Genomic DNA, 144,179 nt, shown 5'->3' on the forward strand with positions numbered 1-144,179 from the left:
ACTTATGTAAATCTGATATTTCAGTGTTTTATTTTTTTTAAATGTTTTGCATAAATGTCTAAATACATGTGTCATTGTGTGTAGATTGATGAGGGGGAAAAACTTTTATCCATTTTAGAATAAGCCTGTAACGTAACAAAATGTGAAAAAGGTCAAGGGGTCTGAACACTTTCCAAAACCTATGATTCTAGGGAGCAAGACCAAGGCTCTTGATACTGTGCTGTCCCATCTTAGAGGTGACAGAGAGAGACCCTTCTTGTGTTTGTGGTCCGTATAATAAGGGAACCAATGTTCTCATGTGAATGTTCTCCTATTCTTCTTCCCCGCCCATGTGGTTGCAGAAAGAACTTCTCCATTTGCGCTACAAAGTACAATCACACTATGTACAAACCCATTAATTCATGATTTTTTTGTGATGGTAGTTCACGTTAGTTGAGAGAGGTGTAATCTTGATTCCCCCTCCAACTAGGCCTACCTATACCATTGTCATCACTATATAAATCAAGACATGCAACCCAACAATAGACCAACAGCCTGACAAAAAGCAATATGACTTGAGTTCAAAGAACAGTATGTTTGGACTGTCGAATTTTGCATTTTCTCCGTTTGGGCGTGTAACTTTGTCCAGGTGACATCTCTTAAAACAGGTTGAGAAAGAAGGACACTCTCCAATGTTATTCATTTATATTAGGTGACTGAGTACTAATACTGCTTGTGTGCACTTTATATACATTATAAACTAAGTATTATTTAAGAGTCTTGGTTACCTTTTATTGTGAAGTTGTAACTATCCATACTACAGTATAACCTGATCGAACATCTGAAGAGACCTGAAAATAGCTGTGCAGCGACGCTCCCCATCCAACCTGACAGAGCTTGAGAGGATCTGCGGAGATGAATGGGAGAAACTCCCCAAATACAGGTGTGCCAAGCTTGTAACGTCATACCCAAGAAGACCTGAGGCTGTAATAGCTGCTAAAGGTGCTTCAACAAAGTACTGAGTAAAGGGTCTGAATAAGAGTATTCAGAATTTTTTTATACATTGGCAGAAATTCCTAAAAAAACGTTTTTTGCTTCATCATTATGGGGTGTTGTATGTAGATTGATGAGGGACTAAGGCTGTAACTTAAGAAAAAGTCAAGGTGTCTGAATACTCTCCGAATGCACAGTATGTATTGCTATATACATAGGCATTATCATCAAGTTCTGAGTTTAAAACTAATCTTAATCTTCCCCCTCAGTCCTTTGGCGATTTATTGTATTAATATAGACACTTGCAGTCTCAGACATTGTTGATTCTCTCTGCCTTTCAGTAAGTCAAGATGAAGACTAGTTCTAAACACTCAATGCAGAGACACTTACAGAAGCCTATACATCTCCCCAGAACAAAACACCCCAGCAGTTCCTCTATAGCAGGTCTTCTCATTCTCTGTAATACAGTGCCTTCAGAAAGTATTCACACCTCTGAAACTTGTCCACATTTTGTGTTACAGCCTGAATTTAAAAATAATTACATTGAGATGTTGTGTCACTGGCCTACACACACAATACCTCATAATGTCAAAGCGGAATTATGTTTTTAGAATATTTTATAAAATTCATAAAAAACAAAAAGCTGGTATGTCTTGAGTCAATAAGTATTCAACTCCTTTGTTGTAGCAAGCCTATATACGTTCAGGAATGAAAATGTGCAAAACAAGTGCATGGACTCTGTGTGGAATTCTTTTTTGAAGTCTTCATCTCTGTACCCCACACACACAATGATCTGTTGAATTGTATTTAACTAGATAAGCTGACTGAGAATACATTCTCATTTACAACAACCAGGGGAGAGGAATGAGCCAATTGCAATTTGGGGATGATTAGCTGGCCATAATAGTATGATGGACACATTTGGAATTTAGCCAGGAAACCAGGGTTAACACCCCTACCGTAGGATCTTTAAAGACCACACCTGTTTTAACATCCCATCTGAAAGACTGCACCCTACACAGCAAAATTGTGCCCAATCACTGTCCTGGGGCATTGGGATATATTTTTACACTAGAGGAAAGAGTGCCTCCTACTGGCTCTCCAACTTCAAGCAGCATCTGGTCCCCCATCCAGGAACTGACCAGAACCAACCCTGCTTAGCTTCAGAAGCAAACCAGCAGTGGGGTGCAGGCTGGTATGCTGCTGGCATCTGTAAGGTCCCTCATTCGAGCAGTGAATTTCAAACACAGATTCAACAAAAAAAGCCCAAGGAGGTTTTCCAATGCCTCACAAAGAAGGGCACCTAATTGTACACCCAGTCACTACAAAGATATAGGCGTCCTTCCTCACTCAGTTGCCGGAGATTTCACCATGAGGCCAATGGTAACTTTAACACAGTTACAGAGTTTAATGGCTGTGATAGGGGAAAACTGAGGATGGATCAACAACATTGTAGGTACTCCACAATACTAACCCAAATGAGAGTTTAAAAAATGAAGCCTATAAAGAATACAAATATTCCAGAAACATGCATCCTGTTCGCAATAAGGCACTAAAGTAAAACTGCAAAAAATGTGGCAATGAAATTAACTTTATGTCCTGAATACCAAGCGCTCTGTTTGGGGCAAATCCAACACAGCACATCATTAAGCACCACTCTTCATATTTTCAAGCATGGTGGGGGCAGCATCATGTTATGAGTATGCTTGTCATCAGCAAGAACTACAGTAGGTCGTTTTTTAGGATAAAAAGAAACAGAATAGAGCGAAGCACAGGCAGAATCCTAAAGGAAAACCTGGTTCAGACTGCTTTCCAACAGACACTGGGAGACAAATTCACCTTTCAGCAGGACAATAATCTAAAACACAAGGCCAAATATAAACTGGAGTTGCTCACCAAGACGACAGTGAGTGTGTCTGAGGGGCCTAGTTACAGTTTGGATTTAAATCAGCTTGAAAATGGATGTCTAGCAGTGATCAATAACCAACTTGTCAGAGTTTGAATATTTAAAAAAAAAGAATAACGTGCAAATATTGTACAATATTGTACTTACCCAGGAAGACTCACAGCTGTAATCACTGCCATAGGTGATTCTAACATGTATTGACTCAGGGGTGTAGATATTTCTGTATTTCATTTTCATTAAATTTGAAACATTTTCTAAAAACATTTTTTTACTTTGTCATTATTGGGTATTGTGTGTAGATTGATGAGGGGAAAAAACGATTTAATACATTTTAGAATAAGGCTGTAGCTTAACAAAATGTGGTATAAGTGAAGGGTTATGAATACATTCTGAAGGTGTAAACTCCATTTTACTAACTTGGTAATCTAACAATGAATAGTGTGACCTCTCAGGTTACTACAAAGCAGCAAACTGAAATACATTTTAACTTTGAAGCTGAGTCAAATCCTACAACACAATATTGAATTTCCTACCTTTTGAATATTCTTGATACATCACATTTTACATTTTAGTAATTTAGCCGACGCTCTTATCCAGAGCGACTTACAGTAGTGAATGCATACATTTCATACATTTTTTTTCTTCTTTTTTTTTGTACTGGGCCCCCGTGGGAATACAAACCCACAACCCTGGCCTTACACACACCAGGTTGGCATTGCAAACACCATGATCTACCAACTGAGCCACAGGGATGACCATAGAAGAAGTGTACTGTAGGCATTCAGTCATCTCTAGTTTTTGTTGTCCCTATTACTGTAGCTAATCTTAAAACAATTTTTAAATAAAATGCTGAATAACAAACCTTTTACACTTTATTAATGATGTTTAGATATTGTATGCACACAACATTGTTGTTTTCAATTGACCTTGGTCTAGAAACAACACTGAAAAGCAGAAATACAAATGTACAAAACACATTCAAGATGGTGTGAACAAAAGATATCTGACATGTTTTTTGCCAGGCTGATTTACAGTATTGGTTTGTGTTACACCATAGTGTATTTTTAATTTTTTTAAAATGTATGTATAAAATAAGCTGTCTGTGAACATCAGCAGTAATCTCCTGTAATCCACTCACCAATACAGTTTTTTCTCATTATCAATGCGAGCAAAAAATATTTGAAAATACTTTTGTGTTGAGAGCAAAATTCAAGAAACTTTTAAGTTTCACAAATATACAATTTCATACACTTGACATTGTCTTACATATTCTTCTTTGAGGCTTATCACAGTTGACATCAAACCAACACTTGAGGTCTTTAGTACCACAATTTCCCATTCTAACACAGTCTTTCTTCACCATTGGGATTTTCTCAATTTTCCTGGCCAGTTATCAGGCTAGGGGAAAAAAGCTGGTAACACATAAATAAACAATTTTGTTTGGGTAACATGAACCCTCATGATTTGCCGAGTCTTTTTGTGTTGTGTCAGTCTTGGAAAACACATCACAATATACTTACACAGCAATATTTAACTGAAAGATCATGATTTATATATAGTGTTGTGATCTAAAGTAAATGAATAACTATTTGAATACAACATATCATGACGTCTAGAGGTCTGTTGTCCACCCAGAAACACGTTTTCTCTTGTTGTGTATCTGTTAGCCCGATGCAGAACTTGAGGTCATGATCAGGCATCCTTTTATGAACTTGCTCATCTGAAAACGTCTTAACCAGAATCATTCATTGGAGATTAACATTAGAGTGCTGCTATGAATTAGGTTAACCCTTTGAGATATATGAGGCCTTAGTGAAAGGTGATTTAGGTGTACTTTAATATAACGTCATTCAATAGTCAGTCATACCTGTACCTGTTCCTGTTGGCTGTCCCCCCCTGTTGGCTGTCCCCCCCATGGAGACACACAAATCCCGACTCTGAGTCCAGGTCTTTCCCGCATGATGCTCCCAGCCTTTAGTACATATTGGACATGTATTCCCTTTGGAGAGAATGGGAAAAGAAATCCTGTTACTATTTTCAGTGATCTGTGCAGTGATAAATGATATGCCTAGATATTTGTAACATTGAAACATACAGTCTAGGCAACATTCCTGCACACTAGAATCTCACCTGTGTCTGTACGACAAATGAGTGGAATTCTCTGCTCAATCAAGTCTTGGCTTCGTTTCAAACTGTTTAGATTGTTTTTATGTTTTGTACCTCAGACTTCAGTTTTTTTAATCTTATTCTTGTTGAATCATATTAAAGTGGGCAGTAATATTTGATATAGGTATATACAGTTGAAGTCGGAAGTTTACACACACTAAGGTTGGAGTCATTAAAACTCGTTTTTCAACCACTCCACACATTTCTTGTTGACAAACTATAGTTTTGGCAAGTCTGGTAGGACATCTACTTTGTGCATGACACAAGTAATTTTTCCAACAATTGTTTACAGACAAATTATTTAACTTATAATTCACTGTATCACAATACCAGTGGGCCAGAAGTTTACATACACTAAATTGACTGTGCCTTTAAACAGCTTGGAAAATTCCAGAAATGATGTTATGGCTTTAGAAGCTTCTGATAGGCTAATTGACATCAATTGGAGGTGTACCTGTGGATATATTTCAAGGCCTACCTTCAAACTCAGTGCCTCTTTGCTTGACATCATGGGAAAATCAAAAGAAATCAGCCAAGACCTCAGAAAAAAATTTATAGACCTCCACAAGTCTGGTTCATCCTTGGGAGCAATTTCCAAACGCCTGAAGGTACCACGTTCATCTGTACAAACAATAATATGCAAGTATAAACACCATGGGATTACGTAGCCACCATACTGCTCAGGAAGGAGACGCGTTCTGTCTCCAAGAGATGAACGTACTTTGGTGCGAAAAGTGCAAATCAATCCCAGAACAACAGCAAAGGACCTTGTGAAGATGCTGGAGGAAACAGGTACAAAAGTATCTATATCCACAGTAAAACGAGTCCAATATCGACATAACCTGAAAGGCCACTCAGCAAGGAAGAAGCCACTGCTCCAAAACCGCCATAAAAAAGCCAGACTATGGTTTGCAACTGCACATGGGGACGAAGATTGTACTTTTTGGAGAAATGTCCTCTGGTCTGATGAAACAAAAATAGAACTGTTTGACCATAATGACCATCATTATGTTTCGAGGAAAATGGGGGATGCTTGCAAGCCAAAGATCACCATCCCAACCGTGAAGCACGGGGGTGGCAGCATCATGTTGTGGGGGTGCTTTGCTGCAGGAGGGACTGTTGCACTTCACAAAATAGATGGCATCATGAGGGAGGAGAATTATGTGGATATATTGAAGAAACATCTCAAGACATCAGTCAGGAAGTTAAAGCTTGGTCGCAAATGGGTCTTCCAAATGGACAATGACCCCAAGCATACTTCCAAAGTTGTGGCAAAATGGCTTAAAGACAACAAAGTTAAGGTATTGGAGTGGCCATCACAAAGCCCTGACCTCAATCCCATAGAAAATGTGTGGGCAGAACTGAAAAAGCGTGTGTGAGCAAGGACGCCTACACACCTGAATCAGTTACACCAGCTCTGTCAGGAGGAATGGGCCAAAATTCACTCAACTTATTGTGGGAAGCTTCTGGAAGGCTACCCGAAACGTTTGACCCAAGTTAAACAATTTAAAGGCAATGCTACCAAATACTAATTGAGTGTATGTAAACTTCTGACCCACTGGGAATGTGATAAAATAAATAAAAGCTGAAATAAATCATTCTCTCTACTATTATTCTGACATTTCCCATTATTTTAAAATAAAGTGGTGATCCTAGCTGACCTAAGACAGGGAATTTTTACTAGTATTAAACGTCAGGAATTGTGAAAAACGAGTTTAAATGTGTTTGGCTAAGGTGTATGTAAACCTCCGACTTCAACTGTATTATACAATACCAGTCAGAAGATTGGACACACGTACTCATTCAAGGGTTTTTCTTTATTTTTTACTATTTTATACATTGCAGAATAATAGTGAAGACATCAAAACCATAAAATAACACATATGGAATCATGTAGTAACCAAAAAAGTGTTATAATATTTTATATTCGATATTCTTCAAAGTAGCCACCCTTTGCCTTGATGACAGCTTTGCACATTCTTGGCATTCTCTCAACCAGCTTCATAAGGTAGTCACCTGAAATGCATTTCAATTAACAGGTGTGCCTTGTTAAAAGTTCATTTGTGGAATTCCTTTCCTTCTTAATGTGTTTTCAGCCAATCAGTTTTGTTGTGACAAGGCAGGTGTGGTATACAGAAGATAGCCCTATTTGTCAAAAGATCAAGTCCATATTATGGCAAGAACAGTTCAAATAAGCAAAGAGAAACGACAGTCCATAATTACTTTAAGACATGAAGGTCAGTCAATGTGTAACATTTCAAGAACTTTGAAAGTTTCTTCAAGTGCAATCACAAAAACCATCAAGCAATATGATGAAACTGGCTCTCATGAGGACCGCCAAAGGAAAGGAAGACCCAGAGTTACCTCTGCTGCAGAAGATAAGTTCATTAGAGTTACCAGCCTCAGAAATTGCAAACCAAATAAATGCTTCACAGAGTTCAAGTAACTGACACATCTCAACATCAACTGTTCAGAGGAGACTGCGTGAATCAGGCCTTCATGGTCGAATTACTGCAAAGAAACCCCTACTAAAGGACACCAATAAGAAGAAGAGACTTGCTTGGGCCAAGAAACACAAGCAATGGACATTAGACCGGTGGAAATCTGTCCTTTTTTGAGTCCAAATTTGAGATTTTTGGTTCCAACTGCCATGTCTTTGTGAGACGCAGAGTAGGTGATCGGATGATCTCTGCATGTGTAGTTCACACCGTGAGGCATGGAGGAGGTGTGATGGTGTGGGGGTGCTTTGTTGGTGACACTGCCTGTGATTTATTTAGAATTCAAGGCACACTTAACCAGCATGGCTACCATAGCATTCTGCAGCGATACACAAGCCCATCTGGTTTGCGCTTAGTGGGACTATCATTTGTTTTTCAACAGGACAATGACCCAACACACCTCCAGGCTGTGTAAGGGCTATTTAACCAAGAAGGAGAGTGATGGAGTGCTGCATCAGATGACCTCAATCCAATTGAGATGGTTTGGGATGAGTTGGACCGCAGAGTAAAGGAAAAGCAGCCATCAAGTGCACAGCCTATGGGGTAACTCCTTCCAGACTGTTGGAAAAGCATTCCAGGTGAAGCTGGTTGAGAGAATTCCAAGAGTGTGCAAAGCTGTCATCAAGGCAAAGGGTGGCTACTTTGAAGAATCTAAAATATATATATATATATATATTTTTTTTTTTACACTTTTTTGATTATTTCATAGTTTTGGTGTCTTCACTATTATTCTACAATGTAGACAATAGTAAAAATAAAGAAAAACCCATGAATGAGTAGTTGTATCCGAACTTTTGACTGGTACTGTATATACCTCACATGCAACTCATAATAAGAATTTATGTGTGAGTTATTATTTGGTTTTACATTATTCAGTATATTGGACTTGTACAGCACCAACACATAGGTTTTTGATACTGCCCCATCTCAGAGGTGACATACTGTATAATTGGGGGACCAATGTTCTTTTGTGAATGTTCTCATATTTTTCTCCTCGCACATATGGTTAAGATGTTTGATGTCTGCAGAGATAACTTCCTCATTTGTGCTGACCTCTGTGCTGCTCTATCTGTTGTTGTTCATGTTAGTAAAGTGTGAACATCTTCATTTCCCTGTTTTCCAACTAATGATTAAATATATAATAAATTAATTATCACCAAGTGTCATCACTTTGTAAATCGTTGCCACGGTCATTTTCCTGCTGACCGTACGGCCGTTGGCGTGGGCTATGGCTATGGCCGTCTGGGAGAGAGGAGGAGCTGTTTATGGCTCTTCAGCGGTGTCCGGTGCGCCCTAACCTGGGGTCCACTAGAGCAGAGGGGCGGCCCCCTGGATAAGCGAACACTGGGATCCGGCACAATTACGCACATCACCGCACCACTCACCCTCACCATGGGACCCATGCACCAGGAAAGCCTTCCCTTCTTCATTACCACCGCACCCGTACACAAGGTAATCCTCTGCCTCCCGTGGCTCCAACATCACAACCCCACCATCTTATGGTCGAGCAGGAAAATCATCGCCTGGGGACCAGGATGTCATCGCCTGGGAACCCTGTGGTTCCACGCCGGTTGAGTGCCTACCAGACCATCAATTGGTCCTTCTGCATCGTTGACCCCAAGCATGACTTCTGCCACACTCAGAACAACGGGAAACTAGGAACTGGAAAATCTCAGACTTCAGTGAGTTCAAGAGAACTGGGAACTCGGAAAAAAACTAGCTCCGACTGGGAAAATAAGTTTTAAACGGTCATCCAACTCAGAATTGCAAGTCGGGAACTCGGCCTTTTTCTTGGGCTCCGATCTGAAGATCACTGACGTCATGATTCAACCTTGTTTTTTTCAGAGTTCACAGTTGCCTTGAAAGCACCATAAATACAGAGAATGGCAGACTTTGATGACAAAGTTTGATGACAAAATTTGACCAAGAAGGACCGCCGCCCAACGTTCTTGTTCATGTGAGCATACTGTAGCTGTCACATCCGCGCCCACTACGTCCTCTGGTGTTCATCTGGTGTCTTCCTAACCTTCAGTTCTCCCCCTGTATACACTCTCTCTCTCTCTCTCTCTCCCTTGGTGTGATTGTGTGGTTGGAGACAGGTGTGCTGGAGTCAGACCAGCTGAAAATCATCCCATAAATCAAGACCTCTACATATACTCATCCCTGCCAAATCCTAATCTCTGCTCAGTCAGTTATCATTCTAGCCTTTTGTCAAGATCATGTTGTGCTGCTTTGCTCGGTTTCCTGCCTTACACCATTTTTGTCCTCTCCTTGCAGTTACCGCTCTGTCTCTGGCTCCTGTTCCACATCTCACCACCAACCACCTTTCTCTGGATATCACTCACCACCATTACCTTGGATTCCCCTCGGGACCTGATCCCCTGTTCTACTCAGCCAACTCCAACCTCACTCTACACTCCTCGTTTTTGTTACACATCTCAGCTCCTCCTCTCTCTGCACTCCCCATTTCTTTGATCAATAAACCTTTTTGTGCATTCATCCCGTCTTCCTCTTCTGAGTCTGCTCTTGGGTCCCCCCCCCCCCTTCGCTCATCGTAACAGTAGCACAACAAGGTGAGTCCAAAAATGTACTGTATGCTGCTGCATAAATGACGTAATATGCCAGGGAGATATGTAAATTGTACTTAAGAAAGTAATTTTAACTGTATGTTGTTAGCTGTTAGTAGCCCACGTGCCTCATCCTAATAATTTGGTCCATAACTTAGCCTAATATTCTGACTTGGTGATGCACATGTAGTCTATAGACTGTCTTAGAAAGGAGAATACTGTAAGAACGGCCCATGTTCTGAATTCTGTCGCTGTACATTTAAAAAATGCTGAACAAATAGTTCCATTGCATTTGGAAAGTATTCAGACCCCTTGACCTTTTTCCACATTTGTTACCTTACAGCCTTTTTCTAAAATGGAGCAAATAGTTTTTTTCATCATTCTGCACACAATACCCCATAATGACAAAGCAAAAAACAGGTTTTTAGTATTCTTTTCAACTTCATGAAGAAACTGAAATCTGACATTTGCATAAGTAAACAGACCCTTAACTCAGTACTTTGAAGTACCTTTGGCATCGATTACAGCCTCGAGTCTTCGGTACGACGCTACACGCTTGGCACACCTGTATTTGAGGAGTTTCTCCAATTCTTCTCTGCAGATCCTCAAGCTCTGTCAGGTTGGATGGGGAGCAATGCTGCACAGCTATTTTAAAGTCTATCTGGAGATGTTTGATTGGGTTCAAGTCCAGGCTCTGGCTGGGCCACTCAACAACATTCAGATTTGTCCCGAAGCCACTCCTGTGTTGTCTTGGCTGTGTGTTTGGGGTTGTTGTCCTGTTGAACCTTCGCCCACAGTCTGAGGTCCTGAGGGCTCTGGAGCAGGTTTTCATCAAGGATCTCTCTGTACTTTGTTCCGTTCATCTTTTCCTCAATCCTGACTGGTCTCCCAGTCCCTGCCCCTGAAAAACATCCCCACAGCATGATGCTGCCACCACCATGCTTCACCGTAGGGATGGTGCCAGGTTTCCTCCAGATGTGACGCTTGGCATTCAGGCCAAAGAGTTCAATCTTGGTTTCATCAGACCAGAGAATCTTGTTTCTCATGGTCTGAGTCCTTTAGGTGTCTTTTGGGAAACTCCAAGCGGGCTGTCATGTGCCTTTTACTGAGGAGTGGCTTCCATCTGGCCACTCTACCATAAAGGCCTGATTGGTGGAGTGCTGCAGAGTTGGTTGACCTTCTGGAAGGTTCTCCCATCTCCACAGAGGAACTCTGGAGCTGTGTCAGAGTGATCATCAAGTTCTTGGTCACCTCCCTGACCAAGGCTCTTCTCTCCTGATTGCTCAGTTTGGCCGGGCGGCCAGCTCTAGCAAGAGTCTTGGTGGTTCCAAACTTCTTCCATTTAAGAGTGATGGAGGCCACTGTCTTCCTGGGGAACTTCAATGCTGCAGACATTTTTTCGGAACCCTTCCCCAGATCTGTGCATCGTCATAATCTTGTCTCGGAGCTCTACGGACAATTCCTTCGACCTCATGGCTTGGTTTTTGCTCTGATATACACTGTCAACTGTGGGACCTTATATAGACAGGTGTGTGCCTTTATAAATCATGTCCAATCAATTGAATTTACCATATGTTGATTCCAATCAAGTTGTAAAAACATCTCAAGGATGATCAATGGAAACAGGATGCACCTAAGCTCATTTTTCAAGTCTCATGGCAAAGTGTCTTTCTGGGTTTTTTCAAAATTTCGAAAACCAGTTTTCGCTTTGTAATTATGGGGTATTGTGTGTAGACCGATATAATAAAACAATTGAATCCATTTTAGAATACGACTGTAACGAAAGAAAATATGGAAAAAGGAAATGGATCTGAATACTTTCCTGAACGGACTTCGTCTGTCCTAGCTTGCTCATTAATGTCTTAATCTAAATTACTGATTGTTTCTTATTCGCTCCTCGTCCCCTTATGCCATAGTTTGTACATCTCAATTATCAGTAGAAACCACATTTGTTTAAGCAAGTCAGCCATGTCAGCTTTGTTTTTTTAAAAGGCAGTAAATGAGGCTGAATGAACTGTTTCACTGCCAGACAAGACTCCGCTGATAGCCAGGTGTAGCAGTGATAAGGTGTTGGGACAGCTTTATGTAGGCACTAACAGTTTATTTGCCACCGTTATAGTGCAAGTTGTGTTGTGTACTGGCTTTGCTGGCATGCATCAACAAAAGTTATTTACCTGCTAAAATCGCCACTGACCATGTATGAGGCTCCATTTCACCATCTTGGTAATCTAATAATGAATAGTAATCTCTACTGGAAAGCAGCATGTAAATGGTGGGTATGGGGACACTAATATCCCTTTAATACACCAACTTTAATGATTTGTGTCAAACCTCAAATGACAATTATTTATTATCTACCTTTTGAATACTCATAATACACCACTAGAGAAGTGTACAGTAGGCATTCTGGCATCTACTTTTACTAGCCCCTGAACTACTGTAGGTAAGACAAGTCTTTATACTAAATACACTGCTGAAAAAAACAAATTTTACTTTTGACACTTTATTCATTCAATGGTTTCCTGATGTTCGGATAAACACTTTTTTTCTCAAATAACTAGCCTAGAGACAACACTGATAAGCAGAAATATACATGTACAAAACACACTGAGGATTATATACAGGTGTAGGATTTTATTTTATCACTCTTGTTTCTGAGAAGATTTCTGCACCCCAAATTGCAGATATGTTACATGATTTACATACATTTTATTGAAAACCCACACTAACATGGTTAATTAACAGTATTGCACTTTTCATGTAGCCTAAATTTGGCCAGGTAACAGCTTAACCACCAATCAACCAAAATTTGATTTAAGGACTAAAGTTCAAATCCTGTTGCTGTAACAATACTGGGACAATTAAGATCCAACACCTGTCGCCTACTGAGAAGTGAAGAGGCGTGAACTGAATATATCTGACATGTTTTTCATTAGACTCAGTTGGAGATTTGGTTTGTTTTACACCATAGCATAAAAAATGTATGTACAAATAAAGATGTGAATATCAGCAGTAATCTACTGTAAACCAGTCACATTACAGTTTCTCCTTCTTTTTATCAATGCCAGAAAAAATACTTGTTGTTCAGAGACATATTTAAGGAACTTTTGAGTTTCTTAAAGATACTGTTTCACAAGGGGGATTTTGTCTCACATATTCTTCTTTGAGTCCTATTACAGTTGAAATCCAACCAACTCCTGCCGTCTTTAATACCACCCGGTTCCCCCATTCTAACACAGTCTTCACCGTCGGGATATTCTCCATGATTTCCTTTCCAGTTATCAGGCTCACGGTTACCAAGCCAGAAGCTATGGATTGAAGGATGATAATACATAAGAGGTATGATCATAATACGTTTTCATCTAGGGTGACTGTATTATGATATTGATTTAAACATGCATTCAAACCTTGTGCTTAGAGATGAATTGTCCACCCATAACCACTCATTCTCGTTTATACTGTCCGTCAGCCCAATCCAGAACTTGTCCTCAGGCTCCGTAGTTATTTTTGTACCAGTTTTCTGATCCAAGAATTTCTTCACCAGAAACATTGTTTGGAGAATTATGTCAAGATTTGTCATTTGTATGTTAGTAGAGGAAAGGAAAAATGTGCATCAAAACAACAGAGAATCAATAATAGTCATACCTGCTCCTCTAGGCTCCTTATGATGACAAGGTGTCCCCCCCTGGTGATACACTCATCCCGACTCTGAGCCCAGGTCAGTTCATCAGGGGAGAAGTAATAGCACTTCCCCTCATAATACTCCCAGTCTTTAGCACAGTTCATAGGTTTAGGACAGTCTTTATTCCCTGTGGAGAGAACAGATATAACCATTGTCAGTGCCCCGTACACTACACTGATCTCTATGCCTACCTACAGTCAAATGCCTTTTGTTTTTATGTTACTGATGGTGTACAATCCATGTGGATATGAGACATACTGTAGGATTATCTCACAACTATTCAAGTATGCTATATTGTTGCATCAATGAATAAGGAGGGCCTAAAACAAAAATAGACTGCCTCTGAAGTTGACAACTTGATTTGAAGTGGTTGAGTTTAACTCAGGATTGCTATCTGAAACAGGTTTTTATCTTTGGTCATAATACAACCTACTACATCTATGAGTAAACACATTCCCTCATAGTATAATCTCACCTGCGTTTGTAGGGCAAGAGGGTGCAGTTTTCTGCTTTCTCAGTTCTTCCATTTGTTGCCGAACTGTTGTGAATAAAGATAATTATGCTTTTTCACAGGTTGAAGTTTATTGCCATGAATCCTGCCCTGAAGGCAGAACTGAGCGATTTCCGCTAGTTGGGCCACACAAAGATTATGAAAACAAAATGAGCTGTTTGGTCTTCATTTAAGGTTTGGGCTAGCAGTGTGTTTAAGGTTAGGGTTAGGTTTAGAATCAGATTTTATGACTTTGTGGCTGTGCCAGCTGGTGACCATGCTGCAGAGCTGCCTCCAGGGCAAGATTCATGACAATAAATGCCAACCTGCATCATTTTCCCAGCGTGACATAGGAATCCATACTTTTTGGAATTATCCAACACTGAGTGTTTTAGCAATAACAAAACCTGCAATTCTTTCTAATATTATTTTATAAGGATGAAAATGTCACTGGATTCAATGGAAACGCTGTATTAGTGGTAGACAATACAATTTAATTGGAGGGTCATATCTGTGTCAACACTCACCTGCACGTTCCTTCTCCTGAAGATCTTTGATTTTGACTTGCAGTTCTTGAAGCTCTCTGTTTTTGATCATTAAATCTAGTTGCCAAAAGATAACAACTCTGACTCATGTTCCCTACATCCAGCTACATATAAACAACAGTTATATTAGAAAACCGATATGATCATTTTCTTTAATCTTTTTCCAAACCTGTAAGATTTCGAGTGTAAGCCGCTTGCAGAATTTGGAGCTCTGTGTTTTCGGTTGGCAGGTTGCTGATATCTGATTGCAAAAATACACACATTTTAAATTGTAGGAATCTGACCCCAACATTCTTCTGCATAATAATGTAATATTAGTTGATTGTGAAAAGTATTACAAATAGCTATTCATTTTATTCACCAACATTTTTATACGGGATCTTGTATCAGTTACGTTGTTAAAGAAATTAGACAATGACCTGGCATGAAACGTTTATCCATTTGAAGAAGTACTGTGGGGATTTTCCAGCTCTTGTGCTAAAAATGTGCCTAGATATTTCTGTATATTCATAGCTCTGGACAAGAGCCTCTATGAATCTGTCTCCGATATAGTCTGCTTTAGACTAGCCACCTCCACTATCTAGGTCACTTACACAGGAACACAAGTCCAATGACTGTCCCCATCAGAAGAAAACAGAGAGTCACCAGGACCACTTTGACAGGGTCATATCCACCTGGTTTGACCTTTGACCCCTCCTGAGAATCAGGGTCACCAGCTGAGGAGACAGAGAGAATGAATTAAACTGACCTATAAGACTCGCTACTTCATTTTATTGTATGTTAGACATGAAATCATCAAACATGAAGAAAAGGTACGCTGTGGGTGTTTTTCAAAATGCATACTACCGTACTTAGTGCACGCAAATTGGAGCAAGGGAGGGTCAGAGTATGATTCCAAATGGAGCATGGAGGGCACTTCTCAAATGCGTACTCCGTTTGTACATACTTTGAAGCATGCATCGATGCAAGCTTCAACAGAAAGTATGCAACGAAGTATGAGGCAACCACGTAAAAAAATGACGTAACATTTCTTAATCTATGGTGGCCATTATTTTAACTGAAGCAAGAAAAAAAAAAAATTCGGCTAAATCATTGAGTCGACAAACAATCCGTAGTGGGCAGAGAGGCGGTCGGGGTGTTGGGCGAAGGCCACGGTGGGGAAGATGGCGGAAAAGGAAATAAGGAAGAAAGTGCAGCATATTATGAATAAACATGGAGTGGGGGATTACACAGGCCTTCTGAAAGATCTGGTGAAGGAGAAGAAGGACAGATAAAAAGGAGAGACATGGAAGATTTTTAGTGAACATTTAATGGAGGATCACACAGAACTTTTGGAAGAGCTTGAGGAGGAAATGGGACAGGAGGAGAGTGAGGATCAATTAAATGTGGCGAAAGGTGCAGTGATGACTGCTGCGTAGAAGTTGAGTGTAGAGGGAAGTAGTGAGGTGAAGAAGGTGGGCGTCAAGTGCAGAAACAGGGATACGTTCTCAAGTAGTTCAGAGATGGAACTTGAGAGTGAGGTACCTGCGGCGAAGATTGTGGAGTTCGGGCTTTGTCCCAAGGCTGATAAGGATGATTTTGGCCCAGTGGGGGTGAGATTTGCAGAGAGAATTGATTTATTTTATTTAACTAGGTAGAGTCAGTTAAGAACTCATTCTATTTACCATGACATCTTACACCGGCCAAACTCTAACCAGGATGACACTGGGCCAATTGTGCGCCACCCTATGGGACTCCCGATCACAGCCGGTTGTGATACAGCCCAGAATCAAACCAGGGTCTGTAGTGACACCGCTAGCACTGTGATGCAGTGCCTTAGACCTCTGCTCCACTCGGGAGCCCGAAGGGAATGGATCCTTGTTGTTTGGTTGATACATATGTGGTGTCAGGTTGGGTGGAGGAGAGGTTGAGTTGGCGAAAGTAACTTGGAATGGACTCGATGATTTATTATGTTTCCTCCCCCCAGAGGGAGAGGGCACTCCGGATTACGAGATCAGGGACAAGAATTGTGCCGTGCTTTGTTCTCCGGAGCAAGGCGCTGTTGAAAGGAGTGATGACGAGAGTGGCATTAAGTGTTGAGGAGGAGCAGTTGAAATGGAAGATTCCTAGTGTCTGTGACACCCACCACTTGAGACGTAGATACGGTGGGCAAACGGAGAAGACATCATCTGTCATGCTGAGTTTTGATGCAGAGTCGTTACCAAATAAGGTCAAGGTAGGAAGTGTCAGTTATCACGTGAGAGTTTGTTACAAAAATATTACTGTGTTTTAGCTGTCATATTTATGGGCATATTGCAGCAGTGTGTAGGAGGGACATGCCCAGATGTGAGAAGTGTCCGGTGAGAGAAAGGCTGATTGAGGTTGCCAGGGTTAGAATAGAACAGAAAGTGTTGTATGCCTAAGCAGTGAGGAGAGTGGTGAGAAAGATGGGTACAGGGTGAGGGCATTCCTGTGAGTAGGCGGAGATCAAGAGTGATGGGAAGAATAGGTGCTTCAGTACGGTGGGCTTTTTAGCATGGTTGTTAATTGTACCGCAGAAATGAATTGAAAGTCACAGAAAATAGTTGTGGCAGCAGCAGAGAAGTACCTGGGATTGCTCACCTGCTCTTTCTATGACATAGCGTTCACCTGGTCAGTCTATGATCCAGTATTGCTGTCACTTGTTAAATCCACCAATCAGTGTAGATGAAGGGGAGGAGACAGGTTAAAGAAGGATTTTTAAGCCTTGACGTTTGTGACATGGATTGTGGATGTGTGCCATTCAGAGGGTGAATCGGCAAGACAAAATATTGAAGTGCCTTTGAACGGGGTATGGTAGTAGGTGCCAGGCGCACCGGGTTAAGTGTGTCAAGAACTGCAACACTGCTGGGTTTTTCAAGCTCAACAGTTTCTTGTGTGTATCAAGTATGGCCCACCACCCAAAATACATCAAGCCAACTTGACACTAGAATTGGAGTCAACATGGGCCAGCATCCCTGTGGACGTTTTGACACCTTGTAGAGTCCATGTACCAACAAATTGAGGCAGTTCTGATGGCAAAAGTGGGTGCACCTCAATATTATGAAGGTGTTCCTCATGTTTTGTACACTCAGTGTATGACACGTAGGAACAAGGAACATGGTTTTTGACAAAAGTTAAAATAGAATCTGTTCTGCATCTTGTAAACCTTTTTTCCACCCATATGTAGGAAACTTCCTCATTGTTTTGCCTAGCTTGCACTTTGCACTGACTTCATCTGACCCACACAATCCCACGCATATTCACCCACGCACGCACCTACCCACACACACACATACCATTAGTGTTGGTAGATGGCTGGTTGTGTCCGGCGTTGGGAATTGAGATTTCAGAGTACGTGGCGTCATTCGCTGTGGATGCTGTTGCTGGAATGCAACCATGAAAGTGTGAGCACAAGACAAAACTCCTCTCATCACATTGGCTGTTCCTGAACCAGCATTTTAACACTCAGCTTATTCGTTTCTGTTTTTAGCGCCTTGGTCCTGTTTTCACAAGAATGCGGTAAAATGTTGTACAAACTCAAAACAGATCATGAAAAAGGCTGTCGTTTCAAAACGTTAAGCACATTTTCAATTGACTAAGTACAACACACAAATCACACAGTAACCTTTTCACCAAACCTGATCACTGTTTCATCTAGAAATACCTTTCATATAAAGTCATTGCCTTTTCACAATGCAATGCTCACAATACTTTTCATATGATTCTCTTTTCATTTGTTTAAATACATTTGACCATCACTTAATCCAACTGCGCTTAATGGCTGACCACTTAAACCTATGAATTTTAAACTGGTTTGTCCACTATCAATGGATTTTGAGAACTACAGAAATAAAGTGTGTTTGTAAAGTATAAACATCTAAATGACATGTATGATGCATAATAACCATACATAATGACTACTAGTTATTGCTAATTGATTTCAACATGGAGCAGGAAAGACAGCAAGGGAGAGGTGGAAATCAAAGAGCTTGTGGACAAGGGGCCTGTTAGAGAGGTGGGCATGGGCCCCATCAAAGAGGTGGACATCAGAGAGAGGGAGGTAGACGGCAGGGAACTGTTGTGTCTAATGAAATCAGGGTCATCCTCGTTGAACATGTGATAAACAGAGGCCTTACCATGGCAGAGGCTGACAGATTAGTTCACCCCAATCTGAAAAGATCAACTGTCAATTTGATCCTCAGAAAATGTCATCAAGAAAACCGGTAAGTCTTTAGGATATGCACTATACTTTACCTTTACATTTACAGTAAATTACATATTGTAATGCATGTAAATTCACAAAAACATGACATACGGCTGTCCGAAATAAAGCAGGCCATTGGGGAGAACGATGACCCCTTTGCCAATGTGACATTCATCAGCCTTCCAACAATGGCCCACCTTTTGAGGCACCAGGTATCTATGAAACACATGTACCTGGTGCCTTTTGAGAGAAACAACGACTGGGTGAAACAACTGCAGTCTGAGTATGTTCAGGTACAGCACTATATACTGTATTACTATTACATGCTACACCACAATATCATATAATAACTATACTGTACAAAGAACTAACCAAAATATATTTTAGAGGGTGATGCTGCTGTGAACCATCACAAATATATATTTGTTGATGAAGTGGGCTTCAACCTGGCCAAATCTCATTGCCATGGGCGGAAACTCATCGTCCAACGGGCAACCGTCCATGTGCCTGGACAATGTGGGGGAAACATCTCAATGTACGCAGCTATTTCTGAGGATGGTGTGGTAGGATGTAGGGCATTACTTAGATCCTACAACACTGCACATCTCACTGTGTTTCTCAATGAAATTGAGCAGGCCTGTCAAGCTTAAGGGGTAACCTGTCACTGAGTGTGACAATGTCAGGTTCCCCCCTGCAGAGGTGGTTCAGGCATGGTTTTGGGCCCATCCCCAATTCATGGCCCTATACTCTTCTTTGCTCAAGCCTATTGAGGAATCTTTTTCAGCATGGAGGTGGACGCTGTAAGATCGCCATCCCTATGAGCGTGCCGCCCTACTTCTGGCCATGAATGAGGCATTCGACGACATCAATGCAGACCAATGTCAAGCTTGGATTAGCCATGTCAAAAGGTTTTTCCTGCGGTGCATGAATAATGAGGACATTCACTGTGATGTGGATGAGAATTTATGGCCAAATGCTCAAGACAGGCTTCATGCAAACGATTGGGTGCTAAACCTTATGTTTTATTTTCATTCATTTAATTACTTAGTTTCATTTACATTTGCAACTATATCTGGGAAAAACATGTTTTTTTTTTGCATGAATAATTGTAGAGGATATCTTCATTGATCACACCTTTGATTACACATTGGATAGATATTATGGAAATTATAGCATTTCTGTCAATTTTGTTGGGTCATTTAAGTGTATTGCCTAGCGTGAAAACTGTAATTTACAGTACTGCAGCATTTTACTTTCAGCACTTCTAAGGGCGATTTGAAACACGTGTCTTGCTTTGTTTTCTATTGGATTAACTGGTAGTTAAAATAACTAAATAGAAAATATATTATTATTTTATGGTGATTAAACCAATGTTCTCATTACATTTCACAATAAACATATATTTTGAATCAATGGCTGTGTGGTGAGAGATGTTTACAATCCAAATTAATGCACAATGACAGGTTTTGAGTGAAAGACTGACTGAGTTACAAATGTGACCAGTTTAGAGTGTTGGAATCGGCTAAACTTTGAACATTGAGATATTAAATAAATGATAGAGACAAAGCCTTGAATAGAAAGAGTGTAGCAAGCCAGAAGGCTTTGGAATGTGTTTGATGGAGGAGAAGAGAACGACGTGTTGATATAGGGAAGATAGATGAATAGCTGGGGATTAGGTGAAGGAGGGGTTGAGGTCAGGAGGTGAGGGCTGAGGTCAGTTCCCCTTAAGGGAGTAATCAGGGTTAGTATCTGGTTACCTTCTTTCTCTTGGGCATAAACTAAGTATTGGAGAGAGGGAGTGTCTTAAGTAGGATGTATATAACTGTGATGTGAGAAGTTTTGCTGTCTGATTACAGCTGTACAGAACCTTTGGGAAGAATTAAACTTGGTTAAAGCTTCTCTAGTGTCTGTGGGTTATTTACTCTGAAAAATAAGAACCTAACAACAGTTGTGTACTAAGAGTTGTGAAAATGTACCAGATACTTGTGAAAATTTGACCAAAGCGACAAAGTAAAACTGTAATGTAAAATAATCAGCACAGATCACTGATAATGCATGAAGCGTACATGAAGTATTGCATGCAAACCAGCTAACAAATATGTTTCCTGCAAACCCTTTGAATTGTAGTCTCTAAAATCTCTTTGTGATGCAAGTCATTTTTGTCCTAGCGAACATGTTTAGAACTCGGGTATCAATATGTGTTGTCAAATAAAGTCAATGTAGTATAAATATAATTTTAAAGGGGCCATCTGGGGATTTTTTGGTAAACTGCTGAGGGATGGGGCTGGAGGAATGTAACCACTCAAGTTCATAGATGGAGCTATGGGAGCAAGGATGGACCACCCATGACCATGAGATACAAATGATAGTTTTAACCATGATTTGAAGCCATACAGTGTTTGTTTACAATTACATTGTATATAAACAATGGTGTAAAACAAGCTTACATTTGTTCTGATGGGGTAATACAGTTGAACTAAGCTGATGAGGCGTTTATAAGTAATACTCTTCAAGAATCAACAGCTATATAGCATTCATTTAAAAAACGGATCCGAGATAGAGATAGAGATATATATATATCTCTCTCTATATAGGCAGATAAAGCTTCCTCTTTGTTGAACATTCTGCACATCCTGAGCATACAGCATGATTATAAAAATAGATTTTAGTGACAGATTTTAGTTTAGTGCTTACCACCATCTTTTCCTTCAGTCCTTTGTTGCTTTTTGAACTTCACATCAGCGTAGACTATTCCTTCAGACATACTGATCTAAACACTTATACCAGACACTTATTACATCAACCCAAATAGACACTTATTTTATATGATGGGGACAGAGGGAGGAACTATGTGTTGAAAGAAAAAAACAGCAGTTGCACAATGACATGACTTCTCTTTTCTCTTTGCAGCATTAATTTGACTAACCATCTAAATTCAGTTATTAATACAAGTACTAATTAATAAGTGGTAGGCATATTGATATTGTAAAGACCTTAACCCAACACGTAGCGACCTTGTATTCCACACTGGAAATCACCAAGCTGCTGAAAGGCGTTATTGTTGTAAACCTACCATAACAGCAAGAGGTACACACACACACACACACACACACACACAGAGCTGATAGAGCTTTCCTGCCTGACACTGAATTGGCTCTAGAACTTCTCATCTATTGTTATATCTCTGGTAGACAATCACACTCCCTTTAAACACCTTAGTGTTCAAAATAGAACAAATCCTTGGTTCCCTATAGAACTTTCAGATCTCATTATGATGAGAAATTAGGCCTGGGATAAGGCTTGAAAAACTGACTCTGTCACGTCCTGACCATAGTAAGTTGCTATTTTCTATGGTAGAGTAGGTCAGGGCGTGACAGGGTTTTTTTCTAGTTGAGTTTTTCTATGTTATGTTCTAGTTTTGTATTTCTATGTGGGGTTGTTCTAGTTTTTGTATTTCTATGTTGGACTTTGTTTGAGATGATCTCCAATTAGAGGCAGCTGGTCATCGTTGTCTCTAATTGGAGGTCATATTTAAGTGGGTGTTTGTCCCACCTGGGTTTGTGGGAGATTCATTTTGAGTGGTGTATGTTTCACCTCTGCGTCATGGTTTGTTGTTTGTCATTCAGTTTATTTATGTATTGCATAGTTTCACAGTTTAAATAAAATGTGAAACGACACACGCTGCACTTTGGTCCGCTCATTCCTACGACAGCCGTGACAGACTCGGTAACTGACTGGCAGTGTTTCAGGCTATTGTAGAATACTGTAGATGTACATCCTCAATGAAGAAAGCTACCTCAAGCTACTTTCTAAGCTCTATCTCAGAGTCTGCTGGTGATCTGTCAAAATGTTGGAAAATAGTTAATGCACTGAAGCGTGGCCTAAGCAAGTTGTTTCAGACTCTTTAAATCAGCATTTTATGATGCTTTTAATCAGCATTTCATCTTGGCAAGCTTTTTATTTGAAAGACATTGTGGTTTACTTGACACAGGTCACTGAGTCGACTGCTCTTTCCTCTCTCAGCCTTTACTTGGCTGGATGGAAGATCAGCCAACTTCTAGAGAATATTTTTCAGTTCAGCAACATTTTACTTGTGATGTGCTAGATGCCTTGCTTAAGAAAGAATCAACTGGGGCTCATTTGCTGGATCCTTTCTTGCTGCAGCTGAGTCATTGACACTTTTATCTGATTATCTCGGGTGCTATCCCCAGGGTTTGGAAGGCAGCCCATGTGCTCCCTCTCCACAAAGGTGGTGACCCCCCCGACCTAAATAATTATCGCCCTATCTTGAAATTGTCTTATTGTTGGGTTTTATTTCACTTATTAGATGTGATGCATTACCATTTACAGTAGATGTAGGCCTAAGTATGAATGGACTGTAATGCACTAAGAGGTTTATATTGTATTAACATAGATTGAGCAACATATAATAGACATGACTAACTGGAGGGTTGCTGGCTAGTAGGAAAGTAGGCTGAGTAGACTCTTGACACACACACACACAATGCCTGGTTGTGGGGCCGCTCAAGGACAGGTGTACGGGAGGGGCTGGTAGAATGGAAGATGGCTGGGACCAGCACAAAAGCAGAAACTGTCCTAGCTGTAGCATAAAAACAGGCACTGTCCTTGGGTGTCTGACTCTCGGGTACACACATGAAGATAAGCTAGAAGACAACTATGCTTGGCAACAAAGATGCGTCTAGAGGCTGGGACCAGCCTGCACGCCAACGATAGGATGAGTAAGTTTAAACCACGCTCATCCTCCCTCTGACAGACCAGCAGTGAACAGGAACTATCTCTGTCAGAGTATTTAATGAAGAACTTATGTCATTTTCAGTTCTCTGTTTGCCCTGCGAGGTGTTACAGTGAACCCGTATATACGAAGATTGCATTTACCATTTATTCTGCTATATTCAGTAGCCTAGTGTTAAATTTTGTTCTGATACCAGAATTGAATTGACGCAGCCCTAACATTGCTTAGTAAAAATGGTAGAATCATTAATCAACTGTCGTCTTAGATTCCTCCTAGCTACGAGATGTATTCTAATTGTTCACCAGTCTGGTTTCACGGTGGGTCATAGCACCATCTCGGCTGCAACCTTGGTGTTAAATGATGTGGTAAAGGGTATGGATAGGAGGAGTCACTGTGCTGCCCTCTTTATTGACTTATTGAAGGCTTTTGATACTGTTGACCACTCTTTATTGATTCAAAGATTGTCTGCAATCAGTATGGATCAGGCATCATGATTGGTTCGAAGATTACAAAAACAACGTGGCTGACATGGCTGAATGACATCTGTAATCACTGGCAAAAAAATTTTTTCTGATGGTGTAAAGTCAGTTTTCCTAGATATTACGAAAGGCGTCCCACAGGGATTGATTTTAGGTCTTGTACTTTTTCTGGTTAATTTAAACAATGTTGGTCTATCTGCAAAGAAATGTTACATATACCAGTATGCAGATGACACTGTTGTGTATGCTGTTGCCCCCACAGCTGACCAGGCTCTTTTGGAGCTTCAATCTACCTTCATTGCTTTGCAGAAACCCTTTGTTGAACTGAAATTGGTACTTAATGCAGGTAAAACCAAGTCTATGTTATTCTCCAAATCACGTAAAAATTTATCTGATTTATGCATATGTACGTTTGATGATGCCCTCGTTGATAGTGTCCCCGCTTATAAAAATCTGGGTATCTGGATTGACGAACTGCTGTCTTTCAAAAAGCTTGTTGATGACATAAGAAATGAAGATTTAAAGTGGGCTTCTTTAGTAGGAATAGATCATGGCTTTCATTAAATAGCAGTCATTCAACATACCAATTATAAACTATGGCAATATTGTCTATGTGAATGCAGCTGCCACTGGTATTTATTTATTATGGCGGATAGGTTCAGTACACATCACTGCATTCTATATCAGAATGCAAATACTCTGGGTAGCCATTTGATTAGATGTTCAGGAGTCTTACGGCTTGGTGGTAGAAGCTGTTTAGAAGCCTCTCGGACCTAGACTTGGCGCTCCGGTACCGCTTACCGTGCGGTAGCAGAGAGAACAGTCTTCGACTAGGGTGGCTGGAGTCTTGGACAACTTTTAGGGCCTTCCTCTGACACTGCCTGGTATAGAGGTCCTGGATGGCAGGAAGCTTGGCCCCGGTGATGTACTGGGCCATACACACTACCCTCTGTAGTGCCTTGCGGTCGAAGGCCGAGTAGTTGACATACCAGGCAGTGATGCAACCCTTCAGGATGCTCTTGATTGTGCAGCTGTAAAACTTTTTGAGGATCTGGGTACCCATGCCAAATCTTTTCAATTTCCTGAGGGGGAATAGCTTATGTCGTGCCCTCTTCACGACTGTCTTGGTGTGCTTAGACCATGTTAGTTTGTTGGTGATGTGGACACCAAGGAACTTGAAGCTCTCAACCTGCTCCACTACAGCCCTGTAGATGAGAATGGGGGCATGCTCGACCCTCCTTTTCCTGTAGTCCACAATCATCTCCATTGTCTTGATCACGTTGAGGGAGAGGTTGTTGTCCTTGCACCATACGGTCAAGTCTCTGACCTCCTCCCTGTAGGCTGTCTCATCGTTGTCGGTTGTGTCATCGGCAAACTTAATTATGGTGTTGGAGTCGTGCCTGGCCATGCAGTCATGAGTGAACAGGGAGTACAGAAGGGGACTGAGCACGCACCCCTGAGGGGCCCCCGTGTTGAAGATCAGCGTGGCGGATGTGTTGTTACCTACCCTTACCACCTGTGGGTGGTCCTTCAGGAAGTCCAGGATCCAGTTGCAAAGGGCGGTGTTTAGTCCCAGGGTCTTTAGCGTAGTGATGAGCTTTGAGGGCACTATGTTGTTGAACGCTGAGCTGTAGTCAATAAATAGCATTCTCACATAGGTGTTCCTTTTGTCCAGGTGTGAAAGGGCAGTGTGGCGTGCAATAGAGATTGCATCATCTGTGGATCTGTTGGGGCGGTATGCAAATTGGGGTGGGTCTAGGGTTTCTGGGATAATGGTGTTGATGTGAGCCATGATCAGCCTTTCAAAGCATTTCATGGCTACAGACGTGAGTGCTACGGGTCGGTAGTCATTTATGCAGGTTGCCTCAGTGTTTTTGGGCACAGGGACTATGGTTGTGCGCTTGAAACATGTTGGTATTACAGACTCGGTCAGGGAGAGGTTGAAAATGTCAGTGAAGACACTTGCCAGTTGATCAGCACATGCTCGGAGTTAACGTCCTGGTAATCCGTCTGGCCCTGCGGCCTTGTGAATGTTGACCTGTTTAAAGATCTTGCTCACATCGGCTGCGAAAGGTGTGATCACACAGTCGCCCAGAACAGCTGATGCTCTCATGCATGTTTCAGTGTTATTTGCCTCGAAGCGAGCACAGAAGTTATTTAGCTCATCTGGTAGGCTTGTGTCACTGGGCAGCTCTCAGCTGTGCTTCCATTTGTAGTCTGTAATAGTTTCGAAGCCCTGCCACATCCGACGTGCGTTGGAGCCGGTGTAGGATGATTCAATCTTAGTCCTGTATTGACTCTTTGCCTGTTTGATAGATCGTCGGGATAGCGGGATTTCTTATAAGCTTTCGGGTTAGAGTACCGCTCCTTGAAAGCGGCCTGTATTCCATGGCTTCTGGTTGGGGTATGTAGGTACAGTCACTGTGGGGACGACGTCATCAGTGCACTTATTGATGAAGCCAGTGACTGATGTGGTGTAATCCTCAATGCCATCAGAAGAATCCCAGAACATATTCCAGTCTGTGCTAGCAAAACAGTCCTGTAGTTTAGCATCTGCTTTGTCTGACCACTTTTTTATAGACCGAGTCACTGGTGCTTCCTGCTTTAATTTTTGCTTGCAAGCAGGAATCAGGAGAATATAATTATGGTCAGATTTGCCAAATGGAGGGCGGGGGAGAGCTTTGTACGCGTCTCTGTGTGTGGAGTAAAGGGGGTCTAGAGTTTTTTTCCCCCCTCTGGTTGCACATTTAACATGCTGATAGAAATTAGGTAAAACTGATTTAATGTCCCTGGCCACTAGGAGCGCCACCTCTGGATAAGCATTTTCCTGTTTGCTTATGGCGGTATACAGCTCATTGAGTGCGGTTTTAGTGCCAGCATCAGTCTGTGGTGGTATGTAGACAGCTATGAAAAATACAGATAAAAATTCTCTAGGTAGATAGTGTGGTCTACAGCTTATCATGAGATACTCTACCTCATGCGAGCAAAACCTTGAAACGTCCTTAGATATCGTGCACCAGCTGTTGTTTACAAATATTCATAGTTCCCCGCTCCATGTCTTACCAGAGGCTGCTGTTCTATCCTACGGATAGAGTGTATAACCCGCCAGCTTTATGTTACTAATGTCGTCGTTCAGCCACGATTCTGTGAAACATAAGATATTACAGTTTTTAATGTCCCGTTGATAGAATATACATGTTTTTAGTTCGTCCCATTTATTTTCCAGTGATTGAACATTAGCTAACAGTACGAAAGGCAAAGGAAGATAGGCATTTACATTTACATTTAAGTCATTTAGCAGACGCTCTTATCCAGAGCGACTTACAAATTGGTGCATTCACCTTATGATATCCAGTGGAACAACCACTTTACAATAGTGCATCTAAATCTTTTAAAGGGGGGGGGGGGCGTTAGAAGGATTACTTTATCCTATCCTAGGTATTCCTTAAAGAGGTGGGGTTTCAGGTGTCTCCGGAAGGTGGTGATTGACTCCGCTGTCCTGGCGTCGTGAGGGAGCTTGTTCCACCATTGGGGTGCCAGAGCAGCGAACAGTTTTGACTGGGCTGAGCGGGAACTGTGCTTCCTCAGAGGTAGGGGGGCCAGCAGGCCAGAGGTGGATGAACGCAGTGCCCTTGTTTGGGTGTAGGGCCTGATCAGAGCCTGAAGGTATGGAGGTGCCGTTCCCTTCACAGCTCCGTAGGCAATCACCATGGTCTCGTAGCGGATGCGAGCTTCAACTGGAAGCCAGTGGAGAGAGCGGAGGAGCGGGGTGACGTGAGAGAACTTGGGAAGGTTGAACACCAGACGGGCTGCGGCGTTCTGGATGAGTTGTAGGGGTTTAATGGCACAGGCAGGGAGCCCAGCCAACAGCGAGTTGCAGTAATCCAGACGGGAGATCACAAGTGCCTGGATTAGGACCTGCGCCGCTTCCTGTGTGAGGCCACTTGTAGCCTGATCCTCACAAGGCACCCTGACCTCTTTCTGCGAAATCTCTGTTTCTTTCTCCAGTAAATGACGGGGATGAGGGCCTATACGGGTGTTTGGATTATATCATTCCCGTCCGACTCATTAAAGGAAAAATCTGTGTCTTGTCTCATTCATGCATTTTTTGTGCTTTCTGATACTGTGTTTTGCATATGTTTCTGTTGTCATGTGAGAGTGTTGCCCTCAAGGTTTATTCCTACCTAGGGAGTTATTCCCTTGCCACTGTTGCCTTGGCAACGGGGATTTAAGTGTGGGTTGCTGTTTTTAGTAATGCATTTAGTAAAATGATATAGATCAAATTTGATTCACATGTAATCATGGACCTTTGTGTGTAACAGATGCAGACGGTGTGGCAGCGAAGAGGAGGACGAGGAGAAAGAGGAGGTGCGGGAGAACAGTGAGAATCCCCACCGCTGTTCTGTCCGATTGTACGAGTTCTACCTGTGGTGAGTGACACGTACACAAATACTGCATACCTTTAATCTCCCCATAGTGCACTGTAAAGTCAAGGGAGCAAAGACCATGATTTTTTATACTGGGTTGATGAAAATCCTTTGGTTTATACTGTTTTATACTGCGCATTAATGCAGCTCCTGTATCCCATCCTGTCAGGTTTCCTCATTAGACTCTGCACTATGTGCTATTTAAGTTTAGTCTACATTTGGTCTGCTGAGAAATCCCCTCAAATTCATAACAGAACCAATGATATCATCTTTATGTTCTGATCTTCTCCCTCTGTGGTTGTGATGTATGCTGCTGCGTGCCGAGAGAACTTCCTCTACTCTCCTCTTCTAACACCACCACACACACCCAAACACACTAACTCAACTAGCTGCTTAGATCACTTCCTGTCAGGTCCCTATAGGATGCTAAAAACAAACACTGTTTGCTAAAACGCCTTGCTTGTTTCAGCAAAGAGCAACAAAGGTTTCATCACTTTGTCAAGAGTCTATGTCACCACAGAAACAGACTCAAACACACTCATGCCCAGCTTCCCCGTTTATGGCGGTTATTTTATTTTTGTGGCGGTCTTCATCCATAACCGTCGGTCACAGGGTTAAACTGTAATTGTGCCAGCCCTTAGCTGTTATGTGGGTTCTTATTCTATGAGGTACGCTGTAACTGGTATTTCTACATCATGATTGTCTCCTCACTCAGGTGGCTAAGTGTGACGCGTGCAAGTGCCAGGGCCAAAAGGGTAGGATTTATATAATATGTTATAGCACATTGTGATTTGTCCTGTCACAGCCAATGTTTTGAAAAGAGAGGTAGACATAAAGTCATACCGACTTGGAGTTCCCCCTGAGACCTTCTACTGGTAAAAAAGGAATTACTTGAGATTGTGTCAGAAGAAAATGTCCTAGTTTTTACCTCACAGCTATTTTTGGTATCAAATAAACCTCAACTGCAACTTCCTGTTCCATTCTGACTAGCCTACATCCCCTGAATATCACAGTGAAGACATGGTAAAGAAAATACAGTATAACACTGTTCTTGAGTGGTAAAAAATCACACATGTACAGTGAGGGAAAAAAGTATTTGATCCCCTGCTGATTTTGTACGTTTGCCACTGACAAAGAAATGATCAGTCTATAATTTTAATGGTAGGTTTATTTGAACAGTGAGAGACACAATAACAACAAAGAAATCCAGAAAAACGCATGTCAAAAATGTTATAAATTGATTTGCATTTTAATGAGGGAAACAAGTATTTGACCCCCTCTCAAACAGAAAGATTTCTGGCTCCCAGGTGTCTTTTATACAGGTCACGAGCTGAGATTAGGAGCACACTCTTAAAGGGAGTGCTCCTAATCTCAGCTTGTTACCTGTATAAAAGACACCTATCCACAGAAGCAATCAATCAGATTCCAAACTCTCCACCATGGCCAAAACCAAAGAGCTCTCCAAGGATGTCAGGGACAAGATTGTAGACCTACACAAGGCTGGAATGGGCTACAAGACCATCGCCAAGCAGCTTGGTGAGAAGGTGACAACAGTTGGTGCGATTATGTGCAAATGGAAGAAACACAAAAGAACTGTCAATCTCCCTCGGTCTGGGGCTCCATGCAAGATCTCACCTCGTGGAGTTGCAATGATCATGAGAACGGTGAGGAATCAGCCCAGAACTACACGGGAGGATCTTGTCAATGATCTCAAGGCAGCTGGGACCATAGTCACCAAGAAAACAATTGGTAACACACTACGCCGTGAAGGACTGAAATCCTGCAGCGCCCGCAAGGTCCCCCTGCTCAAGAAAGCACATATACATGCCCGTCTGAAGTTTGCCAATGAACATCTGAATGATTCCGAGGACAACTGGGTGAAAGTGTTGTTGTCAGATGAGACCAAAATGGAGCTCTTTGGCATCAACTCAACTCGCCGTGTTTGGAGGAGGAGGAATGCTGCCTGTGACCCCAAGAACACCATCCCCACCGTCAAACATGGAGGTGGAAACATTATGCTTTGGGGGTGTTTTTCTGCTAAGGGGACAGGACAACTTCACCACATCAAAGGGACGATGGACGGGGCCATGTACCGTCAAATCTTGGGTGAGAACCTCCTTCCCTCAGCCAGGGCATTGAAAATGGGTCGTGGATGGGTATTCCAGCATGACAATGACCCAAAACACACGGCAAAGGCAACAAGAAGAAGCACATTAAGGCCTGGAGTGGCCTAGCCAGTCTCCAGACCTTAATCCCATAGAAAATCTGTGGAGGGAGCTGAAGGTTCGAGTTGCCAAACGTCAGCCTCGAAACCTTAATGACTTGGAGAAGATCTGCAAAGAGGAGTGGGACAAAATCCCTCCTGAGATGTGTGCAAACCTGGTGGCCAACTACAAGAAACGTCTGACCTCTGTGATTGCCAACAAGGGTTTTGCCACCAAGTACTAAGTCATGTTTTGCAGAGGGGTCAAATAGTTATTTCCCTCATTAAAATGCAAATCATTTTATAACATTTTTGACATGCGTTTTTCAGGATTTTTTTGTTGTTATTCTGTCTCTCACTGTTCAAATAAATTTACCATTAAAATTATAGCCTGATAATTTCTTTGTCAGTGGGCAAACGTACAAAATCAGCAGGGGATCAAATACTTTTTTCCCTCACTGTATATAATAGGTGGTGTCAGAGGAAAGCCCATAAAATTGTCAGAGACTCCAGTCACCCAAATTTCCCTCATTAAAATGCAAATCAATTTCTAACATTTTTGACATGCGTTTTTCTGGATTTTTTTTGGTTATTCTGTCTCTCACTGTTCAAATAAACCTACCATTAAAATTATAGACTGATAATTTCTTTGTCAGTGGGCAAACGTACAAAATCAGCAGGGGATCAAATACTTTTTTCCCTCACTGTAGGAGCCGGTGTAGTCAGAGCTGGTGTAGTAGGATTCAGTCTTAATCCTGTATTGACGCTTTGCTTGTTTGATGGTTCGTCTGAGGGCATAGCTGGATTTCTTATAAGCGTCCAGATTAGTGTCCCACTCCTTGAAAGCGGCAGCTCTAGCCTTTAGCTCAGTGCGGATGTTGCCTGAAATCCGTGGCTTCTGGATGGGATATGTACATACGGTCACTGTGGGGACGACGTCATTGATGCCCTTATTGATGAAGCCGATGACTGAGGTGGTGTAGTCCTCAATGCCATTGAATGAATCCCGGAACATATTCCAGTTTGTGCTAGCAAAACAGACCTGTAGCGTAGCATCCGCGTCATCTGTCCACTTCCGTGTTGAGAAAGTCACTGGTACTTCCTGCTTTCGTTTTTGCTTGTAAGCAGGAATCAGGAGGATATAATTATGGTCAGATTTTCCAAATGGAGGGCGGGGGAGAGCTTTGTACGCATCTCTGTGTGTGGAATAAAGGTCGTCTAGATTTTTTTCCCCTCTGGTTGCTCATGTGACATGCTGGTAAAAATCTGGGAAAACTGATTTAAGTTTGCCTGCATTAAAGTCCCCGGCCACTAGGAGCGCCGCTTCTGGATAAGCATTTTCCTGTTTGCTTATGGCCTTATAGAGTTGGTTGAGTGCGGTCTTAGTGCCAGCATCGGTCTGTGGTGGTAAATAGACGGCTACGAATAATATAAACTCAGCAAAAAAATAAACGTCCTCTCACTGTCAACTGCGTTTATTTTCAGCAAACTTAACATGTGTAAATATTTGTATGAACATATCAAGATTCAACAACTGAGACATAAACTGAACAGGTTCCACAGACATATGACAAACAGAAATGGAACAATGTGTCCCTGAACAAAGGGGGGGTCAAAATCAAAAGTAACAGTCAGTATCTGGTGTGGCCACCAGCTGCATTAAGTACTGCAGTGCATCTCCTCCTCATGGACTGCACCAGATTTGCCAGTTCTTGCTGTGAGATGTTACCCCACTCTTCCACCAAGGCACCTGCAAGTTCCCGGACATTTCTGGTGGGAATGGCCCTAGCCCTCACCCTCCGACCCAACACGTTCCAGACGTGCTCAATGGGATTGAGATCTGGGCTCTTCGCTGGCCATGGCAGAACACTGACATTCCTGACTTGCAGGAAATCACGCACAGACCAAGCAGTATGGCTAGTGGCATTGTCATTGTCATATGAGTTATTACAAATTAACTACAATATTTGTTAGTGTAATTACACATTTATTACACTGTAATACGGACCCCTTAAAATGAAGTCTTAGCAAAATAAATTATAATGAACTTCACAGGGTGGTGAAAGTTCAAGGTGATACGCTTGATGCGCCTACAGAAATAATATCGAGGGTCTTATTTTGGTGGCATGATGATCAATGCTTGGCTGTCATTTGACAAATAAAAAATATCTCACTCTTTTGTCCATAATAATTGGCTATTTAGTGCACACGCCAATACTAGAGTGGGCACATCTGCTAAAACACTTCTTTTTTTTCTTCACAAAACCATCAGTAGGGATGAAAATACTACGGAAACTCATTTAACTTGTATTTTTTATTTGGGAATGGGAATTTAACCACAAAAGTGATTTTATGTGCACTAGGTCATCACCCACAGCCTTTTATCCACAACATGTTAATTTGATGGAAACATCTTTGGTGGGAAAATGCGCATACTATTTTTATACCAATTTTTTTTTAAATATTTGCATGAACATCTGTCACCAATTGGACGGAAACCTAACTTCTATCAACAATGGACTAATGAAATAAATACCAAAAGATAGTTTTAGGGTGGAGTTTTTCTTTAATAAAGAAAATGCTGAACTGAAGATATTTACATTTACATTTTAGTCATTTAGCAGACGCTCTTATCCAGAGCGACTTACAGTAGTGAATGCATACATATCATACATTTCATTTCATGCATTTAAAAAAATAAAATAATTTGTACTGGCCCCCCGTGGGAATCGAACCCACAAACCTGGCGTTGCACACACCATGCTGGCGTTGATATCCGACATGTTTTTTGTTAGGCTCAGTTGTAGATGTGGCTTGTCACATTATAGCATAAAACGCATAAAGCATAAACATATTGTTGATAACAAGCAGTCTGTAAACATCAGCAGTAAGCTACTGTAATACATTTACCAATACAGTTTATCCTCACTTCTTGTTATAAATGTATGTAAAGATACTTTTGTGTTCATAGCAAAATTCAATACTTTTTTTAGTTTCACACTGATACTGTATTACAGGGGCGCAACTTTGGTTTTAGAAGTGGGAGGGACATAAAGTATTTTTTATTTTATCCAGTCGGATAAACACTTCAAACAGACTACCCGACTGCTCGGCGGCGTCCACGGTCCTAACGCACACCATTGCCTGTTTTGTATCACATTCCAATGATAAAAGTGGGGGGGCCAAAAATGAAATTTCAGAATAACATTTTCTCACATATTCTTCTGTGAGACCAACCACAATTGACATCAAACCAACTCTTGCCATTATGAGTACCAGCTTTTTCTCCCATTCTAGCACAGTCCTCACCGTCTGGATTTTTTCCCCCCTTGTTGTCTCCTTGCCAGTCATCAGGCTCTTTCTTGCCATTTTTGGCAACAAACCAGAAGCTACAGAGGAATTACATTATAATTAATTCAGCCATCCATGTCCACATATTAACTGCATTGTTTGGGAATCCTCATCACTTCACCTGTATTTTTGTGTGTTGTCAATTATGAGAACACATCACAATACTCTAATACTGTAGAAGCAATACTGAATGATCATACTTTCGTAAATGTATTACTATTCAAAATAACTTCTGACCTGTGTTTTGAATCTAGAGGTGTGTCGTCCACCCATAACCACTTTCCCTCTTCTTTTTGGTCTGTCAGTCCGATCCAGAACTTGTCTTCACCATTACTCATTATCGCACCAACTTTCTTATCTAAGAATTTCTTCACCAGGAACATTGATTGACAAATTATATTAGATGGTGTAATTGAATTTTTGTAGATTGCATGTTTAATTGCATGTGCTTTATATATATATATATATTTTTTCCATTAGACTGACATGGTACTGAGCCCTCATAATAAAATGTAAAGCACTTTTAAATATTTTAAACCCATTGGCTCAATCTGTAATTTGTGGATACAAAATCTATTGCCGACCACAGCCTTAATTAATGAAAGATAATATGGAAGGACAGATGCAATGTATTATTTAATTCCCATTCAATAGTTCTGATAACTACCTGCTCATCTTGGCTGTCTATGATGACCAGCTGTCCTCCCATGGAGACACATTTATCCCGACTCTCAACCCAGGTCAGAGTATCATTGGAAAAATAATAGCAGTTTTTCCCCTGACACATCCAATCATGAGCACATATTGGACGCTTATCCTCTGTGGAGGAAGGGAACAGAAATAACCTGGTGATATATTTGTCTTTGTCTATAGTCCCTTATCAAAATCAAGTATTTGTAACATACTGTATGAATAGTTTTTAATTTTTTTTATCTTACTGATTGTATACGATCCATACTGACATGAAAACACATTGATTTACTATGCATATACTTAGCCTCAGCCTAAGTGGGATAAGAAAAAAGCAGAAATAGACTGAAACCTAGGCAATAAAATGAGGTTTGAAGTGACTTCCATTTTCTTTTTTTACCATGGAAATTCTTATACTAATTCCAATTCCTTAATGGAGTTCATTCTATAATATAAAACATAGACCTGTGTAACAAAGCACTTTTTGGAATGTCTGAATCTTGTGCCACTATTTATTTGGACATTCTCGCATAGTACCTGTGATTGTACAGCAAGTTCTCTGCTCAATCAATTCTTGATTATGTTTCAAAACTGTTGAGAAAAAAGAAAAAACCTAGTTACATTTTGTACTCAGACTTCCCCTTCTCTCTTCTGGTTAAATCAGATGTAACTTTTTTGCATCGTGACATCAATAATTTCCTCATAACTGAGAGGGTAAAGTTCATATACAATACACTTTTTATAGGGATGAAAATGTCAATGGAAATGTGCTGTTTAGTATTCATCTTAGCGTGAGTCAGATGATCCAAAACTCACCTGCTGTAAGATTATTTTCAATCAAATCTTTGAGATTTTGAAGAGCGCTGCACTGGGTTTGTGGGCTAGTTGTAGCAGTGTGAAAAAGACACATTTGAAATGTACAGTAATGAGTTTGTCCCAACTTTCCTGTAGCTATCCTATCCCGCCTCATATGTGAACAGCCAGTTTGGGACTCCAACTCCTACTCTAGACTCCACTATGGGTCTACTCTATAGTACTTACAGAGAACCCCAAGTCCAATGACAGCACCCATCAGAAGAACACAGAGAGTCACCAGAACAACTCTGACAGGGTCACATCCACTTGGTTTGACCTTTGACCCCTCCTGAGAATCTGGGTCACCAGCTGAGGGGACAGAGAGAGAATAGGAATACTACTTAGTTTTATTCTATGTTAGACATGAAATCATCAAAACATTAAGAAAATGTATGATTCGTGGAACAAGGAACATGGTTTTTGAGGCTATGGAGACAAGGATGATGAACTTTTTTTCTCAACCATATGTGGTTGAGAAATGTTCCGTTTCCTGAAAGAAAACGTCCTCATTGTTTTGCCTTGCTTGCAATTCTCACTGACTTCATCTGACCCACACAACCACGCACACATTCACCACACTCACGCACGCACACGTAACCACACACGCAGAAACTCACCCACCCACACACACTTACCATTAGGGTTGATAGATGGCTGGTTGCGTCTGGTTCTGGAAATTGAGATTTCAGAGTGTGTGGTATCATTCGCTGTGGATGCTGTTGCTGAAATGTAACCATGACAGTGTGATAATAAGACAAAACTCCTCTCCTCACATTGGCTGTTCAAGAACAAGCATTTTTTACACTCAATTTGTTAATGTAAAAGAATCGGCACAGATCACCGATAAAGCATGAGGCCTGCTTAAAAATGTTTATTACAACTGGCTAAAAATAGGTTTGTTGAAAACCCTTTTAATATACCTACAAAGTACTAATTGAAATCCCTAAAATCTCTTTGTGATGTAACCCACTGGGCAAAAACGGGTTGAATCAATGTTGTTTCCACATCATTTCAACCAAAAAAGTCAGTGTGATGACAATAAATTAACGTGGAAAACCGATTGAATTTGCAAAAAGTCATCAATGTGAGGGCAATTTGTCTTTTTTTTTACCCAACTTTTAACCTAAATCCAATGACATGGTTAGTTGACAACTAAACCAAATGTAAATCAAAACTAGACGTTGAACTGTCATCTGTGCCCAGTGGGAAGTCATTTTTGTCTTAGTGAACATGTTTTGAAATAGGTTGACAATACGCGTTGTCAAATAAAGTCAATACAGTATTAATATAATTTCAGAATAATCTGGAAATTGAGAATGTGGTACTCGTCTCTGAGAGGTGGGGCTGGATGGCCATGAGATCAAAATGATAGCTTTAACCATGTTTTGAGGCTATACAGTGTTTGTTTACAATTACATTGTGAACAAACAACGTTGTACAACAAGCTTACATTTGGGGTTCTGATGGGATAATACAGTTGAACTAAGCTCATGAGGCATTTATAAGTAATATTCTTCAAGAATCAATGTCTATATATCATTAATATAAAAGTCTTAAAATGTATTTACAATCGCAGATTGCCTCTTTAACATTAGATATTTATGCAGGTAGAAGCTTTTTGTTGAACATTCTTCACATCCTGAGCATACAGCATGTCTATAAAAATTTAAAAAAGAATGACATATTTTAGTTTAGAACATACCATCTTTTCCTTCAGTCCTTTGTTGCTTTTTGAACTTTACATCAGCGTAGACTATTCCTTCAGACATAATTAGCTATTGCAATTGTCTGTCTTTCAGTGGGTCGAGGTGGTTACTGATCCTAAACACTGCTACCAGACACAACCCAAAATAGATATTTCTTCTATATGATGGGAACTGAGGGAAGGAATATGTTAAAAACAGCAGCAAAAAAGTTCCGCAATGACACTTCTCTTTTCACTGTTTCGGGCATTCATTCAACTAACAAACTAATATGTTAGCTATCATTATGAATTCATAAATGGTAGGCCTACTCCTATCATTGGTCATCAATTACATCCACACAGTTCAATCTCCAATTGACATGTAGCTGAACTACATGAGACTTTGGAATCTCATTAGTTTGATTAATAGTATGTTTCTCTTGTTTGCTTCTAAAAGCTCTTAGTTAAGATAACTACTGTGGTTTTATTAGAAGTCTGTTGGTTTTCATGTTAGTTGGAAAATTATTATTTGAACAACCTTTAATTAAGGGTTTGTCTACAAAGACAATGTGCCATTTTATATTTTATTACAGCGTTAAAAGTATCTACATTAATGCTTGCTCATTAGAGACAAAATAAGAATATCAAGTTTGGTGCAAACATTTCCTCAAGTCATCTTTGTGTTTTAGAATAACAATAGAATTACAATACTGTTGTGTGACAAATGCAAACAAGATTGATATGGTACCAGTACATCGATGGCACGTGATGAAGATACACTGTGTGGACATTATGACAACTCTCAGTCTTTCCATCTAATCCGTCATTCCATCTTTACCATCTAATCAGCCCTGTCTTAATTGGATATGAATTTGATAATGTAATGACTGATCTCCCAGTGTAGTGTGCATAAACAGTGTTCGTGTTATCAGGGATCCTTGGGACATCCCTACCCTAAACACTAAACTCTAACCTTAACCATAACCCTTACTTAACCCTAAGCCTTAACATAACCATTTAAATGTCATTTTTAATGGGGTGACATCAGAGTTGGGACGTCCCAATGATCCCTGTTTAGACTTTTAAACTGTAGATGGGGCATTGAACACGATTGAATCATTTCCACAGCTAATAGTTTCCTACCATTTGACTACTCATTCATTTCATTATAGAGTGAGCTTCCAACAAACACCTATATTTAGACACAAATAACAATGTTAATAATAATTATTAGTTATTTAACTTATATAGCGCTTTTCATTACAGAAAATAATCTCAAAGCACATAAAAAGCAAAACAAACAAACAACTAATTAAAATTGATATGGTACAGATGGAGATTGAATGTCTATATTTGGTTTCAGATGTAAGGCTGGGTGTTGAGGCAGTTCGGATTAGAGAGACAGTGTAGCTTCAGTGACGGGGGTTTCGACCGTACAGCCAGGGTGAAACAAAGACAGTCTGACAAACTGGCCCAGAACGCTTCGTCAGTGCACCACATCTGCTTCTCCGACGGTCAGTCCCTCTCCGTGGGTACTAGTCCTGCATTGCCGAACATGTAGCGCCCACCTATGTGAAACCATTGCAGCTGAAAATCGCACAAAAAGCAACCCCATATTGGCAGTGGTTAAGAACAGTCCCTGAGCCTCTTCTGCCATCTCTGGACACATCCTGCAGTACTTGTAATACTTCCCGACAGATGAAATAATAATAATAATAATTCATTTATAATTATAATTATATGAACAATTAAATAATAATAATAATAATAGAGGATTATGTAACTAATAACAATGTTCTTTTTCATTTTGATGGTCCCTGACCAAAGAAGATTCATAATTGCATATGCACAACCCGGATGTTATATCAAGAAACTTACTATTTCAGCAAATCAGTGTGTAGGACGCTTGACTGAGCTATCTAATGGCCAATGAGATGAAAGTATTTTCTGATAAAGAGAAGGTCATCCAGGAAGAATGCGGTGACACTTCCTTTCTTGGGCGAGTTGGCGGATAAGAAAAGTGGTACAAGGACGACTGAAGTGAACATGGCCCCCAGCACGCAACGGAATGAAGCTGTGTCCGACGTAAAAAAGGGAATTCGGGCAATCCTGCTCGGACCCCCTGGTGCTGGGAAAGGAACACAGGTGAGTGAGTTATGCTAACTTGCTAAGGAAGTGTATGAGTGGGAAACCGCTTGGCCAACACTGCCAACTAACTTTATACACCCTGTCCTGAAGTTCATTCTGAAATGGCTTGCATAGATGGCTATCTCTGCTAGCTTGACTAAGTCGCGTGTAATGAATTGGGTAGCTAGATCAGACGAATAAGGAAGTATCATAAAAGTTGTAGCTAGCTCACTAACCAGTTATGAGCGTCTGTCAAGTTGAATGTAACTAATTCCCTCTTGGCTCCCACTATCTGGTGCTGGCAAGTTTGACTGTTTGCCAAGGTGTTGCAAGATCACAATGTGGTAGTCGTCTCTGGAGTCGCATGCCAACCGTTTGTGTGAAGGGTCCTAAAGATAAGAGGGCCCTTTCAACGTCACATTAGGGACTGTATACTAATCATACTCCCCAGCTGGCCAGAGCCAACTGCTTTCACTTGATCTAACCAGGTTCAATGAAAACGTGTTACCTCTTGACTTCCCTGTCAATAAGCTCAATGTAGTTCCTATTTAATTTCTGGGGGTATGTGGTCCAGGAGAGCAACAGCTTGTGCAGGGTTTTGTTAGAGGTAATTATGTCAGATGTGTTTAGGCTGATCTGGAACAAAAGCTGGTACACCCTGCAGCTTCCCACGACCAGAGCTGGGGACTTCTGTATTTCCTTACAGTCCTGTATCCATATGTCTTTCATGGCTATAGTGGCTGCATAGCCTTGTAAATACACACACTACAGTGTGTACTCAGTATTGTATTTTCAAAAAAGAAATGTGCACAGGCTAGTACAAGTACTGTAGGGGGCTTTCAGACACATACTTTTGGTCTAGCTTTGAAGATCCCAACTATTTAGTCACTCCCCCGAGGGTTTGGTCTTTTTTTTTTCTGTTGTGGCACAACCTGAACATCCCATTGAAATGTAAAAACCAAATGGCAACATGATTGTGTCCTTGAAACTACAGTAATGCATGTGCTATGAAGTGAATTATTCAACACTTATTTTTGCTTTTCCAAAAGTGTCCCATTCCTTCCCCCACACTCATTCAGACATTAGTCTCATGTCATGTGTGGAGGCTATGTTCTGTAGCGGAAGGAATCTTGTGCTTCGACTGTGCCAAGAGTATGGATAACAACCAGCCGTTTTACAATTCAGCACGACTTTAATGCTTTGACGGGCTCCCACCTGTTGTAGTCGTTTGCCAGGTTGGGATGCGCATATGCTTGGCCATACTCTTCTCCTCAGAGTTGTCAAGTTGCGATTTTCGAGACGTAGACTACATAAATGCTACACCTTTTGCCCTTATAACATGAGGCTTGATGCCAATACCCACGCTCTCCCCCTCTCCTCCCAGGCTCCTCGGTTGGCAGAGCAGTACTGCGTGTGTCATCTGGCCACGGGGGACATGCTGAGGGCCATGGTGGCGTCTGGCTCTGGGCTCGGCAAGAGGCTCAAGGAGACCATGGATGCCGGGAAACTGGTAAGCTGTGTAGTGCGTTTTTCATGTTAGTTCTGAACATGTTTCTGTGTGTGCGTTTTTTTTTTTTAATGGGAATTAATCTTTTGTGTCACTGGTGATGTAACTTAGTGGTAATTAGAGACCGGTTTACTTGGGCCTCTGTCCTAATTGTGTGTTCTCATGCATTTCCTTTCACTGCTCATCACTCGGTGAATTTACTCCTGTCAAATGACTCATAGGTCAGTGACGAGATGGTGGTAGAACTCATAGAAAAGAACCTGGACACGCCTCCCTGTAAGAAGGGGTTCCTATTGGATGGATTCCCCCGCACAGTGAAACAAGCAGAGATGGTGAGGATTGGTTGGTGCCTGACTCCATTTTGCTGTCAATCCCCAGAGCAAAAGTTTGTCTTGCTTTTAGTCAAGCATATGCAGTGGTAAACATCACGCAAAATGAATGTGGTGCGTGAACTATGTTTACCCTCCACTATACCACTGGGCATATGAACCTGTTACCTCCCTGCTCCCATGTTTCATGACTCCCTCTGTCTCATAGCTGGATGACTTGCTGGAGAAGCGCACAGAGAAGCTGGACTCTGTGATTGAGTTCTCCGTCGACGACTCCCTACTGGTGCGCAGGATCTGTGGCAGGTAGGACCAAGTATTCTGCGGTGCCCTGTGGTCTGAGCTAGTTATTATTGACCATTTTGTTGGACAAATAATGTTGCAGAGCAATACCACCTCATCCACAACAAACAATGCTCTGTATTGAGGACACAGCTTCATAGAGAGGAAATGATGTACCTGTAGTCCATTCAAATGGTCACATCAGCATGTCAAAAAGGGGTTCTTTGTGTGGCGATGGTGGGATATAGTGTAAGCCTTTGAAGTGGGCCAAGGGCAGTGTGGGTGGAGGACTAACCTTCTCCTCTCCCCCTCAGACTAATTCACCAGCCCAGCGGTCGTTCCTACCACGAGGAGTTCAACCCACCCAAAGAGCCAATGAAGGACGACGTAAGTATCTTTGTCAATGGACGTCCCCCTTCCTGAGTCTGGAAATCCTACTTCTATTGTAGATCCCAGTCTGCTCACTGGTGTTCAAATGCATTTCTTGGTCAACTTGCACTTCAAAAGTGTGTGTGTGTGTCTGTGCTCAAAGATGCACTTAACAAGTGTCTATGCTTGAAATATGAAGAAAGCAGTGGCTCGTTTGCACTCAGTCTTTCACAAGTGTTGTGAAACCCCTTGGCTAGGAGCTTCTCTGTGCTAATGGCTTTGAGCTCTTGTTTCGTTTTAGTCATTTAGAGATGCGTTTATCCAGAGCGACAGAGCCTACATCTCATACTTCCCCCCCCTTCTCTGTACTGGTCCCACGTGGGAATTGAACCCACAACCCTATCGTTGCAATGCTCTACCAGCTGAGCCACATGGGACCGTTTCAGATGCTCAGCACAGATGGCTTTCAACACACAAGGGGTTGTAATGTGTGTGGTGTACCTAGAGATGTAGCTCAGTGCTACTGGCTGGGAAAACTATTTGACACAGCTTCAAACCTTCACAAGCCCTTCTGTGTTCATCATAGCTCTGACAAGACTGGATAGGAGAGAATTTAATATGACAGATGCATTTGCCCAACTTGAGGTCTAGGGGGCGCCATCGCCATATTTCCTACATCGATCCAAGTCTTTCAGATCTGTGAACTCAAAGGGGTGGGGAAAAAGACCTGATCAGAGAAGGAAACCAAAATTGCCCTTTTTCACTCATGACCCCTGATGTTTTCTCTCTCTGTCCCCATCAGGTGACAGGGGAGCCGCTGATGCGCCGCAGCGACGACAATGCGTCGACGCTGCGCTCACGGCTGGAGGCCTACCACGGGCAGACGGTGCCCCTGGTCAAATACTACAGTGCCCGCGGCCTACACAAGGCAGTCGACGCTGGCCAGTCCCCCGACGTCGTCTTCGCCTCCATCCTCGCCGCCTTCTCCTCGGCCACAGCCGCCACCTGTAAAGACCTGGTGCTCTTCGTCTAAGCTCCCTCTTCCTTTTCGGTCTCTCCTTCACGCTCCTATCGTCTAGCTTTCCAACTCTCCTTTTTTTTTAAGTCTTTCACTCTCGGGACTAGTCTGTGCTCCGTTCTCCTCCCCCTCTTCGTCTCTCTGCTCTCAACTTTCTTCATTCTGTGGTGGGGTGTCTCTCCCTTGTACTTGAATGCTCTCCACTACTGGGAATTGAATAGACTTCTCCTGGAAACTACAGAGACTGGACTAGCTGGTTATAATGGAGTGTATAAGATGAGTGTAATTTCTCCTTGGGCCAGGTATACATATCAGTGGTAATCAAATGCATGTTTCTTAGTCTACACCTGTTTACAAAGAATGTGACTAACAGTGAAATGCTTACTCACGGGCCCTTCCCAATAATGCAGAGGGAAAAAAAGATGAATAATAACACAAGGAATAAATACACAATTACTAACGATAACTTGGCTATATACACATGTCTATATAATGTAGCTTCATTGATGGTCCCTGTACTTGGATTAAATTGAGGAAGAAGTAGGGATGTGATTAAGAATGAATTACAGTTCATCTGAATGTAATGAGTCCAGGATAGATGACAGAGGTAGCTAATGTCAGAAGTGTACTCAGGAATTCATTATGTATCTATTTTCTCTTCTACTTTGACAGCTTGTGTGCTTTGGTTAGTGAAAGCATGCCACTTTTTTTCTAGAGCATAGTCAAAATACCTGTCATACAATGTACATTTAGTTCCTGTTAACCAACACTTGTTTTTGTTCCTATTGATGTGATTTATATTCCACACTATGACTAGGCTACCAGTTGACTACTTTCCTTTTTCCTGTCTAGATTTGTCCCCTCTCTTTAGACTGACTGCTCTCCTCTGAATGTGAATGCACGATGTTCTCAGGGTAGTCGGAAAACGCTAGCAGTTGTATTATGTGACGCTGTATTGGCCAGTCGGCCTGCTGTTAACATGATCTAGTCAAACTTTTAGAATTTATCTAGCATCACAACAATGACACCACTGCATTGAATGCTGCTTTAGTTCATGTAGTCAAGTTTTCTACTGGCCAAATTATTGTTAATGTACTGCTAAGTCACCGTTGTCGTTCAGTGTTAATTTAAACTTATGTGAAGCCTAACGGCTGACGCTTTTGATTGTTAATGCATTAGAAATGTATGTTGGAAGCCTAATTGCACTATAGATGGACAGGATTGTTAAGTTGAACACGCACAACGACCTGTAGATGTCCAAGGGGGCAACTTGACTAGCTATACGTTCTGCCTCGCGCAGCTTTGAATGACCCAAAACTCAGTATTTTGTTAATGTTTGTGTGCATGTCTTTAAATTCACCCAAGACTTTCTTTTTTTTTTTTTTTCAGCTGTTTGAATCCCTGCTTCTCCAATCCTAGCAATGGAAACGAGGGCGGGGAAAGAGGAAATGTTGTACTATAGCACTTAATTTTGGAATCTTGCTGGAGGAGGAGTGAGTTTAATGTACTCCATTCTACAAGGAATAAGTGGAGCCATCTTGGAATTGACTTTGATTATGTTACCCTTCTAATAAAATGAAGACGCTGTTCTACAATCATGGCATAATTTTGTAGCCTCCCTTTGTGTTAATGACTACCATTTATAATATTACTTGCTAACTAGTATAACACTCAACTGCCATCTCAATGTGAATTTAGTCATGGTTTACTTTGCATATTGGGCGTATGTCTTTATGGAACATAATGAATTAGCCTGTATAGTAGGTAATGTTCATACTTGTCAAATGTGTAATCAGGTTACCTGGTCAGGAAAATCTGTAAATTATTATAGACACTGAAAGATGTACTTTGAGAACATGAATCCAAGTACATTGCTCCAACACTCAATCAACTGCCTTGTTCAGGGGCGGCGGGTAGCCTAGTAGTTAGAGCGTTGGACTTGTAACCGAAAGGTTGCAAGATCGACTCTCCGAGACCTCTGAACAAGGCAGTGTACCCACTGTTCCTAGGCTGTCATTGAAAAGAGGAATTTGATCTTATTAACTGACTTGCTGTAAAGTTGGATGAAATTCGCCATCGACAGTGCTCAGCACAATCTTTAGGATTTGACTTATTTCTGGGACCTCTACAGAAAATAATGTTCAAGTTCCAGGTGATTTCATTCCACAAACAAAATATTGACATCAGTTTCCCTTCGTCAAGACCCAGTAAGTGCATTTTGAGCTTCCAAAGGTGACGTCACTACGGACGGGTGGGGTTTCCGTGTTCTATGTTGGTAGCGGCACAGACTAGGGTTTCCCAGCTGTATTGTATATTCAGTCTATACGGACTGACTTTTGTCCATAGATATTTTAGGAATGGTGTCAGGTCCCGTATTGGACGCTGAGATGAAATAGCCTAGACATAACGAGGACTTCAACACGCCCAAAGCAATCGATCACTGCGCATCGCCACTCACGGGAGAACACTCACAACGGGTACCAGAAAACGGTCTCATTCCACCCCGAGGTAAGAAAAGTCTGCCGTATTGGGCCTTGATACTAATTGCAACATGTCCAAGAGTTCGATTTTTACGCATTTCATCATGAGTCTTGTGGTTTGTCATGTCAATGTCATGTCGCTCAGTTGCCTACTAGGCTACATTAAGGTTAGTAACCTATCGCTAACGGAAGTGTTCGTTTGCTACCTGGTCAGTTTATATGACCTGCCAAAGGTACACTACATGACCAAAAGTATGTGGACGGACACCTTCTCGTCGAACGTCTCATTCCAAAATCATGGGCATTAATATGGAGCTGATCCCACTTTTGCTACTATAAAAGCCGCCAGTCTTCTGGGAAGGCCTTGCTTCCATTCAGCCAAGAGCAATAGTGATGTTTGGCGATTAGGCCTGGATCACAGTTGGCGTTCCAATTCATCCCAAAGGTATTCGATGGGGTTGAGGTCGGGCTCTGTGCAGGCCAGTCAAGTTCTTCCACACCTATCTCGACAAACCATTTCCTGTATGGACCTCGCTTTGTGCATGGGGGCATTGTCATGCTGAAACAGGAAAAGGCCTTCCCCAAACTGTTGCTACAAAGTTGGAAGCACAGAATCGTCTAGAATGTCATTGTATGCTGTAGCGTTCAGATTTCCCTTCACTGGAACTAAGGGGACTAGCCATGAACCATGAAAAACAGCCCCAGATCATTATTCCGCCTCCACCAAACTTTACAGTTGGCACTATACATTGGGGCAGCTTGTGTTCTGGCAAAACCAGATTTGTCCGTCTGATTGCCAGATGGTGAAGCGTGATCCATCACTCCAGAGACCGCGTTTCCACTGCTCCAATGTCCAATGGCTTTACACCACTCCAGCCTATGCTTGGCATTGCATATGGTGATCTTAGGTTTCTGCATGGAAAGCGGTACCGGAGCGCCAAGTCTAGGACCAAAAGGCTCCTTAACAGCTTCTAGCCATAAGACTGCTGAACAATTAATCAAATGGCCACCCGGACTATTTACATTGACCTCCCCATTTGTTTTTTGCTACTGCTACAAGCAGTGGCGCCCCAAATGTTTCATGGGGGTGGCCAGGTTGAGCCACTGAAAATCTTGAGGTGGCACACCAAAACCAAAAGCCATAACTGAAATTCAGGAATTCTGTTATGCTGTTGTAGTATATAGGCTAGTTAAAAACTATGTCAATATGAGAGTTAAGGAATCACCTACTGATATACTTTGGTTTCTTATTTTACAGTTAATGTTACTATTGATCTGATGTGCATAGACTAATACTGGTACAGTTAACATTTTGAGTTCCACAACAATCCTGTTTTAATGTGTTAATTATCTGTATAAATGTGTTAGGCGATTCATTGTTCTTCAAATAGGCTAGTTGTCCTTTTCCTTAAAAATACATTTACATTTAAGTCATTTAGCAGACGCTCTTATCCAGAGCGACTTACAAATATATAGCTTTAATTTGAAGGAGTACATTGATTGTAAGGAACAAAACATTTACTGGGAACAAGCCTACTCAAGTTTAAAAACATCACACAGAGGCCTCCAATTATTTTCAATACAGCTTTATTCAGCTGTTGCTGTGTCTCTTTGTAAACGAAAATATTATACAGTTGAAGTCAGAAGTTTACATACACCTTAGCCAAATACATTCAAACTCAGTTTTTCACAATTCCTGCCATTTAATCCTAGTAAAAATTCTCTGTCTTAGGTCAGTTAGGATCACCACTTTATTTTAAGAATGTGAAATGTCAGAATAATAGTAGAGAGAATGATTTATTTCTGCCCACAAATTTTCTATAGGATTGAGGTCAGGGCTTTGTGATGGCCACTCCAATACCTTGACTTTGTTGTCCTTAAGCCATTTTGCCACAACTTTGGAAGTATGCTTGGGGTCATTGTCCATTTGGAAGACCCATTTGCGACCAAGCTTTAACTTCCTGACTGATGTCTTGAGATGTTTCTTCAATATATCCACATAATTCTCCTCCCTCATGATGCCATCTATTTTGTGAAGTGCATGAGTCCTTCCTGCAGCAAAGCACCCCCACACCATGATGCTGCCACCCCTGTGCTTCACGGTTGGGATGGTGTTCTTTGGCTTACAAGCCTCCCCCTTTTTTCTCCAAACATATCGATGGTCATTATGGCCAAACAGTTCTATTTTTGTTTCATCAGACCAGAGGACATTTCTCCAAAAAGTACAATCTTTGTCACCATGTGCAGTTGCAAACCATAGTCAGTTTTGGAGCAATGGCTCCTTCCTTGCTGAGCGGCCTTTCAGGTTATGTTGATATAGGACTCGTTTTACTGTGGATATAGTACTTTTGTACCTGTTTCCTCCAGCATCTTCACAAGGTCCTTTGCTGTTGTTCTGGGTTCGATTTGCACTTTTCGCACCAAAGTACGTTCATCTCTAGGAGACAGAATGCGTCTCCTTCCTGAGCGGTATGACGGCTGCGTGGTCCCATGGTGTTTATACTTGCGTACTATTGTTTGTACAGATGAACGTGTTACCTTCAGGCATTTGGAAATTGCTCCCAAGGATGAACCAGACATGTGGAGGTCTACAATTTATTTTTCTGAGGTCTTGGCTGATTTCTTTTGATTTTCCTATCATGTCAAGCAAAGAGGCACTGAGTTTGAAGGTCGGCCTTGAAATACATCCACAGGTACACCTCCAATTGACTCAAATTATGTCAATTAGCCTATCAGAAGCTTCTAAAGCCATGACAACATTTTCTGGAATTTTCCCAGCTGTTTAAAGGCACAGTCAACTTAGTGTATGTAAACTTCTGACCCACTGGAATTGTGATACAGTGAATTATACGTGAAATAATCTGTCTGTAAACAATTGTTGGAAAAATTACTTGTGTCATGCACAAAGTAGATGTCCTAACCGACTTTCCAAAACTATAGTTTGTTAACAAGACATTTGTGGAGTGGTTGAAAAACGAGTTTTAATGACTCCAACATAAGTGTATGTAAACTTCTGACTTCAACTGTATATATCCAAAAATGAAAAAAAAAAAAAAAAAGCATTATCATGTACAATGTACATTTTACTATAGTCTACTCACAACCTATTCTTATCCCTGCTTTAAGGGCTACATTCTTTTCAATGCAGCTTTATTCGCCTGTTGCTGTGTTTTTTGGCAAACACATCCACAAAATCAAGATTTATGGCCCTCGCCCTTCTTGACTCTACGCTTAACACCCCCAAATTGAGCAATCGCTCGTCACTCATTGTATTTCTCAAGACAGTCTTGATTAACGTTAGCACAGAAAAAATGTGCTCACATGCTGCAGTGCTCACAGGTAATGCAAGTGCAATTTTGCAAAGTTTAAACATCTCGTGGAACACCTCCCTAAATGGCTCAAGGAAGACTGTGAGCTCTATTAAACTGGTTGGTGTTTGCAAGCCACTAGTTTGCTTCCTATCAAGGATTTGCTTAAGCTGAGGGATCTCATATTCTAGATCCTCAGTGCTGCAGTTGTATTCTGAGGCAAATGGAAACACTTAATTTTTCTCACAAAATGTGGGACTGCAGGCATTCAAGGTTTTGTATCCCTTGCATTATGACACAATTTTCTTTAGAAAATCTTCTCTTCACCTCAGAGAGAAGCACATCAACAATTGGAATGAATGATCCTGCCCGAAATGACTCCTTATCTGTGTTGACCTGTCTTTGAACTATTGGAGTGGAAATGTAATACCCATCAAGCCTTGAGCTTGGTGTGATCTGACGCCCTGGACGGCCTGGAGGTCACAGTATTGTCCCAAATTTCATTAAAGCGAGAGCCCTCTCTATAACTGTTCAATGTGTCAACAAGAGAATCAACAAGGGTAACAGCCGTGCCCAAATTGAGTTGTGGGGACTGTAAAATATCTGACAGATGTTTTATCTCACCAAAAACATTGGTGAATGTTACAAGGAGGCCGACACACTGTAGATCTATTTGGGCTAATTTGTAATATCGGCCTACAGACAAGTCAGACTATTCAAACTCAACTACCAATAAACATGAATCGGAAGGCTTTATGTGATTATGTCATGACCCAGATAACATTACTCTCTAGCCATCCATTTCATTATCAGGGGCACTGTCATGCTGTCATAACTTCACCTGTTGGTCCAGGAACAGGTTGAATAGCTCTAGCTGGGTCTTGCCTCGCTTGGTGGTCGACCTCTGGGACTGTTGTTGCTGCCTGTTCCGCACTTTCATGCCGTGCTGCTGTCTGGTGTTCTTCACTGTGCTCTGTCACTGATGCTGCCTGTGCCAGTTTGTCGCTGTCATGTGCTGCCATGCTCTCTCGCTGCCTCTGCCTGTTCATTGGCTTGCTCAATGATGTTGTCATCATTCGACTGCATCCTCACTAACGTTAACCCTCTGCTGCTGGTCCCCCGTCGGCTGTATCTCCCCTGTACTACTTTTCTTCTTAAAGAAAGAAGAGATATCCGTGGACTTTCTCTTCATTGTCTGCAAATTGACATAGCTTACTAGCTACGATTAGACACTGTAGCTAACGCTATACCAGCCCATAACGTCAGCTAGCTAGATGCTCTGGCAGTCCTAAGTTCATCAAGTGGTTTGAAAGTCATTCTAGAAAGCTACGATAACTCTAACTATAGTTAGCTAACACTCTCTATGCTGCAGAGTAACCTTAAGGCATAAAATAGCTAGCTAAGCCTCCCCAATACCTAATTTAACTAGCTAACTAACATAAGCTAGCTAGCTAGCTAGCTAGCTAGGTAATTCGACACCGTCAAAAAACGAACAGTTTACTATAACTGGTATTGTATTGTATGACTTACTTACCCGTTAGCAGTCTGGTGGTCTCAACTCTGCAGGCATCTGCCAGCTAGCCTAGCTTCCGATGATGCTATCAGAGACACGAGGCTGAGCTCAGCTGCTGCTGTCCATGAGGCAGACTGTCATCTGGCAGTGCACTGTGCAGTAGCAGGCCGGGAAGGGGTGACGGGTCGGAGTGTGACGCAGTTCCGGACGGTCAAAAGCGTCTGGCTGGCTATGCATTTGTTATTTTCTTTCACATGAACTATTATGAAAAATATACATTATTGATTTAAATGAATAGTACCTAATGTAAAATATCAGATAGAAGCATGTTATGCATATGCAACTTGCGAGGGGACTCGGTGGGGGTGCCAGCGATTGAATCAGGGTGGCCGTGGCCCCCCGTGGTCCCCCTGGCCACCCCTTGGCGGCGCCACTGGCCTACGCGCTGTCTATTATCTATGCATAGTCACTTTACCCATACCTACATGTACAAATGACCTCAACTAACCTGTACCCCCGCACATTGACTCTGTACCGGTACCCCCTGTATATAGCCTCGCTATTGTTATTTTATTGTGTTACTTTTTATAATTTTTTACATTAATTTACCTGTTGTATTCGGCGCATGTGACAAATAAAATTTGATTTGATGTTCGGCCATGGAAACCCATTTCATGAAGCTCCCGACGAACAGTTCTTGTGCTGATGTTGCTTCCAGAGGAAGTTTGGAACTCTGTAGTGAGTGTTTCAACTGAAGACAGACAATTTTTATGCGCTACTCGCTTCAGCCCTCGGCGGTCCCGTTCTGTGAGCTTGTGTGGCCTACCACTTCACGGCAGAGCCGTTGTTGCTCCTAGACGTTTCCACTTCACAATAACAGCATTTACAGTTGACCGGGGCAGCACAAGCAGGGCAGAAATGTGACGAACTGACTTGTTGGAAAGGTGGCATCCTATGACGGTGCCACGTTGAAAGTCACTGAGCTCTTCAGTAAGGTCATTCTCCTGCCAATGTTTGTCTATGGAGATTGCATGGCTCTGTGCTCAAATTTATACACCTGTCAGCAATGGGTGTGGCTGAAAAAAGCCAAATCCACTCATTTGAAGGGGTGTCCACATACCTTTGAATATATTGTGTATATATCCCATATTATTTTGCATGTTCTGACTGCTCCTCATTCTTGAGTATAAAACAAGTGCACAGTAATCTAACAGTGAGTCAAGGCTGATGATAGAGTACCATAGTACATAACTACTGTGTGTGCATCTGTGTTTGTTTATGTACATGCATGTTGCTACAGTAGCCTGTAGGAAGTGGTGAGCTACTGTTTAACACCTCTGAGCGTTCTTTGACATCTCTATTCCAAAATGCCCGTCATGTCGAATGCCCTCTCATTCTCAATTTCCTCCTCTCCCCTCTCACTCATTCGTTCCTTGTCCCACCGCTCCCCTGTTTGTCCCGAAAGCATTATTGAGGCCAGGATATTAATATCATTCCATTGAGAGAGAGAGAGAGAGAGAGGAAAGAGGTGACGACATGCAACCATGAAAGCCTGGTATTCATCTGCTTGCTCTAGTTACCGTCTGTCCTCAACAACTAATAGGGAAGTCAACACTCACTACCCCACAACTATATTACCTCTATTTATTGGAAACACTGACTTCATTTGTGGTCTCTGGTCCCACATACTAGAACTATTCTCGTAATCATAGTTTGCTAAGGCCGCTTCAGGTTACAGTCCACTGGAAGTCAGCCTAACATTCAACCATATTAGGCCTGTGTGACATACTGTATCTATCTCCACTCACATGCACTGTCCTCATTGACATGTCTCACCTCCTTCTCACCTCCTTCTCTTTCTCCCTCAAACTACCCGGCCCCTCCCTGTCTTTCATACCCACTGGTTGGTTGGTAGGCCCTGGTCTGTGTTGGTGGATTGGGGCTCAGGGGGCTGTGGTTGCTGGGACCTGGGCCTATTCTCTGCCACTCTGACGCCTCCAGGCTTCACATTAAACATTCAACAACTCAGCAGTTTGCTTCCTGAATGCTCCTCTAATTATAGAACCTCGTAGCCTGACTCTCCCTTTTTATCTCACTGAATCAGAGGGGCATTCATACGTGTGTATCTCTTATGCAATACATAAGTGTGTGTGCGTGTGTGTTTTTGTTTGACGATGTGTCAGTGTGTGAATGACTGGGTGTATAAGTATGTGGGTGCGTGGCGTGTGTGTTCGAGTGCTTGTAATGGGGTTATTCCAGGGTATTCCTGTTGCTTCATTTATTTTGAAAAGGGATGCGAGACTGGCTGACCACTCCTCTCTGCCAGCTTCAGTTCTGAGGTAAATTCAGAGGAAACACAAAGTCTGCTTTCTCTAGGTGCTTCCACAGAATGGCCAACGACTGTCTCTGGCTCTCAACTCCTTTTAAAACTCCCACATCTTCCATTGCCTTATAAAACTGATAGTGTGGGGGGGCTCCAAATGGCCTCCAAATGACCGCCAAACACTATGAATCAGTAGGTAGCCAGATAATGGCGCTTTTAGCTGAACAGAAGGACATGTTTCCTTTTTAACCCAGTTTTCACCTAGTCTCATCACATCACGACATGACTCAACTGGCCTGGTGTTTGAAGGCGGCAGCAGTCTTGGCCTGCCCAGCATGTGAGCGAGACACGGCGATGGCCTCGTCACAGAGAGGGGAAGAGAGAGAGGAACGAGAGGGAGAGGTTGAGAGAGAGGTGTAACTGTGTCGTAGCCACAGGGGCAGTTCACTCTGTTACCTCCCTCTATCTTAACTTCTGCCAGGAGAGATTGAAAGATGTCGATAAAGAGAACAACACACTGAGAGGCATCTCACTGCCTCATGCTGCTGTCACCACCTTCATTATTTTTATTTATTGTTTTTATTTTTATTTAACCTTTATTTAACTAGGCAAGTCAGTTAATAACAAATTATTATTTACAGTGACGGCCTACCCCGGCCAAACCCTAACCCGGACGACGCTGGCCGCCAATTGTGCGCCGCCCTATGGGACTCCCACTCACGGCCGGTTGTGATACAGCCTGGAATTGAACCAGGGTCTGTAGTGACGCCTCTAGCACTGAGATGCATTGCCTTAGACCGCTGCGCCACTCGGGAGGCCCTTTATTAACCTGTTATTGCGCCCTTCTGCTCTAATGAATTTAGTCTATTAAACCAGTAAACCTGAGTTCCCAGAGACTCATCCCAGAGACACAGGCCTCAGTCCTCAGTTAGAGCTCAGGGCTTACAGAGGGTTTACCAGCTCGTCTGCCTACCCCACTGGCTGTCAGTCTTTGTGAACAACCACACAGTGACATGAATTGGATTGTTTGTGTGACGGTGAGCTTTAATTACTTAGGCCTACTGGAGTATAGTACTGTATCAGTAGCCTACTGGAGTATAGTACTGTATCAGTAGCCTACTGGAGTGTAGTACTGTATCAGAAGCCTACTGGAGTGTAGTACTGTATCAGTAGCCTACTGGAGTGTAGTACTGTATCAGTAGCCTACTGGAGTATAGTACTGTATCAGTAGCATACGGGAGTATAGTGCTGTATCGGTAGCCTACTGGAGTATAGTGCTGTATCGGTAGCCTACTGGAGTATAGAGTTGTATCGGTAGCCTACTGGAGTATAGTACTGTATCGGAAGCCTACTGGAGTATAGTACTGTATCAGTAGCCTACTGGAGTGTAGTACTGTATCAGTAGCCTACTGGAGTATAGTACTGTATCAGTAGCATACGGGAGTATAGTGCTGTATCGGTAGCCTACTGGAGTATAGTGTTGTATCGGTAGCCTACTGGAGTATAGAGTTGTATCGGTAGCCTACTGGAGTATAGTACTGTATCGGAAGCCTACTGGAGTATAGTACTGTATCGGAAGCTACTGGAGTATAGTACTGTATCGGAAGCCTACTGGAGTATAGTACTGTATCAGAAGCCTACTGGAGTATAGTACTGTATCGGTAGCCTACTGGAGTATAGTACTGTATCAGAAGCCTACTGGAGTATAGTACTGTATCGGTAGCCTACTGGAGTATAGTACTGTATCAGAAGCCTACTGGAGTATAGTACTGTATCAGAAGCCTACTATGCCCCTTTGTGTTAGTTTGTGTCAGCCATATCTCTGAATATCGACTATATCCCTGAATAATATGACATTTACACACACACAAAACATATTGATTTTATTAAGCATAATCAAAGTTGCCAAGGTGAAATATAGCACAACGGTATAATAGGGACATCCCCAGTCTTCCCTTTTACTTTGGTTGGAAGTCCCTGGTCAAAAATAGACCCATGGTTTTATTGTCTTCATTTTGCATTATGTATTTGCAGAGGCTTTGTAAAGTGTAACCCCAAAACAGCTCTGACTCAGCGGCTTGTGTAACAACTATCGGGTTTTTCAGTGGCACATCGGTATTATATCAAATTGACTTACAGTAAGTTGGTGTGTGCGTGCATAGAGGCAGTATGTAGGTTCATAGGGTTCCTGGGAAGGATGGAGGATCCTAAAGTACTTAGACTGTACAGTTTCAGTGTCTTGTGGAAATAGAATTGCTGAGACTAGGCCAAACAAACTGAAAGCACAAACTGGCCCCACTTAATGTCCAAGAAGAGTAATGTCTCTGTCAAGAGGCTCTGCATACAGTTGACTCACCTTGCAGCAGCAAGCATAACAATATCTGACATGTCTGAGAGGTTTTTAATTCAGAAGACAAGAAACTAGAGCTGCTTAGAGGCTAAATAAAATGTCATTAGGGTAATTGTACATCACAGCGAGAGATTGCGTGTGTGCGTGTGTGCGTGTGTGCGTGTGTTTGTGTGCGCGCGAGCGAGCGAGCAGCAGTCGAGTGGGAGGACAAGTGAAGGAAAAAGCGTGTGCCGATCACAGAACCTAGACCGTTGAGTCTTCAGCCTGTTCATGCCCATCTGCCATGCCTCCTCACTCACACTCATCCCTCTTTCTATTTATGTCTCCCTGTCTCTCTCTCTCTCTCCCAAGTCATGTAGGGGCTACATTAATTTTATATCCCACAAAAATTATCCGAAAAGGTCTAACTTTGGATACTAGATGCTTAAACTATCAAAACCCTTCCAAATATATTGTTACTTGACAAGAATACTTTCTTAATGCCAGAGATGACACATTTGTTAATGTAATGAAAGTTATATAATGCCATTTACACAGAACAGTAACTGAGTACAGCTCTAATACCCACACTGAACAAAAATATAAACGCAGCATGAAAGTGTTGGTCCCATGTTTCATGAGCTGAAGTAAAAGATCCCAGAAATGTTCCAAATACGCACAAAAAGCTTATTTCTCTCAAATTTTGTGGACACATTTCTTCACATCCCTGTTAATGAGAATTTCTCCTTTTACCAGGATAATCCATCCACCTGGGGGGGGAAATTGGCATGCTGACTGCAGGAATGTCCACCAGAGCTGTTGCCAGATAATTTAATGTTCATTTATCTACCATAAGCCGCCTCCGTCTTTTTAGAGAATTTGGCAATGCGTCCAACCGGCCTCACAAACGCAGACCACGTGTATGGCGTCATGTGGGCGAACGGTTTGCTGATGCCAACGTTGTGAACAGAGTGCCCCATGGTGGCGGTGTGGTTATGGTATGGACAGGCATAAACTATGGACAACGAACACAATTGCATTTTATTGATGGCAATGTGAATGCACAGAGATACCGTGATGATATCCTGAGGCCCATTGTCGTGCCATTCATCCGCTGCCATCACCTCATGTTTCAGCATGATAATGCACAGCCCCATGTCGCAAGGATCTGTACACAATTCTTAGAAGCTGAAAGTGTCCCAGTTCTTCCATGGCCTGCATACTCACCAGACATGTCACCCGTTGAGCATGTGTGGGATGCTCTGGATCGACGTATACAGCAGCATGTTCCAGTTCCCGCCAATATCCAGCAACTTCGCACAGCCATTGAAGAGGAGTGGGACAACGTTCCACAAGCCACAATCAACCGCCTGATGAACTCTATATGAAGCAGATGTGTCGCGCTGCATGAGGCAAATGGTGGTCACACCAGATACTGACTGGTTTTCTGATCCACGCCCCTACTTTTTTTAAAGGTATCTGTGACCAACAGACTCATATCTGTATTCCCACTCATGTGAAATGCATAGATTATGGCCTAATTTCAATTGACTGATTTTCTTATATGAACTGTAACTCAGTCACATATTTGAAATTGTTGCATGTTGCGTTTATATTTTTGTTCAGTATAGATTGAAGGAGAACCAGATGAGGAACTTCTTTATGCTTTTTAACATTTTAATTTGTTACCAAAGGGAAAAAGGGTATTTTCATAAGAGCTTTTTCTCTTGAAAGCCTTTTACAGAATCACGCATTTTCCTTTACCTCTGAAAAGGAATCTCATAGGAGACATATGAACAGAATTATTTTCTGACAGTCAGTGTAGTACACTTTTACACAGTTTCCAGGGACAATCTATTTTTGTCATCAAGTTCAGCTTGAAGTGACACGAACACACACACACACACACTTGGGTGTATGGCAACTCTCACAGAGTCATGTAGACATAAAAAGGCACTCACGCAGGGCTATATAAAGCTATCATCCGCACGCACGCACACACACACACACACACACACACACACACACACACACACAGATTGCAATTATGTTTCATCATAGGAGAGTAGGGGCTAGTGCCAACCTGAGGGTACAGTCTTAGAAACAAAAAGGTGCTATCTAGAACCTAAAAGGGTTCTTCGGCTGTCCCCATAGGAGAACCTTTTGAAGAACCCTTTTTGATTCCAGGTCGAACCTTTTTTGGTTCCATGTACAACCCTTTCCACAGAGGGTTCTAGGGTTGGGAATTGCCAGGGACCTCACGATACAATGTTATCACAATACTTAGGTGCCGATCTGATATATATTGTGATTCAGTATTGTGATTTTTATTTAATTTAATTTATTTTTTAGCGATTCATTGTTCCAAACATATTCCTGCAGAGGGACAGGAGAGAGCCATGAGAAAACGAGTTTTGATGAGTCATAGAAATAAAAGTGCAGAAAGCTAATTGGCTCCCTGTTTAAAAAGAAGATGGAGAACAAGCTATAAAGGAAAACTATTGGAATTTTGTTGCAGGTACAGCAAACTAGCGCAAAAATAATTTTGCGATATTGTCAAAACGGTATGATATATCATCAAAAATAATATCCCGATATGTAACTATCTGTTTTTTTCCACCATCGCTAGAGGGTTCTACATGGAATCCAAAAGGGTTCTATGTAGAACAGAAAAGGGTACTCCCTGGAACCAAAAAGGATTCTCCTATTGGGACAGCCGAAGAACCTTTTGGAACCCTTTTTTCTAAGAGTGTATGATGAGAGGGCAATTACCAATTCTGCTGACTACATGACAAAAGTATGTTGACACCTGCTCATTGAACATCTCATTCCAAAATCATGGTAATTTAATATAGAGTTGGTCCCCCCTTTGCTGCTATAATAGCCTCCACTCTTCTGGGAAGGCTTTCCACTAGATGTTGGAACAGCTGAGGTCGGGCACTGATGTTGGGCGATTAGGCCTGGCTCGCAGTTGGTGTTCCAATTCATACCAAAGGTGTTTGATGGGGTTGAGGTCAGGGCTCTGTGGAGGCCAGTCAAGTTCTTCCACACCGATCTCGACAAACCATTTCTGTATGGACCTCGCTTTGTGCATGGGGGCATTGTCGTGCTGAAACAGGAAAGGGCCTTCCCCAAACTGTTGCCACAAAGTTGGAAGCACAGAATCGTCTAGAATGTCATTGTATGCTGTAGCGTTCAGATTTCCCTTCACTGGAACTAAGGGACCTAGCCCGAATCATGAAAAACAGCCCCAGACCATTATTCCTCCTCCACCAAACTTTACAGTTGGCACTATGCATTGGGGTAGATGGTGAAGAGTGATTCATCACTCCAAAGGACGCGTTTCCGCTGCTCCAGAGTACAATGGCGACAAGCTTTACACCACATCAGCCGACGCTCTGCATTGTGCATGGTAATCTTAGGCTTGTGTGAGGGTGCTCGGCCATGGAAACCCATTTCTTGAAGCTCCCGATGAACAGTTATTGTGCTGACATTGCTTCCAGAGGCAGTTTGGAACCCGGTAGTGAGTGTTGCAACCGAGGACAGAAGATTTTTACATGCTTCAGCCCTCGGCGGTCCCGTTCTGCGAGCTTGTGTGGCCTACCACTTCGCGGCAGAGCCGTTGTTGCTCCTTGACGTTTCCATTTCACAATAACAGCACTCACAGTTGACCGGGGCAGTTCTAGCAGAGCAGAAATTTGACGAAGTGACTTGTTGGAAAGGTGACATCCTATGACGGTACCACGTTAAATGTCACTGAGCTCTTCAGTAAAGCCATTCTACTGTTTGCCTATGGAGATTTCACAGCTGTGTGCTCGATTTTATACACCTGTCAGCAACAGGTGTGACTGAAATAGCCGAATCCACTAATTTGAAGGGGTGTCCACATACTTTTGTATATATAGTGTATATAAATTGCCATTATTTTTATACTCCGTAGCTATCCATGATTCAACAGTGGCCCTTTCACTTCACCCCGCCAGCCAAGCAGATCAGGGAGGGAAGAGGCACCATGGTTACTGCACTGCTGCTGGGATAACATAGAATGTTTATTTCCACCTCATCGCGTGTGTGTGTGTGTGTGTGTGTGTGTGTGTGTGTGTGTGTGTGTGTGTGTGTACGTCTGTAACGTGGTGGAAATCTACTACAGTTTCATCAATATAGTTAAATGTTCTTCTTTCAACACAACCTGGGATGATAGCCTGTAGCCTTTGTCTAACGCTATCCCTATGGGTCAACCTGTCTTAACTGTGGCTATTGGCTGTTATTAAGGGTTGTGCAAGGCAAGAGAGCAAGCAAACAGACAACATCCAGTTCTTTCAGCCAAAGTCTCTTATCGATTGGTGCTGCTATCTGTCAATCACTGACCCAATAGTATTTCAATCAATCAGGGCTAGCTATATGCAGTATCTATGTTAGCCCAGCCCTTTTCCTATATACCCTTCTGTCAACAAGGGCCGAAGTCTGATGTTTTATGACTCATACTGGTTGATCCTCTGTCTGTGTCTGTCTCTCAGCCTCCTGCACTCAAAGGCTACTACTGGAATCAGAATCAGATTTGCCTTGTCATAGACCTGTCATAGACCTGTCATAGACCAGGCATACTTTAGGAGGAGGAAAACAGGCCAGGACACAGTTATGACGCTGTTATGACACAGTGTGTGCTTAGAAGGTGGGTATATATAGGCTACCTTAAAGACAGTGGCACAGATTCTGAATATCAACCCTCATAACCCTCCCTCTGATTCTCTCTTGCCCTTTCCTCTTATCTTAGCATGACATTACTTTCTGCATACACACACCCTCTCACCTATAACACTGTATCAATACACACATACATTAATCAGTGCTATAATTACCAGTGTCTGCATTATATATATGAGTAAATGACAAGAGTACATGTGTTATTTGTGTGTGTGTGTGTCAGTGCATACATAAGTGCCACAGTCACTGAGTGGGTCGCTGTTTGCTCGGCTCCTAGTGCGCATCGTCATGGCAACCGCAGTAGAAGCGCAGTGTGAAGTGGAGAGCAGCTTGCGACGTGTGTGTGTGTGTGTGTGTGTGTGTGTGTGAGAGAGAGGGTTTCATATTGACGGAGAGAGACAAAGGAGAAGAGCAGATGAGAGAAAGAGAAGGAATGAGAGGATAAATAATATAGGAGCTAATTGGACTGATGAATAAGTTTGCTTCCTCTTCAAGACACATTATCTCATCATCATTAGTAAGTAAAAAATGCAAGTATTTCGCTTTCCAAATGGCTGTATCTAATGAGGAAGTGTGAGTCAATGAGCATGTCTTTATCAGTGATTATGCCAGGTGTCTATGTGTGTGCATAGTGTCATTTATTTATTCTTCCTGACTATCTGCGCCAAGAGTTAATTGTGAAGTAATAACAGCGAGAGAGAGAGAGAATGAGGAAGGAGGGGAGAGGTGTGTCATACTGAGCATGCTCCCTGTGCTCTCTGCTCTGCTAACTTCCTGTTCTCTTCTTCCACCTCACAGACGGTTGATTGAGAGAGTGAGAGACACACACACAGAAGAGAAGAGGAGAAGAAAAAGAGAGAAAAGGACTACAGAAGAAAATCGGACCGGAGCAGCCACCAAGAAGGATTTAAGACATTTTGAATAACCCACAAAGAGGTCGTTCTATACATTTTATAACGTTCCTCTATATTTTTTTCCTCCTCGTTTGAATTGAGAACCATTTACTAAGGAGTGACAGTGACGTTTCCTGTTGTATTCATTCTCCTCTTTGTGGTTTACAGTAACAGTTTACTGTAATTTTGGACCCCAATGTCGGTTTGGACGAAAGCACACCTGTGACTTTTCTCACATTCTTGATTTGGAGCATCTGAGTGTGAGAGGTGTGAAAGCTAGTGGGAGGGAAGGGGAATTTTGTCTATTTCTTTCTTTCTCTTTCGTTTTCTCGCCTATCGTTCCATTTGTGGGTTTAAGAGGAAGAGAAAAAGGGTTTCCAACTGGGTATCAGTGACATTCCGTTCTGGTTTCACCCGAGGACAAGTACTCCCGAGTGTGAATTGGAGTGTGTTTGTGTTAGTGTGTGTGAGGCAAGCTTCCTTACGGTCATATAAGACTATAATAAGAGCGGAAAAGGAAAGACACTACCGTGTGTCACTTTCTGGGAAAATGGGATCGGAAAAGGACTCGGAATCCCCCCACTCCTCGGTGAGCGGCATTCCCAACCCCAAATGCCGGGCACCGGGAAAACGCCACGGACGCATCTCCTTCCACAGCCTCTTCCACAGCAAACGGGGTTCCCGGAGTGCCAAAACAGGGGCAGCCACCCCTTTATCCCAGCTCCACAACCAACAGCATCAACAACAGCAACTCGCCCCCCTTGTTCCCCCCGTAGTCCCTTCCACACCTAACCCAGCCCCTACCAACACCACCACGGACGTTCCCCAGGGCCCAGCCACTGCTCAGACCTCCACCCCAGCAGAGCCCCTTTCTTCTAGCCAGACCTCCCTGGGTCCCCCCCAGTCCTCCAGCTCCACCACCTCCAGCGCCTCTCCTCCAGCAGACTTCCTGGAGTGCCCCCTGTGCCTGGTGCCCCAGCCCCCCGAACAGCTCCCTGAGCTGCTGGGCTGCAGCCACCGCTCCTGCCTGTGCTGCCTGCGCCAGTACCTGCGCATCGAGATCACTGAGAGCCGCGTCCACCTCAGCTGCCCCGAGTGCTCGGAGCGACTGGCGCCTCATCAGGTGGCGGACATCTTGGGAGACGCAGCGCTGCTGGAGAAGTATGAGGAGTTTCTGCTGCGACGCTGCCTGGCCTCCGACCCAGACTGCCGCTGGTGTCCCGCGCCCGACTGCGGGTAAGAATCAACTCTCATTGTTTCCTGGCCTTAACCTTAATCTGAACCTGGGTGTAAACCTGAACCTTAAGCCTAGCTCTATAGAGTCATCACTGTCTAGCCATGCAGGAAGGAGTGGAAGAACCTTAAAGCTCTTTCTGACCACAAATAGGATTTCAACCCCTAACCCCGAACTTAAACCTTACCTTTACCTAACCCCTACCCTGAACACTAACCATAACCTTTTTTTTTTTTGCAGAGTCATGCTTTCAAAGCAGTGTTCTGCAAATTATATCATAAGTCCGAGGCTGATTGTCGTAAACTGGAATGACCTACAGTATTATAACAAGCTTTATTGGCTCTGGCAGAGGTGACAGTTGGCACTATGAGGGTGAAAGGAAAGGTTTATAGCCTAGAATTCTCTAAGTGGGTTAGAATGTCAGACTATTATGTGGTTACAAGGGGAATGACAATGCTCGGAGGCTGATCGTTTAATGTGATATGGGGAAATTTCTGATGAGCTGGTATGAGCATGTTTTGTGTGTGTGTGTGTGTGTGTGTGTGTGTGTGTGTGTGTGTGGGAGGGAGGGAAAGCACAGATTCTCTATGATGGTTATATTCAAAGGAAACATGTCTGTTTGATAATGTGAATCCTGTCAGACAAGGGGAAGGACCTAGACAGTGGGCTGGACTATAGATGACCTACATTCTAAAGAAACCAGAGTGACTCAATACACTACCATTCCCTTCCTACAGTCCTACCATGGAAAGGTCTAGTGTGGTTTGTGCCACCTAGAGTGGAGGTTTCCAAAGCAGTACATTGTGTGTGTGTGTGCGCAGGTGCACGCGTGTATATGTCTCATCATTGACCCACTTGAAGAGTGCAGATTCCATACACATGTATGTTATAATGGTACTAACTACATTGTCATGTAAGGAATATGTGGTCTTGGTTATTGTAAATTGGCCTGGATTGTCTCTGGCAATAGAGTCGCTGGGATATATTTGTCTCAATTTCTTTCTTTCTTTCTTTCTTTCTTTCTTTCTTTCTTTCTTTCTTTCTTTCTTTCTTTCTTTCTTTCTTTCTTTCTTTCTTTCTTTCTTTCTTTCTTTCTTTCTTTCTTTCTTTGTCTTTCACTTCTTCTTTTTTAATCTGTTTTTCACTGTCACAAAAACCACAGACTCCTTATCTCTTTCTCACTAGAATGATCACACACATACACACATATACAGAGACACACACAGATACACAGACTCAATCAATTACTTTTGTGAACGGCTCCTTTAACTCTTGAGCTTCATTGTCCTTTCGTCTCATCGGTCAGTTCCCTTTCCATTCCCCAATCAGACCTCACTCTACCTGATTGACAGTGAGAGACAACCAATCAGATCAGTGATCGGTCCACCGGTCGCTCCGCAGGCTGTCGGTTGCTATGGTGACTAGTGATGTGGCATAGAGGTAGCCAGTGTTACCAGGGGTAACAGAGAGGTTGGGATTTCTATAATTGAAGTGATCATTACACACTCACTGGACTGAGTGTGTGTGTGTGTGTGTACAGAGTTACAGACAGTGTATGTGTGTTTCTGAGGGTTCTGTCTATCTCACTTTTGTATCTGTATTACATTTGTAATGTTGAAAACAAAGCCGTTTCACACCATTTAAAGCAATGAAATCTTGGACACTAGATGTGGCTGTCAGAGTGCATTTGCTCCGAAGGTGCAGCTTGTAAGCATTGTACTCCTCAGATTGCCACCGGTCAAAGCCATGATGTCAGTCATTATCGTGCTCCACCGCAGCAGAACCGACTACTCAAATGCAGCGTTAACATGGAATGTTCCTACAGGGAAAAGGCTGCCTTGGCAACTTGTGTCTCTGCTCTGTTACAACAAGTCATTGAGCTTCGGCTTGAAGACATGTTGCCAGATTGAATAAACAAACAGTCATTGGGAAAGAAACTAGCTCAAACTGGATTTAAGGGGCTGCTAGAAACTGTGTTAAAGGGGAAAACCCATAGTGCTGGAAACATTTCCCCTAGTTTGAGGTTTTGAAAGAGAGAGTAGGGATTCAACAGTTTCGGTATTTGACATCTGGTTTGCCTGTGTAATGGAATGCTGGAGGCCTTTAAGAGAGCGGTGGTCAATAAGATTGAGTGCTCAGCTTGAATACCAGTACCTACTTTCAAAGCAATAGTTGTGTGACGGATCGTATGTCATTTTTAGCATTGTTTTCTGATGAGAAAGAGAGTAACTTCCGAATTAAATTCAGTTTTGCTCAGTCTGTCTTTGAACACTGTCACTCACTAGTAGTGTTGTATTAGATTAAATACCATTTCATCTTTACATACAGTGCTTAATGATCTTGTTACATTGTCGAAAATATAAGAACCCTGCCTCCCCTCATGGTGATGTGGCAGCCTACTTCCTGTGTTGAGCACAGGAGGTTGGTAGCACCTGAATTGGGGAGGACGGGCTCGTGGTAATGTCTGGAGTGGTATAAGTGGAATGGTATCAAATACATTAAACACATGGTTTGATGCCATTCCATTTGTTCTGTTCCAGCCATTATTATGAGCTGTCCTCCCCTTAGCAGCATCCACTGGTATTGAGATGTTTGTGTATGGTGTCATGCAGATCAGCCTGGTCTCATAGACTAAACGTAACATAGTAAACGTAAATCCGGGACACTCAAGTTAGTATGATATGTTACATTTGGTATGGTTACATAAGACAGATGGTGTTCAGAGATAGATGGGAGGGGTTGAGTGGAGCTGAAGGGTCGGACTAAAAACAACAAGATTACTAATGTAAAATATACTGTGTCTGTAAAATGTGTACAGGTTCAGAACTTTTGTGAAACAGCACAGTTAAAAATATATGGCAAATAGAAATCAAAACTGAATGGTCTTCAGAGATCGATGGGAGGGGTTGAGTGGAGCTGAAGGATGGGACTAAAAACAAACAAAAGATAACTATTGTAAAATACACTGTGTCCGTACAATTTATATAGTATTTATAAGCTGGAAGTAGAAGCCTAACTGTTGCTGTCCATTAGTTTACTCCAATTAGGGGAGGGATGGTAGGGTTAAGGGAAAATAATAAAGGAAAATATATTTACAAAAAAATATATGGGGGATTGGAAATGATGCAGACAATTACATTGATGGAAGCCACAATCTATCTGCAATATTAAAACTGATTAACCCAAAAATAATAGTTGGTCGGGGTGGATGGGTGGGCGTATAACGCGACCATCTAGTAACCAAAAGGTTGTGACTTTGAATCTCATCACAGACAACTTTAGCATTTTAGCTAATTAGCAACTTTTCAACTACTTACTACTTTGCAACTACTTAGCATGTTAGCTAACCCTTCCCCTAACCCTTCCTCTAACCTTAACCCTTTAACCTAACCTTAACCCCTAGCCTAGGTAATGTTAGCCAGCTAGCTAACGTTAGCCACCTAGCTAGAATTCTTAACATATCATATGTTTAGCAAATTCGTAACATGTACTACGCTTTGCAAATTCATAATATATTGTACGATTTGCGAATTCGTAACATATGTAATAAGAATTGTAATTCGTAAACATATCATACGAAATGGGTGATGGACATCCAGAAAATAATACATACCGTAACATATCATACTAAATGGAGTGTCTCGGATTTACATACAGAATAATACGAAATGCTCTGAGATCAGGTTGTGTAGATGCAATTCTGATAATATGCTATGAAGTTTAGCTCTTGGTCGTTTTCCCCTCATGCCCTTTATTTAGGTTACTCTAGACAGCCTGAAATCACCTTTTGCCTATTTCTCCTGCCTCTCTTTTTCCTTAACTCTTACCCTTTGTTCTAACATACTCTCTCCACGGCTCAGTAAATGTAACCATTTGTCCGGCTACAGTGTATTTACATTTGACCTTAACCACTTCCTCCAAGGCTGCTGTGTTCCCTCTCTCTTTCTCAGTGCAGTGATGTAGTTTTCACTTTGCAATTGATTTCGCATTAGCCGAATTGTGCCTATAAAGGTTTTCTGAAAATCAAACATCTCCCTCTTTCTCCCTCTGCCAGGTTTGCAGTGATCGCTTCGGGCTGTGCCAGCTGCCCCAGGCTGGTGTGTCGTAGAGAGGGCTGCTTGGCTGAGTTTTGTTACCACTGCAAGCAGGCGTGGCACCCCAACCAGACCTGTGACTCGGCCCGCCAGCAAAGGGCGTTCTTCCTGCACACGCATAGCAACCACTCACCCAGCTACATGCAGGAGCACGGGCCTGGTAAGTACTTTGATGACTCTTCATAATGTTATTATTATGTCTCTGTATTAGTCGCCCTCTTCTCATAAAGCAATTTTCAGACCTCTCAGGTTCCAAAGGACAGAACAAAAAGTCTGTATAAATTAGCCCTTACCACAACCTGTTATCTGTCTCAGCCTGTCTCTTATACTAGCTGTTGGCAGTCAATGTCTCCAAACCAATTCTCCTCTGTCTCTGGTAAAAGTAGAAGTCCCTTTTAGACACAGATCTAGAATGAGTTTTCCCTCCCCAAATCCTAACGGGAAACCATAAAACTGACCTCAGATCAACATTGTCCCGAATCCTCCTCCCACTAATCAACCTACCCACTCTCTCTCGTCTCTAGCTGATGACATCAAGCCCTGCCCACGATGTGGTGCCTACATAATCAAGATGAACGACGGCAGCTGTAACCACATGACCTGTGCAGTGTGTGGTTGTGAGTTCTGCTGGCTCTGCATGAAGGAGATCTCTGACCTGCACTACCTCAGGTAACTCTCAAGACTACGGCAGTTCGCGTCAACACAGTATGTAACGTAGTAGTAGACTACTTTCCATGTGCCAAAAATACGTATAGGCCTACCCACCCTTAGTGGAGTTGCCAACAGCTGGATGCATACGGTTTTTAGGGATACAGCAAGTTTAGTCGAGCTTCCATTTCTGTTGAAAAGCGGATGTGGGAACTCCGGAACTCCTTCGTTTACGCCTGCTACATTAGGTTTAGGCCTACATGACATCCACCCAATTTTAAAGCATGATTGTCATTACTGGTGCTTTTTTTTCATTCCTCCAGAAATTCTTTAAAAAAGAAATACCTACACATTTTATGGAATTAAGATCAAACTAAATACTGACACAAACATAACTGAGTTAAAAGTGTTATTGTTTTTGATAAGGCTACACAAAATATCAATTTCAACAATTTTACTGAGTTACAGTTCATATAAGGAAATCAGTCAATTGAAATAAATAAACTGCGCCCCAGCCCAGTCATGTGAAATCCATAGATTAGGGCCTAATTTATTTATTTCAATTGACTGATTTCCTTATATGAACTGTAACTCAGTAAAATTGTTGAAATTGATACTTGGTGTATTATCCCACTGTATTATCCCACTGGGGAGCCAGGCCCAGCCAATCAGAATTAGTTTTTCCCCACAAAAGGGCTTTATTACAGACATAAATACTCCTCAGTTTCATTAGCTGTTCGGGTGGATGGTCTCAGACGATCCCACAGGTGAATAAGCTGGATGTGGAGGTCCTGGGCTGGCGTGGTTACACGTGGTCTGCAGTTGGACGTACTGCCAAGTTCTCTAAAATGACGTTGAAGGCGGCTTATGGTGGAGAAATTAAGATACAGTTCTCTATCAACAGCTCTGGTGGACATTCCTGCAGTCAGCATGCCATTTACACACTCCCTCAAAACTTGAGATCTGTGGCATTGTATTGTGTGACAAAACTGCACATTTTAGAGTGGCCTTTTATTGTCTGCAGCACAAGGTGCACCTGTGTAATGATCATGCTGTTTAATCAGCTTCTTGATATGCCACACCTGTCAGGTGGATGGACTATCTTGGCAAAGGAGAAATGTTCACTAACAGGGATGTAAACAAATTTGTGGCCAAAATTAGAGAGAAATACATTTCTTGTGCGTTTATATCTTTGTTCAGTATATATTCATACAGTAAAATGAATGAACATTTCCACAGATTTTCCTTACATCATATGAGCATCCTGTAACAGTGGATAACAGGCAGTGATGCATGTCTCACTGCTGTGCGACGTTTAGCAGAGGGCTCTGAATTCATAATGACACAGCCTTACCTCACCTCAACTCCTCTGTTGTTGCGGTGTACCTGTTCCCCGGGCGCTGAAGACGTGGATGTTGATTAAGGCAGCCCCCCCACACCTCTCTGATTCAGAGGGGTTGGGTTAAATGCGGAAGACACATTTCAGTTGAAGGCATTCAGTTGTACAACTGACTAGGTATCCCCCTTTCCCTTTCCAGAACTAATCAGTCTTCTGTCTACCCCTCTGCCCTTGCTATTCACCTATTTCTCCCCCTTTCTTTCTATATGTTTGCTCTTCATTCCTCCTTTTTCTTTCTCTTTCACAATCTCTCTCCCTCTCTCTGTATTTTCTACCCATTCCATCGTTTCTCTTTTTTCTTACTTTTTCCCACCCTCCATATCCCACCCTCCATCTCTCTCTCTTCTTTCTCTCAGTCCGTCAGGGTGTACGTTCTGGGGAAAGAAGCCGTGGACTCGTAAGAAGAAGATCCTGTGGCAGCTGGGCACTCTGATCGGAGCCCCAGTGGGCATCACCCTCATCGCTGGTATCGCTGTGCCTGCCATGGTCATTGGGCTCCCCGTCTATGTGGGGCGCAAGGTGGGCAACCCCTTACTGAACCCCCCCACTCACATTTAGGACTACACTCAGTCATTTAGCAGATTCTCTTATCTAGAGTGGTTTACTGTGAGTGCATATACATTAAAAGGAAAATAATGAAAGTATTTACTTTTCATGAAGTTTAACAGAAAAGCAATCCATTGTAGAAATGAAATGTGACCGTGCTGTTCTTAAACATTTAGTTAGTGTCAATTTGATGTTTAATTTCATGGTGGTACTTTCATTTCCTCCTTATATTCCAGTAATTGAGAAATACAATTCCTGAAATAGATGAGCTTTCAAACCATAGGAAACTCTTTTTTTTAGTTTCAGTATGACGCTACAACTGTTCTATGGAAACAACATAGTTGTGAAGAAATGTTGTGTCATGACAGAATTGCAGAATTACCTCATTTGAAGGATATCTCTTTAGCGCACCCTTGTGGAAATACAATGTAACTGCGAGTTTGAATTTAAACTCATTTGAATGATGTACTATAGCCCTCCAACACATACTTTATTGTTCCAGGCCCCTAAGCCTTACCAGCTGTAGAAATACCTTTCAGAGTATTACCAGTTGTACTCAGCCAACTCCCTACCATCCACTCTCAACCAGAGATGTAATGCTGTAATAGGCCTAGGTAAAGTAACTTTGATGGTGGTACTAATGACTTTTTCAAAATTTTTGTTAGGTTACAGCCTTATTCTAAAATTGATTAAATAGTTTTTTTCCTCATCAATCTACACACAATACCCAATAATGACAAAGCAAAAACGGGTTTTTAGACATTTTTGGTAATTTATCAAATAAAAAAAACGGAAATATCACATTTACATTAGTATTCAGACCCTTTACTCAGTACTTTGCTGAAACACCTTTGGCAGCGATTGCAGCCTCTATTCTTATTGGGTATGACGTAAAAGCTTGGCACACCTGTATTTGGGGAGTTTCTCGAACTCTTCTCTGCAGATCCTCTCAAGCTCTGTCAGGTTGGATGGGGAGTGTTCCTGCACAGCTATTTTCAGAGACGACATTCAGAGACTTGTCCTGAAGCCACTCCTGTGTTGTCTTGGCTGTGTGCTTAGGGTCGTTGTCCTGTTGGAAGGGATCCTTCGCCCAAGTCTGAGGTCCTAAGCATGCTGGATCAGATTTTCATCAAGGATCTCTCTGTACTTTGCTCCGTTCATCTTTCCCTCGATCCTGTCCCTGCCGCTAAAAAACATCCTCACAGCATGATGCTGCCACCACCATGCTTCACCATAGGGATGGTGCCAGGTTTCCTCCAGACGTGACGCTTGGCATTCAGGCCAGAGAATCTTGTTTCTCATGGTCTGAGAGTCTTTAGGTGCCTTTTGGAAAACTCCAAGCGGGCTGTCATGTGCCTTTTACTGAGGAGTGGCTTCTATCTGGCCACTCTACCATAAAGGCCTGATTGGTGGAGTGCTGCAGAGATGGTTGACCTTTTGGAAGGATCTCCCATCTCCACAGAGGAACTCTGGAGCTCTGTCAGAGTGACCATCGGGTTCTTGGTCACCTCCCTGAACAAGGCCCTTCTCCCCTAATTGCTCAGTTTGGCCAGGCGGCCAGCTCTAGGAAGAGTCTTGGTGGTTCCAATCTTCTTCCATTTAAGAATGATGGAGGCCACTGTATCCTTGGGGAACTTCAGTGCTGCAGACATTTTTTTGGTACCCTTCCCCAGATCTGTGCCTCGACACAATCCTGTCTTGGAGCTCTACGGACAATTCCTTTGACCTCGTGGCTTGGTTTTTGCTCTGACATGCATTGTCAACTGTGGGACCTTATATAGACAGCTGTGTGCCTTTCCAAATCATGTCCAATCAATTGAATTTACCACAAGTGGACTCCAATCAAGTTGTAGAAACATCTCAAGGATGATCAATGGAAACAGGATGCATCTAAGCTCAATTTCGAGTCTCATAGCAAAGGGTCTGAATATTTATGTAATAAAGGTATTTCAGTTTTTTATTTGTAATAAATTAGCAAAAATGTCTAAAATGTGTAAAAAATTAAGGGGTCTGAATACTTTCCGAAGGCACTGTAAGTCTGTGAAAAAAAAGAAAAGAAATCCCCTTTCACGACATATGACCTACTTCTCCCAAGTGTTTTATAATATAATTGTATCTGAATCACAGTACAGACATTTTATCTGCAACAGCCCTTTTTTGCTAGCCTGGTCCCAGATCGGTTTGTGCTGTTTTGCCAACTCATTGTGCAAAACAGCACACACAGATTTGGGACCAGGCTACACTGTTTGACCGTTGTGAAAGTTCAGGATGTGTATTACCTGTATAACTTCCCTTCACCTTCACTAAGATCTATCTTTTTTTTGTGATAGATTCACGCCCATTATGACGGGATGAAGACCAGTCGCCACAGGAGGAACCTGGCCATCACAGGGGGAGTGGCCCTGTCAATCATCACAGCTCCTGTGATTGCAGCCGTCAGCGTGGGTATTGGTGTGCCCATCATGTTGGCGTATGTCTATGGTGTTGTGCCCATCTCTCTGTGCCGTGGAGGAGGCTGTGGTGTCAGCCGAGGAAAGGGGCGTGGCATGCGGATCGACTTTGACGAGGACGATGGCCCAATCACAGGTGAGCAAGACTTCAATAGCTATAATTTTTGCTTTAATAGACTTAATACTGTAAAATACAACAACAACTCTTACCTACATGTACAGTTGAAGTCGGAAGTTTACATACACTTAGGTTGTAGTCACTAAAACTCGTTTTTCAACCACTCCACAAATGTCTTGTTAACAAACTATAGTTTTGGCAAGTCGGTTAGGACATCTACTTTGTGCATGACACAAGTAATTTTTCCAGCAATTGTTTACAGACAGATTATTTCACTTATAATTCACTGTATCACAATTCCAGTGGGTCAGAAGTTTACATACACGAAGTTGACTGTGCCTTTTAAACAGTTTGGAAAATTCCAGAAAATGATGTAATGGCTTTAGAAGCTTCTGATAGGCTAATTGACATCATTTGAGTCAATTGGAGGTGTACCTGTGGATTTATTTCAAGGCCTACCTTCAAACTCAGTTCCCCTTTGCTTGACATTATGGGAAAATCAAAAGAAATCAGCCAAGACCTCAGGAAAGAAAATTGCAGACCTCCACAAGTCTGGTTCATCCTTGGGAGCAATTTCCAAATGCCTGAAGGTACCTCGTTCATCTGTACAAATAGTATGCAAGTATAAACACCATGGGACCACGCAGCCGTCATACCGCTCAGAAAGGAGACGCGTTCTGTCTCCTAGAGATGAATGTACTTTGGTGCGAAAAGTGCACCAAAGATGCTGGAGGAAACAGGTACAAAAGTATTTATATCCACAGTAAAATGAGTCCTATGTCGACATAACCTGAAAGGCCGCTCAGCAAGGAAGAAGCCACTGCTCCAAAACCGCCATTAAAAAGCCAGACTACGGTTTGCAACTGCACATGGGGACAAAGATCGTTCTTTTTGGAGAAATGTCCTCTGGTCTGATGAAACAAAAATAGAACTGTTTGGCCATAATGACCATTGGTATGTTTGGAGGAAAAAGGGGAGGCTTGCAAGCCGAAGAACACCATCCCAACCGTGAAGCATCATGTTGTGGGGGTGCTTTGCTGCAGTAGGGACTGGTGCACTTCACAAAATAGATTCATCATGACGAAGGAAAATGATGTAGATATATTGAAGCAACATCTCAAGACGTCAGGCAGGAAGTTAAAGCTTGATCGCAAATGGGTCTTCCAAATGTACAATGACCCCAAGCATACTTCCAAAGTTGTGGCAAAATGGCTTAAGGACAACAAAGTCAAGTTATTGGAGTGGCCATCACAAAGCCCTGACCTCAATCCTATTGAAAATGTGTGGGCTGAACTGAAAAAGCATGTGTGAGCAAGGAGGCCTACAAACCTGACTCAGTTACACCAGCTCTGTCAGGAGAAATGGGCCAAAATTCACCTAACTTATTGTGGGAAGCATGTGGAAGGCTACCTGAAACGTTTGACCAAAGTTAAAGAATTTATAGGCAATGCTACCAAATACTAATTGAGTGTATGTAAACTTCTGACCCACTGGGAATGTGATGAAAGAATTAAAAGCTGAAATAAATAATTCTCTCTACTATTATTCTGACATTTCACATTCTTAAAATAAAGTGGTGATCCTAACTGACCTAAGACAGGGAATTTTTACTAGGATTAAATGTCAGGAATTGGGAAAAACTGAGTTTCAATGTATTTGGCTAAAGTGTATGTAAACTTCTGACTTCAACTGTATGTCTCTCTTTTATGTTACAAACGATATTAAACTGCAAATGAATTGAGATAAGAAATATTGAATCGAATTGACAAATATCTCATGCATCAAATAAAAATATCAAATAATTGTCCCCCAGTGGCTGATGCGTGGCGGGCCCTCAAGTCCCCCAGCCTGGGTGAGAGCAGCCTGGAGGGGGCAGCCAGCGGCCTCAGCACCACCTCCCCCAGTGATGGTCTCTCTGTGGCCCCCGGGGCCCTGGGGGACACCCCCCACTTTAACACTTTGGCAGGGGGTGCCCTTGGAGCCAGGACTGGCAAATACAACAGGTATGGAGGGGACCCAGCAGGGAAGAGAACCTGTTCTGTACGTCTTATGGAGGGGAATGTGTATTGTAAGCAGGGAGACGGTATAAATAGGGGCCAAGTAAGACTTAAACAAACTAACTACAGTTGTTGTTGTCCCTTTGAAAGTTATGTATCTTGGTTGTATGAGGATTGCTCTTATAACCTCTGCTGTAAATGTAATGTGATATTATGTTGAACAGTGTAATAACTGTTGTTGGTATGACCATATAATAATCATGTTTTGTGTTGTTTCAGGTTGGAGCTCCAGGGAGGGAAGCTGGGGAAGGACGATGCCCAGAGAGAGACAGGTAGTCTGGGAGCGGGTAGTGACTGTGCCAGCACCCGGGGCATGGCAGGCTCCATTATCTCCTCCTACACACTACCTGACAGGTGAGTGTCACAATCTCCCTCTCTCTTACATACACACACACGATTTTGAGAAAATCTGCTCCTCCTCCTTGATTTACAATCTAGTCTCAATCTGTTTCTATCGGTCTGCCGTTGTTGTCTCTGATGCAACTCCTCAATTTCCTTGAATCTCTCTTGAGTCTGACTTGTCTTTAGTCTGTGTGGTATGCAGGTAGCACTTTGTGGTTCAGAAATATATATATTTTTTCATTGATTTAGTTCCTGACAGACGTTTTAAAACCAACTTTGAGTTAATTTATAATGGTAGGCAAGGTGACACTGGATACAGCAGATGATATGGTGACTAGTGAATCTAAACGTCTTTGTTCTCCTAGGGACTGTAATAACCTGGAGATCCAGGTGGACATCGAGACTAAACCCAGCCATCTCTGCTTGACCAGTGAGGAAGACCTAAACACGCCCCCTGCTGCTATGGCAGCATGCACCGGCTCAGGGGGGGAGGAGCCTCAGGACTGCAGCTCCAGAAGGGGCGGGGCTCTGTTTGGCTCAGCACTAGGCCTGTCGCCAGGGGCGTCGCTCAGGGAGGGGCTTCGCGATGTCACTTTGGCCCAGCCCGAGAGCATCCGCAGCGACCTGGAGATGTCCGACACCCAATCAGACGACATCGCCGAGCTGACGTCAGACGACTGTGATTCGCCTCATCTTAAAAGCTGCCGGCCTTCTCAACCCCAGGCCACCTGCAGACCCCTTGTCACCTCCGACAGCCTGCACTGTCCCCCGGATAACGTCATCCTCTATGTTTAAGAGTCCGACTGACTTTTAGAGCTCTCAAAGATTGCACAAATCCAAAATGTTTTTGTTTTAGCTTTTCTCCATTGATTGATTGAGCGTTTCAGTAATTTCTTTGCTGCTTTTTTTGTTTACAAAACATCTGACCTGCAGACAACACCTATCTACATGTGTGTCTTTCTATCAACATGTCGATCTCCTTGCAGAGAATTGGCAGGGTTCTACCTCTGAGATTTAATACAACAATTTTTGTTTACTTCTTGGTGCAAAAATGCCTTGGCTACTTAAGCAAACTTTTTTTTTTTTAAACAAGACGTACAAATTTGCCACAAGAAATACTGCAAAAAAAATAGGAAACAAGGTGAAATGTCACCAAGTACACCAATGAGTGAAGGGTTGTGGGGAATAGGGTTTGTACTATGGAAAGGGATGTTTTAAGGGATGTGTGAGTGTGGCATTTGTACTGGACTTTGTTGGCTTGATTTCCTTTTTTTCCCCCTATTTATAATTCAATGATCTTGAATGATCTTGAAATTGAATTATTTGCTGTGTCCATGAGTCTGCATGAACTGCGTTTTGTATGGGTGTATAGGCCTACAAGCATAATACGTACCTAATACACTGGTGGAGTTTACAGTAGTTTGTACAGAGACATGACTTTTAGATGCGATCTGCACTTGAATCTCACCTGCACAGAGAAGAAGAAATTAGGGGTTAATGAGATCCGATGCCGTGGAAGATGGACAAGTACTTAACCAGCAGACAGTTCCACTTGAATGACTGACTGCCTGCCTTACAGACAGTGATGACGCACTCACTGACGAACACTGGCTTTCTGACATGCTAGCTGTCTGACCCACTCGAATGGTGTGTGAGAGAGAGAGTATGAGTGAATGTGAATGAGAGATTGAAAGTGTGTGCTACTCACTCACAAAGACTATAAAGACAAAGACACAATATACATTTTCAGTAGAAAATGATAGTAGAATGGAAGGACTTCTTGTGATTGTATTTGTTTGTCCCACTATCGAGTGAATTTATGAATGAGCACTTGTGCACTTTATTTAAATATTCAGCTTTTTTGCTATTCATTGTCAAGTGTTCGTCCATTGCTTAAAATCACATTTGTACAATCATAGCCAAATGTTGATTTTCAGAAACCTTTTACAGTGTAACAACATTTTGCAGACTCATTTTAATTTCTTCAAGAATAATTACTAGAGCTTATTTTTGCTGTTTACACACCATGTGCTTCAGTTTCAGTTCTTAAACATATCCCCATTTACTATAGACATCATGGGAAATCTCTATATGGGAACATTGTTTCATTTCAAATAAGCTTTATTGGGTCAAATCATACGATTGGGCAGAGCTTAGTATGGTCTGTTGATGTAATTCAGTTTTGGCTTATTTCTGCCTATGAGAAACCACATGAATGTACCACGGATTGAAACAGAACTTCCTAAATATAAAAGGAGGATTTACCATTAATAACACACCTAGATGTGGACAGTGGCGATTTTAGCATGTAAATCTTGGTGGGGCAAACTCCCCCAAAATGTTTAGATGCATGCCAGCAAAGCTACTACACAACACTAAACAATACATTAACAGCACTATAATGGTGACAAACGGTGCCCACAAACTGTTAAGGTCTACATAAAGCTGTCCCAACAGCAGAGCTTTCTTTTCAGCACCATGGAGTGAATCCTTAGCCAGGTGTAGCAGTGGTATCAGCAGAGCCTTGTCCGGCAGCGAAACAGTTCATTCAGCCTCTTAAAAAAACATAGCTGATATGGCTGACTTGCTTAAAACAAATGTGGTTTCTTCTGACAATTAAGATGTACAAACTATGGCATAAGGGGACGACGAGCGGATAAGAGGCAATCTGTAATTTTGATTAAGACATTGATGAGCGAGCTAATACGGACGTAGTCAATAGAACTATTTGTTCTGGACTTTTGAAATGTACAGCTACAGAATTCAGAACAGGGTCCGTTCTTACAGTATTCTCCCTGTACACCAAGTCAAACTGTAGGATAAATAAAGAGGGCATATAAGCAGACAATGAAAGCTCTTACAATATTCAATGATTACATTTATCTAAAACAGGCTATAGGCTATATGTGAACTACCAAGTCAGAACAGTAGGCTAAGTTATGAGGGGGAAAGGGACCAAGGAAGTTGGCACAGCATTCCTTATCAAACTTTGTCATCAAAGTCTGGCATTCTCTGGATTTATGGTGCTTTCAAGACAACTGGGAACTCTGAAAAAAACAAGGTTGAATCATGACCTCCAGTGATCTTCCGGTTGGAGCTCTAGAAAGAGGCCTGGGTTCCCGACTTGGAATTTTGAGTTTGATGACCGTTCAAAACATATTTTTCCAGTCGGAGCTAGTTTTTTCCCAGTTGTCTTGAACTCACTGAAGTCTGAGATTTCCCAGTTCCTAGTTTCCAGATGTTTTGAACGTGGCAGAAGTCATGCTGGATTGACAGCATGAATGTTTATCCTTTTAATCTTGGAAAAGAGACCCTTAAACCCAGACATGGACCACACACCCTCTCCACTGAATAGCAGGCTAGTGATTGCTTTGCAACGCTTGCAGTTAGCCACTGATTCCTTCCAAATCACTCATTGTTGAATTTGCGATGTCCAACTTGTTGTGTAATGTTTATGTCCTATCACAGATGAGCACCGATACGTTTTATCTATAATTTTTCTTTATATGACAAGGATTGAAAAGGATTTGCCAGTAGATTGTCAATGTGATTCTTGATGATGACTGCTTGTCTAGCTTGCTAGCTAAGATTTTGAAAGTATGATATTGACATGATCAGTCCAATCAAAGCTACGGTAGATATAACGAGATTTGACGTCATTTTATCTGTGGCCAATGACCTTGAGCTTTCTTGGATGGGCACTTCTAATGTAACTCTATGGCCGCACCCGAGGGGCTTGAATTTTTTAGCTATACCCGTAGATTTTGCAGTGACGTTGTGTCCCCATGAGTGACAGAACACTGAGTCAGTCACGGCGCAACTAGAGAACATTACCAACCCCTACGCTCCGTATTTTCCGCTGGCTGCCCCACCATCACAGAAAGCACTGAGCTAGGCTGAAACACCTGCATTTTGGAGCTGCCTTACTCAAGAAAGCAAAAAAGAGACCATGTTTGTATGCGGCTTTATTAACGCAATGATTTTATTTTTTATTTTATATTGTTTGAAAAATGATGTTACACGTATTAATACCAAAATAACATGCAAAACAGACAACAGGAGTGGCTCAAAACAGGTGGGGCTCTGCCCTGAATGACGGGTCACCACTGGATGTGGATAAAATAGTTATAAATATATACTGTAAATAGTAAAATAAAAGTATTATATATATGTGTATCTCCTGGCACTGTTTTGTAAGCCCCTGTATGGGGCCGAACACACAGGACTGTGAAAAACGTTGTGGACATATTTTGGGAAAATAAACACATTTTCTGTTGCATCAATATTGTCTTATTGTGGTTATTTGTGGGGAAATGGTATGAAACACACACATTTTAATTATGAATCAAAGTCTTTATGCATAACATACTTGGTCATAGTCAGTGTTGGGGTGTAGTGAACTACACGTACTGTAGTCCAACTAGTAATTTAATAGGTTATAATACATCTGACTCCAGAGTGATCTGTTATTACAATTTGTAGTCTATTACATTTTAGATTTAGATATAATTTATCACGTAGGCTGAATGTAGTTAACTGCTTTTTCAAAGTAACTTCAGTTTCTTAAAGGCAACTTTAGTGTAGCTTAACTTCTTCCAGTGTGAAGTAATTGGTAGCTTCCTCTACACTGGTCATAGTAATGTTACAGTCAAATACGATCGTGTTCAGTCCAGCTGGGGGTTAAGAAATTTCCCTACGATCTTTACAGTAGTGTCGTAAATATAGGCTAGGTTGCCAAGCGACCATTCTGATTTCAGGCTTAGGCCGCTCTACTGTAAAGTGAGGGGATCCACACAGAAGGTTAAAGTGACTTCAACAAAACACGGTAAATAATGACATGTATACCATATTTACATAACGTTTGACAAGTCAACCATAACATAATATTGTACATGCTTGCTCCACAACAATGTGGGGAAAATTGTTTAGCGAGTCACCACACAGCGCGAACGGTCTGTCTTGTCGTTTGCAAGTTAACTTTAGTTATCGTTTTCGTTAGTATGTTCGTTTATCAATACAATTAGCTAGCTAACTAAACAGTTAGCTAGATAGTAAAGTCGAGTGAAATAAGTGCATGGCTGCTAAATGTTGCTAGCTAGCATAGCTGGAATTAACGACGTTAATAATACTAGCTAGCTAGATAATGGGCTTGTATGAATGTCAAAATGCAACGTTGCTTTGGCTAGTTAGCTAGTTAGGGCTGGCAAGCTGTAACGTTAGCTAGCTGGCAATCGCACGTTAAAGTGGGTCTGACAGCATTTTAGGAACATGAAATCTTATTAAAATCTGTTCATATACACCCCCAGAAAGAATATGACAGTTTTTAAAACATGTTCTGACAAACGGGTACTTAGATACGGTCGTTTTCATAAGTTATTACATGTTTGGGAATTACATATACTAAGGCATTTGTGAAAATTCTATAGCAAATAGTGGGAAAGCAGCCGTGCGTTTGGACAATTAGTAGACACTGCATTAAATAAAACCTAATAAAAACATACAGTACCAGTCTAAAGTTTGGACACACCTACTCATTCCAGGGTTTTTCTTTATTTTTTTACTGTTTTCTACATTGTAGAATAATAGTGAAGACAAAACTATGAAATAACACAAATGGAATCATCTAGTAACCAAAAAAGTGTTCAACAAATCAAAATATATTTTATATTTGAGATTATTCTAAGTAGCCACCCTTTGCCTTGATGACAGCTTTGCACACGCTTGGCATTCTCTCAACCAGCTTCACAAGGTAGTCACCTGGAATGCATTTCAATTAACCTCCCTGGGCAAGGTGGGACATTTGCGTCCCTAGTCAACAGCCAGTGGAATCACGTGGCGCGAAATACAAATACCTCAAAAATGCTATAACTTCAATTTCTCAGACATATGACTATTTTACACCATTTTAAAGACAAGACTCTCGTTAATCTAACCACATTGTCCGATTTCAAAAAGGCTTTACAGCGAAAGCAAAACATTAGATTATGTCAGAGTACCCTGCCAAAAATAATCACACAGCCATTTTCAAAGCAAGCATATATGTCACAAAAACCAAAACCACAGCTAAATGCAGCACTAACCTATGATGATCTTCATCAGATGACACTCCTAGGACATTATGTTATACAATACATGCATGTTTTGTTCAATCAAGTTCATATTTATATAAAAAAACAGCTTTTTACATTAGCATGTGATGTTCAGAACTAGCATACCCACCGAAAACTTCCGGTGAATTTACTAAATTACTCACGATTAACGTTCACAAAAAACAATTATTTTAAGAATTATAGATACAGAACTCCTTTATGCAATCGCGGTGTCAGATTTTAAAATAGCTTTTCGGCGAAAGCACATTTTGCAATATTCTGAGTAGATAGTCCGGCCATCACGGCTAGCTAATTTGACACCCACCAAGTTTGGCCCTCACCAAACTCAGATTTACTATAAGAAAAATTGGATTACCTTTGCTGTTCTTCGTCAGAATGCACTCCCAGGATTTCTACTTAAACAACAAATGTTGTTTTGGTTCGAAATAATCCATAGTTATATTGAAATAGCTCCGTTCTGTTCGTGCGTTCAGGTCACAATCCGAAGGGTGTCGCGCGAGCGCATTTTGTGACAAAACATTTCCAAAATATGCCATTACCGTACTTCGAAGCATGTCAAACGCTGTTTAAAATCAATTTTTATGCAATTTTTCTCGTAAAATAGCGATAATATTCCAACCGGGCGACGTTGTATTCATTCAAAGACTGAAAGAACAAAATGGAGAATTCACATGAACGTGCATCTCCAGTGTCACTGTCCCCAGGCAGGCCAGTAACAAACTCTGCTGCTGTTCTTTGCCCAGAGACTGCAGACATATCATTACACTTTCTGGCGCCTTCTGAGAGCCAATGGAAGCCATAGAAAATGTCACGTTACAGCACAGATGCTGTATTTTCGATAGAGAGGCTACAGAAGGACAATAAATTGTCAGACAGGGCACTTCCTGTATGGAATCTTCTCAGGTTTTGGCCTGCCATATGAGTTCTGTTATACTCACAGACAACTTTAGAGTGTTTTCTATCCAAATCTACTAATTATATGCATATTCTTGTTTCTGGGCAAGAGTAGTAACCAGATTAAATCGGGTACGTTTTTTTATCCGGCCGTGCAAATACTGCCCCCTAGCTCCAACAGGTTAACTAGCTATAGCCGAATGTTCGCTAGCTAACATTGAACCTGGTTGGTTAGCTACCTACAGATTCATGCAGGGTAGTAACGTCATGAGTTGGGATTATGGTTCATTGTTTTACCTAGCTCGCTAGCTACATGTCTTAACCAAAGACTCCACTATGCAAGTAACCATTTCGGATGCGTTCGAAAATTCAGTCTGGCCATCTACTCCGATTTCAGAGGACTCTTGTCTGAGTGTGCCAGAGCGCCGAATAACTGATTAATTTACAAACCCTGAACACCTGCTGAATATGGCCGGTTTCAGTAAACGTAGGCTAAAAAGCATAATTACATTGTTGCCAGCAGCACAGTTACAGTCACCAACGCTCTGGATAACCTGAAAACAGCCTAACCAGCTCTGCTAGGGTGAGTAAAATGGTTAGTGGGGTGTTCTCTCATTATGTGTCTGGAAGTAGCTTGTAAGCTAGCCAATGATGTTAGCCAGTTAGCTTGGGTGCTTGACTGCCGTTGTGAGGTCAACATTCGGATCAACCCTACTCATCGGCCAGAGAGTTCCGGTTTGCTCTCCGAGAGTGATACATTTTGAATTTACGAATGAACAATCTGACAGCACAGTTGCAGTCACCAACGCTCTATATAACATAACAGCCTATCCAGCTCTGCTAGGGTGAGTAATGTTCAGTGAGCTGCCCTTAGCTAGGGGGCTTGACTGCTGCTGTTAGTACAGAACGCTTGGATCAACCCTTAAAGAGATGGGTGGGGCTAAAGAGGGTGTGAACGATGCTCAATGGGTGTAGACACAGAGCTCTCCAATAGTAAACTCAGCAAAAAAGAAACGGCCCTTTTTCAGGATCATGTCTTTCAAAGATAATTGGTAAAAATCCAAATAAATTCACAGATCTTCATTGTAAAGGGTTTAAACACTGTTTTCTATGCTTGTTCAATGAACCATAAACAATTAATGAACATGCACCTGTGGAACGGTCGTTAAGACACTAACAGCTTACAGACGGTAGGCAATTAAGGTCACAGTTATGAAAACTTAGGACACTAAAGAGGCCTTTCTACTGACTTTGAAAAACACCAAAAGATTGATGCCCAGGGTCCCTGCTCATCTGCGTGAACTTGCCTTAGGCATGCTGCAAGGAGGCATGAGGACTGCAGATGTGGCCAGGGCAATACATTTCAATGTCTGTACTGTGAGACACCTAATACAGCACTACAGAGAGACAGGATGGACAGCTGATTTTCCTCGCAGTGGCAGACCACGTGCAACAACACATGCACAGGTGCACGAGTTACACCAGGAACGCACAATCCCTCCATCAGTGCTCAGACTGTCCGCAATAGGCTGAGAGAGGCTGGACTGAGGGCTTGTAGGCCTGTTGTAAGGCATGTCCTCACCAGACATCACCGGCAACAACGTCGCCTATGGGCACAAACCCACCGTCGCTGGACCAGACAGGACTGGCAAAAAGTGCTCTTCACTGACGAGTCGCGGTTTTGTCTCACATGGGGTGATGGTCGGATTTGCGTTTATCGTTGAAGGAATGAGCGTTACACCGAGGCCTGTACTCTGGAGCGGGATCGATTTGGAGGTGGAGGGTCCGTCATGGTTTGGGGCGGTGTGTCACAGCATCATCGGACTGAGCTTAGTTGTCATTGCAGGCAATCTCAACGCTGTGAGTTACAGGGAAGACATCCTCCTCCCTCATGTGGTACCCTTACTGCAGGCTCATCCTGACATGACCCTCCAGCATGACAATGCCACCACGCACAGAACGAGCAGTATGGCTTATTTCCTGCAAGACAGGAATGTAAGTGTTCTGCCATGGCCAGCGAAGAGCCGGATCCCATTGAGCACGTCTGGGTCCTGTTGGATCGGAGGATGAGGGCTAGAGCCATTCCCCCCCCAGAAATGTCCGGTAACTTACAGTTGCCTTGGAAGAGTGGGGTAACATCTCACAGCAAGAACTGGCAAATCTGGTGCAGTCCATGAGGAGGAGATGCACTGCAGTACTTAATGCAGCTGGTGGCCACACCAGATACTGACTGTTACTTTTGATTTTTACGCCCCCTTTTGTTCAGGGACACACTATTCAATTTCTGTTAGTCACATGTCTGTGGAACTTGTTCAGTTTGTCTCAGTTGTTGAATCTTGTTACATTCATACAAATATTTACACATGTAAAGTTTGCTGAAAATAAATGCAGTTGACAGTGAGAGGATGTTTCTTTTTTTGCTGGGTTTAGTACCAAAACATTGAAAAGGCCATTTTATCAAAAGTGAGTTTACAAGTTTATTCACTTTCAAAGCAAAATTATTTTCCCATTGTTCATAAACTGTAGTGTATGATATACCATTTTGGATAAAAGTAGAGACTCCAGAGCTACAATGTAGAAAACACAATTTCAAATTTTGCTACATAAGACCAATTTTGAGCTGGTCGGTCACATGGTCGGTCACTGCTTCCAGTTTTATGAACAATAATGTACAGCTAGAGGGCTCTCTATACCAATGAGAAATGTCAGATTTAATTCACAGCCAACACATTGGGTGTATCGATTAGCCGATAGACCGTAACATTAGCAAACAGTTGCAAAATGTTTTGCAACGGTAACCATTTACTCCAAACGGAAACAGTTTTCCAACTAAAATGTCTCTCCCTCATTTTATTCAGTTTGTTTCTGCTTGGTTCCTTGTGAATACATCCCTTGTTATTATGGCCATAATGACTCTAGGGGAAACACTTGCATTGTCAAAACCATGACGCCAAAGAAACACAGAAAGGCCCCTTTTCTAATAAAAAACCTTAAGCATCACCCTTGCTCTTCTCTCTCCCCCCCCATCCTGCAGCATCATGCCGTTCATCGACCTCCAGGGGAAGTTGGGCATCAACATGGACAAATGGATGTTGATCCAGGGTGGAGAGCAACCATACAAACGTGCGCCGCGCTGCCACGCCTTTGAGAAGGAGTGGATCGAGTGTGCAGATGGCATTGGTCAGACCCGTGCCAAGAAGGAGTGCAAGCTAGAGTTTGAGGACTTCTATGAGTGCATGCACAGAGAGAAGACGGTGAGTGTAAGACATCTGAGCTGAAGAGTGTGTGTGAACTGTGAAGATTGATTGTGTGTGTGGGTTTCATGTCCTTTCCCCATAAACATTTGTGATTTCATCAACCAAGACCTGTTGAAGACTTGCCAGTTGATGTCCATGTCTTTGATAAAATAAACTGCTTGTCATCCTACATGGGTGTCCATCCTAGGGATGTGATAAATGGAAAAATGTTCTTAACATTTAAACGTGAAATTCATACAATTCCACGCAAATTCACAATGAAGCTGAACTGCTGTCAGCAACGGTCTGTGTTTCACGGCACGTCCCTTTCAGAAGGTTAAGCATTGCACCTGTTACTACTGTTACTGTACCTCAATTCCAGCTTGCAAAGTTTGAATTTCCTTCTCATTTAACTTCTCAAAGTATTGCCATACAGGACTTCGCTGCTGTCGCTTGCCTTTCTCTGCCATTTTCCAACTGTTAACGACGATGACGTAGTATTGGAGAGTCGACTCAAATAATTGATCCCTTGCACGTCGACTCCTATTTCTGAGGGTCAAGATTCGTAGCGGAATCGACTCCTAAGATTCAGTATTTTTGGAGACTGATTAGTCGCATATTTCATTGGGAGCTAGCAAGAGATGGACGGAGAGAGAGGGGAGGGCACAGTATAGGCAGGACTCGCACCTTCAGTACGAGATGCAACACTTCTCATACAGTCACATAAAGTATCTGCACGGGTTCGCGTCACGCTGTTCACATCGTGGTAGCCAGGGCACCAAAACAGCAGAGAAGTTGAGCCTTGTGCTTCAACGCTCTCATTGTTGCGGAAATTGACCCACTATGCTGTTTACTTTCTGCATCTACGTAAAATAAAATGTTTTTCAGTTAGGGATTTTTCTTAACATTAAGGATCCCAATTTCCTTTAAACATTTGAATGTTTAAACGTTCACACCCTTAGTCCATCCTGTCCAGCTCTACCTTTTTTTCATTGACTTCATGGATAGTTGGAGAAAGCTTTGCTGTTGATTAGCAAATGATTGTCAAGACTTATAGGAGATGCTTTTGTTGTTTGACTGTTTTTGTTGTTAAAAAAACATTGAGTTGATCAATGAAGAGAATTATGGTTTTGATCAGCAATGAGCTGAAAAAACACACCAATACCTCCTAAGAAGTTTTGAGCTTTTGCCCCCCCCCCCCCCAAAAAAAAAGTTTGACAGCCTCTCAATATTTCCTCTGAATGTGCAGTAAGTGTCTGACATGGATATCTCTCTCACTCTCCGTGCATGTCTTTCTCTCTTTCTGTGTCTGTAGCACAAAAGGCTGTATGAGATCCGTAAGCAGCGGGACAAGATGGTGAAGGAGGGCACCTACCAGACCCCAGCTCAACACACTGGCGCTCAGGCTGACAACAGGCCTTGACCCTATTTGACCTTGTTGACCACAAGGTGTGTCCCCAACTTGTGTATAATAATTTTTATTCAGATATCACTTTATTGTTCGTGTCTACCCCTGTACAAGTTTGCAAATAAATATAATTGATCGTGAACTTTGTATATTGACTTTCTCTTTCTCCTTTTTTAGGTACAGTGTAGGGAGAGATGATGGGAAGAAAGGGACAGAAATGTGAAGGTGATTTATAATATGTGCACTCAGGTTTCAGTTTGATGTTCACTATTTGCGCCCCCCCAAAAAGGTTTGACAGCCCCTCTCAATATTTCCTCTGAATGTGCAGTAAGTGTCTGACGTAGATATCTCTCACTCTCTGTGTATCTCGGGGCGGCAGGTAGCCTAGTGGTTAGTGTTGGACTAGTAACCAAAAGGTTGCAAGATCAAATCCCCGAGCTGACAAGGTAAAAATCTGTCGTTATGCCCCTGAACAAGGGTATACCCATAACTGTTCCTAGGCCGTCATTGAAAATAAGAATATTTATGATCTTGGTTTTGAATGTGTTAATACTACCGATTTTTGTATTCAATTATTTGTAATACCATACTAACTACACAATAGTGTAGACTATTTTTTTGAGCGTGAACTTATTCATTATTTACAACCCCAGTTTGAGACTGACATAATGATTTCAAATTAGCCTACTTGTTTTGGGACGCAAATGGCTATAGGTGAAGTACTACAGGACTACCGACCTGAGAGTAGTGAGAATATTTTCTTCACATACCTGTGCAGTGTTTTCAGAAAGTATTCCTATCCCTTGACTTTTTACACATTTTTTTGTTGTTACAGCCTGAATTCAAAATGGATTAAATAGATTTTTTTTCTCACCCATCTACGCACAATATCCCATAATGACAAAGTGAATAAAAAAATATATATATATTGTTGCAAATGTATTGAAAATGAAATAGATATCATATTTACATAAGTATTCTACTTTGTTGAAGCATCTTTACAGCCCTGTCTTTCTGGGTAAGTCTCTTAGCGCTTTCCCCACCTATATTGTGCAACATTTACACATTCTTTTGAAAATTCTTTAAGATCTGTGAAATTGGTTGTTGATCATTGCTAGACAACCATTTTCAGGTCTTGCCATAGATTTTCAAGTAGATTTAAGTAACAACTAACTCAGCCACTCAAGAACATTCACTGTCTTCTTGGTAAGCAACTCCGATGTAGATTTGACCTTTTGTGTTTTAGGTTATTGTCCTGCTGAAAGATGAATTCATCTCCCAGTGTCTGGTGGAAAGCAGACTGAACCAGGTTTTCCTCTAGGATTTTGCCTGTGCTTATCTCCATTATGTTTATTTTTTTATCTTGAAACAGTCCTTAACGATTACAAGTATACCCATAACATGATGCAGTCACTATGCTTTAAAATATAGAGAGTGGTACACAGTAATGTGTTGTGTTTGGGGCAAATCCAGTATTACTTTGTATTCAGGACAAAAGGTGAATTGCTTTGCCACATTGTTTGTAGTATTCCTTTAGTGCCCTGTTGTAAACAGGATACGTTTTGGAATATTTTCGTTCTTTACAGGCTTCCTTCTTTTCCCCTCAGTCAATTAGGTTAGTATTGTGTTGTAATGACAATGTTGATCCATCCTCAGTTGTCTCCTATCACAGACATGTTTTACAGTCACCATTGGCCTCGTGGTGAAATCCCTGAGCGGATTTCCTTCTCTCCGGCAACCGAGTATCTGTTGTAACTGGGTGTATTGATACACCATCCAAAGTGGAATTAATAACTTTCCCATGCTCGAAGAGATATTCAATGTCTGCTTAATGTATTTTTACCCATCTATCAATAGGTGCCTTTCTTTGAGGCATTGGAAAACCTCCCTGGTCTTTGTGGATGTATCTGTGTTTGAAATGCACAGCTTAACTGAGGGACCTTACAGATAATTGTGTGTGTGTGTGGTTACAGAGATGGGGTAGTCATTTAAAAATCATGTTAGACTTATTGCACACAGTGAGTCCATGCAACATATTATGTGACTTGGTAAGCACATTTTTACTCCTGAACTTATTTAGGCTTTCCATAATAAAGGGGTTGAAAATGTATTGACTCAAGACATTTCAGCTTTTCATTTTTAATTAATTAGTAAAAATGTTGACAAACATTACACTGGCATTATGAGGCATTGTGGGTAGGCCTGTGATAACCAGCCAAATTAATCTTGTTGAAAAAAATAAACATGACACTTCAAGAAATATCTTGTTATAGCAACTCTCCATAAGCCAGACTTGCTTGGGAAGTAGGGGGTTGATTAAATCTGAAATGCACTCAACTCTAAACCATGTGACCTAATTCTGGTAAATAACAGAGTCCATGGATTAGTTGAGAAATACTCCCAAGGGACAGCTTCTCCTGATGAAAGCTAAATATGAATGGATGCCCTCTGACACCCTCATTCAATTACTAAGTGTTTCACTAGCGTTTATGACATTATCCTTGTCACCACAAGGTGGTGCCAAAAGCCAAGTAATTACTACAAAACCTACCATCTACCTAATCATGTCAAATTACTTTAAAGTAGATGGACTTCTCTGTAACATTTGTCAAGCATTGTAACAGAAGTCTATGTGTTTAGTAGCAACAAAAATAAAGGGTTTCTTACTTGCTGATATACAGTGGAAAATTAAGTATTATGGAGTGATGTTGGCCTCGGCCTTAATCACAAGGATTTATTTTAAATTGTTATTAATAACAGATACTAGAGATGGCAATACTGTCACAATATAGCCTACAAACAGTTTTGATGAAGTGTGTGATTGAGGGAGGGGCGAGGGCGGGAGATGAAGAGAGGCGCAGCGGTCTAAGGCATTGCATCTCAGTGCAAGATGTGTCACTACAGACCCTGGTTCGATCCCGGGCTGTATCATAACCGGACGTGATCGGGAGTCGCATAGGGCGGCGCACAATTGCCCAGCGTCGTCTGGGTTAGGGGATGGTTTGGCGGGGTAGGCCCTCATTGTAAAATAACTGACTTGCCTAGTAAAATAAAACAATTCAAATATGGATTTTTCATACACGCCAAAAGATTGCCTCTTGTCCTGACTCACGCCAAAGCGTTACACCATTACTGTTCTGAATCACGTCAGAGTCTGGGGTTACACTATATCTAGTCCGTGTGACAAGGTGAAAAGCAACGATATGGGATAGATCTAGGCTAGTCATCACAAGATTTTAATCAAGTTTTTGTGATAGGGGATTTTGGCCTGTCTGGTTAGCACGGCATTTTCTTTTACAAAACTATAGGCCTATTGTGCTACTTTATTGCCTTGCAGTTGACCCGTTTTATTGTTAATTACAGAAATGCGTTCTTCCCTTATTTTGATTAACTTAATGTAAAAGGAGACTTTATTATAGGCCTATCAGTACGTTTAAGCAGTCTAATGTTGTTACCTTCTACAGCCCAAAGTTATGCTACCTTCTGAAGCAAGTCTCCAGTCTAGGTTGCAAAATTGCACTGCTTTTCCTTTGGCAAGGCACACCGAATTTAATTTAGCCTTTGTTTGATTAAAACATCAGCAGCGAGCCTAGTTAATCCTGAACTGTCGGACAACATTCCGTCGCGTTCTCTGACGGCTCGGCGCATGGAGGGAGGACCATTCTTACAAGCTTTTCTCCCGGCCGGACAAACTGGCCACTCCTGTAGGACTGGGAAGGTCCTGCAACTACAAACTAACCTACAAAATTCAGTTACATAAATACATATTGGAGATGGGGGGGGTCCGGAGAAATAGGAGAACAGGGATGATAGATCAATGGATTAAGGATTAATATGATCACATGCAAAACCTATTGCAAAAGCAGTAGCTAAACATAGCTATTTCGTGTTTGCTATGCATCCACAAATATTCCAAATGTAAACGCCCCTTCCAAAAAATAGCGTGCCAGTTGCCCGTGCGCGAATCGTGCTGCTGAGCCCCAGATGACGTTGGAACACCGAAATTCCATTTTCTCAACAATAAAAATCTCCAATAGCTATGGGTTAAATGTTAAACCCGTTAAATTGCCTACCCATTTATATGAGGTCAGGAGAGAGGAGAGAGCAGAGCGAAAGTTGGCGGGCGAGAGTGAGCGAAGGAGCGAGGGGGGGTTGTAGAGACAGGAAAGAACGGGAGAAAAGGAGGGAGAAGGAAGGAGGGGAATAGACAGCCATTACCGAATCACGGTCGTGGTATTCATCTCTTCCTTGTCCCGGTTCGGTACAAACCGTACAAACCGCTGAGTCGCAGCCCTGGTCATCGCATCTAAACGCATCTAAACGTGCGTCCGAAAGAGGAGAGACGGTTGTCGTGAGGAGGGAGACGAGCCACAGCATCCCTGTCTCTGTAATCCTATAGGATATTCGGACTCGGGGACCGCTATTCTCCGGTAAGGTTTCGGTGTCGCGCAACACAGCATGTGTAATCTGATTCATATTGACAGCCGTTTTAGATTGTGAAATACATATGATACAATACATGTATTATGGTTGGTTTTCTGTTGCATTTTAATTACCGATGTGGTAAAACTATTCCCATAGCCTGATGTCCAATATCTGTTCTTAATTGCATAGTAATAAGTCGATCTTTATGTAATTCATAAAATGATTGGTCTAATTCATCAATTAGGATATAAATACTGATGTATAGGGAATTGTTATTATTTTGGTTAGATAAAAACATGAGGTATCCCATATGCCTATCAAAATCGATTTTTATCCATGCTTGCTCCTGGTTTAGGTGCTTTGTGTTTGAAAAGGAGAAATGAGAAGGGGTTGGAAGGGTTTCTAGGTCCAGCAGCCTAACAATGTTATTCTACTAATGAGAGAGACACAAAACACCACGTAACAGACGGATGAACGTTGTTAGCCCGTTCTGCAGGCAGTGTGGACAAATAGCTCCAGTATGCTCCTTGACTTTGTTCCCCACGACAATTCCAAATAGGACCGATGCTCAAATGCATACCTTTACCGCTACATATTAAAGCACTTGCTTCTCTTTTCCTCACAACAGACATCACCTCTTCTACAGAGCATAACATTCCTATGGTCTATTGTAATTTCGTTAAGTCCACAGCCATATGCAAGAGCTGGTTATTCAAGCTATTGTAATTTATGTTACAATAGCTTAGATTTCTGAATAGAAGTAGGTGTCCCTGATTACGATAATGTCATTGATCGACCATTAATTACAAGTGATAATATAATGGGGACCGTGCATCCATCAAAATACATCTCTAGAGCGGCATCAAGGAATGGTCGACATTTATAGTCTGTTTTAACACAAGTTGTCTATGTTCAGCCTTCCTCACATCAAAGGCTGTCTGGAAAATAGCAAAAATCTGTGCTAGGGGTGAAAGCAAGATTCAGGGGTCCCCCGTTGATTCACACACCAGATGGCTTTTCCTTTTGTGAGCAGCCTTGTGTTGATCATAAACCATAAGCTAACACGGTCAGTTTGTCTGTCTAGCCCATACTAGTCAAAGTAAATAAACAATCAAGTAGTCATCAAGTCCCATTTTTAACCAGAATCATATTTTTCTCCTATTCCGTGAGACACTCGTTGCCAAATATTATGTCTACTACTCTCACACCTTTTTCAGCTGCAGTGCCCCCTTATTTAACTATTCAAGAATCAGGGAACTACCACCATGAAACTATATGGAATAAAATGTCACAGAGATGGCACTGTTCTGTGCTGTAAAAAAAAAATGGAAGTAATGTCCGTCTGTATCTGCCTGCCTGTCCTCCTGCCTGTCCTCCTGTCCTCCTGTCCTCCTGTCCTCCTGCCCTTCTGTCTGTCTGTCTGTCTGTCTGTCTGTCTGTCTGTCTGTCTGTCTGTCTGTCTGTCTGTCTGTCTGTCTGTCTGTCTGTCTGTCTGTCTGTCTGTACTCGATCGCATCTGGCCATTTGCCTCTGAATTGCCTCGTTCGTCCCATGCACTGTATGTTGCTTGTGGTGAGATGATCGGATGATGACATATCGTCTCATTATCTTCGATTTTTCACTCGTACACGCATGCACACACACTCACACACACACACACACACACACACACACACACACACACACACACACACACACACACACACACACACACACACACACACGGTCTATGGGGACGAGAAAAGATGGCTGCTGCTTTACGGGATCCAACCAATTGTGCTATTGTGTGTGTTTTTTCGCGTTGTTTGTAACTTATTTTGTACATAATGTTTCTGCCACCTACTCTTATGACCGAAAAGTGCTTCTGGACATCAGGACAGCGATTACTCACCTCGTTAAAGAGAAATTATTTGTCCAGTACGACTTGGACGCAAATTATTTACTTCAGACACCGGACAAGGCCCAAATCCATGTCATTCGCATGAAGAAGAGACAGAGATATCAGGGACGTAGGTCGGGGTGCCTTGTAAGAATCCGACGGCGAGTGGGTAATCCGCCTCTACCATCAGTCCTATTAGCCAACGTGCAATCATTGGATAACAAACTGGATGAGATCCGATCAAGCCTATCCTATCAACAGGACATTAAAAACTGTAATATCTTATGTTTCACCGAGTCGTGGCTGACCAACGACATGGAAAACATACAGTTGGAGGGGTTTTCCGTCCATCTGCAAGACAGAACAGCTGCCTCCGGTAAAACAAGGGGTGGTGGTCTGTGTCTGTTTGTAAACAACAGCTGGTGCACGAAATCTGATATTAAGGAAGTCTCAAGGTTTTGCTCGCCTGAGGTAGAGTATCTCATGATAAGCTGTAGACCACACTATTTTCCAAGAGTGTTTTCATCTATATTTTTCGTAGCTGTCTTTTTACCACCACAAACCGATGCTGGCACTAAGACAGCACTCAACGAGCTGTATAAGGCCATAAGTAAACAAGAAAATGCTCATCCAGAGGCGGCACTCCTAGTGGCCGGGGACTTTAATGCAGGGAAACTTAAATCGGTTTACCTCTTTTCTACCAGCGTGTTACATGTGAGCCCAGAGTGAGAAAAAAAACTCTAGACCACCTTTACTCCACACACAGAGACACGTACAAAGCTCTCCCTCGCCCTCCATTTGGCAAATCTGACCATAACTCTATCCTCCTGCTTTCAAGCAAAAACTAAAGCAGGAAGTACCAGTGACTCTCTCAATACGGCAGTGGTCAGATGACGCAGATGCTAAGCTACAGGACTGTTTTGCTAGCACAGACAGGAATATGTATTGGGATTCTTCCGATGGCATTGAGGAGTACACCACATCAGTCACTGGCTTCATCCATAAGTGCATCGATGACGTTGTCCCCGCAGTGACCGTACGTACATATCCCAACCAGAAGCCATGGATTACAGGCTACATCCGCACTGAGCTAAAGGGTAGAGCTGCTGCTTTCAAGGAGCGGGGCTCTAACCCGGACGCTAATAAGAAATCTCGCTATGCCCTCCGACGAACCATCAAACAGGCAAAGCATCAATACAGGTCTAAGATTGAATCCTACTACACCGGTTCCGACGCTCGTCGGATGTGGCAGGACTTGCAAACTATTACAGACTACAAAGGGAAGCACAGCCACGAGCTGCCCAGTGACACGACCTTACCAGATGAGCTAAATTACTTCTATGCTCGCTTCGAGGCAAGAAACACTGAAGCATGCATGAGAACATCAGCTGTTCTGGACGACTCTGTGATCATGGTCTCCGATGTGAGTAAGACCTTTAAACAGGTCAACATTCACAAGGCCGCAGAGCCAGACGGATTACCAAGGCGTGTACTCCGAGCTAGCGCTGACCAACTGGCAAGTGTCTTCACTGACATTCTCAACCTGTCCCCGACTGAGTCTGTAATGCCAACATGTTTCAAGCAGACCACCATAGTCCCTGTGCCCAAGAACACCAAGGTTACCTGCCTAAATTACTACCGACCCGTAGCACTCACGTCTGTAGCCATGAAGTGCTTTGAAAGGCTGGTCATGGCTCACATCAACACCATTATCTCAGAAACCCTAGACCCAGTCTAATTTGCATACCGCCCCAACAGATCCACAGATGACGCAATCTCTATTGCACTCCACACTGCCCTTTCCCACCTGGACAAAAGGAACACCTATGTGAGAATGCTAATCATTGACTACAGCTCAGCGTTCAACACCATAGTGCCCTCAAAGCTCATTACTAAGCTAAGGACCCTGGGACTAAACACCTCTCTCTGCAACTGGATCCTGGACTTCCTGACGGGCCGCCCCCAGGTGGTAAGGGTAGGTAACAACACATCTGCCACACTGATCCTCAACACGTGGGCCCCTCAGGGGTGCATGCTCAGTCCCCTCCTATACTCCCAGTTCACCCATGACTGCATGGCCAGGCACGACTCCAACACCATCATTAAGTTTAACGATGGTACAACAGTGGTAGGCCTGATCACCGACATTGATGAGACAGCCTATAGGGAGGAGGTCACAGACCTGGCCGGGTGGTGCATGCATAACAACCTCTCCCTCCACGTGATCAAGACAATGGAGATGATCGTGGACTACAGGAAAAGGAGGGCCGAGCACGCCCCCATTCTTATTGACGGGGCTGTAGTGGAGCAGTTTGAGAGCTTCAAGTTCCTTGGTGTCCACATCATCAACGAACTCTCATGGTCCAAACACACCAAGACAGTCGTGAAGAGGGGACAACAACGCCTATTCCCCCTCAGGAGACTGAAAAGATTTTGCATGGGTATTCAGATCCTCAAAAAGTTCTACAGCTGCACCGTCGAGAGCGTCCTGACTGGTTACATCACCTCTTGGTATGTCAGCTGCTCAAGGCCCTAACAATTGCCAAAGACTCCAGCCACCCTAGTCATAGACTATTCTCTCTGGTACCGCACGGCATGCGGTACCGGAGCACCAAGTCTAGGTCCAAAAGGCTTCTTAACAGCTTCTACCCCCAATTCATAAGACTCCTAAACAGCTAATCAAATGGCTACCTGGAATATTTGCATTGACCCACCTACCCACATTTTTACGCTGCTGCTACTCTCTGTTTATTATCTATACATAGTCTCTTTACTTACATGTACTGCACATATTACCTCAATTACCTCGACAAACCTGTGCCCCCGCACATTGACTCTGTACCGGTACCCCCTGTATATAGCCTCATTGCTGTTTATTGTTGCTCTTTAATTGTTTGTTATTTTTCTATTTTCTTATTTGTTTAAAACAAATGTGAGTATATACAGTTGAAGTCGGAAGTTTACATACACCTTAGCCAAATACATTTAAACTCAGTTCTTCACAATTCCTGACATTTAATCCGAGTAAAAATTCCCTGTCTTAGGTCAGTTAGGATCACCACTTTATTTTAAGAGTGTGAAATGTCAGAATAATAGTAGAGAGATTGATTTATTTAAGCTTTTATCTATTTCATCACATTCCCAGTGGGTCAGAAGTTTACATACACTCAATTAGTATTTAGTTAGTAGTATTGCATTTAGATTGTTTAACTTGGGTCAAACGTTTCGGGTAGCCTTCCACAAGCTTCCCACAATAAGTTGGGTGAATTTTGGCCCATTCCTCCTGACAGAGCTGGTGTAACTGAGTCAGGTTTGTAGCCCTCCTTGCTTGCACACACTTTTTCAGTTCTGCCCAAAAATGTTCTATAGGATTGAGGTTAGGGCTTTGTGATGACCTCTCCAATACCTTGACTTTGTTGTCATTAAGTCATTTTGCCACAACTTTGGAACTATGCTTGGGGTCATCACTCTGGCACCCCAATGGTGGAACAAGCTCCCTCACGACGCCAGGACAGCGGAGTCAATCACCACCTTCCGGAGACACCTGAAACCCCACCTCTTTAAGGAATACCTAGGATAGGATAAAGTAATCCTTCTAACCCCCCCCCTTAAAAGATTTAGATGCACTATTGTAAAGTGGTTGTTCCACTGGATATTATAAGGTGAATGCACCAATTTGTAAGTCGCTCTGGATAAGAGCGTCTGCTAAATGACTTAAATGTAAATGTAAATTATCCATTTGGAAGACCCATTTGCGACCAAGCTTTAAATTCCTGACTGATGTCTTGAGATGTTGCTTCAGTATATCCACATAATTTTCCTGCCTTATGATGCCATCTATTTTGTGAAGTGCACCAGTCCCTCCTGCAGCAAAGCACGCCCACAACATGATGCTGCCACCCCCCGTGCTTCACGGTTGGGATGGTGTTCTTCGGCTTGCAAGTCTCCCCCTTTTTCCTCCAAACATAACGATGGTCATTATGGCCAAATAATTATATTTTTGTTTCATCAGACCAGAGGACATTTCTCCAAAAAGTACGATCTTTGTCCCCATGTGCAGTTGCAAACCGTAGTCTGGCTTTTTAATGGCGGTTTTGGAGCAGTGGCTTCTTCCTTGCTGAGCGGCCTTTCAGGTTATGTCGATATAGGACTCGTTTTACTGTGGATATAGATAGATACTTTTGTGCCTGTTTCCTCCAGCATCTTCACAAGGTCCTTTGCTGTTGTTCTGGGATTGATTTGCACTTTTCGCACCAAAGTATGTTCATCTCTAGGAGACAGAACGCGTCTTCTTCCTGAGCGGTATGATGGCTGTGTGGTCCCATGGTGTTTATACTGCGTACTATTGTTTGTACAGATGAACGTGGTACCTTCAGGCGTTTGGAAATTACTCCCAAGGATGAACCAGACTTGTGGAGGTCTACAATTTGTGGCTGATTTCTTTTGATTTTCCCATGATGTCAAGCAAAGAGGCACTGAGTTTGAAGGTAGGCCTTGAAATACATCCACAGGTACACCTCCAATTCACTCAAATGATGTCAATTAGCCTATCAGAAGCTTCTAAAGCCATGACATCATTTTCTGGAATTTTCCAAGCTGTTTAAAGGCACAGTCAACTTAGTGTATGTAAACTTCTGACCCACTGGAATTGTGATACAGTGAATTCTAAGTGAAATAATCTGTCTGTAAACAATTGTTGGAAAAATTACTTGTGTCATGCACAAAGTAGATGTCCTAACCGACTTGCCAAAACTATAGTTTGTTAATGATACATTTGTGGAGTGGTTGAAAAACAAGTTTTAATGACTCCAACCTAAGTGTATGTAAACTTCCGACTTCAACTGTACTTTCTTGACACTTATTTTTCTTAAAACTGCATTGTTGGTTAAGGGCTTGTATGTAAGCATTTCACTGTAAGGTGAACACCTGTTGTATTCGGCGCATGTGATTTGATTTGACACACACGCACCTATGCGCAGTGCAGGTTGACGTTTATTGTCTTGAGCCTTGTCCTGGAGGCAGAAATTAGCGATTTCCCCTTAGATAGGCCAGCTGCAAAGTCAAAATTGCCTATATTGTAAACATTTATTTAAAAAATATTGAACTCTTTGGTCTTAATTTAAGGTTAGGGTTACGCATTAGGGTTAGCAGTGTGGTTAAGATTTGGGTAAAGGTTAGGTTTAAAATCAGATTTTCTGACTTTGTGGCTGTGCTAGCTAGTGACCACTTTGCAGAGCTGCCACCAGAACAAGAAAAAAACCGCTATAACCTGCATATGGAGTACACATACGCTCTCTCTCCTTTCTCCCTCTCTCTCCCTCCCATGTTCATTCCCTCAGACAGTCAACTCCAGCAGCACCTCAATGGCAGTGGCTTTTGACAGTGGCTTTCTGTATCGGAGCATGTCTGGATCGCCAGTGAGTCGGTGTTGAGAGTCTAGTCAGTGTTACTCATAGCTGGAGGCCTATATCTATGAGGATCGCTCAACTGTCTCCAAGATCATTCATGCATGTACACAAAACAATGTGGATTATATGCCTAGGTAACCCTACTATCTGTTCAACTATCAATGAGGCTTCAACAGCTGTTAATCGGTAAGTCGGTCCATGGACTATGAAGGAATGCTGTTTTGGAATCACTCTGTCTCAGCTGTGGATGGGAACACCCTGTATCCATGGCCATGCAAACCCGGAAGCCTCATTACATCTTATAAATCAACCCAGTCAACTGTTCTGCGTCCTTACATGGTGCAACTCCAACAGCTGTTGTTGGGGGGAGAGTGGGAGAGAGAGGGAAGAGGACTGAGACAGAGACAGAGAGAGGGGGAGAGGGAAGAGAACTGAGACAGAAAGGGAGGAGAAAGAGGGAAGAAGACTGAAAGAGAGAGAGAGAGAGAGAGAAGAGGACTGTGACAGAGAGGGAGAGAAAGGAGGGGGCTGTTTTTAAAAGGTAATTATTGAATTATGATGATTTTTTTCTGACTTTTCAGCTTTTTCCTTTCAAAAGCTGTCTTCCTTTCACGCGATGCCACACAAAGGCATAATGACACAGCGTGGCTTTGAATCCCCCATTCTGTCTCTATTTATACACCACTGGCTCCGGTCGCCTCAGAACCAACACTCTGTCAGGCAGCAGCAGGGAAACTGAGTGATCCAACGGCATGCTGAGGATGCTGGGAAGGGACATGCTGGAGGAAGTGGGGCAGGCATTCTGCCCAGGACTAGACTAGTACAAGGAAATTCGCCATAGTCACCACAGATGGAAATAGTAGTTAGCTTGTTTGACTTACTACTCACATATCAATGAAATATTTCCACTACCTAACCACTGTTATAGTAGTAAGGGAGTTTGTATAATTTCAGTCAATTGCAAATTGGATAGAAGGCCAAAACTCTTTTTTTAAATACTCTTCCTTATTTAGATAAAAATGGAAAACCGTGGTGGTTTTGTGGTCAACTAGGACCCTCATGAGACGTAAAACTGCAAAGGTCTGGTCTGAAAAATAGCTGAATAAAACCAGAATCAAATTGTGTCAGTCATTTATCATGACTGGGTCAGCCTTTAGACAGTAAAGCCCATTCAAAGTCCCCAGACACCACTGTGCTGAGGTCAGTGGTATTGATCCCCAATATGATGGACAGAGCCCTAGTCCATGCTCCCGTGGGTCCCATCCACATGCAGCTGATCACAGAAGAACTCAGTGCTCCTCAGCTCCTCTCTCTGCATGACTAGAGTAGAGAATCCAGTATCGACCAGGACCCAGACTGTATTAATAGAATCTGGAGCGAGGGTATTCGATCAACCTGTCCCTTGGTCTTTCCACATCATTACATCCTGACTCATTAGCGATGTCTGTTGAACCATCATCATCATGACCCCAAGACCCACCCGTCAATCATCTATTACGAATGTAGAGTAATGGAAGTCATACTGCTCTTGATTGTCGCCAAAGTTGCTTGAAAGATGCTCAATTGTCCTGATTTCTTCCTTTTCCTGCCCTTCTCCATTGACTATTGATTGAAGTGTGGTGTGGTTTCACAACCGCTCCAGTGACGCTGTGATGTCTAGCCATCCTCTTTGCCTTTATGTCAATTGTCTTCATCTTGAAGTTGAGTAATGGTTTCCTGCTGTCATATTACTTTGAACTCGTCAAACTCGTTGAGCTCCATTGAGACCTGGCAGTTCTGTTAACCTAATTCTTCCTCGATCCTCCTCCCGATCGTCGTCACCATTAGTTTACCACATCGTGTTGTAACCAAGGTGACTTAAACTAATTACAAGAAGCCTTGCATTATTTTTGAGCTATGCCAGATTACACTGTGGATGATGAATTAAACAGCATTGCCTATCTCTCATACTTCCTTTCTTTCTCTTCTCTGTCCTCCCTTTTTTCTTCCCCCCTTTTGCCCTGCCTTTATTTCTAACACCTCCCCCACACTCTTCCCCATCTCTTCTCCTCCTCTTTTACTCCATTCCCTCTTTTCTTCCAGCCCTCCGGCGTGATGGAGTCCTCGGACGAGGAGACACTGAGCGAGCGCTCCTACGTTAGCGAGAGGAGCGAGCGGTCTTTGCGTAGCGAGCGCTCGGGGGGCTCCCTGTCCCCCTGCCCGTCCGGACTCCAAGGCCCCTCTGGGGACACCCTACCCTGGAACCGACCGTCCAGACACGAGAGAGGAGAGAGGAGAAAGAGGAAAACTCACAACTCAGTGCTGGACCCGGCCGAGAGGGCGGTGGTGCGTGTTGCTGGTAAGACATTTGGGAAGTATATACTTCTACAAAACTCACCTGTAGAGGGTATACCTGCAGAGATGGGAACTGATAATGGTCCCCCTTCTTTCGGGGAAGACAGAAGGCAAATGTGTGGCAATGTTTTCCTTACAACGTCAAGCATTTTATTACACATTGGAATATTGTTAAGTCTAATGTAATTAAAAAAAGAGCTATCTTTGTAATGATTGTGCTGTATGGGAGGGATGAGGATACATCTCTCCATCCCTCTATACCCTTGTGAATGTGGATGTGGGTTGGGAGTGCAAAAAAACATATATCATAGCAACACTCCAATTGGCAGCAACTCGGCATATATATTTTTAAACAGAGTGTACTGTACTTTTACTGAAGGGTTGTGATACCGCTACAAATACATCAGAGAAAATAATCTGTCAGGTTTATGGCTTGAGGATTTCAAAGAAATGTTTCATCAGTGAACCTGCCATTGTTCCAGCTTGGGTTTTATTAGGGAGTAAAGTGTTTGTGACGGAAGGAGCGACTAAAGATATAGTGAAAAAGGAATGGTTATGTATGCCGCGTTTGTTTCCTCAGGCATGCAAGCTGCTCTTCGCCTGCTATTTCTGTTACTTTCATTACTCTTTACAAACACAATCAGCGTCCCACTGGGCACAGACTTAAATTCAACGTCTATTCCACGTTGGCTCAATGCCATTTCATTGAATTTACATGGAAACAACGTTGATTCAACCAGTGTGTGCTCAGTGGGGTTGTTGGGCACTAAATAGAGATGCATACAAAGAGATGGATTGATGTGGTGTGTAACAGAAGCTCCTGATAACTGTTGTGAATCGTGCAGATATCCAGACTGAGCCATCGAAAATAATACATTTAAATTGGGACTGGTGAACTGCAATCCACTTAAACGAAACATTTTAAAGTGTTTCAACACCGTTAAGTTTTAAACACAGGTTTAATACTTAAACAGTTTGCACTTGTGTGAACTTATCAGAATTCAACTGTATATACTAACCAGTGTGGGGGAGAGAGGAGGCACTCAACCAATTCCTGGTCAGAGGTCAAGAGAAAGGAGGAAGAAAGGAGTGTGAGAGAAACTAAACTGTCATGTTAAAGCTACAAACAGGTCTTTTTTTGGTTGCCTGTTTACTTGAAGCGGTTGTGACATGCATTTCAGCTGACATGGGCCTTCTTTTTTTAACCCTTTTTCTCTTTTGAACCCATGTTTTTGAGGTTTTGACCGTACTATTCATTTGACTGTCATTTGACCGTCTCCTGGTTTGAAGAGCTGGAATTCACAGCTGTCCTGATGTGTTGTGGTGCCAGCCTTCCAGGGTTTGGGTTGTGTGTGTGTGTGTGTGTGTGTGTGTGTGTGTGTGTGTGTGTGTGTGTGTGTGTGTGTGTGTGTGTGTGTGTGTGTGTGTGTGTGTGTGTGTGTGTGTGTGTGTGTGTGTGTGTGTGTGTGTGTGTGTGTGTGTGCTTGCGTACGAGAGTGTGTGTGTGAGTGGGCAGGGGAAAGGCTGTGTCTGTCTTACTGTTGTAATTTGATTATGAGAGAGATTTTTTGGGATCAGTGTTGACAGTGGAACACGCTATTGGCAACAAAAGGTGTTGTGTCGTTTTTATTCAATATTTCATATTGGTTTTCATTTTGGATGCAATTGAGGATGAAGTGAGAATCAATATAAACTAGTATAAAAGCAATTGTGACTGTTTATATTAGCATGTCTGGTCATTTTATAATATAAATATTTGGATTAAAAGTAATTCATTTGACCAAATTAAGTTTTGTGACATGCATGTTACATGGAACAAAGGCTACATTTGTCTCATGAATTGGAACGTTCTATTCAAAACAGTTCAAAAACAGTTAAAAAATGTCCTGCTATTGTGGATTATTTATCGAATTATTTTCAAGTTACTGTCTTGACTTGAGGGATTTGGATATTTGCTGATTTGTATAGCCTATGTGTAAACGTGCATGTGTAATGAGTGTGTGCGAATGTCGACTGGAGGCAGAGTGAATGCGGTGTGGGAAATGTATGTACATACAGTATGTACTCAGGCCCCAGACATAAGGTGCCTGCATGGAACTGAGGCGTCTAGGTGACTGCCCGCCTGAGCTTTTGCTCAAACATTTTTCACAGGCAGCGCAAAGGACAGCTCCTAGCCTGGCTCTTCCCCATTCCCCTGTTGCCATGGCGACCTGCATGCACACTCTCCCGGTTTCCATGGCTATGAAGGGAGCAGGAAAGACACTGGAAAAGCGAGAAAAAGGGGCCAAAACAAATAGTGAAACAGAGAGAGCGAGCATTTGAATTTTAATTGAAGTTGGAGAAAAGAAAGAGTGTTTGTGGTCACAGAAAAAGGTAGAGTGAGGGATATACTGAACCCAAAGAGGAATCCACATTTAAAAGAAAAAAGAGAGAATGGACAGAGAGGAAGATGGAAGGAGGGCAGACAGAAAAAAGGGGCAAGGTTCAAACGGGGAGGATGGGAGGAAGAGTAATGATGAAATGTAAAAAGGAGAGAGAGTATATGTGGAAGGCAAACATAGAGAAAGAGAGGGAGGGTGGATCTGAGCAATTTGGAATGGGAAAAGGGAGCCGGAATGCCTCGCTATAAGTCAATTATGTCGGCTAGTTAAAACACACATCAACAGAGGCCCTATACACACAACTTCAGAACACTCTGAGAACCCAATCCAAGGTGCTATATGTATTCACAATAGACCTGATTCAATCTTCTGCCATAATAGGTGCTTTGCAACATTAGCGACAAATTAGCCACTTAGCGGGCTAAATCAGTGCATAAAAAAATGCAGTAGGCTAAAATGTTGAAACTGGGCTGCTATAGTGAGGCAACGTGCATAGTGTGTGTTTGTGTGTGTGTGCATGTCTCATACGCCACATTCACTGTCTGCAGCTGGACTCAGCGTGCTAAAACAAAGATGACTAGCACATTTCATCATGTTTCATCAGTGCTTCTTTTATCATGCCAGATCAGATAGAAAGTTGTAGTTGGCACCAATGACCACTAGATGGGGTTATAATGGGAAAATAATGATTTGGTCCTCCCAGCAGACTTGCCTTTAGGCAGGGTTTCCCAAACTCGGTCCTGGGGACCCCCCTGGGAGCACGTTTTGATTTTTGCCCTAGCACTACACAGCTGATTCAAATAGCCAAAGCTTGATGATGAGTTGGTTATTTGAATCACCTGTGTTGTGCTAGGGCCATAAAAAAAAGTGCACTCAGTGGGGGCCCCAGGACCGAGTTTGGGAAACTGCCTTGAGGTACAGTGCCTTCAGAAAGTATTCACACCCCTTGACTTTTTCCACATTTACAAAGTGGGATTAAAATGGTTTTGTCATTTTTTTAATCAATGATCTACACAAAATACTCATGTCAAAGTGGAAGATTTTTTATTTTATTATTAAGAATTTATGGAAAATAAAACATCTTTATTAGATAAGCAAGAGTCACTACATGTTAGAATCATCTTTGGCAGCAATTACAGCTGTGAGTTTTTCTGGTTAAGTCTCTAAGAGCTTTGCACACCTGGATTCTACACGTTTTCCCATTATTCTTTAAAAAATGATTCAAGCTCTGTCAAGTTGGTTACATTTACATTACATTTAAGTCATTTAGCAGATGCTCTTATCCAGAGCGACTTACAAAATGGTGCATTCACCTTATGATATCCAGTGGAACAACCACTTTACAATAGTACATCTAAATAATTTAAGGGGAGGGGGGGTTAGAAGGATTACTTTATCCTATCCTAGGTATTCCTTAAAGAGGTGGGGTTTCAGGTGTCTCCGGAAGGTGGTGATTGACTCCACTGTCCTGGCGTCGTGAGGGAGCTTGTTCCACCATTGGGGTGCCAGAGCAGCGAACAGTTTTGACTGGGCTGAGCGGGAACTGTGCTTCCTCAGAGGTTGATCATTGCTACACAGCCAAATCTTGCCATAGATTTTCAAGTTGATTTAAGTCCAAAATATAACTAGGCCACTCTGTAACTTTCAATGTCATCTTGGTTAGCAACTCCAGTGTATATTTGGCCTTGTGTTTTAGGTAATTACCCTACTGAAAGGTGAATTTGTCTCCCAGTGTCTGTTGGAAAGCAGATTGAACCAAGTTTTCCTCTAGGATTTTGCCTGCGCTTAGCTCTATTCTGTACATTTTTATCCTAAAAAACTCCTTAGTCCTTGCCGATGACAAGCATACCCATAACATGATGCAGCCATCAACGTACTTGAAAATATGAAGAGTGGTACTCAGTGATGTGTTGTGTTGGATTTGCTCCAAACATAACGCTTTGTATTCAGGATTAAAAGTGTATTTCTTTGCAGTATTACTTCAGTGCCTTATTGCAAACAGGATGCATGTTTTGGAATATTTTTATTCTGAACAGGCTTCCTTCTTTTCACTCTGTACTTTATGTTAGTATTGTAGAGTAGCTACAATGTTGTTGATCCAACCTCAGTTTTCTCATATTTACATGTTCAGTTGAAGTCGGAAGTTTACATACACTTAAGTTGGAGTCATTAAAACTTGTTTTTCAACCACTCCACAAATGTCTTGTTAACAAACTATAGTTTTGGCAAGTCGGTTAGGACATCTACTTTGTGCATGACACAAATAACATAATTTCACTTGTAATTCACTGTATCACAATTCCAGTGGGTCAAACGTTTACATACACTAAGTTGACTGTACCTTTAAATAGCTTGGAAAATTCCAGAAAATGATGTAATGGGTTTAGAAGCTTCTGATAGGCTAATTGACATAATTTGAGTCAATTGGAGGTGTACCTGTGGATGTATTTCAAGGCCTACCTTCAAACTCAGTGCCTCTTTGCTTGACATCATGTGAAAATCAAAGGAAATCAGCCAAGACCTCAGAAAAGAATTGTGGCCCTCCACAAGTCTGGTTCATCCTTGGGAGCAATTACCAAATGCCTGAAGGTACCACGTTCATCTGTACAAACAATAGTATGCAAGTATAAACACCATGGGACCACGCAGCCGTCATACTGCTCAGAAAGGAGACGCGTTCTTTGGTGTGAAAAGTGCAAATCAATCCCAGAACAACAGCAAAGGACCTTGTGAAGATGCTGGAGGAAACAGGTACAAAAGTATCTATATCCACAGTAAAACGAGTCCTATATCGACATAACCTGAAAGACCGCTCAGCAAAGAAGAAGCCACTGCTCCAAAACCGCCATAAAAAAGCCAGACTACGGTTTGCAACTGCACATGGGGACAAAGATCGTACTTTTTGGAGAAATGTCCTCTGTTCTGATGAAACAAAAATAGAACTGTTGGCCATAATGACCATCGTTATGTTTGGAGGAAAAAGGGGGAGCCTTGCAAGCCGAAGAACACCATCCCAACCGTGAAGCACGGGGGTGGCAGCATCATGTTGTGGGGGTGCTTTGCTGCAGGAGGGACTGGTGCACTTCACAAAACAGATGACATCAGTTGGAAGGAAAAGTATGTGGATATATTGAAGCAACATCTCAAGACATCAGTCAGGAAGCTAAAGCTTGGTCGCAAATAGGTCTTCCAAATGGACAATGACCCCAAGCATACTTCCAAAGTTGTAGCAAAATGGCTTAAGGACAACAAAGTCAAGGTATTGGAGTTGCCATCACAAAGCCCTGACCTCAATCCTATAGAACATTTGTGGGCAGAACTTATAAAGCGTGTGCGAGCAAGGAGGCCTACAAACCTGACTCAGTTACACCAGCTCTGTCAGGAGGAATGGGCCAAAATTCACCCAACTTATTGTGGAAGCTTGTGGAAGGCTACCCAAAACGTTTGACCCAAGTTAAACAATTTAAAGGCAATGCTACCAAATACTAATTGAGTGCATGTAAACTTCTGACCCACTGGGAATGTGATGAAATAAATAATTCTCTCTGCTATTATTCTGACATTTCACATTCTTAAAATAAAGTGGTGATCCTAACTGACCTAAGACAGGGAATTTTTACTAGGATTAAATGTCAGGAATTGAGAAAAACTGAGTTTAAATGTATTTGGCTAAGATGTATGTACATTACCGACTTCAACTGTACGTCATTTAGCAGAAACTCTTATCCAGAGCAACTTACAGTAGTGAGTGCATATATTTCATACTTTTTTTCTTCTCCGTACTGGTCCCCCATGGAATCGAACCCACAAACCTGGCGTTGCACCATGCTCTACCAAGTGAGCTATTAAACTCTGTAACTGTTTTAAAGTCACCGTGGGCCTCATGGTGAAATCCCTGAGCGGTTTCCTTTCTCTCTGAGTTAGGGAGGGCTCCTGTATCTTTGTTGTAACTGGGTGTATTGATGCACCATCCAAAGTGTCATTAATAAGTTAACCATGCTCAAAGAGATATTCAATGTCTGTTTGTTTTTTTACCCATCTACCAATAGGTACCTTTCTTTGTGAGGCATTGGAAAACCTCCCTGGTCTTTGTGGTTGAATCTGTGCTTGAAATTCGCTGCTCGACTGTGGGACCTAACAGATAATTGTATGTGTGGGGTACAGAGATGAGGTAGTCATTTAAAAATCATGTTAAACACTATTATTGCACACAGAGTCCATGCAACTTATCATGTGACTTGTTAAGCACATGTTTACTCCTGAACTTATTTAGGCATGTCATAACAAAAGGGTTGAATACTTATTGACTCAAGACATTTCAGCGTTTCATTTTTTATTAATTTGTAAACATTTCTAAAAACATAATTCCACTTTGACATTATGGGGTATTGTGTGTATTTGGCCTTCAGTAGGTAATTACCCTACTGAAAGGTGAATTTGTCTCCCAGTGTCTGTTGGAAATTAGACTGAACCAAGTTTTCCTCTAAGATTTTGCCTGCACTTAGCTCTGTTCCGTTTATTTTTTATCCTAAAAACATAATTCCATTTTGACATTATGGGTTATTGTGTATAGATCATTGACACAAAATCTCAATTTAAAACATTTTAAATTCATGCGGTTACACAACAAAATGTGGAAAAAGTCAAGGGGTGTGAATACTTTCTGAAGGCAGTATGTGATTGGTGGGATATCCTATGTCTTGACTATATCAGCTATTCTTATTATCTGATGATGGTAAAGATAGTTCTGTTCATGGAGGGAATCTTATTAGATCGTAATGTATGTCAAACCGTTTGGGGTGAACCCATGTTCATCTGGAAGGATATCCTGTAAAGGATTATGCTAGGTGTCTGTATGCCAAAGTACAGGAGCTATCAATGAATAGCCTACAAGAAGAAGAAACACTGTACAACTGCATCCTTCAAAAGATAACAGTGGTCAAGCAGTCAGTGGATCTACCGATGTACCGTAAACTGACTGTCATCCGAGTCACGTCACCCTCCTTGAGTTCATTCCCATCACTATTACCTCTTCCTCTACTCTTTGCGTCTATATTTGTGTATCATATGTCTGTTTTGGTGGTGATCCGTGTGTGTGTGTTTACAGTATGTGTGTGTGTGGGTTTACAGTATGTGTGTGTGACTGTCTGTGTGTGTGTGTTTACAGTATGTGTGTGTGTGTGACTGTCTATGTGTGTGTGTGGGTTTACAGTATGTGTGTGTGTGACTGTCTGTGTGTGTGTGGGGGTTTACAGAATGTGTGTGTGACTGTCTATGTGTGTGTGTGTGTGTGTGTGTGTGTGTGTGTTTACAGTAGGTGTGTGTGTGACTCTGTGTGTGTGTTTACAGTATGTGTGTATGTGTGACTGTCTGTGTGTGTGTGTGTGGGTTTACAGTATGTGTGTGTGTGTGACTGTCTGTGTGTGTGGGTTTACAGTAGGTGTGTGTGACTGTCTGTGTGTGTGTGTGTGTGTGTGTGTGTGTGTGTGTGTGTGTGTGTGTGTGTGTGTGGGTTTACAGTATGTGTGTGTGTGACTGTCTATGTGTGTGTGTGTGTGTGTGTGTGTGTGACTGTCTATGTGTGTGTGTGTGTTTACAGTATGTGTGTGTGTGTGACTGTCTGTGTGTGTGTGGGGGTTTACAGATTGTGTGTGTGACTGTCTATGTGTGTGTGTGTGTTTACAGTAGGTGTGTGTGTGACTCTGTGTGTGTGTTTACAGTATGTGTGTGTGTGTGTGTGACTGTCTGTGTGTATGTGTGGGTTTACAGTAGGTGTGTGTGATTGTCTGTGTGTGTGTAGGTTTACAGTATGTGTGTGTGTGACTGTCTATGTGTGTGTGTGTGTGTGTGTGTGTGACTGTGTGTGTGTATGTTTACAATATGTGTGTGTGACTGTGTGTGTGTTTACAGTATGTGTGTGTGTGTGTGTGTGTGTGTGTGTGTGTGTGTGTGTGTGTGTGTGTGTGTGTGTGTGTGTGTGTGTGTGTGTGTGTGTGTGTGTGTGACTGTCTATGTGTGTGTGTTGGTTTACAGTATGTGTGTGTGTGTGACTGTCTATGTGTGTGGGTTTACAGAATGTGTGTGTGACTGTCTATGTGTGTGTTTACAGTGTGTGTGTGTGACTGTATGTGTGTGTGTGGGTTTACAGTATGTGTGTGACTGTGTGTTTACAGTATGTGTGTGTGTGTGTGTGTGGGTTTACAGTATGTGTGTGTGTGTGACTGTGTGTGTGTGTGGGTTTACAGTATGTGTGTGTGGGTTTACAGTATGTGTGTGTGTGTGACTGTGTGTGTGTGTGGGTTTACAGTATGTGTGTTTACAGTATGTGTGTGTGACTGTCTATGTGTGTGTGTGTGTTTACAGTATGTGTGTGTGTGTGGGTTTACAGTATGTGTGTGTGTGTGTGTGGGTTTACAGTATGTGTGTGTGTGACTGTGTGTGTGTGTGTGTGTGTGTGGGGGGGGTTACAGTATGTGTGTGTGACTGTGTGTGTGTTTACAGTATGTGTGTGTGTGACTGTCTATGTGTGTGTGTGTGTTTACAGTGTGTGTGTGACTGTCTATGTGTGTGTGTGGGTTTACAGTATGTGTGTGTGTGTGTGACTGTCTATGTGTGTGTGTGGGTTTACAGAATGTGTGTGTTTACAGTGTGTGTGTGTGACTGTATGTGTGTGTGTGGGTTTACAGTATGTGTGTGACTGTGTGTTTACAGTATGTGTGTGTGTGTGTGGGTTTACAGTATGTGTGTGTGTGTGTGTGTGACTGTGTGTGTGTGTGGGTTTACAGTATGTGTGTGTGGGTTTATAGTATGTGTGTGTGTGTGTGTGACTGTGTGTGTGTGTGGGTTTACAGTATGTGTGTGTGTTTACAGTATGTGTGTGTGTGTGTGTGGGTTTACAGTATGTGTGTGTGTGTGTGTGTGGACTGTGTGTTTACAGTATGGGTGTGTGTGACTGTCTATGTGTGTGTGTGTGTGTGTGTGTGTGTGTGTGTTTACAGTATGTGTGTGTGTGTGTGGGTTTACAGTATGTGTGTGTGTGTGTGGGTTTACAGTATGTGTGTGTGTGACTGTGTGTGTGTGTGGGGGGGGTTACAGTATGTGTGTGTGACTGTGTGTGTGTTTACAGTATGTGTGTGTGACTGTCTATGTGTGTGTGTGTTTACAGTGTGTGTGTGACTGTCTATGTGTGTGTGTGGGTTTACAGTATGTGTGTGTGTGTTTACAGTATGTGTGTGTGACTGTCTATGTGTGTGTGTGGGTTTACAGTATGTGTGTGTGTGTGACTGTCTATGTGTGTGTGTGGGTTTACAGTATGTGTGTGTGACTATCTATGTGTGTGTGACTGTCTGTGTGTGTGTGTGTGTGTGTGTTTACAGTGTGTGTGTGTGTGTGTGTGTGTGTGTGTGTGACTGTGTGTTTACAGTATGTGTGTGTGTGACTGTCTATGTGTGTGTGTGTGTGTGTGTGTGTGTGTGTGTCTATGTGTGTGTGTCTATGTGTGTGTGTTTACAGTGTGTGTGTGTGTGTGTGTGTGTGTGTGTGTGTGTGTGACTGTGTGTTTACAGTATGTGTGTGTGTGACTGTCTATGTGTGTGTGTGTGTGTGTGTGTGTGTGTGTGACTGTGTGTGTGTTTACAGTATGTGTGTGTGTGTGTGTGTGTGTGTGTGTGTGTGTGTGTGTGTGTGTGTGTGTGTGTGTGTGTGTGTGTGTGTGTGTGTGTGTGTGTGTGTGTGACTGTCTATGTGTGTGTGTTGGTTTACAGTATGTGTGTGTGTGTGACTGTCTATGTGTGTGGGTTTACAGAATGTGTGTGTGACTGTCTATGTGTGTGTTTACAGTGTGTGTGTGTGACTGTATGTGTGTGTGTGGGTTTACAGTATGTGTGTGACTGTGTGTTTACAGTATGTGTGTGTGTGTGTGTGTGGGGTTTACAGTATGTGTGTGTGTGTGACTGTGTGTGTGTGTGGGTTTACAGTATGTGTGTGTGGGTTTACAGTATGTGTGTGTGTGTGACTGTGTGTGTGTGTGGGTTTACAGTATGTGTGTTTACAGTATGTGTGTGTGACTGTCTATGTGTGTGTGTGTGTTTACATTATGTGTGTGTGTGTGGGTTTACAGTATGTGTGTGTGTGTGTGTGGGTTTACAGTATGTGTGTGTGTGACTGTGTGTGTGTGTGTGTGTGTGTGTGGGGGGGGTTACAGTATGTGTGTGTGACTGTGTGTGTGTTTACAGTATGTGTGTGTGACTGTCTATGTGTGTGTGTGTGTTTACAGTGTGTGTGTGACTGTCTATGTGTGTGTGTGGGTTTACAGTATGTGTGTGTGTGTGTGACTGTCTATGTGTGTGTGTGGGTTTACAGAATGTGTGTGTTTACAGTGTGTGTGTGTGACTGTATGTGTGTGTGTGGGTTTACAGTATGTGTGTGACTGTGTGTTTACAGTATGTGTGTGTGTGTGTGTGGGTTTACAGTATGTGTGTGTGTGTGTGTGTGACTGTGTGTGTGTGTGGGTTTACAGTATGTGTGTGTGGGTTTATAGTATGTGTGTGTGTGTGTGTGACTGTGTGTGTGTGTGGGTTTACAGTATGTGTGTGTGTTTACAGTATGTGTGTGTGTGTGTGTGGGTTTACAGTATGTGTGTGTGTGTGTGTGTGTGACTGTGTGTTTACAGTATGTGTGTGTGTGACTGTCTATGTGTGTGTGTGTGTGTGTGTGTGTGTGTGTGTGTGTTTACAGTATGTGTGTGTGTGTGTGGGTTTACAGTATGTGTGTGTGTGTGTGGGTTTACAGTATGTGTGTGTGTGACTGTGTGTGTGTGTGGGGGGGGTTACAGTATGTGTGTGTGACTGTGTGTGTGTTTACAGTATGTGTGTGTGACTGTCTATGTGTGTGTGTGTTTACAGTGTGTGTGTGACTGTCTATGTGTGTGTGTGGGTTTACAGTATGTGTGTGTGTGTTTACAGTATGTGTGTGTGACTGTCTATGTGTGTGTGTGGGTTTACAGTATGTGTGTGTGTGTGACTGTCTATGTGTGTGTGTGGGTTTACAGTATGTGTGTGTGACTATCTATGTGTGTGTGACTGTCTGTGTGTGTGTGTGTGTGTTTACAGTGTGTGTGTGTGTGTGTGTGTGTGACTGTGTGTTTACAGTATGTGTGTGTGTGACTGTCTATGTGTGTGTGTGTGTGTGTGTGTGTGTGTGTGTGTCTATGTGTGTGTGTCTATGTGTGTGGGTTTACAGTATGTGTGTGTGTGTGTGTCTATGTGTGTGTGTGGGTTTACAGTATGTGTGTTTGTGTGTGTGACTGTGTGTGTGTGTGGGTTTACAGTATGTGTGTGTGTGACTGTCTGTGTGTGTGTGTTTACAGTATGTGTGTATGTGTGACTGTCTATGTGTGTGTGTGTGACTGTCTATGTGTGTGTGTGGGTTTACAGTATGTGTGTGTTTACAGTATGTGTGTGTGTGACTGTCTATGTGTGTGTGTGTGACTGTCTATGTGTGTGTGTGGGTTTACAGTATGTGTGTGTGTGACTGTGTGTGTGTGTGTGTGTGTGTGGGTTTACAGTATGTGTGAATGACTGTGTGTGTGTGTGTGGGCTTACAGTATGTGTGTGTGACTGTGTGTGTTTACAGTATGTGTGTGTGACTGTCTATGTGTGTGTGTGTGTGTGTGTTGTACAGCATGTGTGTGTGTGTGTGTGTGTGTGTGTGTGTGTGTGTGTGTGTGTGTGACTGTCTATGTGTGTGTGTGGGTTTACAGTATGTGTGTGTGTGTGACTGTCTATGTGTGTGTATGTGTTTACAGTATGTGTGTGTGTGACTGTCTGTGTGTGTGGGTTTACAGTATGTGTGTGTGTGACTGTGTGTGTGTGTGGGGGGTTACAGTATGTGTGTGTGTGTGTGACTGTCTATGTGTGTGTGTGTGGGTTTACAGTATGTGTGTGTGTGACTGTCTGTGTGTGTGTGTTTACAGTATGTGTGTGTGTGGGTTTACAGTATGTGTGTGTGTGTTTACAGTATGTGTGTGTGTGACTGTCTGTGTGTGTGTGTGTGGGTTTACAGTATGTGTGTGTGTGTTTACAGTATGTGTGTGACTGTGTGTGTGTGTGTGTTTACAGTATGTGTGTGTGTGACTGTGTGTGTGTGTGTGGGTTTACAGTATGTGTGTGTGTGTGTGTGTGTGTGGGTTTACAGTATGTGTGTGTGTGACTGTCTATGTGTGTGTGTGTGTGTTTACAGTATGTGTGTGTGTGTTTACAGTATGTGTGTGTGACTGTGTGTTTACAGTATGTGTGTGTGACTGTCTGTGTGTGTGTGTGTGTGTGGGTTTACAGTATGTGTGTGTGTGTGTGTGGGTTTACAGTATGTGTGTGTGCGACTGTCTATGTGTGTGTGTGTGTGTTTACAGTATGTTTGTGTGTGTGTTTACAGTATGTGTGTGTGTGTGTGTTTACAGTATGTGTGTGTGACTGTCTATGTGTGTGTGTGTGTGTTTACAGTATGTGTGTGTGACTGTCTGTGTGTGTGTGTGTTTACAGTATGTGTGTGTGACTATGTGTTTACAGTATGTGTGTGTGACTGTCTGTGTGTGTGTGTGTGTGGGTTTACAGTATGTGTGTGTGTGTGGGTTTACAGTATGTGTGTGTGTGACTGTCTATGTGTGTGTGTGTGTGTTTACAGTATGTGTGTGTGTGTTTACAGTATGTGTGTGTGACTGTCTATGTGTGTGTGTGTGTGTTTACAGTATGTGTGTGTGACTGTCTATGTATGTGTGTGTGACTGTCTATGTGTGTGTGTGTGTGTTTACAGTATGTGTGTGTGACTGTCTCTCTGTGTGTGTGTGTGTGTGTGTTTACAATATGTGTGTGTGACTGTCTGTGTGTGTGTGTGTTTACAGTATGTGTGTGACTGTCTGTGTGTGTATGTGTGTGGGTTTACAGTATGTGTGTGTGTGTGACTGTCTATGTGTGTGTATGTGTTTACAGTATGTGTGTGTGTGACTGTCTGTGTGTGTGGGTTTACAGTATGTGTGTGTGTGACTGTGTGTGTGTGTGTGGGGGGGGTTACAGTATGTGTGTGTGTGTGTGTGTGTGTGTGTGTGTGTGACTGTCTATGTGTGTGTGTGGGTTTACAGTATGTGTGTGTGTGACTGTCTGTGTGTGTGTGTTTACAGTATGTGTGTGTGTGGGTTTACAGTATGTGTGTGTGTGTTTACAGTATGTGTGTGTGTGACTGTCTGTGTGTGTGTGTGGGGGTTTACAGTATGTGTGTGTGTGTTTACAGTATGTGTGTGACTGTGTGTGTGTGTGTGTTTACAGTATGTGTGTGTGTGACTGTCTGTGTGTGTGTGTGTGGGTTTACAGTATGTGTGTGTGTGTGTGTGTGTGTGTGTGTGGGTTTACAGTATGTGTGTGTGTGACTGTCTATGTGTGTGTGTTTACAGTATGTGTGTGTGTGTTTACAGTATGTGTGTGTGACTGTGTGTTTACAGTATGTGTGTGTGACTGTCTGTGTGTGTGTGTGTGTGTGTGTGTGGGTTTACAGTATGTGTGTGTGTGTGTGGGTTTACAGTATATGTGTGTGCGACTGTCTATGTGTGTGTGTGTGTGTTTACAGTATGTTTGTGTGTGTGTTTACAGTATGTGTGTGTGTGTGTTTACAGTATGTGTGTGTGACTGTCTATGTGTGTGTGTGTGTGTTTACAGTATGTGTGTGTGACTGTCTGTGTGTGTGTGTGTTTACAGTATGTGTGTGTGACTGTGTGTTTACAGTATGTGTGTGTGACTGTCTGTGTGTGTGTGTGTGTGGGTTTACAGTATGTGTGTGTGTGTGGGTTTACAGTATGTGTGTGTGTGACTGTCTATGTGTGTGTGTGTGTGTTTACAGTATGTGTGTGTGTGTTTACAGTATGTGTGTGTGACTGTCTATGTGTGTGTGTTTACAGTATGTGTGTGTGACTGTCTATGTATGTGTGTGTGACTGTCTATGTGTGTGTGTGTGTGTTTACAGTATGTGTGTGTGACTGTCTCTCTGTGTGTGTGTGTGTGTTTACAATATGTGTGTGTGACTGTCTGTGTGTGTGTGTGTGTGTGTTTACAGTATGTGTGTGTGACTGTCTATGTGTGTGTGTGTGTGTGTTTACAGTATGTGTGTGTGACTGTCTATGTATGTGTGTGTGACTGTCTATGTGTGTGTGTGTGTGTTTACAGTATGTGTGTGTGACTGTCTCTCTGTGTGTGTGTGTGTGTGTGTGTGTTTACAGTATGTGTGTGTGACTGTCTGTGTGTGTGTGTGTTTACAGTATGTGTGTGTGACTGTCTGTGTGTGTGTGTGTGTGTGTTTACAGTATGTGTGTGTGACTGTCTGTGTGTGTGTGTGTGTTTACAGTATGTGTGTGTGACTGTCTGTGTGTGTGTGTGTGTGTTTACAGTATGTGTGTGTGACTGTCTGTGTGTGTGTGTGTGTGTGTTTACAGTATGTGTGTGTGACTGTGTGTGTGTGTTTACAGTATGTGTGTGTGACTGTCTGTGTGTGTGTGTGTGTGTGTGTTTACAGTATGTGTGTGTGACTGTCTGTGTGTGTGTGTGTGTGTGTGTTTACAGTATGTGTGTGTGACTGTCTATGTGTGTGTGTGTGTGTTTACAGTATGTGTGTGTGACTGTCTAGGTATGTGTGTGTGACTGTCTATGTGTGTGTGTGTGTGTGTTTACAGTATGTGTGTGTGACTGTCTCTCTGTGTGTGTGTGTGTGTTTACAGTATGTGTGTGTGACTGTCTCTGTGTGTGTGTGTGTTTACAGTATGTGTGTGTGACTGTCTGTGTGTGTGTGTGTGTGTGTTTACAGTATGTGTGTGTGACTGTCTGTGTGTGTGTGTGTGTGTGTGTGTGTGTTTACAGTATGTGTGTGTGCACGTATGTGTGCACTGCTGCGGGAGCCAATGGACGGTCAACAACAACATCTGGCTGTCCTGCTTTGCATTAATTTGCCAAACTCTAGACTCTGTCAGTGTGACTCAACTCAGTGTGTGGTGGCTGTGTGCTTGCCAGGTCTGACGGCTGAAGGTCTACACTGTGTGCGTTTGTATTCATACAAATCCTTCATGACTGTGGATCATTGGATGTGTGTTTGGAAAGAGAGAAGAAGTGTGGGGGGGGGGGGGGGGTGACAGAGAGAAACTGACAAGACATATGTCTGAATAAAAAGAATGAGAGAAAGATAATATCTCCATGGAGTTGCTCTGAATAATTTCATCGGGAAGTTAGCATCGCTTTATTTCTCTCCATTTCTCACTCCCCCTTTGCCTCGCTTCCTAAATTTTGGGGACAAAAATAAGTCTTTATTTAGTAACGAATTTATTTCATAATATTCAGACTGAACGTATCCGCTGCGGATGGATTATAAAGTTGATCTTCTACTAGTCATGTCTGCATTATTCACAGTACTGAGGAGATGCTGATGATGCATAACAGCTCTTGGTTACGGAGAGATGATGCCAGGTCAGGCTAGGAAGCACTATGACAGTACAGTATTGGTCAGGGTAAGGCTGGGCTTGGAGAAAGCTATGGCAAGTATCCCTCTACTGACGCATTTGTCTGGACTTCTGAGATCCCCATTACACACAGACGTCTCCTGCCTCGCCCATAGGCCTACTACACACAACACACGTCGGTCTCACCTGTCTAGATCCCCTTACCTCTTGTCGATGGTATAGGCTACTGTGAACATGCCATTCCTTGATTATACCGGGCTATAGATGAGCCACTTATAGGATTAGGTCTATGGGATGTTATGGATCTTTATCACCTGAGATTATATGAGGACAATGGATTGATCTCTTTTGATGTTTTTGTGTATTCATTTAATAATTGGCTTCACCTGTATGTCTATTTTTCTGGAAAGGAATGCCCTAAAATACGATCTTGATTTTAGTCTCCATGCAAGAAGTGAGAGATTGAGGAAATACGGCACATTCTTTGAAACTGTTGTGATGGGTGTGGATTGTGGTTGGAACAGTGGACATTTGAAGGTCTCAACTGGCATGGCATTACATTACATTGCCGTTAGATGGCGGGTTCAGCCCAAGACAAAAGCAACTATCTTTAAAGCTGATTACTGGACACGCCATCTTTTTGACTAAAAGGAGGTGGCGTTACACCGGTCGGGATACCACCTAGGGGCGCTCCAACACTACTTTACCCACATGGTGCCACCGCTGCCATCTATTGACCTACAGCGATACATTTCCTCCGGTGTAGGTTTCTGGCATGGCCGGTAGAGAGAGATGGATGACAGCTACTCCAGGGAGAATATAGAAACCTGAGAGGGAGGAAGAGAGAGGCAGGCGGAGAGTCGCAGCACACCAAACCGTGACTTTATAGAAGCGGCCATTGTGCTGGGAAGAAGCATTCAGAGACGCTAAAGCGGTTTCATTGAATAAAGGCATCGTCAAAAGGGGATATACGAACCGGTGTCCAGATACTATTTCAGTGGAGCCTCTCTTCTGATTTCGGAAGGAGCCAGCCCACTACGACCCCGACTTGCGGTTACGCAGACACGCATCAGGGGCGCGCTCACGCACGCACATAAAAATATATTCGCCGGGTCGGAAGGTAGCTGAAGGGGTTGCGTTCAAAGAACACGGCGAACGATGCTCCTGCTGTTGTGGTTTGGCGGACACATTGGACAATAATGGGTCGATAAATTAAATATCAGTAGGCTATAACGTTCACATAGACAGACATTTATTTTATATAGGATAAAACCAAGGTTGGAGCTTTCTGTTGCCTGTATTTTTTTTCTTCCACATATTGCATGCAAACTAGGGATGACTAACGTTAGACTTGTCAAGTGAGCCGCTTCACGTTTGCTTCAACCAACCAATTGGCCTCGCGAATTGCTATATTTATAAGCAAACACCGGAGAGGAGCAGCACATCCACCGTGGCTTTCAAAGCTAAACGGATTTGACAGCTGCGTTGGCGAGGAGAGGACCCGGATCCACCGTCCTGGATTACTGCGGTAGCGGGCCATTCGGCTGATGGCCACCGGTAACAGAGGCACCATGGCCGGCTTCATCCCGGGTTTACTGCCGACCAACCATTCCCAGGAAAAGGAATTCGCCCAGGCGTACGAAGATGTTCTGGAGAGATACAAAGGTAATGAACAAGAAGAAAGGAGTGGGGCCTGGTTTGAGTTGATCTTCGGCGGGACTATGTCATAATCTGGATTGTTTCATTGTTTACGTTTTTGATGAATAGGCTGCAGCGCAATTTTCTGTTTCTTTGAGTCAAACCAACTGCGTGCGTTTCAAGTCTGATTTTGCTGTTATATTGTGGCATCCAGACGCCAAAGATAGCTGGCATGGGACTTTATAAACCTGCTAATGTCAAGGAATGTACCCACATGCACTATTGTGCATTGAGATTGTTCCCAAGACGCGAAAATAGTGCATAATAGTTAGTTCCACAATTTCTCCCCCTTGGTTGCACACATTTTAAAACAAGGTTCTTAGTTTTAATAACTAAAATGCTACATAGCCTGAAACCAACCCAGTTTCTGGACCTGCTCCACCATGTTACCCGCAGCATTGAGACTTGCTGTTTCATAATTCCTATGACAGGGCCGCTTAAAAAAACGAATGCCTCTACTGAAATTGACCGTGATGGATGAGGGAAGGGGAGAGTTGATAGCAATTGACGTTGGTGACATCTGTGACGCTTGGGCCCAGATGAAAGGGTGGTCCTTTTTAAATTATTGATTATTGTAATGAAATGCGACTCTTTTTGGGGTCAGAGTCGTGTGTGTGTGTGTGTGTGTGTGTGTGTGTGTGTGTGTGTGTGTGTGTGTGTGTGTGTGTGTGTGTGTGTGTGTGATAGGGAGAGCACAAGTAATTAGTAGTTGTATGTCAAGAATACATGTAATATATCAGTGTGTCGTTCAGCCATTAGGTTTTGGCATTGCGTCAATAAATGAGTATTTGGTAACATTGTTATACTCAGTGGGGCTGGGCAACAACCATTACCGCGCCGGCATGAACACAGACAGATGGACGGACATGTTAATGCAGAGTGGATGCATTTCTGTGCGTAAGCTAAAAGACTGCAGCAATTAATTGCCCACAAGTATAACTCCATTTGCCGATAGCGATTACAGAATAGTTGCCAATGCCACACACATGTTGTTTCATGTTGGTAAATGTAAGTGAATTATATAACTGAAACTGCTATATATATATATATATATATATTTTTTTTTTTTTGGGGGGGATACAAATAGTCGACACCTCACAGCCAATGCACTGAACTGTGGCGACAATGTTGAACTTGTTTTAGCCTACATTTTAACCAAACTTGGAGTAGTTGAGTCACACTGATAGTTAAGCTTCCTTGTCATTACTTCCAATAAGGACACTGTTTCCCCTACAAATAGTCATTGGAGTGGGGGCAAAGGCCCTGAAGTAACCTGTAGTAGAATCCTCCTTGGGGACCACGGCGCTCAGTCTACCCAGAACCATTAGATGCTTGACTTTCTATACCAAAGGTAGTGTACACAATACACATGCACTGTATAGAGGTCATATAGCTTTGTGTTTACTGTCCCTACTGGGGGATCTGACTGCAGAAGTGGTTTATGCAATGAACTTGACCCTATGGCCCCTTTCCCACCCGTGTGTGATGGGCTTTTCAACTGCATGTCACTTGTGGCAGTTGCATGAAGAAAGGAGTAGGAAATGTGAACTCAGTCGGGTGCTGGCTGGCATTGCTTGACTGTAATTGGAAGAGGCTAAATGGTACCATTTTTAAATCATTCAGTAGTGTGTGTTCCACTGTGTGTTCTTCTGGGAGGCGACGGGTTCTCAATAACAATTGACAGGATATCCAGTAAGGGGCTGGCTAAGCACAAGGAAAAAAGCACAGGGACGTGAATCATAAAATGGACACCCACACATGTGATTTAGGCGTGAGTGGATACTGGACAGGCGTACACCACTGAGACGAGGTGGCCCAAGACTGACACCAGTTTCAGGGGCTAGCTAAAACCTAACAGACAGGAAAAAGTATTATAAACTTGTTTCCACCTAAAAGTTGAGGAAAAATGAGCAGAGGATAGCTAGGGAGAAAGGCTTGCAAGGAAACCAGAGGGGAAAAAGTCCCATTAAGTTGAGAAGTTCGAGACCTAACTTAAGGCCTCTTGTTCCACCACTGCTAGTCCCCCCCCCCACGTATTCCTTAGCCTAAATGGAAAATTCCAGACTGTCTGTATGTGCAGTTCAACAAGACAGATCCACAACCTCCCTGACCTGAGGGGTTTCCGTCCATCCGGGCCTGTTGTTGCCGCCTATGAATTTGCCCGCTCGCCTGCCAACTCATGGCATCTCTGTGCTGTGACTTAGCATTTTGTTTCCACAGCTACTAGTAGCCTGGGAATTACCAGGGACCATACGATACTTAGGTGCCGATACGGTATGTATTGCGATTTGATTTTCCAAACATATTACCCCATCCACATCACTACTAGCTAGGCTCTATTGGTTGTTGTTACCCTTTAAGCAGACATGGAGTATTGGATGGACGGTAAGGGCTTCCTCCCTGTAGCCTTTTCACCCCACAGTCCTCATATTATTATGCTCACACACACACACACACTTTCGTACATTTACACTTTTGGACTCTCACACTTCACAGAATGCGACACTCGCGCACACCCGCCCGTGCTTCATGCAGATTTTAACTTGCACAGTCCCACACTCACACATACTGTGCATATTCTGACGAGTCAGCGAGCGGAAACTGACAGAAGAATATCAGGAAATGTTTGTATTTCCCCTCTGGAGTTGTGCTGAAGCTGGTGTCCCCAACTGAATTAAAATCTTTATGGCATACAGGAAGTGACCGGTCGTTCGTGGCCTGTTCTTCCCTGTCTCTGATTCGCCACACGCAGACATGTACAGTACCCCCGTGTCTTTCCACTGCTTCATTAAACTATCTACTCCGGGCTTTGAATATTATGGTGGCCTGTGAAAACTGATGCCACGGACAGTTCAGCTGGCTGGACTTGAATTCGGGGTGAATTGGGGAAACAGTCTGGGGAAAAGAGGATGTAACTTAACATTCGATCTCTAACTGACTGGAGTGCGGAATGTCCCAAATTCCATAATGGGTTTTGGTTATTGAAACTGTAACCTCCCTGGTTTTAGGACTGACTGAATATCCGCTGGAAAGAGAGGGGAGGGAGAGGTGGAACTGAGGCAGACGAATGAACGATTTGGATAGAAGGGTTGGATCGTTACAGCTGGGTTTTTTTTCTTCTTCTCCCCCACGTGGCCTAGTTTCCCTCCCCGAATCCCTGGTTCCGGTTTGCCTCGGCTCACATGGTAGAATGCGGCTTGCGTGGACACAGCCCCTTATTCCTCCCTCTGTCATTCTACCTCTGTTTTTTTTACATGCATTTTCTTGCACTCTCTCCTCTCTTACACTTAGTCGTCCTCACATATCAGTTATTTTGCCATCAGTCTCTGTCTCCCTCTCTCAGTGAAATGAAATCCCTGTTCTCAGCAGTCTCTTTCTAGGCTCTTCCTCCTCAGGGCTCATTGCATAACTGATCTCCAGCTGATTTTTGGAAACTGTGTGTGTGTGTGTGTGTGTGTGTGTAATGAACAGTGCTGCTCCTCCCTCCTCTAACACAGCACAGGGCCCGCATTCATAACTGTAAGACTGGGTGTCTGTAAACTTGGCCTGATTGAAACAGAGACGGCTGACTGTGGCTTCCCCACAGCTCAGTCCAAATGTTGTCTGAATGTTAATGCCATGTTGGCTGGAGGCTGTGGGGTCTCCTGGAGTCGTTATTGAAATACCTCGGTCAGGTTGCAATCTTTGAAGGTTGGCTGGAATGAACCCGCTCCTGTGTGTGGTTTATTTTTAGGCAAGAGTGGGTCAACCATACACATCTAGGCACTTTAATAGGCTCCTGCACATGTGTACTCCTATAGGGTGGGTGTGTGTCCACTCTGCAGGGCCCTTGGAGCGGTGCGTTGAGTAGAATGGATAATGAGGCTCCAGCAGGCCAGAGAAGCAGAGAGAGGGGCTCTAATGTGACCTCTGGACCGCTCCTGTCACACACACACACACACTGCAGCAGCACTCCTCTATGCCAGCACATGTGTTTGTGACGCGAGTGGAGGGGGATGTGTATGTATCAAATGGAGGGGGTAGAGATGTCAAGATGAAGGGAGACTGGGTGGGAGAGAGAGAGAGACCTGTTAATGAATTAATCATGGAGTCCTATGCTAAAAGCACTATGTGGGGGACTGTGGCCTGGACAGCATTGATTTCAGATGGATGCACAGGAGAGCCACTCTGCATGTCTGTCCCTAGCAACACACACAGAACTGGTGTTCCCCTCCCCGACCCCAGAGCTCTACTTACATCATCTGTCTGGTTTGTCTGTTTGTGACAAGATGCAGCATTAGCGTAGGTTATTCAGGGGAATAAAGATGCGGTAAGCTATAGGGGAATGATAATAGACTTTGCAGGTCTTAATACTGGGATTACCTTACGTTCTCTCTCCTATTTCTTTTCACTGCAGATGTGCAGGGGCTGCAAAGCAGCTAAGAGTGAACTGCTCTCACAAAGGGCTCCCAGTTTCTCCCTATATTCCTCCCTTTCATTCTCTCTGTCGCTCTCTCTGTCTCTGTGTGTCTCTCTCTGTGACTTGGATAGGAGCCAGATGAGGTTGCTGCAAAGCAGCTATGACGAGGCTCCATCTCTCACAAAAGCCCCTCCAGTCTCTAAGTTTCTCTCTTTCATTATCTCCCTTCCTCTACTCCTCCCCCTCTTTCTGGTCGGGAGTAAGGCGGTCTGCGTGGTAACTCTATACCTCCTCCACACCCCTCCTGACATGCTATCCGTCCGTCTCCATCCTGGAGGAGTCGACTGCTAGCTATCCTAGACTGTTGTCCTTGGAGAGGGGGATTGGAGGAGGAGACAGTGGTTAAAAGAGGAAACGGTTTACTACCTGCCGCCTATCCCGCCACACCATCTAGACTTTGGATGCACGCAGGACTCAGTGCTCCTAGACTGTGCTTTCTCTGTGCGTGTTGAGTAGGCCTATCCCAGGATTTGTCATGATTTAAAGCACCATTCTGACCTACTCTATTGAGGATGATACTGTAGCATACAGAGTCCATTGGTTACTGTGTGCAGCCTTGAGGATATGCCAATGTGCGTCAGTCAGTCAAGTGTTTCTGTACGGGCCCAAGGAGCGGCTCCGGGAGCCTGGGTACCCGTCTGTGCCATCACACTACTCCTTGTCATGTTTGGAATGACAGGGATCTGGAATGGATTAGGTGAGGATTGACCGGATCAGTCCGTTTACCATTCTATGTGACTGTGTGTGATCTATGTGACTAAGAGTTGTGAGACCCTGCTGGCCAATGGCCTGTGACTGGAGGTGTTGGTCCCAGGAAGAATCTCACTCTGAATCCTCCAGCTCGTGACTCTTAGCTGATCCAGCCATGACAGGACAGTAGGTAATAGAGCACGGCTACCATGCCGTCAAAGGTCACACTGTTGTTAGGTCCTACACACACACACGCGCGCGCGGACACACCGCGTGTGAACGAACACGCACACAGAAATAATGTATTGAGAGTATGAGGGGGAAATCCCAGCAAAATGAATTTGAACGCTGGACCAATAGGAGATGATGTATCCAGTATTGGGCTCACCCCTGCCCTGATTGTGTGTGTGTCTGAATGCCTTAGGTGTGGGGCAGATTTGCCATTCAAATCAGTCCCAATGGTAAATATGTGGTGGTCCCGAAGGGGCGTCCCACAGACAGACCTCCCGCAGAGACAGCCCTAATCTCATTCATCCACTTTACCTCACAGCAGTATCTCCCTATGAAAATTCAGCCAGGACCCCCCCCCCACTGACCGGGGTGCAGTGGAACGGCCCACTCCTTCTTAGCATTCCTCTGCCTGATGTGGCACCTTCCATTTACTCCACTGGCCTAATCAGAGGGTTGATTGTGACATAATGCCCATAAGCCACTTCTTTTTTAATTTTTTTATAGTTAATACATATTTTCAGTATGTGGTACTCAGACCTGCAGCTTTTAGTGTATCATGCAACCAAATGAGCTTTAGGAACCTTTTTGACTACCTTGTGTTGCAGCCTATACCATGGATGTGGACATTATGAACATTTTGCCTCTTGTAGACCTTAGATAATAGCCCATCCTACACTACATTCCAGTGCTTTTGTGCACCTGCTGTTGACTCAAATGCCCAAATCAGGTTGTTGTGTATGAGCTTCCTGCTTTTTGTTGTGAGGTTAAAAGTGCCCCCCCCCACCTTCCTCCCCCTTGTTTCAAAAGTTGTGTGAAAGGTTGCCTTGCTATGTTATGAGTCTTCAATAGGCAGGTTTCCATTGACCTGTCTTTGTCACACACAAAAGTCCTTGCGACATGTGTGATGGAAACGGCAGATATAGGAGACATTTTTATCCGTTCGACGGGTGGCTTTAATCTTTTGTCAAACGTTCTTTATTGCGACAAATGATGGAAACAACATGTTTTTCTAATAAATGAATGCCGAATAATTTTGAAGGTACGCAGGGCACGTGATGTCACCGCGTAACTATAAAGTACTACTCCACACTTAATTCGAAATCAATTTTTTTTGTTCAACCATACAAATTGTTTCTTTGCAGGACAAGGATTGTCCTAACTTTCAAGAATGCCTGAATTGCTTCGCCTTCCTTTTCTGGTTGCCTGGATGCAAGTTTCACCTTTTCAAATATTTCAGATCTACAGGTGTGCAAGTATCACCGTAACACGGACCGTGGCGATGCTTTGGCACATGAGAATTATAAGAATATGGCAAATATTAGTCAATTATAAATGGGAACATGGCTAGTGATTTGATTTGAAAACCTTCATTGCCCATTTAGAAACTGAAGGACTTCAGCTTCATTGGCTTTACATGGTCATAGAAAAACCTGTACGGTGCAGAATCACCAGAAAACCCCTCACACGTACGGTAGTAGGATATCGGTGAGAACGTGAAGAATTCAGTAGTCGCCCCTCACTCCTTGATAAAGTGTTCATCATGCCATTGCTATGAGGGAACAGCTCTCCGTTGGTATGTTCAGGCCATAGACGGTGTTCAGAGACGCGGTTGGTGGTCTTCTTTCACTCGCTCCACTCTTCTTCGTCCTCGTCATGTCTGATTACCTTTTAGAGTGGCCTTCTTTGTCTTCCCTCTCTCATCCTCCCTTTTTTCTCACCCTCCCTTCCCCCTCCTCGCCGTCGCTCGTCTGGCATTCTCTGTCTAGGTCTCATCTGTTTATCGGTGTGTCTCTCTCTCGTCCTGCTCTTTCTCTTTCCCTCCCTCTTCCTGTTCTCGGTCTCTCCCATGTCTTTACTAGGTCGGTAGTGGTAATCTGTTGTGGGCTCCAGCTTTGTTAACAAGCTTTGCTCCTAATTGAGAGACTCTAAAATGATCAGCCTGCAGGCAGTGATTTCTAAGCCTGTGTGTGTGTGTGTGTGCTGTGTCTGTCTCTGGGTTTGTCTTTCTAATCAAATCAAAGTTTATTTGTCACGTGCGCCGAATACAACAGGTCTAGACCTTACAGTGAAATGTTTACTTACAGGCTTTAACCAACAGTGCAAAAAAGGTATTAGGTGAACAATGGGTAAGTAAAGAAATAAAAACAACAGTGAAAAATAACAGTAGCGAGGCTATATACAGGCACCGGTTAGTCGGGCTGATTGAGGTAGTGTGTACATGTAGATATGGTTAAAGTGACTATGCATATATGATAAACAGAGAGTAGCAGTAGCGTAAAAGAGGGGTTGGCGGGTGGTGGTTGCGGGACACAATGCAGATAGCCCGGTTGGCCAATGTGCAGGGGCACTGGTTGGTCAGGCCAAATGAGGTAGTATGTACATGAATGTATAGTTAAAGTGACTATGCATATATGATAAACAGAGAGTAGCAGCAGTGTAAAAGAGGGGTTGGGGGGAGCACACAATGCAAATAGTCCGGGTAGCAATTTGATTACCTGTTCAGGAGTCTTATGACTTGGGGGTAAAAACTGTTGAAGCCTTTTTGTCCTAGACTTGGCACTCCGGTACTGCTTGCCATGCGGTAGTAGAGAGAACAGTCTATGACTGGGGTGGCTGGGGTCTTTGACAATTTTAGTGCCTTCCTCTGACACTAGCTGGTGTAGAGGTCCTAGATGGCAGGCAACTTAACCCCAGTGATGTACTGGGCCCTATGCACTACCCTCTGTAGTGCCTTGCGGTCGGAGGCCGAGCAATTGCCGTACCAGGCAGCGATGCAACCAGTCAGGATGCTCTCGATGGTGCAGCTGTAGAACCTTTTGAGGATCTCAGGACCCATGCCAAGTCTTTTTAGTTTCCTGAGGGGGAATAGGCTTTGTAGTGCCCTCTTCACGACTGTCTTGGTATGTTTGGACCATTCTAGTTTGTTGGTGATGTGGACACCAAGAAACTTGAAGCTCTCAACCTGCTCCACTACAGCCTTGTCGATGAGAATGGGGGCGTGCTCGGTCCTCTCTTTCCTGTAGTCCACAATCATCTCCTTAGTCTTGGTTACGTTGAGGGATAGGTTGTTATTCTGGCACCACCCGGCCAGGTCTCTGACCTCCTCCCTGTAGGCTGTCTCGTCGTTGTCGGTGATCAGGCCTACCACTGTTGTGCAATCGTTAAACTTAATGATGGTGTTGGAGTCGTGCCTGGCCATGCAGTTGTTGGTGAACAGGGAGTACAGGAGGGGACTGAGCACACACCCCTGAGGGGCTCCAGTGTTGAGGATCAGTGTGGCAGATGTGTTGCTACCTACCCTCACCAATTGGGGGTGGCCTGTCAGGAAGTCCAGGATCCAGTTGCAGAGGGAGGTGTTTAGTCCCAGGATCCTTAGCTTAGTGATGAGCTTTGAGGGTACTATGGCATTGAACGCTGAGATGTAGTCAATGAATAGCATTCTCACGTAGGTGTTCCTTTTGTCCAGGTGAGAAAGGGCAGTGTGGAGTGCAATAGAGATTGTATCATCTGTGGATCTGTTTGGGCGGTATGCAAATTGGGGTGGGTCTAGGGTTTCTGGGATAATGGCGTTGAAGTGAGCCATTACCAGCCTTTCAAAGAACCTCATGGCTACAGACGTGAGTGCTACGGGTCTGTAGTCATTTAGGCAGGTTGCCTTCGTGTTCTTGGGCACAGGGACTATGGTGGTCTGCTTGAAACATGCTGGTATTACAGACTCAATCAGGGACATGTTGAAAATGTCAGTGAAGACACTTACCAGTTGGTCAGCACATGCCCGGAGCACAAGTCCTTGTAATCCGTCTGGCCCCGCAGCCTTGTGAATGTTGACTTGTTTTAAAGGTCTTTCTCATGTTGGCTACGGAGAGCGTGATCACACAGTCGTCCGGAACAGCTGATGCTCTCATGCATGCCTCAGTGTTGCTTGCCTTCGACGCGAGCACAGAAGTTATTTAGCTCATCTGGTAGGCTCGTGTCACTGGGAAGCTCGTGGCTGTGCTTCCCTTTGTAGTCTGTAATAGTTTGCAAGCCCTGTCACATCCGACGTGAGCCGGTGTAGTACGCTTCAATCTTAGCCCTGTATTGACGCTTTGCCTGTTTGATGGTTCGTCGGAGGGCATAGCAGGATTTCTTATAAGCTTCCGGGTTAGAGTCCCGCACCTTGAAAGCGGCAGCTCTACCCTTTAGCTCAGTGCGAATGTTGCCTGTAGTCCATGGCTTCTGGTTGGGGTATGTACGTACAGTCACTGTGGGGACGACGTCCTCGACGCACTTATTGATGAAGCCAGTGGCTGATGTGGTGTACTCAATGCCATCGGAAGAATCCCGGAACATGTTCCAGTCTGTGATAGAAAAACAGTTCTGTAGTTTAGCTTCTGCTTCATCTGACCACTTTTTTTATAGACCAAGTCACTGGTGCTTCCTGCTTTAATTTTTGCTTGTAAGCAGGAATCAGGAGGATAGAATTGTGGTCGGATTTACCAAATGGTGGCTGCTTATATTTTTCCTGTTTCATACGTGAACAAATGAATGAGACCCCCCTCAGTGGGGTCACGGCCAGGGTCTGCCATTATCAACGGTGACCCTGGAGCAATTAACATTTAAATGTTTTATTGTCACATACACCAGATAGGTGCAGTGAAATGTGTTTTACAGGGTCAGCCATAGTAGTAAGGGTTAAGTGCTTTGCTCAAGGGCACATCGACAGATGTGATTTCACCTTGTCGGCTCAGGGATTCGAACTAGTAACCTTTCGGTTACTGGCCCAACGCTCTAAACGCTAGGCTACCTGCCGCCCTGTGCCTGTGTGCGTGCAAATCTCTGCTTGCCACCACTCGTACATGCCATGTCCTGCCGATTTTTAATTGATTTTATTGCCACTGCCAGCACAATACCGGTGAATCATTTTCCATTGGGAAAAAAAACTTTTATTTTCAAGGACCTATAATTTGTTATGAAGCAATGGTAAATTGATAGATTGAAAACGACCTCCATTTTATAAACTGGTAATTCATTTATGGAATTTTATATTGGATATTAGATTCGTATCGCTCACATGTTTATCTCTAAAACCTGATCTTTCTTTGCTAATTTAGGTCTTATAAAAGACTAATTCAATTTGTTGTTCTCTACTATAGTATCAGATGATATGCGAGACATACTGATGTGAGGTCCTCAAGGTGACTTTGTTTGCCTTAAATATCTTCCACTTATCTTCTCTGTTATTCTGTTGCAAGTATGGACCACATGCAGCATGCTTTCCAAACCAAGGTTGCCTGCTCGCCTTGGGGCCTAAGTGAAATAATCAAGTCTTTTGTTGATAGAAATGTAAATCACAGCTAGCCTAGGCCCAAACCCTAAATGGGCTCAAGGCATGCAAATAAACAGTTAAATCATTCATCATAATGGAATGTAACTATTATATACTTGAGATAAAATGCCACAAAGCATGAAACATTAAGGCAAAGTTTCTACAATATGTTCGATTTAGGCATAATAATTCCTCCAGTTCTGTGGAGCAGTGGTTCCCAAACTTTTTTAATAGTCCCGTACCCCTTCCAACCTCCAGTTGCGTACCCTCTACCCCAGGGTCAGCGCACTCTCAAATGTTGTTTTTTTGCCATCTTTGTAAAACTGCCACACACACACTATAGGATACATTTATTAAACATCAGAATGAGTTTTTGTCACAACCCGGCTCGTGGGAAGTGACAAAGCTCTTATAGGACCAGGGCAATAATAATAATAATAATAATAATAATAATAATAATAATAATAATAATAATTTTGCTCTTTATTTAGTCATCTTACATATAAAACCTTATTTGTTCACTGAAAATTGTGAATAACTCACCACAGGTTAATGAGAAGGGTGTGCTTGATTGGATGCACATAACTTTGCAATGTTCTATTGGAGAGAGTCTCAGTCTTAAATAATTTTCCACACACAGTCTGTGCCTGTATATAGTTTTCATGCTAGTGAGGGCCGAGAATCCACTCTCACATATGTTTGTGTTTGCAAAGGGCATCAGTGTCTTAACAGCACGATTTGCCCAGGCAGGATACTCTGAGCGCAGCCCAATCCAGAAATCTGGCAGTGGCTTCTGATTTAAATTCAATTTTCACAGAACCGCTTGTTGCAATTTCGATGAGGCTCTCTTGTTCAGATATCGGTAAGTGGACTGGAGGCAGGGCATGAAAGGGATAACAAATCCAGTTGTTTGTGTCATCCGTTTTGGAAAGTACCTGTGTAATTGCGCACCCAACTCACTCACTCAGGTGCTTCGCTCTATCACATTTGACATTGTCCGTAATTGAGTTCATTTGCACACAAATAAATCATACAATGGTGGAAAGACCTGTGTGATGTCCTTGTTAATGCAGACAGGGAAGAGCTCGTCATCATGCAAGTGGCCAGACAAGTGAAAATTAAGGTCAGTAAAGAACTTTAAGCTCATCTCTCAATTCAAAAAAACATGTCAATACTTTGCCCCTTGATAACCAGCGCACTTCTGTAGGTTGTAAAAGCATTACATGGTCACTGCCCATATCATTGCATAGTGCAGAAAATACACGAGAGTTCAGGGGCCTTGCTTTAACAAAGTAAACCATTTTCACTAGTGTCCAAAACGTCTTTCAAGCTGTCAGGCATTCCCTTGGCAGCAAGAGCCTCTCGGTGGTTGCTGCAGTGTACCCAAGTGGGTGGATGCTACAGTGTACCCAAGTGGCGTTGGGGGCAACTGCTTGCACGCGCGTTACCACTCCACTATGTCTCCCTGTCATGGCTTTTGCACCATCAGTACAGATACCAACACATCTTGACCACCAAAGTCCATTTGATGTCACAAAGCTGTCCAGTACTTTAAAAATATCCTCTCCTGTTGGCCTGGTTTCCAGTGGTTTGCAGAAGAGGATGTCTTCCTTAATTGACCCCCCATAAACGTAATGGACATATACCAGGAGCTGTGTCAGGCCCGCCACGTCTGTTGACTCATCCAGCTGTAACGTATAGAATTCACTGGCTTGTTTGTGAAGCAGTAATTGTTTCAAAACATCTCCTGCCATGTCACTGATGTGTCGTGAACAGTGTTGTTTGATGAAGGCATTGCCTGTATAGTTTTTTTGGGCCTTTCCCCCAGCATTGTCCCAGCCATATCTGTGGCAGCAGGAAGAATTAAGTCCTCCGCAATAGTATGGCGCTTGCCTGTCCTAGCCACTCGGTAGCTCACCATATAAGACGCTTCTAGCCCCTTCTTATTAATGGTATCTGTTGCTTTTATACATGTCTTAATTCTCGCTCAAACTCCCGTGGCTTTTTTTTCTCAAATTGGCATGTCTGCGCAAGAGTGAAGGTTTCATGGAGTTGTGAGAGAGTACTTTTGCACATATAACACACTGTGGCTGAGGAAAGGCTCTACTCCCAATATAAGTGAACCCCAAATCAATGTAGTTCTCATCATATTTGCGCCTCTTTGATGGTCCAACGTCCCTGTCTGATGTTCGGTGCTTTCCCGGGTAAGGGGGCAGTAGTTCTTCGGCTGCGTCAGATTCACAACTGTCAGTGTCCAAGCTAGCTGGGTTAATAACAAATGTAGAATTACTGATGCTAGCATTGCATGTGCTCGTGGAAGCAGAACAGCTTGTGTCGTCGACAGGTGCAGGTGTAGTACTGCTGGTAGTAGCCCAAATGTATAGCCCTGTTGGAAAATTTAAATGGACAGTTAAAAAAAATATAGATGTGAATCTCATTTTGTGTTTGGCGAACCCCCGACCGGCATTGTGCGTATCCCAGTTTGGTAATACCTGCTGTAGAGGATAATACTAACTGGAAACTCTTTTTGGCAATACAACTATCATCTTCACACTGGGATTAGTGAAGTCAAAGAGAGGGTGGAACAATGAGACAAGGGACACATTCAGTACAGTGCGCTCCAGACGGAATCCCTGAGTGTTGAAAGGAAGAAGGGATGTTTTGAAAGTGTTGTATGAGGAGGAGGGAAGAGGATCTGATTTGGAAGCTCATTCCCGGATTACAGAGAAGGAGGGGGGATGACGGGAAGATTTAGCGAGACTGCAAAATGACTCCCTAATTACAGGAAAAGGATGAGAGAGAAAAGGAAAATGGAGAAGGTAGAGGAGGGGAGACGGAGTGAATGAATGGACTCTGTTTTGAGTGGAGTGGCTTGCAGGTTTGGGGAATTGGGGCAAATTTCATTTAGTTCCTTTCAGGAAAGGTGAAAAAGCTGATGAAGCGAATAGGCAATGTTTAAAATTGATTGATTGAGTTGCAGTACATCTCCATGAATTTCCCCCCATTTTAAAATGGATTTTAGCCCCATCTCGATAGTTAGGATTTGACCAAATCCTCACCTGCACCTTATCTCCCCTACCTCAACCTACCTGTAGGTTAAGCATTTACGAGCACATTTGCAGAGCATTTTTACTACTAAAGAACTTAAACTGCAATCCCTTTCAAAACAGAGTGATTATTCTAAAGGACATCTCCTTTTTTAATGTCAGGTCTCTCAACTGTGTGCTCATAATGAACGTCTGTGGTTTTAGATATGACCAATTTAGCCGCTAAGTGGCGGTGATGGAAACCACGGCTGACTCATCCGACAGTGGACGTAGTGATGGATTGCACCACTTTACCTGCCTGTCTGCATTTGCTACTACTGCTCTGTAAGCAAATGGTTCAAGAGTAGGTAGTATAGAACTGCGTGCCCATGCAAACATTGTATTTGTGTGTCAGAGTCCATCTGTTGGGGTGGGTCTGTTTCTGCCCCCCTTTCTAATCACCCAGTTTGGCCCACAGAGCCAGGAGTGCAGTATAGCGCTCTGTGCCACGCTGGGTGCCCACCAGGCTGTGTGGTTTTAAGCAGGTCTGCATGGCATCATACCGTCTGCTCAGATCCTTCAAGTAGGCATTCTACCTCCTCTTGTCTTTCTTCTCTCGCTCTTTCCTCTCTCTCTCTCTCTCTCTTTTACTAAGAGGAGTGAGAATTAATTAGAGATGCTGATGGAAAGACCAGAGTTGGAGGAGCCAAGGTTCAGGGTGAGCTGCTACTGGCAGATAGACAGAGGCTATAAAGGCCATGGGGAATCAGGGTCACCGCAGAGCAACACACACACACGGTCCTGCTCAATGGCAGCTGAAGGAGAGGGATTTGACTGACAGAGACCGACCTATATCGCTGGGCTAGTCTTCCCTGTGGCTCAGTTGGTAGAGCATGGTGTTTGCAACGCCAGCATGGTGTGTGCAACGCCAGGGTTGTGGGTTCGATTCCCACGGGGGGGGCCATTACAAAAAAAAAAAATGCACTCACTACTGTAAGGCGCTCTGGATAAGAGCGTCTGCTAAATGACTAAAATGTAAATAGTAGCTAACAATTGTTAGCTCGAGCTGTATTAGCATTTAGCTACGTTTTTAAAGCAATGCTAGCTAAAATCCCTTTAGTCAACTTTTGTTTTCTTTTAATGGACGGACATCCCTCTACAAATGCACATGGCTGTTGTACCTATGAATATAATCTGGTATTTTTTCAATTTAAAATGTATGCCAAGCAAAAACCATTGAACAAGGACTACTTTGAACAATTTCCACAGAATGTAAAAAAACTAATTTAGTGGAAGAACTTTGGTAACGGACTTTACAGTAAAATCCCCCTCAAGTTTTTACGCGGCCAAGTTTCCCCAAAGCTCTGTTAAATATCTACTCTGAATTTAGATTCAAAGATGTCTGCAGAAAGAATGGGGTGTCAGCAGAGTAGGGTTCAGTACATTACAATGTACTATTGTATTGGAATGTGCTCTACTCACTGTACTGTCATCCAAACTTGTAAAACATACGTTTATGATAGGGTCCAGTCTGGTCCTTATCTTGAACATCTGTGGACATTAACATCAAGGCCAGGGTGGACTGACCACATTTCTTTACTACTTTTTAACATCCATAGACGTCCGGTGTCGGTTGGTGCTCAGTGGGTGAGGTTGCTGGCTAAAGTAAATGGAAAGGGGGGGCTCATGATGGGGGTCGGTAAGAGGGGAAAGGCAGAGGTTGTCCAGACTGTTTAACACTCTTGCTTTGACCACCAGATGACAGAAAGATAAAGAACACAGTTATCAGCTGAACTTAACAGTATACCAGTAGCAGGGAGGACAGTAGTACTGAACCTAACAGTATACCAGTAGCAAGGAGGACAGTAGTACTGAACCTAACAGTATACCAGTAGCAAGGAGGACAGTAGTACTGAACCTAACAGTATACCAGTAGCAGGGAGGACAGTAGTACTGAACCTAACAGTATACCAGTAGCAGGGAGGACAGTAGTACTGAACCTAACAGTATACCAGTAGCAGGGAGGACAGTAGTACTGAACCTAACAGTATACCAGTAGCAGGGAGGACAGTAGTACTGACTTTTTCTCGGGTGGATGTTTTCAAAAGACCCCATATTTAAATCTGTTTATCCAGAAATCACAGCCTTTACATATGCCTAATTTTTAAGATGAAAAAATGTATAATGACTTCATTTCCCCAAAAATAGATTCTCAGGTTTCATTTGACTTCCAATTTGACATGATCCGATAAACTTACCATGTTGGTGCTCTTGGTCCTTTCACGTGGAAATGCCCTGTAGCATTAAACCACTTGATTCCTCCAGGTTAGCTGGTCTCCCCGTCTGCCACCCCTCTTTTTATAATCCCCCTCTCTCCATTCCTCCCTCCCTACTTAATCTGTCGTTCCCTTACTCTGCCACTCCCTCTTTTAATCCAAGCATTTTAATCAGCCCTCTAAAACAATACCATGCCAAGAGGCAGGATGGAAAGATGAACCCAGTACTTCTAGGTGTGAGGGGCTAGCAGGGGGATGAGGGAGGACGGGTGGAAGGAGAAAAGGAGATCGGTGGGGTTGGTGGGAGGGAGGTGGGGATGGAATGATGAGGTAGAGGGTGTGGCATGGGGCGGAGAAAAGAGTGAGGAGATGGGAATGGAGGGATGAAGGGAGGAGGTGTAGTAAAGCCTTCTGTTGGTAACGCTCCCATCAGGAGGAGGATCAATGAGCTCTGCAGGCTGGCTGGGATGAAGCGTGTGTGTGTGTGTGTGTGTGTGTGTGTGTGTGTGTGTGAGCGCACATGCGTGGTCTAGTGGTATGTATGAGTAAGTGGTAGAGCCTTGTTCTCCAAATATGATCATATTTTTCAAGTAGGCGCATTTGTCTTTTTGTGCATGTGTTGTTTCAGATTGATAATGTTTGTACTTTGTCTTGTCAGCACAGGGACAGAGTACTGTATAGATGGTGCCTTTTTTTTTAAGATTCTGTGAATCTATGTAGAAGTGTGATTGACTAACTTTTAGAACCATGTCCTCAGCCCTTATATATGCGAACGGCATCTGGTATTTCCAGGAGTGTCTTAGGTAGTGTGTGTGTGTGTGTGTGTGTGTGGTCAGACCTGCATGGGTACAGTGACGGTTGTGTGCTAGCAGGCCTCAGTCAGGCAGCGGTGACACGGCACGACAGAGTGAGAGACGCAGGGCTGGGGAAACATTCCTGAAATGACGGAGGGAGGAGAGGAAGTCATGTTTTACCGGTCTTAAAGATGCAGTGTCTGGAGTGGAACTAAAACCAAACACCGTCTAACAGGCAGGCAGACGCACTCTGCACACAAACAGGCTTAACGTGCAGACTGTGCATGCACAAAACACACACAAACCCCCCCACTTAACATGATACAGCACAGCTTCCACAGCTCACTCAAATTATCCTCCATGTCGATCTTCCCAAAACCCATGTTTACAGTGCAGCCAAGCTGATGACTGGAACCACCGTCAGACTCTGCATGGAGGGAACGCTCTATCACAGAACTGAACCAACAGCTGTTTTTGCTTCTGTTTATGGCCCAGTTAAGCCTCCTCCGTTCCATTGCATGAATAACTAAATGAATGCAAGTACAATATATCTCTATTGTAAATTGGGAAAGAATTGACTTGTGGTGACGATGAGGATAAGGAATAGGAGAAAGAGAAGGACGGAGTGAGGAAGTTGATAAACGGCAAGGCTGGAGAAACCTCTGCGACGTAATCTGAGAATGTAGAGGGAGAATCAAGCCCTTCGACTTCATATTCCACACTGCTAGGATAACAGGTGTGGGCCACATGCTTCAAATAAAAAATTAAAAAACGTTCAAACGGGGCCGTGCGTCTGAGCCCAAATCTGTGCATTGTTTGCATCAGGAAGCACTCATGCTCTATGCGTTCTGGCACGTGGTGGCGCGGATGTGTTTTTCAACCCTACGCCCTCAAATCGGTTGTTTCATCCACATCCCCGTCTAGTGTCCTCTTATCATCTTGTGTTATAACATTTTCTAAATCCTATTGAATCTGGAGTCTTATTTACTTCATCAGAGAAACCGACTTGGCTAGGCGTCGTACAGCTAGCCGCTAGGCTAACCTCTGGCAAACACACCACTCGGCCTTCAGTCTCTTCTGGAAGTGGAGCTGTTTTTTTAAATAGCTCTGAATATTGATTCAGTTTGGCTGTAACAGACTGTCCTTATTTCAGTGGCTGTCTTTATGTGGGTGTCTAAAAACTAGGTCAGTTCGTGGTGGTAAATTTGCCTGTCGGGGATTTTGGTTAGCCTACATTTTATTATATGAAGTCCGACAGGTAACTGCCAAGATAAAGGAAATACTTGAGCAAATGAGGGATACAAAGTCTATTGAAAAGTAGGTGCTTCCACACAGGTGTGGTTGAACCATGAAAAGATGCCCAGTTGCCCATTATTTTGGCTACCGTGGCTAGAAGAAGGGATCTCCGTGACTTTGAAAGAGGGGTCTCAAAGGAGTATAGTGGGAGTACTGTGTGTCTTAGTCACCAGATCTCAACCCAATTAAACTCTTCTAGGAGATTTTGGAGCGGCGCCTGAGACAGTGTTTTATGGAGTTCCAGACGCTTGTCGAATTTATGCCAAGGCGCATTGAAGCTGTTCTGGCCCAACGCCTTAAAACACTTTTTTATTTTAGCGTTATCTGTATGTTTCAGTGGATTTGTCAGTTAGTGTTGGCTGAGTTTTTGTGTTGGTGTGGGCATGGACTGGACATGATGGGCTCCATCTGCTTGTACCTGCGACAGACAGACAGACAGACAGACAGTGATCGGGCAGAACGTGTTGTGGCGTGTGCGTCTGTCTCTCTGGGTCGGACAGGTCAGGCAGACGCTCCACACATCTGCTTTGGTACAACGCACATCTGGGTTTTCATTCCTGAAGCTCGATGTAAATATGCTGCAGAGAGAGTGTTTCTGGAGAGTGCAAGTTCACAGATTAGAACAGAGGGAGAGAGGGAGAGCGACAACAGACGTATAGCTATGAGCCATGGGTACAGCCATGCCTGGGATTGCTTAGATCTCACCTTTTTGGCTCCACATGCAAAGTGTTCTCCACACCTCTTGGCTGCAACAGGCGTAATCATCCAGTAACTGACTAGGATATAGAAGAACACTGTCCGACATTTTAATACCAGAGCAACGACGAGATGGAACAGAGATGGTAGAGGAGATTGTAGGCTAATCCGTTAAATGCTTTCGTCACCATGGAATAAAACTAGCGTTACATACTCAAAATATTCAAATAGGATTTGAAAGCGACTCTTTACCAAATTGCATTTCAACTTATTGATATGTTACGTCATTAAGGTCTTTCATGTTTCCCTTTTGATCTAATGGTATTCCAAATGGCAATGGAAGGAGGAGCTGAGTGAAGAGGCAACCTTTGAGGAAACATCGAAGGCATCAGGAGGCTTCTTATAGGCGTCCTTCTAAGATGCCCTTTGACCTCTCACACCTTAGCGTGGTGTCTGACCTCTCACCTCTGTTGTCTCAGGGGAAGTCCCAACAGCCGAGGGACAGCATCTGTGGGAGGCCCTGAGATGCTGCAACCTAATGACCTGCCATCAGTAGCTTGTAGATTCATTGACTGACCCTCCCTCCAGAGACAGTTGTCTCTCTCTGTCTCTGTCTCTGTCTCTTTCGTTCTCGGTCTGTCTCTCTCTCGGTCTCTCTCTGTCTTTTTCTCTCTTCCTTGAGGACAGAACTACCCTCTCAGATTCTCTGCCTCTCTCTCTCTCTCTCTATGGTTATTACTCACTTTCGTCAGTCCTACTCTCTCTGCACACTCATTACTTGCTCAGTTTGACTGTCAATGTCTGTATGTCTATCTCTCTCCTAATGACTGCTCTGTCCTCGTGCCCTGCTACTAATAACTTGTGCCCTAGATCATGGAATTGATTGTTATCTAGCACTTGGCTGTCTTCCCCTGCAATATCCCTGTTATACTATACAATGTAGTGTATATTAGGTGTGCACCGAGGCACTGTTCTGTTCCTGTTATTTTTCTAGCAGCCTCAATGTTCCATTGCTCTCTGTGCAAGCTCTGTCTTTACAAACGCTCCTACGGGCTCATTTTACCCTTGAGCTAAATATCTCGTGCGTAGTTGTACCATAAAGGAAATTGCACTATGACCACTTTTTTTATTTTTATTTTATTTTTTTAAGTAAGCACAACAACACTATCAGAAGCGGCACTCTAAATTGGGCTATCCCTTTTCCTTATAGCCCTCTTAATAAGGGCATCTTACAGCTCTGTATAAAAATAATAGTGACTAACACAACTAAAGAGAACCGCTTCATTTGAATAGGTCTCGCTATTTCCACAGTCTGTTGCGGTGAAGGTTGCGACGGTTTCGAATACTCAACACTTCCCGCGGGTGGGGTGTAGTTTATTTGTGGAGGAGGAGGCTCCCAGTTCTATTTTCCTCTGGGGAGGAACATAATAGAGGTCTGTTTTAATGAGCTCCACCCTTCCCCTGTTCATTACTTAACAAGGTCTGCATTCTGGAACATTCCACAGTAGAAGAGATGGGAGATACTTTCTGCTGTAGCACCTTTTTAACATAATGTGTAACAACCACACATGTAGTCATAACACCCGTCGTGAGAACACATCTAGAAATATTGCAATGCTTGGGGTTAGCTTGTTACTCTATTTGCATGGCAACTAGTCCAGGTTCAGTTTACTGTGTAGGTTAATTGTTTAACTTGGGTCTATGTTGGTGAGAATCACATGTCCTAAATCAGTTCTTAGTGGCAGGAAGTAATCGGCCTCTTGCTGCGGATAGATGTCTTGTTCAGGCTGACAGAGCTGTGATCTCGCTCCAGTAAGCGCCTCGCCAACTCCAGGGCTCTGGAAATGGGTGGGTGGCTTGATGCTACAGGGACACGTTTTCATTGACCAGTTTCCTGATTCACAACAATGTGATGGAGAGCCGTCTGGCACGTCATGGCTCCAGAGAACTAGTTCTGCTGCTTGAGAGCTGCGGTGGGTCTCGCTCCAACAAGCTCCTCTTTAGGCCGTGGAGTAGGTGGGTGTGAGCGCCAGCAGATCACAGCGATGCAGACTGCTATTTGCACGCATCAATAGCGGGGAGCTATGGGGGGAGGAAGGGGGGGGGGGGGGGGAGGAGCAAGAAAGGCCAAGAGAAAGGTCAGCAGGAGGGAAGAAGGAGAGAGCGCAGAGTGGCGGTGTTTTGTCGGGGGCGAATGAATGAAATCTTTCTCTCTGACAGCGAGTTGAGGCCTCTAACACTCTCTGCTCTTTCTCTCTCTCCTCTCACTCGCGCTTTCTCTGCTCTCTGCACTCCTCTCACTCTCTATCACTCTTTCCTTTCGCTCTTTCTCTGCACTCTCTCTCTCTCTCGCTCTTGTTTATATATACACTACCGTTCAAAAGTTTGGCGTCACTTAGAAATGTCCTTGTTTTTCAAAGAAAAGCAAAAAAAAAAAATGTGTCCATTAAATAACATCAAATTGATCAGAAATACAGTGTAGACATTGTTAATGTTGGAAATGACTATTGCAGCTGGAAACGGCTGATTTTTATTTTATGGAATATCTACATAGGCGTACAGAGGCCCATTATCAGCAACCATCACTCCTGTGTTCCAATGGCACGTTGTGTTAGATAATACAAGTTTATCATTTTAAAAGTCTAATTGATCATTAGAAAACCCTTTTGCAATTATGTTAGCACAGCTGAAGACTGTTGTTCTGATTAAAGAAGCAATAAAACTGGCCTTCTTTAGACTAGTTGAGTATCTGGAGCATCAGCATTTGTGGGTTCGATTACATGCTCAAAATGGCCAGAAACAAATAACTTTCTTCTGAAACTCGTCAGTCTATTCTTGTTCTGAGAAATGAAGGCTATTCCATGCGAGAAATTGCCAAGAAACGAAAGATCTTGTACAACGCTGAGTACTACTCCCTTCACAGAACAGTGCAAACTGGCTCTAACCAGAATAGAAAGAGTGGGAGGCACCAGTGCACAATTGAGCAAGAGGACAAGTACGTTAGTGTCTAGTTTGAGAAACAGACGCCTCACAAGTCTTCAACTGGCAGCTTCATTAAATAGAACCTGCAAAAAAACACCAGTCTCAATGTCAACAATGAAGAGGTGACTCCGGGATGCTGGCCTTCTAGGCAGAGTTGCAAAGAAAAAGCCATATCTCAGACTAGCCAATAAAAATAAATGATTAAGATGGCCAAAAGAACACAGACACTGGACAGAGGAAGATTGGGAAAAAGTGTTATGGACAGACAAATCTAAGTTTGAGGTGTTCGGATCACAAAGAAGAACATTCGTAAGACGCAGAAAAAATGAAAAGATGCTGGAGGAGTGCTTGACGCCATCTGTCAAGCATGGTGGAGGCAATGTGTTGGTCTGGGGATGCTTTGGTTGTGGTAAAGTTGGAGATTTCTACAGGGAAAAAGGGATCTTTGCAACGCCATGCCGTACCCTGTGGACGGCGCTTAATTGGAGCCAATTTCCTCTTACAACACGACAATGACCCAAAGCACAGCCCCAAACTATACAATAGCTATTTAGGGAAGAAGCAGTCAGCTCGTATTCTGTCTATAATGGAGTGGCCAGCACAGTCAACGGATCTCAACCCTATTGAGCTGTTGTGGGAGCAGCTTGACCGTATGGTCCTTAAGAAGTGCCCATCAAGCCAATCCAACTTGTGGGAGGTGCTTCAGGAAGCATGGGATGAAATCTCTTCAGATTACCAACAAATTGACAACTAGAATGCCAAACGTCTGCAAGGCTGTAATTACTGCAAATGGAGGATTCTTTGACGAAAGCAAAGTTTGAAGGACACTTATTTCAATTAAAAATCATTATTTATAACCTTGTCAACGTCTTGACTATATTTCCTATTCATTATGCAACTCATTTCATGTATGTTTTCATGGAAAACAAGAACATTTCTAAGTGACCCCAAACTTTTGAACGGTAGTGTATATCGTCTTGGAAGTTAGGTTTGTTTCTCTCTCTTCCTGTTCTACTGCCCCTGGAGAAAACAGCAGGGAAAGAAAAATAAACATCAGGGTTATTTTTATAGATCAATCCATTACTTCACTATAGTACTATGTCTAAGAAATACTTTAACAAAACCTTCAGCTTGTAAATTCTTCTCAGTATCTTTTATCAATGTCAGTATCTTGTATAAAAATGTAAAAACATGCTTGCCCCAAGGTCTCTGATTTGTTCTCTCCTTCAGAAAGGGAAAGGTCACTGTACAAGTGTGTGTGTGTGTGTGTGTTGTGTGTGTGTGTGTGTTACCGCGCTTAGGTGCTGATGAAAGGAGAAATTCCCTGAGAGAAATGCCTTACCGGTCCAAGAAAACACACAAGGATTGGGAATCGAGCGAGGGAAGAGGAGAGGGAAAGAAACAAAGGCCTATTTTATTATAATTTTTTTTATTCATTTTGTAGCAATATGCTGCCTTTTCTTCCACCAATGGAATTGTGTAACTGGTTAATGTGATGTTTGGGTGAAGTGACATTATGGAATACGGTGGCTCAAGAAGCTCACTTCTGCTGTTTGCAGCACATGTAACATGTTTTTAGTATTCTGAGTCATGAAACTGGTCATTACTGTATCAATGGAGGCACTATGTGCCATTTGACCACATATCCTTTAAATCCTTTGTTTTAGCATTTGCAATAGACCAGGCTATAGAAAGTAGGCCGAAAGATGGAAAATATAAGGGTGGTTCTAGTCCTATAGTTTGGGAGGAAAAGAGTTTAAACGGAAGAGTAGAACAGGTGGATACGAGCCATTGGAACAGCAATGGGCCCCAGTACAAGCGAGCGAACACGCAGACAGCTCGAAAGAGGGAGAAGGGGGCGATGATGGACATGGAGAGAATGATTGATGAGGAAGCGATGGAGAGGTTAACGTGATACACAGTGAAGTATTTCCAGTTGTTGCCGACCCTTTTCTCATGCAATTCAGAACTTCAGACACGGCTGTTGATGGGTGTGTCTGGGTTTGCCTGCCTGGACTCTAAAGGGTTCAGTGCAGTCGTAGGAATTCACCAATTGGTATTCACAGAAGGGGTGCCATGTTCTAAATTCTGACTGTACAGTGGATACTGATAGCTGCTACTAAAGCGCAGCTGAATGACAGCTGACATGGTGGACACCGAGGGAGGGAGGGGGAGAGAGAGAGTGGGGGCATGCAGTACATTCTGACTGTACATTGATACCTGCTACTAAGGAGTGTAGGAATGACAGCTTGATGTAGTGGAGAGAAAGAGAGGGAGTTGGATTGGCGAGCAAACGGGTATATGGACGCATTCTGTCTCGTCACTGTAAAAATGACAGCTGACATGGTGGAGACCGAGGGAGTGAGGGCAGACAAAGATTTACATTTTAGTCATTTAGCAGACGCTCTTATCCAGAGCGACTTACAGGAGTGAATGCATACATTTCATACATTTTTTTTTCTCCGTACTGGTGCCCCGTGGGAATCGAACCCACAACCCTGGCGTTGCAAACACCATGCTCTACTAACTGAGCCACACGGGACCACGACCACCAAGATGGGGGGGGGGAAGGGTGCATATTGTACTTTCTGACTACATTGAAACCTGCTACCAAAGGGTGCGGAAGACTTCTATTTCCCCACTGTGAAAATGACAGCTGACATATTGATAGAGGGAGAGTGAGGCAGTGAGAGATACTGGGAGAGGGAGCATGCAAATTCTGACTACGCTGAAACCTTCCACTGTAGGGTGTGGACTGTGGAAGCTTTCCATTTCCTGTCCTTGTCGCTGTAAAAAATGACAGCTGACCTATTGACAGACGGAGTGAAGCACCATGGTCTGAGAGAAGGGGATGGTGACCATGCTGGAACTACGCGCTCAAATCTGCTTCTGTAGGGGTGTGGTAGTTTTCTGTCTCCTCACTGTCAAATTGACAGCTGTAGTGGAGTCGGGGAGAGAGGCATACAGTGTCCGGTGTGGACCTCTGGCCTTCGCTTACTGTAAAAAGGAAAGCTGACCCCATGGATGGGTTGACAGAAGAATGAATAGATTGATGTGTTTTTTAAGTAGACAGCGGGATGAATGGGTGGAATGATAGATATTTATCGGGGCAGGGCGGTCGTAAAAACACATCGCTGAGAAGGCCACGTTGCTTAGTTTGTCGAGGCTAAGCGTGGCGAATAAAGGTGAGGTCATAGATGAAGCCCGTCCTGTCCTTCCTGTCTGTGGTAGATTGATACGTGGCTTGATCCGGAGGGTCAGCGACTTGAGTGACTGCCCCCCCCCCACCACCTCACTTGTCTCATTTAAGTACCTGAGGACCCCCTCTTGATTTGTTTTCATAACCATCCATCCACCCATCCATCTTTCCATCCATTCCTCTGTCCTCACAGTGAGTACCCAATCTCTCTCTCTCTCTCTCCATCCCCCTTTCCCTCCCCCCCTCAGTCGCTCCCTTCCTCCTTCCATCCGGTTTGGAAACACCTAATGAATAACAACTAATGAAGTAAGGTCTTCATTCTGAAGAGTGGGCGGCAGCCTGGAGTGTGTGTGTGTGTCGATGTAGCTCGTTGAGTTTTAGTTAATGTCTGAGGAGGTTATGCTGCTCCCAGTTTGCCTGGAGGGTTAAAAGCTGACTACATTTCAACAAAATGTTTTGTCTGGTCTAGCACTTTGGAGTGATAGGCTGGTCAATGTGTGGGAATGACCAATTTGAAAATATAGCACTTGAATACAGCAATTTCTATCTCTCTTACTATACTTAGTCACCCCAGTTTAACAATTCACCGTGAATGCAAAGCATTGAAGGCCAAACTGAACTACAACGTGTGGAATCTCAATGAATATGGCGTCTCCTTGAAATGTGATAACACTCTAAAAGATGGTCATTTTTTTTCTATTTTTTTTTCTCTCTGAATACAAATCTTGACCCAGACCTTATCTGAAAAGTCTACTGTTTCAATAGCACCGTGTTCCTTGATCTAAGCTGAGCCTCGGCTAGTTTAAACATTCCAAATCTCAACGACCTTTCACGCTCCACAGACATGCCGCCACCACTATCTCAACCCAACATGACTATTTATTTACGTGATGGCCTTAACTATAACCTGAATGCCTAAAGTAATGTAGCTAAATGACCATTTTACGCTGACCACGATTCACACTTGTTTGATTAAGCCCCATCTATGCTCATCTCTTCATAAATATGAATGAATCTTTATTTTATAGTGTGCTTTCAAAGCCTGGGAAGTCCTCGGGGATAATGCATTTTCCTAGACATCAAATAATTTTATTTCACAGGTTTGTTGGATGTGGTCTATTTAACAATGTAGGCACGTAGTGAGTAGCTTAGCCATTTAGTGCAGTATTAGACAATGCTAATATTGGTTCTCACCAAAACGGCTTACGTTCATAGGATTTAGCATTATTATGCTAGGTAGCATTAGCAAAAAGCAAAATTGGTCTTAATTGCCTAGTTATGTCATGAGCAATGTTCCCGCAAAGCTGCGGGCGCACAGCTCCCCCTGGACTGCCATGCAGAAGAAAAATGTTCACCCTCGCAGAGAAGGACGAGATTGAACTTCACTGAACTTTCTAGTTTTCCCCGTTAACACTATCATAGTTTCCCTTTACTGTGGCAATTGTGATTTGAATCAACACATTATAGCCACTTTCAATGCAACATACTGAAACAAAACAAACTATGCAAGATATTTTTTTTGTAGGCAGAAGCATCAGAGTAAGATTCTATTTCATCGATAGGCCCGTACTCTACACAGACCGGTGCGCCATAACTAATCAGAGCTGCAGTAGGCCTATAGGCAAATAGACCATTGCCATATATGGATCTGTACCATTCACTTTGAACTGGACTGTTTTTACAGCATGAATGGTCGTGTGTAGATGCGCTTGTTTTGAGATCAATGTGAGAGCTGCTTGTAACCAAATCCTTTGCTATTTAGTGAGTTATTAGCCCAGTTATAGATCATTTGTAGTCAGCAATGGGGGAGTGATTGCTTCCTACAAGAGCACAAAATGTGTGAGATATATATATATATATATTTTTGTCTTAAATGTGCAAAGTGGTATTTTGAGACAGCCTTGAATATGCTATGTAGCCAATAGGCAGAGGGTAGCATCATTTGTCTGATTCTCTGTAATAATTGAATGGGAATAATTATGAATGTTATTTTGTATCAAACAGCACAACATTTTCAGTCACCTCCTTGTCTGAAGCACCTCCTTGTCTGAAGTGGATAATGTCGTGCCCTGCATGTTTTTTCCAAAGTCTCATGGAATGTAGGCCTACATTGAACACCACATGTAGGCTGCATGATAAAAATAGATATTCTATGTTAAAATGTGATGGGATGCATTTTCTCCATTGTTTTTGGTGGTAGGCCACTCTGGTAGGCCTACATTATGATCAAATAGCCACAGTAGCCTACTTGGCCGCTGTTAAAACTATAACTTAGAGGGTACAGCCTCAGTGTTCACAGTAAACGCACACCGGAAGTTAGAGAATCTTCGCAAAGTTTGCGCTCAGCACATTTGAAATTTGCTGTGGTGAAAAAAAATGATGTAGTGGAGCGGGTCTAGAGGTTCAAGTTCCACGGTGTCC

At 42.9% G+C, this 144,179-nt stretch overlaps 6 protein-coding genes across 18 annotated transcripts in view; 4 read left to right on the plus strand and 2 right to left on the minus strand.

Annotated features, from left to right (window-relative positions):
* Positions 1 to 12,728: 12,728 nt before the first annotated feature.
* LOC106588466 (asialoglycoprotein receptor 1) lies at positions 12,729 to 22,022 on the minus strand. 5 transcript variants are annotated; one of them, XM_045709694.1, is made up of 10 exons: positions 21,725 to 22,022; positions 18,123 to 18,209; positions 17,428 to 17,436; positions 15,420 to 15,542; positions 14,996 to 15,067; positions 14,809 to 14,883; positions 14,267 to 14,329; positions 13,755 to 13,918; positions 13,517 to 13,644; positions 12,729 to 13,417 (listed from the first exon to the last, which is right to left on the minus strand). In XM_045709694.1, the coding sequence occupies exons 1-10, from the start codon at positions 21,792 to 21,794 to the stop codon at positions 13,240 to 13,242; spliced, it is 969 nt and encodes a 322-aa protein (XP_045565650.1). In that variant the 5' UTR covers positions 21,795 to 22,022; the 3' UTR covers positions 12,729 to 13,239. The 5 variants fall into 5 exon arrangements, with proteins under 5 accessions (XP_045565650.1, XP_045565651.1, XP_014033007.2 ...); XM_045709695.1 differs by having other exon boundaries at positions 18,123 to 18,203; positions 21,725 to 21,843; XM_014177532.2 differs by lacking the exon at positions 17,428 to 17,436.
* Positions 22,023 to 33,448: 11,426 nt separating this feature from the next.
* LOC106588291 (C-type lectin domain family 4 member E) lies at positions 33,449 to 37,758 on the minus strand. Of its 2 annotated transcripts, XM_014177125.2 has the most exons (7): positions 37,491 to 37,758; positions 36,424 to 36,510; positions 35,975 to 36,097; positions 35,471 to 35,524; positions 34,911 to 35,062; positions 34,481 to 34,611; positions 33,449 to 34,281 (listed from the first exon to the last, which is right to left on the minus strand). In XM_014177125.2, the coding sequence occupies exons 1-7, from the start codon at positions 37,555 to 37,557 to the stop codon at positions 34,089 to 34,091; spliced, it is 807 nt and encodes a 268-aa protein (XP_014032600.1). In that variant the 5' UTR covers positions 37,558 to 37,758; the 3' UTR covers positions 33,449 to 34,088. The 2 variants fall into 2 exon arrangements, with proteins under 2 accessions (XP_014032600.1, XP_014032601.1); XM_014177126.2 differs by lacking the exon at positions 34,481 to 34,611.
* Positions 37,759 to 39,353: 1,595 nt separating this feature from the next.
* On the plus strand, positions 39,354 to 44,704 carry LOC106588465 (adenylate kinase 2, mitochondrial-like). Of its 2 annotated transcripts, XM_014177531.2 has the most exons (7): positions 39,355 to 39,617; positions 40,984 to 41,109; positions 41,328 to 41,438; positions 41,644 to 41,738; positions 42,029 to 42,101; positions 42,886 to 43,090; positions 44,491 to 44,704. In XM_014177531.2, exons 1-7 carry the CDS (start codon positions 39,519 to 39,521, stop codon positions 44,496 to 44,498), a joined length of 717 nt encoding a protein of 238 aa, XP_014033006.1. In that variant the 5' UTR covers positions 39,355 to 39,518; the 3' UTR covers positions 44,499 to 44,704. The 2 variants fall into 2 exon arrangements, with proteins under 2 accessions (XP_014033005.1, XP_014033006.1); XM_014177530.2 differs by having other exon boundaries at positions 39,354 to 39,617; positions 42,886 to 44,704.
* Positions 44,705 to 45,325: 621 nt separating this feature from the next.
* On the plus strand, positions 45,326 to 75,815 carry LOC106588464 (E3 ubiquitin-protein ligase RNF19B). Its single transcript, XM_014177529.2, has 9 exons — positions 45,326 to 45,609; positions 60,557 to 61,887; positions 65,940 to 66,139; positions 66,504 to 66,648; positions 68,383 to 68,545; positions 70,903 to 71,158; positions 72,954 to 73,143; positions 73,417 to 73,551; positions 73,905 to 75,815. The coding sequence occupies exons 2-9, from the start codon at positions 61,202 to 61,204 to the stop codon at positions 74,332 to 74,334; spliced, it is 2,205 nt and encodes a 734-aa protein (XP_014033004.1). The 5' UTR covers positions 45,326 to 45,609; positions 60,557 to 61,201; the 3' UTR covers positions 74,335 to 75,815.
* A 2,379-nt stretch (positions 75,816 to 78,194) lies between these two features.
* LOC106588463 (NADH dehydrogenase [ubiquinone] iron-sulfur protein 5) lies at positions 78,195 to 85,329 on the plus strand. Its single transcript, XM_014177528.2, has 3 exons — positions 78,195 to 78,364; positions 83,578 to 83,797; positions 85,095 to 85,329. Exons 2-3 carry the CDS (start codon positions 83,582 to 83,584, stop codon positions 85,200 to 85,202), a joined length of 324 nt encoding a protein of 107 aa, XP_014033003.1. The 5' UTR covers positions 78,195 to 78,364; positions 83,578 to 83,581; the 3' UTR covers positions 85,203 to 85,329.
* A 3,843-nt stretch (positions 85,330 to 89,172) lies between these two features.
* LOC106588461 (microtubule-actin cross-linking factor 1) overlaps positions 89,173 to 144,179 on the plus strand; it is a 279,550-nt gene continuing 224,543 nt past the window's right edge. For 3 of the 7 annotated variants that reach the window (XM_045709359.1, XM_045709361.1, XM_045709362.1), the window contains exons 1-2: positions 89,174 to 89,617; positions 98,982 to 99,237. In XM_045709359.1, coding sequence (XP_045565315.1) covers positions 98,994 to 99,237 — 244 coding nt within the window. In that variant the 5' untranslated portion in view covers positions 89,174 to 89,617; positions 98,982 to 98,993. Of the gene's footprint in view, positions 89,618 to 98,981; positions 99,238 to 115,946; positions 116,769 to 144,179 lie in introns of those variants that run through there. The other 4 variants (XM_045709357.1, XM_045709358.1, XM_045709363.1 and 1 more) reach the window with 2 other exon arrangements.

This window comes from Salmo salar, chromosome ssa27 (genome assembly GCF_905237065.1).
Source record: "Salmo salar chromosome ssa27, Ssal_v3.1, whole genome shotgun sequence".
Taxonomy (NCBI): Eukaryota; Metazoa; Chordata; class Actinopteri; order Salmoniformes; family Salmonidae; genus Salmo; species Salmo salar.

Excerpts from the sequence above, each read along its gene's own strand:
- LOC106588466 (XM_045709694.1), bottom strand. The coding sequence starts at position 21,794 with ATGTCTGAAGGAATAGTCTACGCTGATGTGAAGTTCAAAAAGCAACAA. Across the intron at positions 14,330-14,808 it reads TCAGGAGAAGGAACGTGCAG|TTCGGCAACAAATGGAAGAA; the intron begins GTGAGTGTTGAC and ends TATTCACAACAG. Across the intron at positions 13,645-13,754 it reads TAAGGAGCCTAGAGGAGCAG|AAATTCTTGGATCAGAAAAC; the intron begins GTATGACTATTA and ends TTTCTGGTGAAG.
- LOC106588291 (XM_014177125.2), bottom strand. The coding sequence starts at position 37,557 with ATGTCTGAAGGAATAGTCTACGCTGATGTAAAGTTCAAAAAGCAACAA. Across the intron at positions 35,525-35,974 it reads CATTGGACTTGGGGTTCTCT|TTTTGAAACATAATCAAGAA; the intron begins GTAAGTACTATA and ends TTTTCTCAACAG. Across the intron at positions 34,282-34,480 it reads CCTCTAGATTCAAAACACAG|CTTCTGGTTTGTTGCCAAAA; the intron begins GTCAGAAGTTAT and ends ATTCCTCTGTAG.
- LOC106588465 (XM_014177530.2), top strand. The coding sequence starts at position 39,519 with ATGGCCCCCAGCACGCAACGGAATGAAGCTGTGTCCGACGTAAAAAAG. Across the intron at positions 39,618-40,983 it reads GTGCTGGGAAAGGAACACAG|GCTCCTCGGTTGGCAGAGCA; the intron begins GTGAGTGAGTTA and ends CTCTCCTCCCAG. Across the intron at positions 41,739-42,028 it reads GTGCGCAGGATCTGTGGCAG|ACTAATTCACCAGCCCAGCG; the intron begins GTAGGACCAAGT and ends TCTCCCCCTCAG.
- LOC106588464 (XM_014177529.2), top strand. The coding sequence starts at position 61,202 with ATGGGATCGGAAAAGGACTCGGAATCCCCCCACTCCTCGGTGAGCGGC. Across the intron at positions 71,159-72,953 it reads GGACGATGGCCCAATCACAG|TGGCTGATGCGTGGCGGGCC; the intron begins GTGAGCAAGACT and ends ATTGTCCCCCAG. Across the intron at positions 73,144-73,416 it reads AGGACTGGCAAATACAACAG|GTTGGAGCTCCAGGGAGGGA; the intron begins GTATGGAGGGGA and ends GTGTTGTTTCAG.
- LOC106588463 (XM_014177528.2), top strand. The coding sequence starts at position 83,582 with ATGCCGTTCATCGACCTCCAGGGGAAGTTGGGCATCAACATGGACAAA. Across the intron at positions 83,798-85,094 it reads GCATGCACAGAGAGAAGACG|CACAAAAGGCTGTATGAGAT; the intron begins GTGAGTGTAAGA and ends CTGTGTCTGTAG.